Source organism: Salvelinus alpinus, chromosome 17, assembly GCF_045679555.1.
Source record: "Salvelinus alpinus chromosome 17, SLU_Salpinus.1, whole genome shotgun sequence".
NCBI classification, from domain to species: Eukaryota; Metazoa; Chordata; class Actinopteri; order Salmoniformes; family Salmonidae; genus Salvelinus; species Salvelinus alpinus.
The window spans coordinates 26,288,814-26,421,687 of record NC_092102.1 but is presented as its reverse complement, the minus strand read 5'-3'; the positions used below and the strand labels follow the sequence as shown (position 1 = coordinate 26,421,687).

At 42.8% G+C, this 132,874-nt stretch overlaps 3 protein-coding genes across 7 annotated transcripts; 2 read left to right on the top strand and 1 right to left on the bottom strand.

Moving 5' to 3' along the window:
* Positions 1-17,740: 17,740 nt before the first annotated feature.
* cfap74 (cilia and flagella associated protein 74) lies at positions 17,741-66,589 on the bottom strand. 4 transcript variants are annotated; one of them, XM_071348233.1, is made up of 39 exons: positions 66,463-66,589; positions 66,135-66,242; positions 65,736-65,832; positions 65,258-65,407; positions 64,301-64,399; positions 63,859-63,963; positions 63,192-63,365; positions 61,985-62,095; positions 61,632-61,734; positions 60,973-61,130; positions 60,617-60,839; positions 60,184-60,333; positions 58,887-59,051; positions 58,646-58,764; positions 51,474-51,540; positions 51,288-51,377; positions 50,842-51,039; positions 50,476-50,611; positions 49,895-50,049; positions 47,358-47,480; positions 46,870-46,991; positions 42,031-42,159; positions 35,519-35,606; positions 31,299-31,472; positions 30,725-30,858; positions 30,354-30,615; positions 29,958-30,119; positions 29,429-29,589; positions 28,262-28,396; positions 27,945-28,057; positions 27,578-27,633; positions 26,493-26,612; positions 26,254-26,409; positions 25,888-26,029; positions 25,494-25,648; positions 24,247-24,379; positions 22,760-22,890; positions 21,990-22,124; positions 17,741-21,079 (listed from the first exon to the last, which is right to left on the bottom strand). In XM_071348233.1, the coding sequence occupies exons 2-39, from the start codon at positions 66,235-66,237 to the stop codon at positions 20,936-20,938; spliced, it is 5,178 nt and encodes a 1,725-aa protein (XP_071204334.1). In that variant the 5' UTR covers positions 66,238-66,242; positions 66,463-66,589; the 3' UTR covers positions 17,741-20,935. The 4 variants fall into 4 exon arrangements, with proteins under 4 accessions (XP_071204334.1, XP_071204335.1, XP_071204336.1 ...); XM_071348234.1 differs by having other exon boundaries at positions 27,945-28,054; XM_071348235.1 differs by having other exon boundaries at positions 60,184-60,330.
* Positions 66,207-83,948, top strand: LOC139542604 (gamma-aminobutyric acid receptor subunit delta-like). Of its 2 annotated transcripts, none has more exons than XM_071348239.1 (9): positions 66,207-66,227; positions 75,848-75,963; positions 77,414-77,481; positions 78,018-78,238; positions 78,557-78,639; positions 80,571-80,708; positions 81,193-81,348; positions 82,241-82,452; positions 82,751-83,948. In XM_071348239.1, the coding sequence occupies exons 2-9, from the start codon at positions 75,852-75,854 to the stop codon at positions 83,075-83,077; spliced, it is 1,317 nt and encodes a 438-aa protein (XP_071204340.1). In that variant the 5' UTR covers positions 66,207-66,227; positions 75,848-75,851; the 3' UTR covers positions 83,078-83,948. The 2 variants fall into 2 exon arrangements, with proteins under 2 accessions (XP_071204340.1, XP_071204338.1); XM_071348237.1 differs by lacking the exon at positions 66,207-66,227 and adding an exon at positions 70,232-70,593.
* A 3,794-nt stretch (positions 83,949-87,742) lies between these two features.
* Positions 87,743-91,053, top strand: LOC139541845 (transmembrane protein 26). The gene is made up of 3 exons (XM_071346746.1): positions 87,743-88,042; positions 89,632-89,779; positions 90,244-91,053. Exons 1-3 carry the CDS (start codon positions 87,849-87,851, stop codon positions 91,051-91,053), a joined length of 1,152 nt encoding a protein of 383 aa, XP_071202847.1. The 5' UTR covers positions 87,743-87,848.
* Positions 91,054-132,874: the final 41,821 nt, after the last annotated feature.

The following is a 132,874-nucleotide window of genomic DNA, read 5'->3' as shown; positions in this document are numbered from 1 at the left end:
CAAGCTCAATATGGAAGTGGTCTGATGAAGCGGATGCTAAGATACAGGACTGTTTCGCTAGCACAGACTGGAATATGTTCCGGGATTCATCTGATGGCATTGAGGAATTTACCACATCAGTCACCAGCTTCATTACCAAGTGCATCAACAATAGCATCCCCACAGTGACCATACGTTTCTATCCCAACCAGAAGCCATGGATTACAGGCAACATCCGCACTGAGCTGACGCTTTCAATGAGCGGGACACTAATCCAGACACTTATAAGTAATCCTGCTATGCCGCCCGACGAACCATCAAACAGGCAAAGGGTCAATACAGGACCAAGATGAATCCTACTGCACCAGCTCTGGTGCTCGTCTGATGTGGCACGTCTTGCAAACTATCATGGATTACAAAGGGAAATCCAGCCGTGAGCTGTCCAGTGATGTAAGCCTACCAGACAAGCTAAATACCTTCTATGCTCGCTTTGATGCAAGCAACACTGAACCATGCACGAGAGCACCAGCTGTTCCGGATGACTGTGTGATCTCGCTCTCCGTAGCCGATGTGAGTATGATCTTTAAACAGGTTAACATTCACAAGGCAGCAGGGTCAGACGGATTATCAGGACGCGTAATCCGAGCATGCGCTGACCAGCGGGCAAGTCTCTTCACTGATATTTTCACTCTCTCCCTGACCCAGTCTGTAATACCTACATGTTTCAGGAAGACCACCATAGTCCCTGTTCCCAAGAATGCCAAGGTAACCTGTCTAAATGACTATCGCCCCATAGCACTCACATCTGTAGCCATGAAATGCTTGGAAAGGCTGGTCATGGCTCACATCAACACCATCATCCCAGACCCACTCCAATTCGCATAATGCCCCAACAGATTCACAGATGACACAATCTCTTTCACTCTGCAATTTCCAGCCTGGACAAAAGGAACACCTACGTGAGAATGCTGTTCATTGACTACAGCTCAGCTTTCAACACCGCCACATTGAATGAGAAAGTTAGAGGCAAAATATCATACCCCCTAAAAAATGCCAACCTCACCTGTTATTGTAATGGTGAGAGGTTAGCATGTCTTGGGAGTATGATATTTCTGCTTCTGTAACTTTCTCACTCATCATTTACAATTCATTCAGGATTATCTGTAAAAATGGTAGCTTTCACATCAATGTAGAAGTGTTTAGAAACATTCTTATTTACAATAAAAGTGACTCCAAAATGACAATAGATTATTTACCATTAATTTCTAGTGGACACAAAATAATCTGAAACACAACCAAAACCAACAGCAAATGCATCCCAAAAATGTTTAAATCACAAAAAAAATCCTCAATCTACACACAATACCCCATAATAACAAAGCGAAAACAGGTTTAGACATTTTTGCAAATTTACAAAAATAAAAAAGGGATACCTTATTTTCATAAGTATTCAAACCTTTTGCTATGAGACTCGAAATTAAGCTCAAGTGCATCCTGTTATCCTTGGGATGTTTCTACAACTTGATTGGAGTCCACCTGTGGTAAATTAAATTGATTTGACATGATTTGGAAAGGCACACACCCGTCTATAGAAGGTCCCACAGTTGACAGTGCATGTCAGAGCAAAAACCAAGCCATGAGGTCGAAGGAATTGTCCGTAGAGCTCCGAGACAGGATTGTGTTGAGGCACAGATCTGGGGAAGAATACCAAAACATGTCTGCAGAATTGAAGGTCCCCAAGAACACAGTGGCCTCCATCATTCTTAAACGAAGAAGTTTGGAACCACCAAGACTCTTCCTAGAGCTGGCCGCCCGGCCAAACTTATCAATCGGGGGAGAAGGGCCTTGGTCAGGGAGGTGACAAAGAACCCGATGGTCAATCTGACAGAGCTCCTCTGTGGAGATCGGAGAACGTTCCAGAAGGACAACCATCTCTGCAGAACTACACCAATCATGCCTTTATGGTAGAGTGGCCAGACAGAAGCCACTCCTCAGTGAAAGGCACATGACCGCTTGGAGTTTGCAAAAGGCACCTATAGGATTATCAGACCATGAGAAACAAGATTCTCTGGTCTGATGAAACCAAGATTGAAGTCTTTGGCCTGAATGCCAAGCGTCACATCTGGAGGAAACCTGGCACCATCTCTACGGTGAAGCATGGTGGTGGCAGCATCATGCTGTGGGATGTTTCTCCGCAGCAGGGACTGGGAGACAAGTCAGAATCAAGGGAAGGATGAACGGAGCAAAGTACAGAGAGATCCTTGATGAAAACCTGCTACAGAGCTCTCAGGACCTCAGACTGGGGCGAAGGTTCACCTTCCAACAGGATACCGACCCTAAGAACACAGCCAAGACAATGCAGGAGTGGCTTTGGGACAAGTTTCTGAATGTCCTTGAGTGGTCCAGCCAGAGTCCGGACATGAACTTGATCGAACATCTCTGGAGAGACCTGAAAATAGCTGTCTAGCGACGCTCCCCATCCAACCTGACAGAGCTTGAGAGGATCTGCAGAGAAGAATGGGAGAAACTCCCCAGATACAGGTGTGCCAAGCTTGTAGCGTCATTCCCAATAATACTCAAGGCTGTAATCGCTGCCAAAGGTCCTTCAACAAAGTACTGAGTAAAGGGTCTGAATACTTATGTAAAATGTGATATTTCAGTTGAAAAATATATATAAATTAGCAAAGAATTTCCTTTGTCATTATGTGTAGATGGATTAAAACATTGTTTTCCTCATCACTTTCAGAATAAGGCTGTAACGTAACAAAATGTGGGAAAAGTCAAGGGGTCTGAATTAGAGGTCGACCGATTAATCGGAATGGCCGATTTCAAGTTTTCATAACAATCGGAAATCAGTAATTTTGGACGCCGATTTTGCCTATTTATTTATTTATTTATTATATATTTCTTTTACACCTTTATTTAACTAGGCAAGTCAGTTAAGAACACATTCTTATTTTCAATGACGGCCTAGGAACGGTGGGTTAACTGCCTTGTTGTCACGTTCCTGACCTTATTTCCTTTGTTTAGTCTTTGTTTAGTTGGTCAGGACGTGAGCTGGGTGGGCATTCTATGTTTTGTGTTTCTATGTTGGGTATGTTGTTTGGCCTAATATGGTTCTCAATCAGAGGCAGGTGTTTGTCATTGTCTCTGATTGGGAACCATATTAAGGTAGCCTGTTTGCACTGTTGGTTTGTGGGTGATTGTTTTCTGTCTTTGTGTTCTGCACCAGATAGGACTGTTTTCGGTTTTCACATTTATTGTTTTATAGCTTGTAGTGTTCACGTTATTATTCTTTATTAAACATGTTGAACACTAGCCGCGCTGCGTTTTGGTCCTCTCCTTCATCCCAGGAAGAAAGCCGTTACACTTGTTCAGGGGCAGAACGACAGATTTTTACCTTGTCAGCTCATGGATTCAATCTTGTAACCTTACGGTTAACTAGTCCAACGCTCTAACCACCTGCCTCACGAGGAGCCCGCCTGTTACGCGAATGCAGTAAGAAGCCAAGATAAATTGCTAGCTAGCATTAAACTTATCTTATAAAAAACAATCAATCAATCATAATCACTAGTTATAACTACACATGGTTGATGATATAACTAGTTTATCTAGTGTGTCCTGCGTTGCATATAATCGATGCAGTGCGCATTCGCGAAAAAGGACTGTCGTTGCTCCAACGTGTACCTAACCATAAACATCAATGCCTTTCTTAAAACCAATACACAGAAGTATATATTTTTAAACCTGCATATTTAGCTAAAAGAAATCCAGGTTAGCAGGCAATATTAACCAGGTGAAATTGTGTCACTTCTCTTGCGTTCATTGCACGCAGAGTCAGGGTATATGCAACAGTTTGGGCCGCCTGGCTCATTGCGAACTAATTTGCCAGAATTTTACGTAATTATGACATAATATTGAAGGTTGTGCAATGTAACAGGAATATTTAGACTGATGGATGGCACCCGTTAGTTAAAATACGGAACGGTTCCGTATTTCACTGAAAGAATAAATGTTTTGTTTTCGAGATGATAGTTTCCGGATTCGACCATATTAATGACCTAAGGCTCGTATTTCTGTGTGTTATTATGTTATAATTAAGTCTATGATTTGATAGAGCAGTCTGACTGAGCGATGGTGGGCACCAGCAGGCTCGTAAGCATTCATTCAAACAGCACTTTCGTGCGTTTTGCCAGCAGCTCTGCTGTTTATGAATTCAAGCCTATCAACTCCCGAGATTAGGCTGGTGTAACTGATGTGAAATGGCTAGCTAGTTAGCGGGGTGTGCGTTAATAGCGTTTCAAACGTCACTCGCTCTGAGACTTGGAGTAGTTGATCCCATTGCTCTGCATGGGTAACGCTGCTTCGAGGGTGGCTGTTGTCGATGTGTTCCTGGTTCGAGCCCAGGTAGCGGCGAGGAGAGGGATGGAAGCTATACTGGTACACTGGCAATACTAAAGTGCCTATAAGAACATCCAATAGTCAAAGGTATATGAAATACAAATCGTATAGAGAGAAATAGTCCTATAATTCCTATAATAACTACAACCTAAAACTTCTTACCTGGGAATATTGAAGACTCATGTTAAAAGGAACCACCAGCTTTCATATGTTCTCATGTTCTGAGCAAGGAACTTAAACGTTAGCTTTCTTACATGGCACATATTGCACTTTTACTTTCTTCTCCAACACTTTGTTTTATGCATTATTTAAACCAAACTGAACATGTTTCATTTTATTTGAGGCTAAATTGATTTTATTGAAGTTAAAAGAAGTGTTCATTCAGTATTGTTGTAATTGTCATTATTACAAATAAAAAATTTTTTTTTAAATCGTCCGATTAATCGTCTTTTTTGGTCCTCCAATAATCGGTATCGGCGTTGAAAAATCATAATCGGTCGACCTCTAGTCTGAATACCATCCAAATGCACTGGAAGTGAATTTGTCCCAATACTTTTGGTCCCCTAAAATGGGGAGACTATGTACATAAAGTGCTGTAATTTCTTAACAGTTCACCCGATATCGATGGAAATACCCTAAAATGAAAGCGGACAGTCTGCACTTTAACCACATAGTCATTGTATCATCCAAAGTGCTGGAGTGCAGAGCCAAAACAACAAAACATTTGTCACTGTTCCAATACCTTTGGAGCTCATTGTATTACCTCAATTACCTCGTACCCCTGCACATTGACTCTGTACTAGTACTCCTTGTATATAGCCTAATTTTTGTTATTTTATTGTGTTACTATTTCCGTTAGTTTTTTTTCTTATTTGCTTATTTTCTTACTTTTTAACTCTACATTGTTGGGAAAGGGCTAGTAAGTTAGCATTTCACAGTAGAGTCTACACGTGGCGCATGTGACAAATAACATTTGATTTGTGTTGGGTCGGACTCAGATAGCTGTTATCTGATAGGGCCTAGATTAGTGGAGGCTCACCACCTCCACATTTGTTATCCAAAGTAGCTCTACAGGTGTTGGTCATCATGACCTAGGCAAATTCATATGTTCACGGTTCACGATAAACACACAAAAGTTCTCTAAATTTAACTTGTGAACTTTAATCGAGAAAACAGAAGTACCAGTGAAAACAAAAATTGTCAGGGGACCTAGCTATCCCAGCTCTGTCTGTAGGGGAAAATATCCATCTACTCATTATCACCAGCAGGCAGCAGCTTGTGTGTGTGATAGCGCTCAGAGGAAGGGCTGATGCTCAGTGGGTTAAGACGTTACTTAGAGACCTGTAACACAATATCCCCTCGTCCATTACACAGGGGAGAAAGAGAGAGAGCCTCTGCCCTCCCACAGTGTGACCCTCCGGTGGGGAGACAGGAGCATCAACAAATCCCTCTCCAGGAGCTGAAGTTCATTAAGATCAACAATAATTCTGTATAACCAGGCATTGTCTACTACCCTACCCGGTCTCTGGGGTATGTCTGCTGTGCATTGCAGACAGGAGAATTTCATTTGCAAATGCTTCATTCTAGTAAATTATAAAATATTTTTTTTGCTAGTAGCTCGAGACAGAGCAATTATAATCATGTAAAGCTACACTAACTCTGAGAATTTAAAATGTCATCCTACCCATGCATCAGAATTCTCTAGAGTCCTGTTACAGGTGAGGATTGTGTGTGTGTTACATTGGCAAGCACAGACCTTCTACCAGGTCAAATCAAATGTTATTTGTCACATGCGCCGAATAAAACAGGTGTAGACTTTACCGTGAAATGTTTCCTTATGAGCCCTTTCCCGACAATTCAGAGCTAAAAAGTCATATAAATTTGAACAAAATAATTTAAAAAAATAGTAACACAAAATAACGAGAATATACAGTATACAAGGAGTACCGGTACCGAGTCAATGTGCAGGGGTACGAGGTAATTTAGATAATATGTACGTAGGGGTAATGAATAGGCAATCAGGATAGATAATATACAGAGTTCACATGCACTGTTGTTACTCTGTATATGTTAGTGTTAGAGTGTGAAAGCGTGTCTGTGTGTGAATGTGTGATGTCAATATGCATGTGTGTTTTGTGTGTGTATGTGTGTCAGTGTAAGTATGTGTGAGTAGAGCCCAGTGAGTGTGCATTGAGCCGGTGCAAGAGAGTCAGTAAAAAATTAATAAATAGGGGGGTCAATGCAAATAGTCAGGGCAGCTATTTGATTAACTGTTCAGCAGTCTTATGGCTCGGGGGTAGAAGCTGTTCAGTAGCCTTTTGGTCCTAGACTTGGCGCTCCGGTACTGCTTGCCGTGCGATAGCAGAGAGAACAGTCTATGACTTGGGTGGCTGGAATATTTGGCAATTTTTAGGGCCTTCCTCTGACACCGCCTAATATAGAGGTCCTGGATGGCAGGGAGCTCTGCCCCAGTGATGTAATGGGCCGTACACACTACCCTCTGTAGTGCCTTACGGTCAGATGCCAAGCAGTTGCCATACCAAGCAGTGATGCAGCCAGTCAAGAACTTCTCAATGATGCAGCTGTAGAACCTTTTGAGGATCTGAGGGCCAATGCTAATTCTTTTCAGCCTCCTGAGGGGAAGAGGCATTGTCATGCCCTCTTCACGACTGTATTAGTGTGTTTGGACCATGATAGGTCCTTAGTGATGTGGACACTGGGTTGGCGCCGGGGCGGACATCTTCGTGGGCTATACTCGGCGTTGTCTCAGGATGGTAAGTTGGTGGTTGAAGATATCCCTCTAGTGGTGTGGGGGCTGTGCTTTGGCAAAGTGGGTGGGGTTATATCCTGCCTGTTTGGCCCTGTCCGGGGGTATCATCGGATGGGGCCACAGTGTCTCCTGACCCCTCTTGTCTCAGCCTCCAGTATTTATGCTGCAGTAGTTTGTGTCGGGGGGCTAGGGTCAGTCTGTTATTTCTGGAGTATTTCTCCTGTCTTATCCTGTGTCCTGTGTGAATTTAAGTATGCTCTCTCTAATTCTCTCTTTCTCTCTCTCGGACGACCTGAGCCCTAGGACCATGCCTCAGGACTGCCTGGCATGATGACTCCTTGCTGTCCCCAGTCCACCTGGCCGTGCTGCTGCTCCAGTTTCAACTGTTCTGCCTGTGGCTATGGAACCCTGACCTGTTCACCGGATGTGCTACCTGTCCCAGAACTGCTGTTTTCAACTCTCTAGAGACAGCAGGAGCGGTAGAGATACTCTCAATGATCGGCTATGAAAAGCCAACTGACATTTACTCCTGAGGTGCTGACTTGTTGCACCCTCGACAACTACTGTGATTATTATTATTTGACCATGTTTGTCATTTATGAACATTTGAACATCTTGGTCATGTTCTGGTATAATCTCCACCCGGCACAGCCAGAAGAGGACTGGCCACCCCTCATTGCCTGGTTCCTCTCTAGGTTTCTTCCTAGGTTCTGGCCTTTCTAGGGAGTTTTTCCTAGCCACCGTGCTTCTACACCTGCATTTCTTGCTGTTTGGGGTTTTAGGCTGGGTTTCTGTTCAGCACTTTGACATATCAGCTGATATAAGAAGGGCTATATAAATACATTTGATTGATTGATTTGATGACATCGAGGAAGCTCTCGACCCGCTCCACTACAGCCCTGTCGATGTGAATGGGGGCCTGCTCGACCCTCCGTTTTCTTTAGTCCACGATCAGCTCCGTTATCTTGCTGATGTTGAGGGAGAGGTTGTTGTCCTAGCACCACACTGCCAGGTCTCTGACCTCCTCCCTATAGGCTGTCTCATCTTTGTCAGTGATCAGGCCTACCCCCTTCTTATCTTCTGCAAACTTAATGAAGGTGTTGGAGTCATGCGCAGCCACACAGTCATGGGTGAACAGGGAGTACAGGAGGGGACTAAGCACGCACCCCTGAAGGGCCCCCATTCTGAGGGTCAGCGTGGCAGATGTGTTGTTGCCTACCCTCACCAGATGGGGGCTGCCCGTCAGGAAGTCCAGGATCCAGTTGCAGAGGGAGGTGTTCAGTCCCAGGGTCCTTAGCTTAATGATGAGCTTGGAAGGCACTACGCTCTGTTGAACGCTGAGCTGTAGTCAATGAACAGCATTCTCATGTAGGTGTTCCTTATGTCCAGTTGGGGCAGTGTGGATTGCATAATTTGTGGATGTCACGTTCTGACCATAGTTCTTTTGGTTTTTCTTTGTTTTAGTATGGTCAGGGCGTGAGTTGGGGTGGGCAGTCTATGTTTTCTGTTTCTATGTGGGGTTTCTTGTTTGGCCTGATATGGTTCTCAATCAGAGGCAGGTGTTAGTCATTGTCTCTGATTGGGAACCATATTTAGGTAGCCTGTTTTGTAGTGTGTTTTGTGGGTGATTGTTCCTGTTCGTGTGTTCCTGTTTTTTCTGTGTTGACTAGTTCGGGACTGTAGCTTCGTTGGTTTTCGTCAGTTTAGTGTTTTGTTCATTCTTGAAAAGTATTCTAATAAATATGGATACGTGCGCATTGGTCTTCCGATCCTTCCTACTACTCCTCGTCAGAGGAGGAAGACGAAAGCCGTTACAGAACCACCCACCAAAACCGGACCAAGCAGCGTTGTAACGGGCAGCAGCAGGAGCGGCAGCGATCGCAGGACTACTGGACCTGGGAGGAGAATCTGGACTATACAACTTGGGAAGAAATAGAGAGGTGGTCGGTCGACCCAGGGAGAGTGCCGGAGCCCGCCTGGGATTCGCTGGAGCAGTGCGAGGAGGGTTACAGGAGAATGGAGTTGGCGACACGCACACGGCAGCGCAACAGGAGAAAGAGGCAGCCCCCAAAATTTATTGGGGGCGGGGGCACACGGGGAGTGTGGCGAAGTCAGGTAGGAGACCTGCGCCAACTTCCCGTGCTTACCGTGGAGAGCGAGAGTACGGGCAGACACCGTGTTATGCGGAAGAGCGCACGGTGTCTCCTGTACGTGTGCATAGCTCGTATTGGCCGGGCTAGATTGGGCATCGAGCCAGGTGCCATGAAACCGGCTCTACGCATCTGGTCTCCAGTGCGTCTCCTCGGGCCGGGTACATGGCACCAGCCCTACGCATGGTGTCTCCTGTACGTGTACATAGCCCAGTGCGGCTTATTCCACCTCGCCGCACTGGCATCGCTACAGTGAGCATCCAGCCAGGTAGGGTTGGGCAGGCTCGGTGCTCGAGACCTGTAGTGCGCCTCCACGGTCCGGTCTATCCGGTGCCTTCTCCAAGCACCAGCTCTCCTGTGGCAGCTCCTCGCAACAGTCCTCCGGTGCCAGCACCACGTACCAGGCCTCCAGTTCCAGAACCCCACACTCGCCTTGAGGTGCGTGTTCCCAGCCCGGTACCACCAGTTCCGGCACCACGCACCAGGCCAACTGTGCGCCTCCAGGGTCCAGTATGCCCTGTTCCTGCTCCCCGCACTCACCCAGTGGTGCGTGTCCCCAGCCCGGTACCACCAGTTCCGGCACCAGGCCTACTGTGCGCCTCAGCAGGCCAGAGTCTTCCGTCTGTCCAGCGCCGCCTGAGCCGCCCGTCTGTCCAGCGCAGCCTGAGCCGCCCGTCTGTCCTGAGCCGCCAGAGCCGCCCGCCAGTCAGGAGCCGCCCGCCAGTCAGGAGCCGCCAGAGCCGCCCGCCAGTCAGGAGCCGCCAGAGCCGCCCGCCAGTCAGGAGCCGCCAGAGCCGCCCGCCAGTCAGGAGCCGCCCGCCAGTCAGGAGCCTCCAGAGCCACCCGCCAGTCAGGAGCTGCCAGAGCCGCCCGCCAGTCCGGAGCTGCCCCTCAGTCCGGAGCCGCCCGCCAGTCAGGAGCTGCCAGAGCCGCCCGCCAGTCAGGAGCTGCCAGAGCCGATCGCCAGTCCGGAGCTGCCCCTCAGTCCGGAGCTACCCCTCAGTGCGGAGCTGCCCCTCAGTGCGGAGGCGCTCCTCAGTCCAGTGGGGCCCTTTATTAGGGTTCCCAGGCGAGGGTCGCCGCTCAAAGGACGTCACTGAAGCGGACAAAGACAATGGTGGAGTGGGGTCCACGTCCAGCGCCAGAGCCGCCACCGCGGACAGATGCCCACCCAGACCCTCCCCTATAGGTTCAGGTTCACGTTCTGACCATAGTTCTTTTGGTTTTTCTTTGTTTTAGTATGGTCAGGGCGTGAGTTGGGGTGGGCAGTCTATGTTTTCTGTTTCTATGTGGGGTTTCTTGTTTGGCCTGATATTGTTCTCAATCAGAGGCAGGTGTTAGTCATTGTCTCTGATTGGGAACCATATTTAGGTAGCCTGTTTTGTAGTGTGTTTTGTGGGTGATTGTTCCTGTTCGTGTGTTGACTAGTTCGGGACTGTAGCTTCGTTGGTTTTCGTCAGTTTAGTGTTTTGTTCATTCTTGAAAAGTATTCTAATAAATATGGATACGTACCACGCTGCGCATTGGTCTTCCGATCCTTCCTACTACTCCTCGTCAGAGGAGGAAGACGAAAGCCGTTACAGTGGATCTGTTGGGGCGGTATGAGAATTGGAGGGGGTCCAGGGTGTCTGGTTTGATGGTGTTGATGTTAGCCATGACCATTCTTTCAAAGCATTTCATGGATACAGATGTGAGTGCTACGGGGATAGTCATTTAGACAGGTTACATTGGTGTTCTTTGGCACAGGGACTATGGTGGTCTGCTTGAAACATGTAGGCATTACAGACTGGGTCAGGGCGAGATTGAAAATGTCAGTGAAGACACTTTCCAGCTGGTCAACGCATGCTCTGAGTATGCATCCGAGTAATCCATCTGAATGTTAACCTGTTTAAAGATCTTACTCACATCGGCTATGGAGAGCGTGATTACACAGCTGTCCAGAACAGCTAGTAATCTCATGCATGGTTCTGTTTTGCGAGCCTCAAAGCGAGAATAGAAGGCATTAACCTCATCTGGTAGGCTTGGGTCACTGGGTAGCTCGTGGCTGGGTTTCTGGTTCTAATCCGGGATAGTTTGTAAGCCCTGCCACATCCGACAAGGGTCAGAGCCGGTGTAGTAGGATTCGATCTTAGTCCTGTATTGACACTTTGCCTGTTTGATGGTTCGTCGGAGGGCATAGCGGGATTTCTTATAAGCTTCCGGATTAGTTTCCTGCTCCCTGAAAGTGGCAGCTCTAGCCTTTAGCTCAGTGCGGATGTTGCCTGTAATCCACGGCTTCTAGAGTTTTTTCCCCTAGTTGCATAGGTGACCTACTGGTAGAAATTAGGTAAAACGGATTTCAGTTCTGCTGCATTAAGATCACTGCCACTAGGAGTGCCGACTCTGGGTGAATATTTTCTTGTTTGCTTCTGGCCCAAACAACTTTTTGAGTGTGGTCTTAGTGCTTGCATTGCTTTGTGGTGGTAAATAGACAGCTTCGAAAAATATAGATGAAAACTCTCTTGGTAAATAATATTGTCTACAGCTTATCATGAGGTATTCTAACACAGGCGAGCAGAGCCTTGAAACTTTGCACATCAGCTGTTGTTCTGATGTTCAGAACCTCTTTTTGGTGATGTGAAGAAAAAACAAACACAAAATAGCACAATGACACCTGCACACTGACCTCTCTACTATCACAGGGGCCACTAATGGTATTTACGGACATATTCAATATCTCAAATAGTATATTGTCCCCACTTGCTTCAAAATATCCACAATTGTTCCTGTACCCAAGAAAGCAAAGATATCTGAACTAAATGACTATCGACCCGTAGCACGCTATTCTGTCATCATGAAGTGCTTTGAGAGGCTAGTTAAGGATCATATCATCTCCACCTGACCCAACACCCTAGATCCACTACAATTTACATACCGCCCCAACGGATCCACAGATGACGCAATCGCCATTGCATTGCACACTGCCCTATCCCACCTGGAGACGAGAAATACCTATGTAACAATGCTGTTCGACTACAGGTCAGCCTTTAACACCAGTGCCCTCCAAACTCATCACTAAGCTCAGGGCTCTGTGTCTGAACCCCTCCCTGTGCAACTGGGTCCTAGACTTCCTGACGGGCTGACCCCAAGTGATGAAGGTAGGCAACAACATCTCCGCCACGCTGATCCTCAACACACGGGCCCCACAGCGGTGCGTGCTCAGTCTCCTACTGTACTCCCTGTTCACCCATGACTACGTGGCCACGCACGTCTCCAACTCAATCATCAAGTTTGCTGATGACAACAGTGGTAGGCCTGATTCCCAACAATGACGAGACAGCCTACATGGAGAAGGTGAGAGCCCTGGCGGAGTGGTGCCAGGAAAATAACCTCTCCCTCAACAAAACTAAGGAGCTGATCATGGCCTATAACAGACAGCAGAGAGAGCACGCCCCCATCCACATTGACAGGGATGCAGTGGAGAGGGTCAAAAGATTCAAGTTCGTCAGGGTGTACATCACTGAGGAGGACCTGAAATGGTCCCATTGCACTGACAGCGTGGTGAAGAAGGCACAACAGCGCCTCTTCAACCTCAGGAGGCTGAAATTCGGATTGGCTCCCGGATCCACGGCCTGTTCACCCCACTACCATCTACAAGGTAGAGACAGTACCGGTGCATCAAAGCTGGGACTGTGAGACTGAATAACATATTCTATCTACAGGCCATCAGACTGTTAAACAGTCATGACTAGCCGGCCTCCGCCCAGTACCCTGCCCTAAAGTTCAGACACTGTCAATAGCCATCCACCATCCGGTACTCTACCATGCACCTTAGCGTCCGCTGCCATATGTACATAGAGCCATTGAACAAGGGTCACTTTTATAATGTTTACATACTGTTTTACCCACTTTATATGTATATACTGTATTCTAGTCATGGCTTATCCTATATAACTGCTGCTATACACACACCTTTTCTATTCACATACTGTCCGTACTGTCTATACACACCATTCACAAATACAGTACTAGTCAAAAGTTTGGACACACCTACTCAGGGGTTTTCAGGGGTTTTCTTCATTTGTACTATTTTATACATTGTAGAATAATAGTTTGTCTTCACTATGAAATAACACATATGGAATCATGTAGTAACCAAAAAAGTGTTAAACAAATCACAATATATTTTATATTTGAGATTCTTCAAAGTAGCCACTCTTTGCCTTGATGACAGATTTGCACACTTTTGGCATTCTCTCAACCAGCTTCATGAAGAATGCTTTTCCAACAGTCTTGAAGGAGTTCCCACATATGCTGAGCACCTTTTGGCTGCTTTTCCTTCACTCTGCTGTCAAACTTATCCCAAACCATCTCAATTGGGTTGAGGTCGGGTGATTTTGGAAGTCAGGTCATCTGATGCATTACTCCATCACTCTCCTTCTTGGTCAAGTAGCCCTTACATGGCCTGGAGGTGTGTTTTGGTGGATTGTCCTGTTGAAAAACAAATGATAGTCCCACTAAGTGCAAATCAGATGGGATGGCATATTGCTGCAGAATGCTGTGGTTGCCATGCTGGTTAAATGTGCCTTGGATTTTAAATAAATCACAGTGTAACCAGCAAAGCACCATCACACATCCTCCTCCATGCTTCACGGTGGGAACCACACATGTGGAGATCATCCGTTCACATACTCTGTGTCTCACAAAGACACAGCAGTTGGAACCAAAAATCTCAAATTTGGACTCAATCAGACCAAAAAACAGATTTCCACCGGTCTAATGTCCATTGCTCATGTTTCTTGGCCCAGGCAAGTGTCTTCTTCTTATTGGTGTCCTTTAGTAGTGGTTTCTTTGCAGCAATTTTACCATAAAGGCCTGATTCATGCAGTCTCCTCTGAACAGTTGATGCTGAGATGTGTCTGTTACTTGAACTCTGTGAAACATTTATTTGGGCTGCAATCTGAGGTGCAGTTAACTCTAATGAACTTATCCTCTGCAGCAGAGGTAACTCTTGGTCTTCCTTTCCTGTGGCGGTCCTCATGAGAGCCAGTTTCATTATAGTGCTTGATGGTTTTTGCAACTGCACTTGAAGAAACTTTCAAAGTTCTTGAAATGTTCCGTATGACTGACCTTCATGTCTTAAAGTAATGATGGACTGTCGTTTCTCTGTGCTTATTTGAGGTCTTGCCATAATATGGACTTGGTCTTTTACCAAATACGGCTATCTTCTGTATACCACCCCTTTCTTGTCACAACACAGCTGATGGCTCAAAAAAATTAAGGAAAGAAATTCCACAAATTTACTTTTAAGGCATTCCTGTTAATTGAAATGCATTTCAGATGACTACCTCATGAAGCTGGTTGAGAGAATGCCAAAAGTGTGCAAAGCTGTCATCAAGGCAAAGGGTGACTACTTTCAAGAAGCTCAAATATAAATATATTTGGATTTGTTTAACACTTTTTTGGTTACTACATGATTTCATATGTGTTATTTCATAGTTTCGATGTCTTCACTATTATTCTACAATGTAAAAAATATTAAAAATAAAGAAAAACCCTGGAATGAGTAGGTGTCAACTTTTGACTGGTACTGTATATTTATATTCCGGACTCGGTCCGCAAGCAACTGTCCTGCAATTCTATCCATTTTGCCATGGGGTTTTGTACTGTGTATTTATACTGGATTTTTGACATAGCTCACTGTAATATACTGCTGTACATATCATTCTTAGTATATCTTGTGTAAATTCATCTGGTGTATATACGTGTAGATTGCATTTGGGTTACTGTTACAGTGCTATTTGGGTTGTTAATTGGATTCGTTCCAACATTTGTTGATTATTTGTCATTTTTTGGGGGCTACTGGTTTGACATTATACTGCATTGTTAGGAACAAGTAACATAAGGTGGGTGCAAAAAAGTGCTTAACAAGGCTCTCCAACCCTGTTCCTGGAGAGCTACCTTCCTGTAGGTTTTCACTCCAACCCTAATCTAGCACACCTGATACTAGTAATTAGTTGGTTAATAAGCTGAACCAGGTTAGTTACAACTGGGGGTTGGAGTGAAAACCTACAGGAGGGTAGCTCTCTAGGAACAGGGTTGGAGAGCCCTGTGCTATAACATCTGCAAAACTGTATGCGACCTATGAACTTTTGGTAATGATACAAAATATCACTCAATGAGCTGCATTCCTCATGCTTGGAAAACTACAATATGTGCATTTTGCAATGATAGATGGGCAACAATAATGCCTCTATGATATACACATACTATTGTATTAGTCAATCTTTGGATTTACAAAAGTCTATGTGTGTGCGCATGTGTATGTATTGCAGACATTTGAATGGATACTTCTGTAAAACAAAATACACCTTGTGGAGTGTGTGTAGAGCAGAGGTAGGCAACCCTGTTCCAGAAGTCCTGTACTGCAGGATTTTGTTCCAACTAGTCACCCACCACACCTGACCAACTGAGCTCATTGATCAGTTCAGTGATTGCCTAAATTTTACACACCTGGTCTTCCAGGTCGGTTAGATCAAAAACATGAAGTGCCTGTGGCACTCCAGGATCAGGGTTGCCTACCCCTGGTGTAGAGACTGCTATCTATAAAGCCAAGACCTCTGAGTTAAGTTGGTGGCTGGTTTCATAGGTACCCATCTGCACAGCCCAGCCCCATTTCAGCTAGACCTGAGCGCTGGTGAGATTTAGTTGTCTTGGATACACTATGTCTGCATTCATGTGTTGTGAAGCTAATGCCATGTGCCCCAGGGAACCTTTTCCAAGATTGTCAAAAGCAGGCGCAAGTCAGACAATAGGCTATAAGAGAAAGCCCCAGTGTACTATCTATCCATTGTTTAGGAAAGATGTTTATAGAAAATGTATCAAATATTGTTTTCAAATCACAAGAAAATAATATCATGCAGATATCTTTATTTTTAGCTGCAAACAGACTCTTTACAACCAGAAGCGTCAGTTTAGAAATTCCCTTTATTAAGTCACTAATCTCAACTGTGTCATGTTTATAATAGGCCTACTGTAAAATGTTAGTGGACTCTACACTTGGGAATTGTTTTCACCCAGTGGCGCAAGACAGTAACTGTTTCTATTCATTGGCAGCCTTGGTATCCTGGCCCTTCACATCTTCAATGTACACTACCGTTCAGTTTGGGGTCACTTAGAAATGTCCTTGTTTTTGAAAGAAAACCTAAAGATTTTGTCCATTAAAATAACGTCAAATTGATCAGAAATACAGTGTAGACATTGTTAATGTTGTAAATGACTATTGTAGCTGGAAACGGCAGATTTTTTATGGAATATCTACATAGGTGTACAGAGGCCCATTATCAGCAACCATCACTCCTATGTTCCAATGGCATGTTGTGTTAGCTAATCCAAGTTGATCAATTAGCCTTTTAAAATGATCATTAGAAAACCCTTTTGCAATTATGCTAGCACAGCTGAAAACTGTTGCGCTAATTAAAGAAGCAATAAAGCTGGCCTTCAGACTATTTGAGTATCTGGAGCATCAGCATTTGTGGGTTTGATTACAGGATCAAAATGGCCAGAAACAAATAACTCTATTCTGAAACTCGTCAGTCTATTCTTGTTCTGAGAAATGAAGGCTATTCCATGTGAGAAATTTCCAAGAAACTGAAGATCTCGTACAACGCTGTGTACTACTCCCTTCACAGAACCGCGCAAACTGGCTCTAACCAGAGCCTCCCACTCTTTCTATTCTGGTTAGCGCCAGTTTGCGCGGTTCTGTGAAGGGAGTAGTATACAGCGTTGTATGAGCTCTTCAGTTTCTTGGCAATTTCTTGCATGGAATAGCCTTCAATTGAACCCACAAATGCTGATGCTCCAGATACTCAACTAGTCTAAAGGCCAGTTTTATTGCTTCTTTAAATCAGCACGTTTCAGAAAAATGGATGCCAATTCCCTCTCTCTCACACACACAGTCTTGCACAGCTAACCTTGTGGGGACATACAATTCAGTCCCATTCAAAATCCTATTTTCCCTAACCCGTACTCTTAACCGAACCTTAACCAAAAAAACTAACCTTAACCCTAACCCTAGCTCCTAACCCTTAACATAATTCTAACCTAAACCCCCTAGAAATAGCATTTGACTTTGTCGGGACTAACAAAATGTCCCCAGTTGGTTTGTTTACGATGATGATATGATACTGCTACTACTTGTTTTCTCTGATCAGTGGAGTTGTGAGTTAATGTATTTTTGTGGTGTTTTTTTTGTTTGTGTGGACATGTTGAATTATTCTTGTGGGGAACAGAAGTCCCCACAAGAATAATTCAACATGTCCACACCAACAAACAACCACCACACAAATACACTAACTCACAACTCCACTGATCAGAGAAAACAAGTAGTAGCAGTATCATATGGTATTAGTGGAGATCAGACAACAAATCAGATTAGAAAAAGGCAAAATGGCAACACAAATATGATCTCATACATTTAATAAAACGGGTGACATTACATTAAACTAAGCTCATAATGACCTTGCTTTTTATAGCCAGGTTGGGATGCACTAATCCAATCTCGTGTAATCTGTTTCAATCTGATAAATGCTTACCACATGCATCTCTCTGAACAGATGGTTCCTATTGGCCCATCCATAGCATCTGCTATTCCTATAAAGAGCTTCACCACATGTTTAAACTGAGCACCTCGTTCTCATTCTCGTTTTGTTTTGTAGCTGCGCAGTCCAGGATGTAACGACAGAAATGCATGTTAAATTGTAAATTCATGAATAGGAATATATCCTGCTCATTATGTTTTCAAAGCCTTGTTATAAGTAACTTAGCACATTTTTGAATTCTTATATTACAATTGACATGGAATTATTATCAGAGATACACTGAGTATACAAAACATTAAGAACACCTGCTCTTTCCATGACATAGACTGACCAGGTGAAAGCTATAATCCCTTATTGATGTCACTTGTTAAATCCACTTAAATCTGTGTAGGTGAAGGGGAGGAGACTGGTTAAAGAAGGATTTTTAAGCCTTGAGACAATTGAGACATGGATTGTGTGCCATTCAGAGGGTTAATGGACAAGACAAAATATTGAAATGCCTTTGAATGGGGTATGGTAGTAGGTGCCAGGTGCAACACTGCTGGGTCTTTCACACTCAACAGTTTCCCGTGTGTATCAAGAAGGGTCCACCACCCGAAGGACATCCAGCCAACTTGACAACTGTGGGAAGCATTGGCGTCAACATGGGCCAGCATCCCTGTGGAACGCTTTCGACACCTTGTATAGTCCATGCCCTGACGAATTGAGGCTGTTCTGAGGGCAAAAGAGAGGGGGGGGTGCAACTCAATATTAGGAAGGTGTTCCTAATGTTTGGTATACTCAGTGTATACACTATTTTAATTGAGTAGATATACTGGATCTTGCAACAGTGATGGAACTGATCAGAGAGTAGGCATACATTGACAACACTACAGTATGTGACAGGCAGGGAGGGATGTGAACTTGCAGTGGTCTGGACTTATTCTCCGTATAAATTATACCCCATGCACTTTTTGACACCTACAGTTGAAGTCGGAAGTTTACATACACCTTAGCCAAATACATTTAAACTCAGTTTCACAATTCCTCACATTTAATCCTAGTAAAAAATCCCTGTCTTAGGTCAGTTAGGATCACCACTTTATTTTAAGAATGTGAAATGTTAGAATAATAGAGTGATTTATTTCAGCTTTTATTTCTTTCAACACATTCCCAGTGGGTCAGAAGTTTACATACACTCAATTAGTATTTGGTAGCATTGCCTTTAAATTGTTTAACTTGGGTCAAACGTTTTGGGTAGCCTTCCACAAGCTTCCCACAATAAGTTGGGTGGATATTGGCCCATTCCTCCTGACAGAGCTGGTGTAACTGAGTCAGATTTGAAGGCCTCCTTGCTCACACACGCTTTTTCAGTTCTGCCCACAAATGTTCTATTGGATTGAGGTCAGGGCTTTGTGATGGCCACTCCAATACCTTGACTTTGTTGTCCTTAAGCCTTTTTGCCACAACTTTGGAAGTATGCTTAGGGTCATTGTCCATTTGGAAGACCCATTTGCGACCAAGCTTTAACTTCCTGACTGATGTCTTGAGATGTTGCTTCAATATATTCACATAATTTTCTCTTCTCATGATGCCATCTATTTTGTGAAGTGCACCAGTCCCTCCTGCAGCAAAGCACCCCCACAACATGATGCTGCCACCCCCATGCTTCACGGTTGGGATGGTGTTCTTCGGCTTGCAAGCATCCCCCCTTTTTCCTCCAAACATAACTATGGTCATTATGGCCAAAGAGGACATTTCTCCAAAAAAGTACGATCTTTGTCCCCATGTGCAGTTGCAAACCGTAGTCTAGCTTTTTTATGGCGGTTTTGGAGCATTGGCTTCTTCCTTGCTGAGCTGCCTTTCAGGTTATGTCGATATAGGATTCGGTTAACTGTGGATATAGATACTTTTGTACCGGTTTCCTCCAGCATCTTCACAAGGTCCTTTGCTGTTCTGGGATTGATTTGCACTTTTCGCACCAAAGTACGTTCATCTCTAGGAGACAGAACGCGTCTCCTTAATGAGCGGTATGACGGCTGTGTGGTCCCATGGTGTTTATACTTGCGAACTATTGTTTGTACAGATGAACGTGGTACCTTCAGGCATTTGGAAATTGCTCCCAAGGATGAACCAGACTGAGGTCTTGGCTGACTTCTTTTGATTTTCCCATGATGTCAAGCAAAGAGGCACTGAGTTTGAAGGTAGACCTTGAAATACATCCACAGGTACACCTCCAATTGACTCAAATGATGTCAACCTATCAGAAGTTTTCTAAAGCCATGACATAATTTTCTGGAATTTTCCAAGCTGTTTAAAAGCTCAGTCAACTTAGTGTATGTAAACTTCTGACCCACTAGAATTGTGATACAGTGAATTATAAGTGAAATAATCTGTCTGTAAACAATTGTTGGAAAAATTACTTGTGTCATGCACAAGGTAGATGTCCTAACCGACTTCCCAAAACTATAGTTTATAAACAAGAAATTTGTGGAGTCTTTGAAAAAAGAGTTTTAATGACTCCATCCTAAGTGTATGTAAACTTCCGACTTCAACTGTAGCTTACTGCATACATTTTCAAAATCGAATGCTCTATGTACTGTTGCTATACACTAACACATACTGTAGGTGGCAAGTATATGTACTGTATCTCAGTACATTATTGTATTCTGCCCCCAGGTGGTGAAACCAGCCTAGAACAGGTGCTATCGTCTAATTTGAGTTTGAGACAGTCCCCCAATAATGATCAAAGGCTGATTATGTGATTATGCCCATAGGTATTTATTAAAATGCATTGATGCCAATGTTTTTTAATATTTTTTCCACAATTCTTTTGCTTATAAAATAACCCATATCCATATAACTTGTCCACAAAGTGCCTTAAATGATGCTTTAAAACATTTCATATTATTTCCAATAAGTACCATGACAACAAAGGGACATTTTGTCCACACTCATATATAACACTAAAGTATTTTAACAATAGTTAAACATATAACAATTAGTTAATTTTGTCTTCCTCCAGTCCCATCTGAAGTGTTCTGTGTCTTTGGATATTGGTTAGCGTGTGAAGTGTTCTATATGTTTGCATATTGGTTAGTGTGTGTGTGTGAAGGGTCTTGACTAGCTCTGGATGCCAAGGCCAGCAGGGTGACACTGTATACCTCTGTCTCGTCTCCTCTCAGGGTGAGGGGCGCACACACCTGTACCACCTCATTCGGCTAAAATCACACATACAGATACACGCACACCGACACAGACACACATAATCAGATTTAAATCCACAATCAGTGGAGGATGTACAGTACATGTGCAAATACAATAAGAGGAAAATATAGTTTTAGTCATGTATAAAGCCACATGAAGGAACAGGAAGTGTAGTTTGTACATTCTCTTCACACAGACTTTGTAATACATATGGACTCCTTTTGTATGCAGGTATGGCTTCACTTGATTTGCACATTTTCTTTGGTAACTGAAGTATGTCAAAACAAAAACTACCATCCTATGCAGATCTAAGGGAGTGAAATAACTAAAACTATATTATACAGTTTCCCCTCCACGTGGAACCACTTGGGACGAATACCTTGACAGCTTGCTGTGTCTAGTACAGGGCCCTCCACCCTGGACGTGGAGAGCTACTGTACTGCATGTTTTCACTCCAACCCTAACCAAGCACACCTGATTCTAATAATTAGCTTAGGTTGTAACTACCCTGATTGATAATTTATCTGAATGGGTGGCGAACGTTACACCATAGTGCACAACAGAGCAGTGTTTCTCGGGGGACCACTAGAGTGTGCACATTTTTGTTATAACCCAGAGCTAACACACCTGATTCAACTAATCAAGGGCTTGGTGATGTGTTCATAAATTGAATCTAGTGTGGTATTGCTGCTGGGCTAGAACAAAAATGTGGCCACCTTGAGAAACACTGTGTTAAAGTACAGGTCATGGTATGGTTACACACCATTCTAGATCTGTCCATTCAGGAGAAGTGAACTGAAAAACGCTCAGCCACGTTTTCCTCATGAGATTATTTTCAATAGATGAATTGAACTAAATTGACCCCAAAGCCCAACCCCATGTATACAGTGCATTCATGTTGAGGCTTTTAGACAGCAGTCGCACCTTAAGGCCACAAGGAGGAGTCCAGATCACAGTGATGGTGCGTCTGTGGCCGGCGTCCACCGTGCCCCTGGTCGGCTCCACGGTGAAGCCCCTCTGTTGCAGCGCCTGAAGCCCCTCCCAGCTGAACTCCACATTCTGCACATGGACAGGAGAGGGCAAAGTTCACAACATAGGTAAGGTCAACACAGGAGGAGAGGAAGTCATGTGTTGTGGTCAAACGGTCCGATTGTCTACTCTTCTCCCCTAACTGTGCAGTTGCTCACTTCATCTCATGGAATAAACAGCATGGGATCTTTTGTCAGAAATGTGGTGGAAACTAAGTCCCTAGCCCATGTTTACACGAATCCACTGCTTTTGAATCCATGAGAGAGAGTGAATAAGGGGGAGTGGTACACCGCAGCCAATGTTAGGATCTCCAAATTAATCTGAACTCATCCTAATGACGTTATTTCAACTAGATTTCAACCTGTTTTGTAATGATGTTATTTCAACCAGATTTCAACCTGTTTTGTAATGATGTAATTTCAACAAGATTCCAACCTGCTTATAATGACATTATTTCAACCAGATTTTTACCTGTTTGTAGTGACGGTATTTCAACCTGTTTAAGGCTGCTGCTGCAACCAGTGAGCTAGCAGTGACCCTGGTCGTGGTCATGTGCGTGTTTACTTTATTTAAAGATAGGATGTTGTAACCAAAAGTCTCCAGAAGAAGTCTAACCCCTTGTTTTTTAATTGTAATCAACAACAATAGTATAAGTATTAGCCTACCTTCTTTGCCATAGGCTGTGTGGAGCAGATGCAGCCCACCTCCAGCTCTCTGACCGCTGGGCTCATGGCCCCCTCTCTGTAGACCCCTCTAAGGGTGAGCAGCACAGGGAGAGGGGGCTTCTCACAGTCTACTACACAAGGAGAAGAGAACAAGCAAAACAGGCTTACAGTCACAAATCAAAAATCAAATAAATTTGTATTTGTAACATGCTTTGTAAACAACAGACTGTAGACTGACAGTGAAATGCTTACTTACGGGTTCCTTTCCAACAATGCAGAGTTAAAGATTAGTGACACGAGGAATAAATACCAGTGAATAACAAATAACAATAACAAGTAAAAATAACATGGCAATATACAAGGAGTACCAGTACCGAGTCGATGTGCAGGGGTATGAGGTACTTGAGGTAGTTATGTACATATAGGTAGAGGTAAAGTGACTAGGCAACAGGATAGATAAGACAGGTAGCAGCAGCGTATGTGGTGAGTGTGAAAGTGTGTGTGTGTGTGTGCGTGCTAATGTAGTCTGTGTGTGTGTGTCAGTATGTGAGTGTGTGGGTAGAGTCCATTATGTGTGCATAAAGTCAGTGCAAGAGAGTTAGTGCAAAAAATGGTCAATGCAGGTAGTCTGGGTAGCCATTTGATTAACTATTTAGCAGTCTTGTTTAGCAGTCTTATGGCTTGGGGGTAGAAGATGTTCAGGGTCCTGTTCGTTCCAGACCGTGTGGTAGCATTTCATGGCTATTGATGTGAGTGCTACAGGGAGATAGTCATTTAGACAGGTTACCTTGGCGTTCTTGGGCACGGGGACTATAGTAGTCTGCTTGAAACAAGTTGGTATTACAGACCGGGTCAGGGATAGGTTGAAAATGTCAGTGATAACACTGGCCAGCTGATCAGCGCATGCACCAAGTATGCGTCCTTGTATTCCGTCTGGCCCCGCGGCCTTGCGAATGTTAACCTGTTTAAAGGTCTTACTCACATTGGCTACGGAGAGCGGGATCACACAGTTGTCCGGAACAGCTGGTGTTCTCATGCATGGTTTAGTGTTGCTTACCTAGAAGCAAGCATAGAAGGCATTTAGCTCATCTAGTAGGCTTGCGTCGCTGGGCAGCTCATGGCTGGGTTTCTCTTTGTAATCTGTGATAGTTTGCAAGCCCTGCCACATCTGTCGAGCGCCAGAGCCAGCATAGTAGGATTTGATCTTAGTCCTGTATTGACACTTTGCCTGTTTGATGGCTCGTCGGAGGGCATAGTAGGATTCCTTATATGCATCTGGATTATTGTCCCGCTCCTTGAAAGCTGCAGCTCTAGCCTTTAGCTCAGTGCGGATGTTGCCTGTAATCCATGGCTTCTGGTTGGGGTATGTCCATACGGTCACTGTAGGGACGACGTCATTGATGCACTTATTAATGAAGCCAGTGACTGATGTAGTAAGGAGAAAGAGAGAGCGCGAGAGAGAGAAAGAGAGCGCGAGAGAGGGATACCTGTGTGCTCAGAGTCCCCGGAGGCTGGCAGAAGGTGAACGGCATCAGTGGGCACTGCCAGCGGGTCTCCTCCACACAGGTACATGATGTGAGAGCGAGCTGCACCCTTCAGCACCATGACACACACTGTGCTCTAAGGGAAGGAGTGGCAGGATGTTAGAGCAGCTTATGTCCTCTACATACAATCCAAAGTGACATAATAGTGGTCAGTTTATCTTTAAAAACACTTTACAGTCCGAGATAGTGATTAAAATCAGAAACATCCTGTGTCAGTAAATCTATCTAGTTCCACTGAACTCCTGCATTAGATACCTTCCCACTCAGTGCCAACCTAATAACAGCCTTTATCAGGAAACTGGTTCATACATTGCTCTATATTCAGCTGTGTGTGAACATGTGTGTGTGTGTGTGTGAGATGAGTGGCTTAGTAAAGTTTTCTTTTTTAGGCCTCACTCTCACATTCAGGACTGCCACTGGGTGGTGGTGGTGAGGTTTCATTTGAACACCGCTAAATAAACATAAAAAAATAGGCAGAGGCTGCAGATCCGAAAGTAACTACTCCATCCCGCCCCCCTGGAAGCCTCTTCCCCAGAACTGAAGTTCAGAATCACGCATGCATTTCTTTACCTCTACTTTATGCACACATTTTTTGTAGTCACCCTCCCTTCACATTTCTCACTGTCAATCGTGAATGATAATTATTTAAGTTTTACTGGTGAAACGTCCATGCAGCATCTGCATAACAACCATATGATCTCAATCAGTTTAATGAGAATATGCATTTAGATCTTCTTGAGTTATAAAGTGTTGTTTTGAGGTAGACTAAAGTGTTGTTTTGAATTATGTACAGTGAAATTCATTTTAGAACATATGGTGTTAACAAACTGTAGCATACCTTTGTTTTGTTTCATTTAAAGCACATTTTTTGCCTAGCGCGCTGTTGAGTTTTTGCAGCATGAAAGAAAAATGTGACCATTCGCATAATCATCCTAAAATCTCATAAGAAATTAGGTGGTGTGTGTTGTTTCATTAAAGGAGCACCATTTATTAATCAATGAAATTCGCCAGAGTAGCCAGTTGTCTGGGCAGTCGAACGAGTAGAGTAGAGACTGCGTTAAGTAGAGAATCATGTGCATTAGCTATAGTCCACCACTTTTGTAGTAGCACTATGTATGGAATATAGAGGCAGAAGGGTGCCATTTCAGATGCAGCAACTATGTCAGGAGAGCTGGATGATTCTGTGGTACCTTGTTCATGAGCTCCACCTTCAGTATGTCCGAGTAGTGGAGGCTCTCGTGGTCTGGCAGGAAGGTCACGGTGATGTCCTGGCTCTTTCCTGGGGCGATGGTGCCCTCTATGGGCATCACTTTGAACACACTCCGACCACTGTAGTTCTGGGTCCCTGGCCACGGGGAGGTGGAAGAGAAAGAAACCAAGATTATTAATTCATTTAACAACAATGTTAGCTTCAGAAATAATTTAACATAATTAGATTTAATATAATGCTTCATCAGAAAACGCTAGATTTTTTAATCCAACAAATGATAGCTAACACTAACTACAGAGAATGCAACAGCTCATGGCATTAGCCCTTAGTTCTGAGTGAGAGATGTGGACCTAGGTCGGATGGACTGGTCTTACCCACAGTGGGGTGTGTCTGTTCCTCTGGGCCTGGGCTGAGGAGGGCAGGGAAAGAGTCTGCTCCACTCTGGGCTTTACACCCCAGCGACAGGCTGTGCAGTAGCACAGAGAAGCGCACCGCCAGAGATGATGTGTTCTGCAGCTGAAGACAGAGGACACAGCTTTCAATATCACAACTTCATTGACATGGTATCGGGCGCAGTACAGGCTAAGTAGCCTGCTGCTGTAGAAGTACACAAAGTAAGCTTAGTCCGAACCAGAATGACCCATAGGACAAGATCCTCTCTCCTGTTTCTGTAGCTTGAGGCAGCTTGATCTACAAGTACACCCCCTGGACAAGATACTAGTTGATGCTGGCTAACTGACCTTAAAGACCTGGGAGGCTCTCTCCTTCTCCAACATGTAGCCAAAGTCCATGAGGCCACCCTGGTGGGAGGAGGTGAGAAGTGGATCCACTCCCACCCCGCACAGCGTGATCTCCAGGGTCATGTTTGGGCTGTGGATCTCCACAGTCTCGCGGTACTGTGAAAGGAGCCACAGCATCAGCTATAGGCAAGACAGCAACGTGTGTTTGTTTTCAGGTCCATTAAGTGCGATTGACCCACCCTTTTTCCCAGTGCGGGTGTGAAGGCCAGTAACAATGTGTGTGTGGCTCCAGGACCCAGCCGTCTCAGAGCATTTAGGAGGGAGAACGGACCACTCAGGTCCAGCACTGAGGACCTCAGCTTGGCAAGGGTTAAGGAAGAGTAGTCAAGTAACAGCAATATTTAAATCCTACCTTCAATGGAACCTGTTCAGGAGGGTGCAATGGGTGAAATGTATTGTCTACAGATACGCTTGTGTGGGTCCACTGTTCTGCAAGTGTTTTCTCAGATCAAGTGTAAAACTAATTTTTTTGCATCATCCCCAAAGCCAATTTAAAAAAGTAATAGTTTGACTTACTATGACTGTCATATGTGGTTGTTGTAGCTACCTTAAGATGAATGCACTAACTGTAAATCACGCTGGATAAGAGCATCAGCTAAATTAATAAAATATAAATGTTCAAGTCACTCAATTGTCTTGCAAAGTTAGAAGACAATCAAACTTGCAATTATGCTATTTTTCAACCAGTGGATCTGTGGAACAGATATGATTATCAGCATGTAGAACAGGGAATCATGTCAGTTCTATTCATAACTTTTTTTATCTGTTTCACCTCACTGAATAACCTCTGGTTTCTAGGTCTGATGTGTCTAGATAGCCTTAAAGCTATATCATACAATTCTAGCTATATACAATGTGTGTATCAATGACACAAATGGGCCATGCGATGTTATATATATTTTTAAATATAGGCTACATCATCCCCTTTCAACCAGCACATAGAGAAAGACTGAGGCTTATTCTTAACAGCTTATTATTATTATTTTTTTTTTTAAATCAACCACTTTATGTTGAAAACCAATTAAATAATGAATCAAGTGGATTGATGCATGCATCATACTCAGAATGTCAACATGTTATTAGAACTGAAATAGTTTTCATTCTGAGCACCATGGAGTTTTTTGTCTTAGAAAAACAGGTGGTAGAAATTCTGCAGAGGTAAAGATTCATGAATAAACCCCACTGACTTTTCTCACATAACCACAGATCATCACACTCTGGCGATCTAGGTCGTTTGTGCATGTTGTGACCCAGAAAAGGATACCTCCAAGGCTTCCTGAGAAATATTCTGAACAGTGAGCTTTTTGACCACTTTCTGTCCTAAGTGAACAAAAGAAACACAGAATTGACACAAGTAGCATTATATTCACAGGCAAGGGAAAATAGGGAAAAAACTTCCAATGTCAGAATCAGACCTGGGTTCAAATACTATTTGAAATAATTTAAAATACTTTATTATCTGTCCTTGATTGAAATCAAAATATTAATGAACCAATACAATTGTCCCAAAACCACAAACTCTGTCCATTTGGCACTCCATGCAAGCTTAAGCAAACACTCAAAGTTTCAAAAGATTTCAAATAGTATTTGATTGCAGCTCTGGTCAGAAGAATACATTTGAATGGACTGACCCACAGCCACCTGGTGGTAGTTGATGGTGGTCTGACCGTTACTGGACGCGACCACCAGGGGGGGCCTAACGGCTGGGCAATGCAGCTCCAGGTACAGCGTGTTGAGGGGGCTGCTGGGACAGAGGAAGGCTCGTCAGCGTTACAACAACAGAGGCAGTGGGAGAAACACTTCAACCTGTTCTCTCCACATTATTCCCACGAAATGAATGTGTGTAATTGATTCATGTAAATGATAATGGAGGGCACAGACAAATTAATATAAGTTTGGTATTGTAAATAGGATCTACATGGGAGTTGTAGTGTGTATAGTATACTACCTGCAGGATGGCTGGGCATGGGGGTCACTCTGGGGTGGATCTCCGTCGGACACGAAGCAAGGGATGACGTATCGACTGTAGTGCTCAGGGAAGGCATGCAGGAGGGAGGCCCTGCCTGCAGCGTACTCCTCTGATCTGCGAACCAAACAACACAAACATCACTAGCTATTGACCCAATCCTAAACATATCTTGATTGCCTCCCGAGTGGCGCAGTGGTCTGTGCCACTAGAGATTCTGGGTGCGAGTCCAGGCTCTGTCGCAGCCAGCCGCGACTGGGAGACCCATGAGGCGGTGCACAATTGGCCCAGCGTTGTCCAGGTTAGGGGAAGGTTTGGCTGACAGGGATGTCCTTGTTCCATCGTGCACTAGCGACTCCTGTGGCGGGCCGGGCGCAGTGCACGCTGACACGGTTGCCAGGTATACGGTGTTTCCTCCCGACACATTGGTGCGGCTGGCTTCCGGTTTAAGTGGGCATTGTGTCAAGAAGCAGTGTGGCTTGGTTGGGTTGTGTTTCGGAGGATGCACGGCTCTCGACCTTCGCCTCTCCCATGTCCGTACAGGAGTTGCATCGATGAGACAAGACGAACTACCAATTGGATACCACGAAAACTGGGGAGAAAAAGGGGGGTTAAAAAAGAAAGAAAAAAAAGAAACATATCTTGATTACATATTTCTTGACAAATCCCATTGACATAAATGCATAATTTGTGCAAAAATAAGTTGTCTTCGAATGTGCGTAGCTTAGGATTCCGCCCAATGCCTTCAACAGACATTATTTCATAGAGAAGACTAAATACATTACTCACTAAACGCTAAAAAGTAAACACACTAAACACAGTGCAAGGTGTGAAGCAGATGGTTAAATGTAATGATGTCAGTAGTGTGTTGCTTGCAATTAAACTCTGCCTAAGTTACTCACGTTTGAACATAGAAAAGCTTTTAGGAGGAAGTTTACCTCAGAATTAAGTAATCATTTACGGTACATTTTGGATTTGTCACTGAAATATGTAAGGGATAATCAACGAGGGGCTATGCGTTCTATGGAAAATAATAATGTACACTCTAGAATGCCCTTCAAGCCAATCAGAAAAAAGTATTCAACAATGATGCCATGGTATAAACATGTATATATGCATGATAGTTGTGGTGGTGTAGATGAGCCGTACCCTGACTGTATGTCGGCTGGGTTGGGGGCTCTGAAGGGGCTGTCTGTTTTGGGGCTGATGGACACTTTGCTGATCTTCTCTTTCAGGGTCTGCTTCGCCTGGGGCCGGGCGGGGGGCGGCTTCTTGCCTTTCTGGGGGGCCATGGGTGCCTCCCTTTTACACTGAGTCAGCACACACATACAGTACACATGAACAATAATGTGCACACACGCGCGTGCACATACGAACACACACATATGGTCAAAGTCAAACACATTGTATGGCAGCAAGACAACATTAAAAGGATAGTTTGGGATTCTTTTGGTAATGAGGTCTTTTACCTACTTCCCCAGATTCAGATGAACTCGTGGACACCATTTTTATGTCTTTGCGTGCGGTTTTAAGGAAGTTGCTATCTAACGTTAGCGCTATTGCTAACTAGCATTAGCGCAATGACTTCCAGTCTTTGTGTTAAGCATACAATATTGACCATGCAGACTCATTCAACTTTTATTAGGAGGATGGAGTGACTCCAAGGACTGAAGCTTACCAGCCCTTCCTGCTCCCCTCCCTTTCTGTTCCCCTCGGCCTTGGTAACCCTCTCCAGCTCGTGGAGGCGCAGCTCCTCGGAGCGACACAGCAGCCGCACCGCCTCTTCCCTTATGGCCTGGTCACACAGCCTGGGCCTGAATGTCACCTGCACCAGGCACCTCTGGGAACACAGTAACGAACCAGTCAATGACCTAATGACGTGACCAGTCAGGTTGTTATTGCAAAAGAAAACGTGTTCTCAATGGTTAAATAAAAGATAACATAAATAAACAATGCAGTCATCAGAACAGAGTATACACTGGAATGGAGTAGAATAGAGAAACTACATAATATGCTAGGCCTCATCACAAAGTGTTCAAGTAAAGTGGAAGCACACTGCTTGTTGGTAGAGTACCTGTCCAGGTAAGACCCGGCCTGTCCTGGGGGTGAGGCTAATCTCTGAGTTTTCGGGGGGAGTGAAGGCGAACAGCCGGGGGCCCACCGGGGCAATGCGGGGCACGGGGTGTGTGAACTCGTTGAGGCTGGTGTGTGCGTTGACCACGTGCAGCACGGCTGTGGAACAGTCACCGACCGCCGTGGCTCCGAACTGGACCAGAGAGTGAGACAGCTCCAGCGGAGGGTGCACTCCGACTGCACGACATGACAGGGGGAAGTCTCTATAGCAACCATTGGGGAAAACACAATAAAAGTAATGCAGTGAAATATACTTGATAGCACTCTATTTTGTGACAGGACAAGGTGTAGGAAGAAACAAAACCTTGACACCTGTTAATTCCGGATTTGCAGTTGAGCTGAAAGCTGTACTCTCCTGCCTTCTTGGCGCTAAAGATCAAATCCACCTCCAAGGTTTCCAATGGGAGGAGAGTGCCGAAGCCGTCGTTGGGCTGGACCTCCACAAACTAGGAGGAGAAAAACACTGCTCAACTGCTCAGTGCTCAGGCCATCCAAACACGGTTTTGTCCTTAGTCCTGACTGACTGAAAGCAGAAAATCTCCATAGGGCCGGATTAGCTATTCAGGACAGGTTTCGGTGAGATCACAAAGGTCTAAAGCCACAGATATAACAGCAGACACAGAGTCAAATACATAGAAACATAATTCATTCTAATTCAATTGTCAGATATCTCCTGCTGGAGAGTATAGCATAGGCCAAATTGGCATATCAGAGCAAAACCAGTAGAGTCCAAATAAATAAACAGAAGTGTTTCCTACTGATGTTTTATGATGATGACTTGATTTAGCCAAGGTGAAATAGTGGACTATAGAGATGTAAACAGCAGGAAATTAGGTCAAAGGTCAGTCCATAGGGATGCAGTCCGTCAGGCAGATGGAGGCCGTACCTGAGGTATGCTCAGAAAGCCAAAGTCCTGGGGCAGGAGGGTTAGGTTTGTGAGGCGCACGCTGGTCTTCACTGATTCATAGATGGAGCAGTGGCCAAAGTCCACCTCTGTCCGGTCAAAGCACAGGTCAGGGGAGGTGATGACTGCATGGACCGTGAAGGGAACAGGCCGGACCTGAAAGCCCAGTGAAAGAGAGTATTTCTGCCTTATTTCTGTTCTGTTTTGTAATATCCTATGTGGTCAATGTATTTTATTTGCAAAACAACTCTTGATGTACGCAAAAACTCTGCATAACTCACATTTGGAACTTCAACTTCTATCTAGAGGTTCTTTATGATGCTTATTCATTTAAGCAGTCACGGGACCTATAAATAGAATTATATGGGTATATACAGTGGGGAGAACAAGTATTTGATACACTGTCGATTTTGCAGGTTTTCCTACTTACAAAGCATGTAGAGGTCTGTAATTTTTATCATAGGTACACTTCATCTGTGAGAGACGGAATCTAAAACAAAAGCCCAGAAAATCACATTGTATGATTTTTAAGTAATTAATTTGCATTTTATTGCATGACATAAGTATTTGATCACCTACCAATCAGTAAGAAATCCGGCTCTCACAGACCTGTTAGTTTTTCTTTAAGAAGCCCTCCTGTTCTCCACTCATTACCTGTATTAACTGCACCTGTTTGAACTCGCTACCTGTATAAAAGACACCTTTCCACACACTCAATCAAACAGACTCCAACCTCTCCACAATGGCCAAGACCAGAGAGCTGTGTAAGGACATACTTATGTCATGCAATAAAATGCAAATTAATTACTTAAAAATCATACAATGTGATTTTCTCGATTTTTGTTTTAGATTCCGTCTCTCACAGTTGAAGTGTACCTATGATAAAAATTACAGACCTCTACATGCTTTGTAAGTAGGAAAACCTGCAAAATCGGCAGTGGATCAAATACTTGTTCTCCCCACTGTATGTTCAATACCAGTCAAAAGTTTTGACTCCTACTCATTCAAGGGTTTTTCTACATTGTAGAATAATAGTGACTGTTATTCAAAGTAGCCACCCTTTGCACACTTTTGGCATTCTCTCAACAAGCTTCATGAGGTAGTTACCTGGAATGCATTTTAATTAACAGGTGTGCCTTGTTAAGTTAATTTGTGGAATGTCTTTCCTTTAATGCGTTTGAGCCAATCAGTTGTGTTGTGACAAGGTAGGGGTGGTATACAGAAGATAGCCCTATTTGGTAAAAGAACAAGTCCATATTATGGCAAGAACAGTTCAAATATGCAAAGAGAAACAACAGCCCATCTACTTTAAGACATGAAGGTCACTCAATCCGGACAATTTCAAGAACTTTGAAAGTTTCTTCAAGTGCAGTCACAAAAACCATCAAGCGCTATGATGAAACTGGTTCTCATGAGGACCGTCACAGGAAAGGAAGACCCAGAGTTACCTCTGCTGCAAAAAAATAAGTTCCTAAGAGTTACCAGCCTCAGAAATTGCAGCCCAAATAAATGCTTCAGAGTTCAACACACATTTCAACATCAACTGTTCAGAGGAGAGAGTGAATCAGGCCCTCATGGTCAAATTGCTGCAAAGAAACCACTACTAAAGGACACCAATAAAAAGAAACACGAGTAATGGACATTAGACCGGTGGAAATCTGTCCTTTGGTCTGATGAGATTTTTGGTTCCAACCACCGTGTCTTTATGAGAAGCAGAGTAGGTGGTGCTTTGCTGGTGACAATGTCCGTGATTTATTATTCTACAATGTAGAAAATAGTAAAAATAAAGAAAAACCCAGGAATGAGTAGGTGTGTCCAAACTTTTGACTGGTACTGTATATGTTTCAATCCCAATAGGTGCACTTGATTTAGCTCGCCTGGCACGATTAAAACAACAAAATAGTCCGAAAAGTGAAAACCCTGCCCACAAAGCCCACGGGGAAAGCTAAATCAAATGCACCTAAAGTAATAGAATGAAAGAAAATACATTTTTGAACCAGGTGGAACAATCTGTTGTCAAGACAAAGGAGATGAGCGTGGACTACAGGAAAAGGAGGACCGAGCACGCCCCCATTCTTGTCGACGGGGCTGTGGTGGAGCAGGTTGAGAGCTTCAAGTTTCTTGGTGTCCACATCGCCAACAAACTATCATGGTCCAAACACACCAAGACAGTCGTGAAGAGGGCACGACAAAGCCTATTCCTCCCCCTCAGGAGACTGAAAAGATTTGGCATGGGTCCTCAGATCCTCAAAAAGTTATACAGCTGCACCATCGAGAGCATCCTGAATGGTTGCATCACCGCCTGGTATGGAAACTGCTCGGCCTCCGACCGCAAGGTACTACAAATGGTAGTGCGTATGGCTCAGTACATCACTGGGGCCAAGCTTCCTGCCATCCAGGACCTCTATACCAGGCGGTGTCAGAGGAAGGCCCTAAAAATTGTCAGACTCTAGCCACCCTAGTCATAGACTGTTCTCTCTGCTACCGCACGGCAAGCGGTACCAGAACGCTAATCAAATGGCTACCCAGACTATTTTCATTGTCGTCGTCCCCTCCTCCCCTTTTACGCTGCTGCTACTCTCTGTTTATTATCTATGCATAGTCACTTTAACTCTACCTACATGTACATATTATCTCAATTACCTCGACTAACCGGTGCCCCCGCACATTAGCTCTGTACAGGTACCCCCTGTATGTAGCCTCGCTACTGTTATTTTACTACTGCACTTTAATTATTAGTTATTTTTTTACTTATCTATTTTTTACTTAACACTTATTTTTCTTAAAACTGCATTGTTGGTTAAGGGCTTGTAAATAAGCATGCGACAAATACAATTTGATGTCCTAAGAGCAGCGTTCCTACCTATGTATTAATGTCCTCAGCCGTATCTGGGTGCGGCAGCTTTCCTTGTTTACCCGTTCACGCTTTCAGCACCGGCCAGAGAGGGCCTGGTGGCCAGAGAGGGAGGCCTGGAGAGGAGCCAGGGTTAAGGGTTCAAGAATGGGGGCACAGCTTTGGGTCTCTGCAGGAACATCCTGCTGGCCTGCTTTTGGCTCTGTGAAAACCTACTGCCTCCAAATCCTCTACACTCCTCCCAAGTATAGGGGTGTGGGTTTAGGAGGTGGGCGATGGCGCATGGGGGGGCAGGGTGGGTAAGGTGATGATTTGGCTAAAGGAGTGTGACTGCTGGCCAGTTTGGGGGATTTGATGACTGGGTAACACAGCACAAATGCGGCACGAGTGTTGGGTCGGAGCCTGTTTTGTGTGTTGGATTTGAGTCTGCTGTTGATTCTGTGTGTGTGTGTGTGTGTGTGTGTGTGTGTGTGTGTGCACGTGCATGTCAAAAGGAATTTAACAATCCCTGATGTACTTACTTAATACTTCACTTGGATAACTATACATTGATAAAACTTTTGACATAAATCAATAGGTGGTGGGATATCCAGAATAATCCCTGGAGCATCACGAATCAGTGCCTAAAAATGGAAGATAATCCCTTTATGATTTCCAGTTGTATTATCTGATCAGCAGATTACGTGCCAAACACCCTGAATGTAACCGTTTCACAACTGAAAGCTGAATAGAAATAATATCATTCTGTGAGAAAATATTTTTTTACCTATTTTGAATCTATTTAAAAGAGCTCAAATAGAGTGGAAACAACACGAAAAACAAATAATCCAAATGATATTATGGAGACCTTTTCAGTAAAACAACGTGGAATAACCTTTATGCTTGGCTCATTAGCACTCATGGAACAGTGCAGGCCTTGGGGTGGTGGATAATTTTAGCTTGCTACCATTAAAATGGGTTAATTTACAACCTTCAGTGCTTCTGCCCTTCATGGGGACCTGCAGAAGGTTTGCTACTTATGAATAAGTACTCAACGCTTCCGTGTAGATTGAGAGGGGCTGTTGTATTGTATGATACTTCAATACTGTAGACTGCATCCAGAATTCAATCATCTCATATTGACATTTTCCACAATGGTATTTCTCGAAGGCTGTTTGTGCAGTATTTGAGGAAAACTCATCTCCCAAATTGCTTCCTTCTGCATCCCTGGCTGTGTTCCTTTTGTGGACATTTTCAACTGATAGCATCAGTGTTAGTTGACTGATACAGATTGTTTACTTTTTGTGCACTTTGAAATAACACAATTGAATTCTTGCCTGTAAGTTTAGAGCTTAACAGTGCAACAAACCTGATCAGCCACTTGCAATGTCAAGGGGACTTCCAGCACTCCTGTTTCGCTGTCAAAAAACGTCTTTGCATCCTCGAACAAGGAACGTCTAGGGGGGAAGAACAGTGGGTATAAGTATACAGGAAATCATTATACTGTACATTAACTCAGCAATATGACACCATCATGCACAGCGCGGCAACTTCCTGCTCATGAACAACCACAATCTGTCAAGGCTGCCACTATTGGGAAGAGCCAATGCTAGCAGTCTTGTTAGATTAGAATTTTGTTGTTGACTTCTGTAAGTCGCCCCACGGTGTATGTCATATTTCAGAGTTTACCTTCAAACATTACATCAGCAAATATGTCCCAGCCCTCAACAACTGGGAAAATTCTCAGTGCGAGGGATAGAGAGGGCCCATGGTGGAAAACCTTCAGCGTTTCACTGTAAACCAACACGACTATCCCCCGTTTAGATCTGTAGAACCACCAGGGAAGGCAAGAGAGCACGCCTCCACACTACTGTGGGCTGCAGCCATGGTGATGTTGGGCATAAGTACACATCAAAGAGGGCTTGCAGTCATACACAGAGCTTATGTAAAGCACTAGCTCAATCAATACCCTAGGTGGAGAGCTGCTCTCGTGAGAACTGCCATCTCTCTACTACTACGCAGCCAATACTTGATTAGCATGAAAACAACAGTCAGATGCCAATCCCCAGTGGATCCACAGTGAGCAGCACAAACCCAGCCCACTCCTGACTCCTCTCTCTCTCCCTGTTTGGTAATGCTGGCTCTATGAAGGCATGAGAGCTAATGCTGCCAGTGTCAGAGGGTTTAAAGCAATTTAAGAGGGATTTCCAGATGTCAGAGGTTTTCCAAATGAATACAAAGCTCTTGAAGAGACGCCCAATGCTTCCAACAAATCTGTCAGAGCCTAGGGAAAAGGCGCGTTTCATAATTACGATCTTACAGCAAATCAGTGTTGTATTTCAACCAGCTCGGATGTACAGATGTTGGATCTTAAATTTACCAGTTTCTCACAGCAGGAAAATAATCCTGCAGCAACAGGAAATGTGAATTATTGTGTGAATTCTAATTAATGTACACTTTTTTTTTAGGGGTTTAAACACATTTTTTGTTAGGGGAAATCAAGTCTGACATTTTAAAGTGGAAATTACAAACTTTAGAATACTTTTTAAACCTTGAATACACTACACCTTTGCATTTCCTGCTGTGCAAGACATTTCCTGCAACAAAAGGGAGATCAAATTAAGATCCTTCATCTGTACTGTATGACATTTACAACAAAACAGAAAAGCGAACATGTCTCAATTGTATCAATTGTATCTGAATCCCACAATGACAGAAGGGGGAATTATTATTGGGAGTTGTTTGGAAGCCCTTGTGTTCTCTGCTAATAGAATCTCTGCTGGAGAGTCACTCTTGAACTAGCTTGGCAGGGTAGAGTGAAAAAGCCTGGCGGGATGTCGCCAGACCCATATGCTGCTGAGGGGAAATGTGCGGTTGGATGAGGTTTTCAAGTTTTTGGCATCCCGCAATTTTACCTCATGCTGCACTCGGCAACCAGTTTATCCACTATTTCTCTCCTCCAAATCTTACCCAAATAACACTATGCACATGTAGTCTTCAACAAGATAATGAATTATAAGAGAACTTAAAAGGTAACTTCTAAAATAACGGAAACACCAACATAAAGTGTCTTAAAAGCGCGTTGGGCCACCGCGAGCCACCAGGACAGCTTCAATGCACCTCGGCATAAATTCTACAAGTGTCTGGAACGCTACTGGAGGGATGCCACACCATTCTTCCACCAGAAATTCCATCATTTGGTGTTCTGTTGATGGTGGCGGAAAAGCTCTGTCTCAGGCGCCACTCCAGAATCTCCCATAAGTGTTCAATTGGGTTGAGATCTTGTGACACATATACACACCCTTACTTCTTATGGCTGAAGTCCCGGTAACGGGACCGATATGACAACAGCCAGTCGAAGTGCATGGCGCCAAATTGAAAAAACAGAAATCTCATAATTAAAATTCCTCAGACATTCATGTGTCTTATATAATTTTAAAGGTAATCTTGTTGTTAATCCCACCAAAGTGTCCGATTTCAAATAGGCTTTTCAGCGAAAGCACTACAAACGATTATGTTAGGTCACCGCAAAAATCACAGCCATTTTTTCCAGCTAAAGGTAGCTTCACAAAAAACAGAATAGAGATAAAATGAATCACTAACCTTCGATTATTTTCATCAGATGACACTCATAGGACTTCATGTTACACAATACATGCATGTTTTGTTTGATTAAATTCATATTTATATTATAAAATCTGAGTTTACATTGAGGCGACTAGATTCACTAGTTGCAAAAACATCAAGTGACTTTGCATAGCCACATCGTTTCAACGAAATACTCATCATAAATATAGATGATAATACAAGTTATACACATGGAATTATAGATATACCTCTCCTTAATGCAACCGCTGTGTCAGATTTCAAAAAAACTTTACGGAAAAAGAAACGCACGCTATAATCTGAGCCGGCGCTCAAAAGTAAAATACCACAGCTGCAAAGATGGCGTCAACATAAACACGAAAATACATTATAAATATTCCCTTACCTTTGATGATCTACATCAGAAAGCACACCAGGAATCCCTGGTCCACAATAAATGTTTGTTTTGTTAGAAAAAATCCGTTATTTATGTCCAAATACCTTCTTTTGTTAGCACGTCTGGTTTACATATCCAAACGCTAATTCTGGTCAGCGTTATATCGGGCAAAAACTTCAAAAAGTGATATTACCGGTCGAAGAAACATTTCAAACTAAGTACACAATCAATCATTAGGATGTTTTTAACATATAGCTTCAATAAAGTTCCAACCGGAGTATTCCTTCTTGTCTTTGTGAGCCATGGAACCCAAGTGACTTCCACGAGGAAAAAGCATGATCAGAAAATGGCTGCTTGATGGACACCTGACTGATTCTGCTATCATTCTCTCCCACAACATCATAGAAGTCTCATTATAATTTCTATTGATGGTTGACATCTAGTGGAACCCCTAGGCAGTGCACAATCATTCATAGCTCAAGGGGTTTCTTTAGGGACTCTGGTGAATACATACAAGCTCAGATTTCTGACTTCCTGTTTTGATTTCAACTCAGGATTTTGCCTGCCAATGAGTTCTGTTAAATCTCACAGACATAATTCAAACAGTTTTAGAAACTTTAGAATGTTTTCTATCCAATACTAATAATAATATGCAAATATTAGCAACTATGACTGAGGAGCAGGCCGTTTGATATGGGCACCTTTCATCCAAGCTACTCAATACTGCCCCTTCAGCCATAAGAAGTTGAGACCCCTCTTTCAAAGTCACTGAGATCTCTTCTTCTAGCCATGGTAGCCAAAATAATGGGCAACTGGGCATTTTTATACATGACCCTAAGCATGATGGGATGTTAATTGCTTAATTAACTCAGGAACCACATCTGTGTGGAAGCACCTGCTTTCAATATACCTTGTATCCCTCATTTACTCAAGTGTTTCCTTTATTTTGGCAGTTACCTGTAGATCTACACTGAATAGTTGTACCTGTGGTGCTTAGAAAGCAATGCTTGTGTATAAAGCAATGACATTATTCATTATATTATCCTCACATAAGCAGTCAAAGATCAAGGTGGCATTTCAGCGAACATTTCATCGGCATCTGCCTGAGTCACAACACAAGTGGCAGAAAGATCCTGTTGGAGTCATTTTGTGTCACTGCTTAAAACTTGGAAAGTCTAAAACGCAATAATCTGTGGACCACCTATAATCCTGACAGTGGAAGGCTCAGCAGACTGACACAGAGTGAGAGTGTGAGCGAGCGAGAGAGAGAGAGTCAGAGATCCATCAGTCTCTGTCAGCGGAATACTGTCTAACTTTGGGACAACGTTCGTGCCATACAGTGGTTTAAACTTTAGGCTACCTGAGAAAAGGCAGCAGAGTATGTTTAAAAAAAATATATCACTATTCAAAATGGGCTCCTGCTTGGCTTTCACTTTCACATTAAAACAGTGATTATGAACAAGGATTACAAAACGGATTAAAGAAGATTAGGGAATTTCTCATCATCACATTTGGGAAAAGGAGGAAAAACACCCTTGACAACTAACACCCCCCCCAAAAAAATATTATTGAAAATATATATTTTTCCTTCCCTGTAACTCACGTACAGTAACATTTATGTATGTTAGTGATGTAGACCAGTAAATGATGCACTGCTTGGTGAAGGCAGCAGCTCTGTTAATTGTAATCTGGGTAAATCAAGAGTAATCTTCCTTTTACCAGCCTGAGCTGACTAGTTGACCGGACGAGCTGGTCAACATCTCCCACAGATTAGACCTAAACCATTTATGATCCAGAACAAGTCCCTGTTCAATCAAATCCACTGACCATGGCCCGTATTCACAAAGCTCATCACAGCAGTTGTGCTGATCTAGGATCAGGTCCCCCCTGTTAATATGATAATATTCATTATCTAGCTAAAAGGCAAAACCGATCGTAGTATATTGAGTATATAAAAAACTGGATGAAGCAATCAATATCTGCCCTAATACTATTAAAAAAAATGTAGGCTATTTATCCCCACAATGAACTGCTATAAGAGATGATCTACTGCTTTGTATATTTTGGCCTGGATATGTATTGTAAAGACAAAGAGAGATGATAGTAAGAGAGACAAAGAAATAGAGAGAGAGCGAGACAGACAGAAAGCGAGAAAGAGAAAGTTCTAGGACTGGAGGATTCCTGAACCCTCTGTAGCCTGAGGGCGATCCATCCGTGGTTCAGGAGTGTACACTACATTTACACTCACAGTCAGAATCTATTGGAGAAGAGGCAGAGGCAGAAATAAACGGCCGTCTGAAGAATATATAACAAATGACTTATCTAGCAGTAAGATGAAACAGCCCTGCCTGCCTTCCTGCCTTTGTGTGTGGTGAGGCCAACCTACGGAATCTTCTCACACGGAACTTACTGCCACGGTTCTAGCAGTACCAGAGCTGCCAGTTTGGATGTCGCATAGTCACGAATGGCTTAAGACAAAAGAAACACACACACACACAGACACATAGAATCTAGAAATAATACCCCGAATCAAAATTGGAGCTGATGCATCATACAACCCCCACCCACCAGTTGCAGACCGTTGCTGTGCTAGTCGTGACAGCCTAGCTAGTGTATGTGCTTGACAGAAGGTATGTTTTTGTTAACACCGGAGATCATGTGATATTTTCCAAACTTTTTGTATCCGGCTGGATTTCCTGTCTGCTGAGGCTCTCTTTAGAGCATGTTAAGGATTACAGTGTTCTCCAAGAGACCTCAGAATGGGGCTTTGTGCGTCGGCCCGGACCGTTATGTAACTAAGCACTGTGCTGGATACGCAAGCAGGTCTTCTACTGCTGGATGGGTGGATGGAGGGATAAGGACAGAGAAAGTGAGAGAGAAAAACAGAGAAAGTAGGGGGGAGAGTGAGTGATCAGAGAGAAAAAGAGAGAGATGTTGAGAGAGAAGGAGAGGAGGGGCATGCCTCCCGCCACAGCATGGCAGCAGTAATGCTCTCTCCACTTAATCCTGGTTTTAAACCTCTCTCTGATTCACTAAGGCAGATTATTGTCATTTCCCACTTCCCCTCCAGCCCTCCGGAGTCGAGCCATCCGATATGCCATTAACTTTTGTCATGTAAAACCTCCCTCATCTTCCACTGCCATCAGTAGACCTGAAATCTTCTTAGCTATGAATATGCCAAAAAACAAGGTAGGCGTGAACGAGAACTCTCGCCCCCTCTCTACTCCTCTCATCTATGTACTGAAGGTCGTCTTCCCTGTTCCCCTGGTGCTCAAACTGCAGCTCAACTCAGCCTCACCGTCCTAAAAATAGCCCACCCATCCTTCCAGAAATTACCATGTCCTTCAAAGTCATTAAAAAACATTATCAGAAGCCTTCACGGCACTCCATTTCTGTGTTGGGAGCGATTTGCACTTCGCTGTTTAATTGGTGAAGATGATGGAGGACATGTTTCATAATTGTAACTGCTGGCAGTGGCAAGATACTTAAAGAAACCGGTCCACCACTGAAAACTACCAGGTAAACTGCCTCCAGTTTCAGAATAAGAGATGAACGGGCAGTAAAACAAAGATAAGGCAGGCTAAATTGGATCTGGTCTGAACTATTCACACCATGATTTTAGAGTAAAGCATTCTGAACATACTGTATGTGAAGGGTTTATATATGTATAACACACTTTCAGCATGCTGTATGACAATCAATTACCCATGATCTAAATCCATTATCATTGTATTAACTAGGCACCAAACGGAAGAAAAGAGACTGAAACAGGGAGAGACGACCTGAAGTTGTCCAGTAAGAAATGCTTGTTTCTGTTTTTATTTGCAAAGCATTTTGCTAGATTTTGCTACTGTGTGTACTAATGAATATGACTCTGGTGTTAGTATCTGTGTGGTTACCTGGGCAGGAACTTAAGCTTAGCGTTGAAGCTGGACCTGGCCTGGATGTAGCCGGTCTTAGGCAGGATCTCCATGTGGTTCCTCAGCTCCGGACACACCTTGAATGTCAGCCGAAGAGCTGTGCTCGCTCTGCAATACAACAGAGCTGTTTGGTTAGGCCCTGTACTAGTTAGTTAGGGCTGCTAACTCAACGGAGAGCCTATTTAGTAAGTTAGGGCGGTGTTATGTCTATGACACAACAGGTTTCACCAAGCTACTGCTCAAGATGGCATCCATCAGTTTATGTGATTTGTTGTATACATTTTACATGCTTCGATACTAAATTAAGATGACCCCCACGAAGAAAATGTAAAGGTGAGTGTACTTTACACAACAGACTCCCAGGATGTCCCCTTGTTACAATGTAGATATTTGACGAGGAAGTCGGAGGGGATCGTGAGTGTGTGAGGGACATGAACACAAATTGTCTGGTAGGTACTGGTAGGTACTGGGTGTCCTCGTCACCCAGCCGATAGTTTAGGTGACCCAATTTCAGGGGGATCCAACAGATGGTTGTGTCGGTGGTGAGAAGCCTCCCTCTGTAGCTGTGGTGATATAAATGGATCACTACCCAGGGAATTCTCCACGCACGGCCAACGACACGCGCACACGCACACACACACACACACGAGCTCCCCTCTCAACAGCTACACTCAATGACTCGCGCTCGGTGGAAGCGCTGTGCAGTCAGTTTTTTCCATCACATCCAGTATACAGAAGTAAGACCACTGAAAGGTGGAAGTGTTGAACCCCCAAAGAAATTGATTCGATAGAGGTGCTGAATGGGTGCGCTCATTCCTTTTTCCGACGCCTAAATGAAGTGATCCACTTTGAATAGGGGGTCAAACAAATGGCTCTTCTCCCGGAGGCAAGGACACTCAGGGGTGTCGGAGTGGCCGTCTTTACCTGAGCAAAACGACAACCTTTAAACTGTTGTCCCAGGAATTCAGAGACATATAATCAATTAAGGCCATTTGTTGGATATTAATTGGATAGGGCAGTCTAGTGAACTCCTCATTTTGCTGGTAAAAGCAGAGACATATGAAGAGTTCTCTACAGTGCCATCAGAAAGTATTCACACCCCTTGACTTTTTCCACATGTTGTGTTAGAGCCTGAATTTATTTTCATACCAACACTTTGCTTCAACAAAGTACTGAGTAAAGGGTCGGAATACTTATGTAAATGTGATTTTTCACTGTCTAAAAACCTGTTTTGATTTGTCATTATGGGGTATTATGTGTAGATTGATGAGGGGGGAAAAAAACAATATAATCAATTTTAGAATAAGGCTGTAACGTAACAAAATGTGAAAAAAGTGAAGGGGTCTGAATACTTTCCGAATGCACTGTATACTGAACAAAAATATAAACGCAACATGCAACAACTTCAATGATGTAACTGCGTTACAGTTCGTATAAGGAAATCAGTCAATTGAAATACATAAATTAGGCCCTAATCTATGTATTTCACATGACTGGGCAGGGGTGCAGCCATGTGTGGGTCTGGGAGGGCACCCACTGCGGAGCCAGGCCACAAAAGGGCTTTATTACAGACAGACATTTTCCTCAACTTCATCAGTTGTCCGGGTGGCTGGTCTTAAGATGATCCTGCAGGTTAAGAAGCCACATGTGGAGGTCCTTGGCTGGCGTGGATACACGTGTGAGGCCGGTTGGACGTACTGCCAAATTATCTAAAACAATGTTGAAGGCGGCTTATGTTAGAGAAATGAACATTAAATTCTCTGGCAACAATTCTGGTGAACATTCCTGCAGTCAGTATGCCAATTGCAAGCTCCCTCAAAACGTGTCACACAATGCCACAGATGCCCCAAAACTGAACATTTTAGAGTGGCCTTTTATAGTCCCTAGCATAAGGTGTTTAATCAACTTCTTGATATGCCACACCTGTCAGGTGAATGGATTATCCTGGCAAAAGGAAACATTTTCACTAACAGGGATGTAAACAAATTTGAGCACAAAATTTGAGAGAAATATGCTTTTGTGCGTATGGAAGAATTCTGTGATATTTTATTTCAGCTCATGAAACATGGGAGCAACACTTTACATGTTGCATATATAATTTTGTTCAGTACTATGACTCTGGTTAAAAGGATGACTGGTTACTTACTGTATGTTCTCTAATCATGACGAAAGACTCTCCATAGAACTAACATTGTAGCTCTTTAACGTTCATTCTATGAGCCATACTTCATGATTATATGTTCTCCTGCAGTGCCAATGCTTTCCACCGGTTATGGTTTTGAACTGACACCCATTGTTCATGACTGGATAAGAGCGTGATCTAATGATTATCAAAAGGGTATTACACGGGTATTAGATTCTAATACGCTCGACCAGATAGGGTTAGTGATAAGGCCCATGGCTGGTGGAGGTTTAATGCTTTCAGTTATACTAGTTAAAGACCTAAGCCCCATATATCCAGGAGGCTTATAGCTGTGGAGCTGATAGACTTCCTTACACTGTCATCTGGTTTAGGTAAAGCTGACTGACTAGTGCGCTCACACCCATTGCATGCTAGTGCCCTTGACTGGGGAAGGTTTAGTCAAAGACAGTACAGTTAGAAGATGGGCTAAAACTGCTTCTCCAATTGGAATCCCTGATCACACCTGTAGGCGTTGGCTAGCTAAGCACATTCGCAGAACAAGTTATTGATCTAAATGTCGTCTCGCGCCGAATTGTCAATGTGCAGGCCATCAAATTAAACCACTCCTTTGATATAAAGTCATTTTTGATAAAAATGACAACATCTCAGTTTGTAATTTTCACGAGGTTGGAGTAATTGCATTTTCAACTACTTAAGACATTGGCTCGAATCTATGTCGTGCCTTTAGATTTTGATCAAATTAACAACTAAGGAAGAATTTTTCACTTCTCTTATTGACTTCTCAAACCCCAAACCGCGGCCTGGTCTGCTTGGTCTGTTTCGCAAGTGTTCCTGGAAGTCTTGCGATGTTGCGTCTCTGGGTTTAGAAACTGTGGTTTAGTGCTAGAGTTGCTCATGGATAGACTGGGTATCAGTCTGGTTGTGCCATTATGCCACTCCTTGTCATGCCAAACATAAAGACTGGGACAAGGCTAGCCCATAACAATAATAATTTGTAACATTCATGACTTGCTAAGGCCTCTACTAACATACGTCACTAGTCAAGGTGCCCATGGCTATACTGTAGCGGTGCCACTTTCCATCCCCTGCACGTCCAGATGGCACACTTGGTGAAAACCCACGTGGCCCAAGGCCTGATGGGATACTCAACACCTCAGAGGGAGTTTGAGTAATTACCCCACCACCACCAGCACCACAGCGATGTCTCCCCTCTCCTGGCAACGTCAAAAGATAAACCCTAAATCAACCAACTCAGGAGGGCCACTGGAGAAATGCCTAGGCACTCGTTCCTTTATGCTCTATTTTTAGGAATCTTCCATTCAAAAGAGAGGCGACGGAGAGAACAACTATTGTTTTTGTAGGAAGAGGAGCGGCGTCAGAAACAAAAGACATTAATCAACTCAGCCTCATTCCTCGGGGTGAGAGGAGGACGGTTGTGAATACAGGAGGTATTGTTATAAATAAGTGAGGGAAGAAAGAGGGCAGGAGGTGGTTTTAGGAAAAGCATATTGTCGTCTGCTTTGTCATCTTCTTTGACTCCCCAGCAGGTGTCAGTGGAAATGGTTTTAAATGTTTGGCTTCGATTTGATTTGGTGTTGGCGATGAAACTTGCTGTCACCTGAAATATGCTAAAAGTGGATAAATCATTGACTCAAAAGCCAAGATTACATTTTGTGTGATGCTGGTTGGTGTTGCTCTCACTGTTCCCCTAAAATATGTCAACTGCTTTACACAACCATAACTATAAAGCAGTTCTATGTACACCACAGTATATTATTTTATACCATTGGTAAAAGAGCAAACGTAACATATTGTATGATGCTAGTTGGTGTCTATTTTTGGGGACTTTTTGGGGGGGGGGTAAAAAGCTGGCGTTCTCGGCGTCACTGTCGCGGTCATTGTCACATGCATTTGTGTGCTCCAGCTTCCAGATGGCAGCTGCCACAAATCCCTTCTCGCACTGTGACGTGTGACACAAAGACGTACGTGTGGAGAGACATGCCTGTAAACGTTATGGCCTGCAGCACTTTCTTAACTCCTCGGCATAATGTATAACATTCATAATCAAAAAGGATTTGCTATTGCTCAATCCCACCTAAAGAAGAGGGGATTGAGATCTTAAATGGCACCTTATCCGGGGACCTTGGACCCCATCCGATACAGTAGTCCCAGGGTTTGGTGGGTGTAAGTGAAGCCTAATACATTTCCCTGCTTTTGGTCATGTTATTAAATATTATGAACTGTATATTCTAAATTGTCCCCATTTGCTGAGTTATATCTCAGAAAAGCTTGAGTAAGCTGTCCATGTGATTGCAAGGGATTTTCTTGAGCAGTTTTTCTGTAAAAACAGAATTTAGCACATGCTAAATGGGACGGTGTTAGACTAGCACTCAGAATATGCAACAGCAGCTAGAAACAAGTTATATAAATGTGTCAATTATAAACGGCAAGAAAAGTGCTATTACACTACATTCGTTTTTTAAGAATGTGTTGTCTTCTAGAGGGGGATATAGGTATGGAGGGAGACAGGTATGGAGGGACACAGAGAGGAAGGGCAGAGGTGGGATTTGTAACCCGGTTGGTAGCACTACCACTAGATCAGACTCCGGCCCAGGCCAAAGTCTACTGTACATAATGTAAATTAATGACCGTCTCTACCCAATTGACGGACTCACCTGCTTTGGACCACGATACTGTCTTGATAGAGGCGATCGAACATGCAGATCTTCAGGACAATGCTTGGCTGGGCCACCCACACGGGCACGCACACAGCCGTCCCTCGGACCCCAATGGATATCTGTGAATAGACAAGGCCCCCGTCAATCAAAACTAGTGCTTGGATGATTCCGGGATATGCCAGAAGGACATTCATCTCATTAGCCTTCACACATTATATATTATTATAAACTGGGTGGTTCGAGCCCTGAATGGTGATTGGCTGAAAGTCGTGATATATCAGACCGTATACCATGGGTATGACAAAACTTATATTTTTACATATAATTTTATTGACTACATCACTCCTATCACACATTCTCAAGAGAGGAAAGCTGTTTTTGTCATACATAAGTTAACGCCTGGCTATTGGCTTTGGCTGAATAGACTTTTGCTGTAGTTTTAGTTCACTCAGGTAATGATGATGACATCATGAGGAAAATCTTACTGGTTCACAGGTTGGGTCGGAGAACTTGATGTGGAAGTCCAACTTAGCCTCCCCTGGTACGGTGGGTGTGAATACAATCTCCAACTTGACACTTTCAAACGGGCCCACCTCCCCCTCTCTGACCTAGGCATGGGAGTTAGTCTTGAGGGAACATGTCACAACAACAGTCACATCATCAAGTGCAGGATCAGCGGTATTCATTAGTGTACAGCGTAGCAAAACATTCTGCAACAGAATTTTCTTTGCAATGAAAACTAGTTTCATATTGGACAAATTCAAGTAGGTCCCTCCCCATTTTGGCCCATTTACTTCTGTTTGGTTCCTAGTGAATACACTCCAGGTGAAATCTTTTTAGGGCTGGTTTTAATATAGTACCCTACATCTCATGATAGTGATACTGATGTGAAATTTCAAAGTCATATAAAATCTAACTACAGTCAATGCTGGGTGTCCTCCTCTGCACCATAACACAGGGATTTCAATAATACGTTGTGGAAGGAAGAACACTTCAGTGTGGAACATCACTCCAGGAAAGTTTCAATTCTCTGGGAGCACAATGTGTATAAATGCGTAAAATGGTGAAAACACACACACGAAAGGTAGCGGGAGAAGCAATGCACCATTACCCCCAAGACAGGAGTAATGAGCCCAGAATGCGCCAACAACTAGACAGGTAGAGACCGCAGGACACATGACATTAGTGCACAAACCCACCATGGAGAGACAGACAGAAATGACAGACTATCACTACAGAACTAGTGTGGATGTGTGTGTGTGTATGTGTGTGCTGTAATTTTTTATGCATTTGTTCATATCTGATAATTCACCATTTTATGCATTCACACACAAAGACCAAGGCAGACATCTATCAATACAGAACTATACAGAGAAGTGGGGATGAAGAAAAGTTGTATCATAATAACACCAAAGGGCCCGATTTACATAGCACCTCTTATATTCAGTTACTTACGTTCTTAACATACAGTTGAAGTTGGAGTTTACATACACCTTAGCCAAATACATTTAAGTTTTTCACAATTCCTGACATAATTTAATCCTAGTAAAAATGCCCTGTCTTAGGTCAGTTAGGATCACCACTTTATTTTAAGATTGTTAAATGTCAGAATAATAGTAGAAAGCTTTAATTTATTTCAACACATTCCCAGTGGGTCAGAAGTTTCCTTACACTCAATTAGTATTTGGTAGCATTGCCTTTAAATTGTTTAACTTGGGTCAAACGTTTTGGGTAGCCTTCCACAAGCTTCCCACAATAAGTTGGGTGAAATTTGGCCCATTCCTCCTGACAGAGCTGGTGTAATTGAGTCAGGTTTGTAGGCCTCTTTGCTCGCACACGCTTTTTCAGTTCTGCCCACAAATGTTCTATGGGATTGAGGTCAGGGCTTTGTGATGGCCACTCCAATACCTTGTCTTTGTTCTCCTTAAGCCAATTTGCCACAACTTTGGAAGTATGTCCATTGTCCATTTGGAAAACCCATTTGCGACCAAGCTTTAACTTCCTGACTGATGTCTTCAGATGTTGCTTCAATATATTCACATAATTTTCTCTTCTCATGATGCCATCTATTTTGTGAAGTGCACCAGTCCCTCCTGCAGCAAAGCACCCCCACAACATGATGCTGCCACCCCCGTGCTTCACGGTTGGGATGGTGTTCTTCGGCTTGCAAGCGTCCCCCTTTTTCCTCCAAACATAACAATGGTCATTATGGCCAAACAGTTATATTTTTGTTTCATCAGACCAGAGGACATTTCTCCAAAAAGTACAATCTTTGTCCCCATGTACAGTTGCAAACCGTAGTCTAGCTTTTTTATGGCGGTTTTGGAACAGTGGCTTCTTCATTGCCGAGCTGCCTTTCAGGTTATGTCGATATAGGACTCGTTTTACTGTGGATATAGAGGTCCTCCACAAGGTCCTTTGCTGTTGTTCTGCGATTGATTTGCACTATTCGCACCAAAGTACGTTCATCTCTAGGAGACAGAACGCGTCTCCTTCCTGAGGGGTATGACGGCTGCGTGGACCCATGGTGTTTATACTTGCGTACTATTGTTTTTTTTACAGATGAACGTGGCACATTCAGGCATTTGGAAATTGCTCCCAAAAATGAGGTCTTGGCTGATTTATTTTGACTTTCCCATGATGTCAAGCAAAGAGGCACTAAGTTTGAAGGTAGGCCTTGAAATACATCCAGGGGTACACCTCCAATTGACTCAAATGATGTAAATTAGCCTATCAGAAGCTTTTAGAGCCATGACATCATTTTCTGGAATTTTCCAAGCTGTTCAAAGGCACAGTCAACTTAGTTATGTAAACTGTGAGTGGTTGAAAAATGAGTTTTAATGACTCCAACCTAAGTGTATGTAAACTTCCAACTTCAACTGTATGGACTAAAAATTTGACTAAACTTTTGTTCTTCATTCAACATTCCAGTCTCTTCTACAAAGAACTGGTGTTGTACCATAGTAATTATTTTCCAGTGTTGATATAGCAACACTATAGCAGTTACTCAAAGGTGCTGTACCTCTCCAATGGTGATGTCACTGCTGCTGTCTGAGGGCTCTTCTGTGCTGGCCTTGAGGGCCGGGCCTCCCTCGTGCTGCTCTGAGGCCAGGCTGCGTCTTCCTGAGGCAGCCTCCACACCCCCCAGGGTCTCTGACACAGCAGGTGTCTGGGCCCCTAATTTCACACACACACACACACACACACACACACACACACACACACACACACACACACACACACACACACACACACACACACACACACACACACACACACACACACACACACACACACACACACACACACACACACACACACACACACACACACACACACACACACACACACACACACACACACACACACGTACATACAAGCATGCATCCACACACATCCACTCTCCAATATTTGCAAGGGAAACCTTCCTTCCTCCTTTCCCGGAGGTGATCACTGATCTGACAAACTTTACTGACAACTGATAACATGAGCTTTGATATAATTATCAAAGCATCTATTAGTCAGGTTTAAAAAACATGCTGAGTAGAGAGTTTAACTGTTGAATTTTTTAACACATCAAAGAGGCATGTGTGCTTCATTTACCTGACTGTTTGGAGTCTGAGACTAGCAAGGGTTCCTGACTCTTCCTTTCTGATTTGAGTTCTCCTGAGTCCCGTGATGCAGGGCTCTCCTGGCTGTCAGAGGCTGCTGCTATTGAAGTGCTCCTTTCCTGTGAAAGCTACACACACAAGCACACACACACTTACAAAACCCCTATACCACTGTCCAGCACTGGCCAGAGCAGTGTCTATTGGATATATTCAAATTACAGTGCACGCCGCTAACAAGACAGCCGGACATAGGAATCAATTGCTCATGGTAAAAAAGTATATATTACTGTAATGTTTCTATAAACCTGATATGACACAGGGACATGCATATGACTGGGATCAAGGGTCAGTGTCTCACCTCGGTGCTGGCGGAGGAGGCCTCAGACAAGGCATGAGCCTGGGCTTGGAGCTGGGACTGCGCTAGGCTAGGGCAGGGGGAGGAGACCAGGGTGAAGCATGTCCCCAGGGCCCCCCTGTTGGTCAGGGTGATAGCCCGGGAAATGGTCTGGCCCACCACGTGGGTACCAAAGACAATAAGGTCGATGTCCACAGACAGCTAGGAGTCATGAGACACAATGAAAAGGTGCATAAGTACTAAGAAAGCACATGGATGAGGTACACAGTATTTGAGAGGGTACATTTGTAGAGATGAATATCCCAAGATTGTAAATGCAATACTATACATAAGGAATAGAAGAATTGAGGGCCGTGTGCAGCAATTTCAGGAAATATGCAGATGACAGCAGGTAGTAGGATACTAAGATAAATCGGCACTCTTCAGACGAGGTCCTTCTTAGTACTCACATCACATTTCTTAATGGTACATCTGATGGGCACAGAGAAGGGGCCAGCTGCTGACACAAACTGGACCTCTCCCTTCAAATCCTTATTCATCTAGAAGGACATCAATGGTGATAATTTGTTAGGGAGGTAAATAACTCTTGGAGACAGATGGGTATGCTTGTCTGTCTGTTTGTCTGACTGACTCACCATTGGTTGAAAAATGACCTGCATGTCACAGGCCATCCCAGCTGATATTGGACCAGGAGGCTCGAAGCTGAAACAGAAGATTCAACCCAATTCAAACAAATGCATCTCACACATAGTGGGATATACAGTGCATTCGGAAAGTCTTCAGACTCCTTGGGTTTTCCCACATTTTGTTACGTTACAGCCTTATTCTAAAATTGATTATATTGTTTTTTTCCCCTCATCAATCTACACATAATACCCCATAATGACAAATCAAAAACAGGTTTTAGACAGTGAAACATCACATTTCCATAAGTATTCAGACTCTTTACTAAGTACTTTGTTGAAGCACCTTTGGCAGTGATTACAACCTCAAGTCTTCTTGGGTATGACGCTACAAGCTTGGCACACATGTATTTGGGGGAGTTTCTCCCATTCTTCTCTGCAGATCCTCTCGAACTCTGTCATGTTGGATGGGGAATGTCGCTACACAGCTATTTTCAGGTCTCTCCTGTTGGATCAGGTTCAAGTCCGGGCTCTGGCTGGGCCACTCAAGGACATTCAGAGACTTGTCACGAAGCCACTCCTGCGTTGTCTTTGCTGTGTGCTTAGGGTCATTGTCCTGTTGGAAGGTGAACCTTCACCCGTCTGAGATCCTGAGAACTCTGGAGCAGGTTTTCATCAAGGATCCCTCTGTACTTTGCTCTGTTCATCTTTCCCTCGATCCTGACTAGTCTCCCAGTCCCTGCCGCTGAAAAACATCCCCACAGCATGATGCTGCCACCACGCTTCACCGTAGGGATGGTGCCAGGTTTCCTCCAGACGTGACGCTTGGCATTCTGGCCAAATAGTTCAATCTTGGTTTCATCAGACCAGAGAATCTTGTTTCTCATGGTCTGAGAGTCCTTTAGGTGCCTTTGGTAAACGCCAAGCAGGCTTTCATGTGCCTTTTACTGAGTAAATGGCTTCCGTCTGGCCACTCTACCATAAAGGCCTGTTTGGTGGAGTGTTGCGAGATGGTCGTCCTTCTGGAAGGTTCTCCCATCTCCACGGAGTAACTTTGGAGCTCTGTTAGAGTGACCATCGGGTTCTTGGTCACCTCCCCTTCTCCCCCGATTGCTCAGTTTGGCTGGGCGGCCAGCTCCATTTAAGAATGATGGAGGCCGCGGTGTTCATGGGGACCTTCAATGCTGCAGACATTTTTTGGTACCCTTCCCCAGAAGGGCGGCAGGTAGCCTAGTGGTTAAAGCATTGGGCCAGTAACCGAAAGGTTGCTAGATCGAATCCCCGAGCTGACAAGGTAAAAATCTGTCGTTCAGCCCCTGAACAAGGCAGTGTTCCCACTGTTCCTAGGCCGTCATTGTAAATAAGAATTTGTTCTTAACTGACTTGCCTAGTTAAATAAAGGTTAAATAAAAATCTGTGCCTCGACACAATCCTGTCTCGGAGCTCTACGGACAATTCCTTCGACCTCATGGCTTGGTTTTTGCCCTGACATGCACTGTCAACTGTGGGACCTTATATAGACAGGTGTGTGGCTTTCCAAATCATGTCCAATCAATTGAATTTACTTTCAATACTTCAGTTTTTTATTTGGAATATATTTGCTAACATTTCTAAAAACCTGTTTTCACTTTATCTTTATGGGGCATTGTGTGTAAATTGATGAGGGAAAAAAACTATTTAATGAATTTTAGAATAAGGCTGTAATGTAACAAAATGTGGAAAAAGTCAAGGGGTCTAAATACTTTCCGAATGCACTGTTAAAGAGCAGTTTACATGAAAACATGTTATGATCAGCACCAGCCATTCATACTGCAGACAGACATTTCAAAGCCATTGAGACAACACAGCATGATATTCTCCATACTCAGTGGAATTATATTGCAGATCCATTTACACAACGGTTGTGAAGATTTGGCCAGATCATGTTAAACATTATGGATGCATTTGAGGCAGATTGAAATGGCAACATAGTGTGTGTGTGTGTGTGTGTGTGTGTGTGTGTGTGTGTGTGTGCGCTAATTGCTAAGTTCCACATGCTAAGTTCCACGTGCTAAGTTCTGTGTAAAAAGCAAACAAGTAAGACAAGTTCAAAATGAATATAACAGCAACATTCTACAAAAAAAGCATCCAGAACTATTTCAATACTAAAGGATGTTGTGTCTGCAGGGAAAAGAAAAGGAATATAATTGAAAACAGGGGGGTCAAAAGTTGACATTAAGCTGTTATTCAGATATATGATCGGCACAACATAACAGGAGCAAAGGTTAGCCATCAATTCTTAAAGCTACTGATGTAAGAAACAGTATTCAGAAATTCCTAATCAATTAGGAAACATACAGTGGGGAGAACAAGTATTTGATACACTGCCGATTTTGCAGGTTTTCCTACTTACAAAGCATGTAGAGGTCTGTAATTTTTATCATAGGTACACTTCAACTGTGAGAGTCGGAATCTAAAACAAAAATCCAGAAAATCACATTGTATGATTTTTAAGTAATTAATTTGCATTTTATTGCATGACATAAGTATTTGATCACCTACCAACCAGTAAGAATTCCGGCTCTCACAGACCTGTTAGTTTTACTTTAAGAAGCCCTCCTGTTCTCCACTCATTACCTGTATTAACTGCACCTGTTTGAACTCATTACCTGTATAAAAGACACCTGTCCACACACTCAATCAAACAGACTCCAACCTCTCCACAATGGCCAAGACCAGAAAGCTGTGTAAGGACATCAGGGCTAAAATTGTAGACCTGCACAAGGCTGGGATGGGCTACAGGACAATATGCAAGCAGCTTGGTGAGAAGGCAACAACTGTTGGCGCAATTATTAGAAAATGGAAGAAGTTCAAGATGACGGTCAATCACCCTCGGTCTGGGGCTCCATGCAAGATCTCACCTCGTGGGGCATCAATGATCATGAGGAAGGTGAGGGATCAGCCCAGAACTACACGGCAGGACCTGGTCAATGACCTGAAGAGAGCTGGGACCACAGTCTCAAAGAAAACCATTAGTAACACATTACGCCGTCATGGATTAAAATACTGCAGCGCACGCAAGGTCCCCCTGCTCAAGCCAGCGCATGTCCAGGCCCGTCTGAAGTTTGCCAATGACCATCTGGATGATCCAGAGGAGGAATGGGTGAAGGTCATGTGGTCTGATGAGACAAAAATAGAGCTTTTTGGTCTAAACTCCACTCGCCGTGTTTGGAGGAAGAAGAAGGATGAGTACAGCCCCAAGAACACCATCCCAATCGTGAAGCATGGAGGTGGAAACATCATTCTTTGGGGATGCTTTTCTGCAAAGGGGACAGGACGACTGCACCGTATTGAGGGGAGGATGGATGGGGCCATGTATCGCGAGATCTTGGCCAACAACCTCCTTCCCTCAGTAAGAGCATTGAAGATGGGTCGTGGCTGGGTCTTCCAGCATGACAACAACCCGCAACACACAGCCAGGGCAACTAAGGAGTGGCTCCGTAAGAAGCATCTCAAGGTCCCGGAGTGGCCTAGCCAGTCTCCAGACCTGAACCCAATAGAAAATCTTTGGAGGGAGCTGAAAGTCCGTATTGCCCAGCGACAGCCCCGAAACCTGAAGGATCTGGAGAAGGTCTGTATGGAGGAGTGGGCCAAAATCCCTGCTGCAGTGTGTGCAAACCTGGTCAAGAACTACAGGAAACGTATGATCTCTGTAATTGCAAACAAAGGTTTCTGTACTAAATATTAAGTTCTGCTTTTCTGATGTATCAAATACTTAGGTCATGCAATAAAATGCTAATTAATTACTTAAAAATCATACAATGTGATTTTCTGGATTTTTGTTTTAGATTCCGTCTCTCACAGTTGAAGTGTACCTATGATAAAAATGACAGACCTCTACATGCTTTGTAAGTAGGAAAACCTGCAAAATCGGCAGTGTATCAAATACTTGTTCTCCCCACTGTATGTCTGATATTGTATAGCGTACTAGCGCATACTGATGACCACGTTTAAAAAAAATGATCTCGAGGCAAAAGCCAGTATCCCAAATATTCAATTGCAACATGTGTATCTGTTGACACATGCCAGACAGAGCCAAGAGATTGCCCTGGAGCACTCCAAATGTTCCAGCCTCCAAAAGATATAGAAGGCTACCCAATCGATACGGTGGAGCGAAAAGGCCGCAGGAGAATTTCTCAAAATTCAATAGATAAACAATGAGTTGGAAAAAACAACCATAAGCACAACAGTAAAGAAGGCTGTACAGCACAAGCTGAGAATCAGTATCAAACTATTGTGTGATTATGGCTTAATGATTCCAATTATTATACAGTATATTGCTCTCATGTCACAGACTTGAGCTGAAACCTATTTTTAGTCTGACACAACCAGGCTCAACCAATTTGACTAGACTAGTTTGAGTGACCTCTTTTTCCAATGACAAGAGAGGGTTTTTGATCTGGACAGTCCTCTGGCAGAGAGGCTAGGAGAGGAGGGCTGAAATGCTCCCTGGCTCCCATTCCTCACCCCTCTCCAAATAGGACATACTGTAGATCAGGGTTCCCCAATAGGTGGCCCTATGGGGATTTTATTTGGTTTTCTGAGAAATATATTTGTATTATTATTATTTATGTTGTTGTTGGACATAAAAGACTGTAACATCACCAGGAAATCAACTCAAAATGATATTCATTTTAAAAATTTGTTCTGATTTTGAAGCCTGTCAATCACACCTATACATACCCTATGCTATGTATTTATTTACATACTTACATCAAAATGTGTTAAAATACTAGTGAGAGAAATCATATGTCATATCATGCTATTTCAAATAGATAGAAATCAGATTGACTTTCAGTAGTTCCAAAGACAGTCGACAGTAGCCTGCTGTGCCCTGGAAATGAATGAGAGGCCAAAATGGGCACGCTCACAGGCAGGATCACAGAACACAACCAACATCTGTTGTCTCAATAAGAGGAGTCACACTTTAACAAAGTATGTACTATCTACTGTATCTACCTATACCAGGGTTCCCCAATAGGAGGCCCGTGGGCCAAATTTATTTTTTGGGGATATATATATATTTTTTTAATGTTAGACATAAAAGACTGTAAAATCACTAGGAAATCAGCTCAAAGTGATAATTTAGGAAATCTGCTCCCAAGTATTCTTGTAAATAGAGAGGGATATGTGATCGTATCCCAATGTAATCAAGGTTTGAAATTATTCAATTTTTTGTCACATACTATATCTGTTCGGGATTATTGCAGTCAATTTGCAGTGTGCAAATTATTTATAACTATGTTCCGCCCCCGACCATCCACTCAAGGAAAAATCGATCCCACGGCTGAATGTAATTGGGGACCCCTGACCTACAATATCTGACAGTCTGCTTTCTAAATGCCATATGAATGCATGGAGGGAGGCAGTCTTTCTAGGTTCAAAATAAATGTTTTCAAAGAAAAAAAGAGAACAGTTCACTAGGGATTGAGTGTTGAGTGAGACCATGTTGAAGACATGTGGTGAACAGTACAGTATATCAGGCCATATTTACAGTTAGACTAAAAATATCTGGCAGGAGCCCATAGGTGCAGTATGACTGCCTGGCATATACATTATCAAACCCTCCTGGGTGACACTGATCCTATAACAAATCAATTAGCACTAGGTGGTTCATCAACATTGTTAACACCAAAACATGCCTGATGGCTACATATGGTGCTGTGTCAAAACATGAGTCCTGTCACATTAACCAGAATAGAGGAGCCATATGACAGATTCTGAGTCAGGTGTCCATTTTGGAACCATCTCAGGCTCTGGCTCAGTCTTAGGCAGTAGCATTAAAAGCACTGAAGGATGTAAGTAAGCCAAATTGCTTATTTAAAAAAATGTAAGCTGTAAAAGTGCTGCATTTTAATGTGTATAACGCCTTAGTAACGTTTGGCAGAGCCTGGGCAGTCCACCTAGCAGAGTCCCAGCAGTAAGGCTAAGACATGGCAGAGAGAATCAGCCCTGGCACACACACAGCTACACTGGGGGAGAAGAGAGATGGGGAGCCATTTTTAGAATATCAGGGGGCGTCGAAAGAACGATGGACGAGCGGCGTGTAAAAATCAGAGCATGTTCTTGGTTAACGTTTGTCTACCGCTGAGCAAATGTTGATTTCAGATACTTAAGCCCTGAACATAGTGGTCATTTAAGGCCTTTTAAATAACATTTTAAAAGAATAATCCTCCAAAACAAAATGCTAAAATCCACATTACAGATTACATAACAGTCCCCAATTTATTTTATCAATCACAACAACCATATTGCTTGCATTATAGTACATTATAGCAATCCTTCCCCATTTTCACCAGAAAATCTATTGGGTACAGATCTTTCGGGTACTTAAAACAACATTCCATTAAGGCATTCAAATCTACCTTTTCAAAAGTGATATTACAGCATACTATAGACCCAATGAAGGATCCTCCTCCTCTGGGTCACAGTACTGGTAGATGATAGGCTGTGGCACCGGCACCTCAGAGTAATGGGTGAGCTGAGCTGAACGGCTCACTGAGAAGTAGAGTGTGTGTGTGTGTGTGTGTGTGTGTGTGTGTGTGTGTGTGTGTGTGTGTGTGTGTGTGTGTGGAGTCGATGTGTGCAGACAGGCCCTGCCAAGGCTCCAACCAACCCAACCACGAGACACTCTGACTGGGCTCTGTTTGAGCAAGCAGCAGCCTGGGAGGACGAGGACTTAGTTCACTCACCGAGGCAGAAAGAGCAGAGGCCCACCTAACTGCATAAAGTCAGAGTTATCTCACTATCTCTCTGGAAAGGGAAAGAGTGAGTGGTGTGGGACCCACGTGTAACACTCATCCCTCCTTTGTTTTGTGGGTGGGAGGGATGGATGGAGGCTCGGGACAAAGAAACACATTACCAAAACTGAGCTAGTGTGTAGGCTTTGCTTGGGGGTGGATGCTCGAGGGAGAAGTTGTGCGGACCCAACCAAACATCTAGAATCAGATTACCCAACCTTAAATTGTTCATTTGACCATTTGAAGGATTGTAAAACAATTTGACCCTAGACCCATACATGAACTATTCCCTGTTTTTCTGAGCCTACGAGAAATGAGTAACAGGTTTTGATCGCATAGCAAGACAGTTGTTTCCCACTTCTGTTCCAATTCAACCTACCATGGAACTTAGGCTACAACGCTCACCTTATAGAAATGAAATCCATCAGTTCCATGGTGACACCAAGTAACTTGCAATAATTGGTTGTGTAGCTGACATTAGTCAGGGTGACCTTCTTCTTGTACATCTGTCCCACATCAAAATCCTGCAACAGTATTTGGATTTGTGAAATACCTGCATGTAATTTTGTCTGAAATGACTGCACAGTATGAAATAACTGCATGTTCTGCAATACAATAAATAGTTACACAATGCAGAACAATGTACCTTGAAGAGGATGATTTCTGGTTTGCTGATGAAAGGTGAGCCTTTAAATTCCTTCCCTTGTATAACTCTTTTACCAGCCACTGGAGGTTTCCCTACCGGCAGCAAAGACATATCCTGTCTCTCTGCTCGCGACTGTAATGATTTAGCATCTTCATTTGGAGTGCTCTGGAAAATCAGGGGGGAAATGAACACCAATTCAGGTCATATTTCAAAGTTGAAAAATATCTATATATTGATATACTACAGCTTGAATTTTAAACAAACAGATATAACATTTTGGCATATTTTTCTTTCAAAGCCATATTGGCACAAGAGGGCATGGCCAATGCAACCAACACCATGCCATGGAACAAATGAAATAAACAATATGTTAACAATTATTTAGAGGCAGCATCTCTAAATTCACAAGTACACTACAGTAGACAAACTCTACAAACAAAACAGTGTATGATTGTATTTAGTAGTTGCATAATATGTAGCGTACTGTAGAGACTGGCCTGTAGTTATTGTCTACCAGTGGAGACCATTCTGAATTCTCATAGACAGGCCATTCATGTCCCGCTCAGTTAATCATGGCAGGCAAGGCAGCATCCAAACACAAACAAGACAAGACATCAGCCTTTGAGGGAGAGCGCTAATGTGATATGCATTTAGGAAAATTGCAGTGATTTCAGTCTCACCCTCAAGAGTTAAGGAGCTGAGTAATTTTGGCCTATGGTCCTTTTCTCATTACAACTCAGCTCCCAACCCAAACCCAACCCAATGTGTCGTGATGTTATGAGTACATCATTTGCAGAAGTGCACGTGAAAAGTAAAAACCTTTCCGCATGACTTCTCGCACACAGGACTATCTGGCCTGAATGACTGTCATGTTCCGTTGGAGGCTTCCAAGGCACCAGCAAATGAGAAGTGATGTCTGTCGCCATGGATCTCAAGAGTGGGAGAGAGGCAGTAGAGGAAACCCACTGCTGCTGGCTGGGGAGTAGTAGAGCAGTTCTAAAGCCATCCTTTCTCCTGTTCTATAGAATGTGACCTAGTGGTACCAGTCCCAGTTTAACATTTATTTCTCACTTCCTATTTCATAGTTCTCACTAGTCATTTGTGTTTTCAGATTTACCACAAGCCAATAAGGCTTGATTGACCACACTATAGAACAAATTACTTATGATTACTATACTTATGGATATACATTTATTTTGAGATGGAACACAACAAGGAAATGGAGTTGAGCATCATGTCTAATCTCAATATGATTGTATTTGTGAGTTGATGATGATGTGTGTCATTAAAATGGTACCTGGTGAACTTGACGTGTCTGGTCCCAGAGGCCAGTGAACTCAGGCTGCGCCAGGTTGTCAGTGAGGCCCTGCTCCTCCTCCAGGTCCCTGCTCTCCTCCTGGTCAGACAGCTCTGATGAAGAGCTGCTGTCACTAAACACTGTGTCCTGCTGGGAAGGACGTGAGAGGATGTGTGGATGCTCATGGTCGAAAACAGACACATCAAGCTGTCACAACGTGCCTTCAGAGTGAGATGTGCAAAACTCTCTGCCCACATACATACGCACATGCACACGCATACACACACAACGAGAGGGTATTAGGTACCCTATTACTGCTGTGAAAAATAGCCAACTATTTATGGAGTTTTCATGTCATGTGTACCAATTTGTTTTATTACTCTTGTTTCAGCAGTCTGAATTCTTCATCTTCGTCTGTGATATTTCCACTCACTCGTTTTCTTTTCTCTTCCTTTGTTTCTGCCGGCTGTGGATCAAGGCTCTGAAGGAGCTTCTCTGGAGATCTCTCCTGCCCTGCCAACCTCTCCACAAGGCTGACTTGGGTGGGAGGGAACAGCAGAGCATGGTGCCTCTTACGTCTCTCTAACAACTCCTCTTCCAGCAGTAACTTGGAGACGATTTCCACCCGTTTGGATTTCTGCTTCTCCTGAAATTCTCTGAAAAATGACCACAACAACAAGCCATTGTGAGCAAAATAGGATCATATTTCTCCTTGGCGTGTTATTGTGAGAAGAAAACACCCACTCATTGAGTGGGAGAGAGAGAAGTAGATTGATCAGAAGAACACACTCTTTCTTTCGGTGGAATTCCTGGAGCTTTTTCTGTTGGTACATGTACTTGGTGCTGTTGATACCCTGTGTCTGTAGGGACTCTCTCAGCTGTCTCTCCTCCTCCTCTTGTCTCCGAGCCTGGGCTCTGGCCCTCGTCTGTTGGGCTCGCAGGCTCTCCTGGAAACAACACAAATGTAGAGTGAACAAGGTCAAGGAGGGATGACACTTTCCCTTCATTCCTGAGGACAAAACACAAACTAGGCTTTCAGTAAGAATAATACTGACGCTTCTTTAAGCAGGGAATATACTGTGTGATTTGAAAATAATGATGCAATGATTGTAGTAATCAATTAGAAATGAGGGCTTCATCACACTCCACTAATACAGTAGCAATTGGTCAAGATTATTAAACTGCTAAATCGTACAAAGAGGTCCAAAATGTACTCCCAGCTTAATACAGTAAATCAGAACAAATGTCCGTCCATTGCAAGGCAGAAGTAATTGTGTCACCTGACAATGTGACGATGCTCATTGCCATTTTCCATTATGCTGGACCCTCAGAAACACAAGCTAGGAGCTGAGAACCAGCGCTCTTATCTTAACTCTACTCAATGCTTAAACAATAGCCTTGGGTCGTGGCATTCAATGTTCACCCTCAAAAAAGTGTCCACTGCTTACTTGGGTGCATGCAATGTTGGCCTTCAATGACAGGACTGCCTGCATCCTTTTCTGCCTCAGCCCTCGACTCTGCTGCTCGTTCTCTGCCTCTTCCCGATGCATCCTGGACACAAAAGGGACGTAGCGATCACTCAAGAGCGAAGGAGGGTGCATACATTAATTTGATATGATGTTAATTATGAACTGCTATGAGATATCTGGTTATCAACTCTCTTACGAGTTCATAGCTAAGTTCAATACATTCTATTTGCTCATTTTATATGTGGTACCTGTTGATAGGTTGAACACAGCTGTTACCTGTTGATAGGTTGAACACAGCTGTTACCTGTTGATAGGTTGAACACAGCGGTTACCTGTTGATAGTCTCTTTAAGATACAGCGCTGCTTTCTGGCGGCTAGCCTGGGCCAGCTCTGCGGTCCTCTGACAGTGAGTCTCCTCTTCCTTCTGTGTGGCCGCCTGCCTCCTGTTAACAGACAAACAACATCACGTTCAAACGGAAGGAATCTTTACTAATGACAAATCAATTATCTCAGTAACATTAGACTAGGCTACTGTGTAGCATTTTTTTGTATGTCTATACAGTTAGATTAACCTGGGTCATGACAATATTATGGAAAATGTTATCATAACTACCATGCATGGCACTCTGTATGTAGTCTTTCGTGACAGACATAACGATTAAAATGAAAACGTGATATCTTGTATTGGTATTTATTATGGATCCCCATTAGCAGCTACTCTTACTGGGGTCCAGCAAAAATGAAGGCAGTAATATATATTATAATTTAAAAAAATGATGCATTAAAATACATTTTACAACATATTCACAATACATTAACTGTGTGCCCTCTGGCCACTACTCTAGTACAACACACAATCCAGGTGTACGTGTGTGTATAGTGTGTATGTTTTTTATTTTTATTTTTATTTTTTTTAAATTTTATCCCCTTTTCTCCCCAATTTTTCGTGGTATCCAATCGCTAGTAATTACTATCTTGTCTCATCGCTACAACTCCCGTACGGGCTCGGGAGAGACGAAGGTCGAAAGTCATGCGTCCTCCGAAGCACAACCCAACCAGCCGCACTGCTTCTTAACACAGCGCGCCTCCAACCCGGAAGCCAGCCGCACCAATGTGTCGGAGGAAACACCGTGCACCCGCCCCCCTCAGTTAGCGCGCACTGCGCCCGGCCCGCCACAGGAGTCGCTGGAGCGCGATGAGACAAGGATATCCCTACCGGCCAAACCCTCCCTAACCCGGACGACGCTAAGCCAATTGTGCGTCGCCCCACGGACCTCCCGGTCGCGGCCGGCTGCGACAGAGCCTGGGCGCGAACCCAGACTCTGGTGGCGCAGCATAGCACTGCGATGCAGTGCCCTAGACCACTGCGCCACCCGGGAGGCTATAGTGTGTATGTTATGGGTGTTTGTATGTGTGTGTACAACATTTCTGGGTGTCGAGATGACTCTGTATGTGACATTAGTATTGTCTAGTTTGTGTGCAATAAAGTTATGTTGCTCACAAAAAAATGAACAAATCAAAAGGAGTGAGCTGCTTTACGCTTTGAGGCACTGTGTCCGGAGCTGCAGGCTCTGGGTGGAGGTGTACTCCTTCTGCAGCCTGGCCTCCCCTCTCTGGGCCTGCAGCGCCTGGTAGGCCTGCTCCTCCTCCTGCACCTCCACACGGAGGAGGGAGAAACCACCCATTTCCACCTCCACCTGACACATTTCCAGTCTGCAGAGAAAGGGGAAGCGGTTGGATGGAGGGAGAAAGAGAGAGAGAAAGGGGGAGTGGGGAGGGAGAGGAGGGGAGAAAGGGTGAATGGGGAGGGAGGGAGGGAGGGAGAGGAGAGCGAGAAAGAGGGGGGGGGGGGGGGGGGCAGGGAAGGTCAAGGATGACAGTGGTGCTAAAGCTAGTAGTCAATGTGCAGCACTATGAAATTTCAGCTGGGAACTGAAGACCTCAAGTCTGCAAGGAAAATGGTTTGTTCTAATGGGAGCTTGTGGCATTTGAATCCAATTGCTCTTGAAAAAGCATCTTGGATGCAACAATAAACATCTGTTTTAAGAAAGAATTATAATTGCAAGTAGCAGAAGTATTGTAGCTATTTGCCCAACTGGAATAGCACTCAAAGGGTGAATATCTCTTTATGATAGATAAACTTGGCAGTCACTTTGAAGCCTTGTAATGGGGCCTAAATCATTCTGCTGCAGTAGTGCAGACTCACTCATGTTCTCTCAGAGTGGTGGCCACATGTGACTCCAGCTCCTCCTCTTGCTGTAACTCCTGACACAGGCGCTTGTGCTGGGCTCGGAGGCGAAACACGGCCGCACTGCATGAAAACAAATGGGTGCTAAGAGACATTGTATTTGTTACCTAAGTGTTGTATAAAAGAAAATCATTATCATCTAATTGTTTTGTTTGGATCAAGTCAAAAACAATCCCATTAACATGGGGATAAAGAGGTCATCAGCTGGGGCCATAAATATCAAGCGTCTCAGAGTAGAAGTGCTGACTTAGGACCAGTTTTGCCTTTTAGATCACAATTAGTAAGATTACATGGACAGGGGGGATCTGATCCTAGATCATCACTCCTACTCTTAGCCACTTGATACAGTACATACGCCCCCTGACCTGGCTATATCTGGGTTTGCTTTGTTTGTGCCTACCTGTTGTCGTCCTCTTTCTGTTGCTCTATCTCCTCTTCCACTCGAGCTCTCTGCCTCTCCAGCTCAGAAATATGCAGACGGCAAACTTTGAGCTCCTCTCTGGAAACCAAGAAGTAAAGGCAAAACACTGCACTAAATCTACAACAACAACAAACTACAATGTGAAAAGCTCTCATTATGACAGTCACAAGAACATTCAGAGACTGTTAGCAAGGTAATATGTTGGATGAAGATGTAAAAATGAATTCATGGCCATTTTGTGACTGAAGGTGAATCCATAAAGAAAGGTGATATTTGTTGTGCTGACAAAGAAGTAATGAAGGTGTGCTGAAGCAGGTACAGCTGTGAGATTTCACCGCACCCAACAGCTTTGAATGGCCCAATGTTCTCTTTGCAATCTAATGAAGTACAACATAACAATCTGTGACTGGGCTAAAGAGCTGAAGCAAATAATGATGGATCATTATGCTTCAGGCCATCTGTATATTGGCTAAAAGCCAAGAGCTTAAGAGTGTTTTTATGCAGCTATTCCAATATGGCCCTGGCCACAAAAAAAGATTGCCCCACACAATCTACTGCAGTGTGGTGTTTTGTGTCAGCAGAGAATGACCACCATTTATGTTAGTGCTAAAGGTCTGCATCGCAGCTCATTGGGTGCTTAATGGCTTTCTGTAATACAAAACAACAACAAATGTGGACACATTATCAGAAATGCTTCCTCTTTGGCTGAAATTATTTTAATTTTAATAGTCAAATCAATGAATTACAGAAACGATCCCTTGGTTTAGGGCAGGACTAAAAAGGGGGCATTGAAATGTCTTTGGGCAGAACAAATCTTTGATTTGTGTTAAGGTGGCATACAAAGGTCTGATCCTTGCCAAACACAGGCCATGTCCCAAATTAAACTCCATTTCCTTTATAGTGCACTACAGAAGTATTTTGGATGCAAACACAGACCTGGCTTTCAGCACGTTGTGCTCCTTCTGTCGGTGGAAGCAGTCCAGCTGGTCCAGGTTCATTCTCAGCTTGAACATCCGTGCTGTCTCAGCATAACTCTTCTTTCCGCTACATCCGCCATCCTCCCCAAGGTCGTCATCATTATCCGCACTTTGCAGATTAAAGAGACATTGGCTAAGGTTTGGTGAATGGTCAAGAATTGATCATTATTAATAACATGGAGTAATCTAACAATATAAAGCACACCACTATTAATGTAAAATAATTTCTTGATAATCCTTCATCTCATTCCCAGACACTTGCGCAATAGTCTTGGAATGAGGTTAGATAATCCTAGACAAAATATTATTACAAGTAAAAAGTTAATTATAAGCCAAAATTGGTATGTTGTATAAATAAAGTGGAACATTTAAAGCCGAATTAAAACAGATTTTTCAATGATCAAATCATCTGTCCTCAAAGCAGCAGAGACACCCACCAGTTAGTAGCATCTAACTCTAAAGACAACTCTGTTGCATCCGTTGGTTGCCTTTGTGCTGGGTCCTCTCTGAAGGTCTCCTCTCTTGTGCCTTCATCTGAATTTGTGGGAATACAACTTTATAATGGCTAACTAGCTAGGCTACCGTATGTTTGCATTTGCATGCATTTGTGATTAAGGCCCTACAAGACACATACAGAACAACAAATGTTAGACCCTGATGAAGACAGCTTGTCTGTCGAAACGTTGGATATTAGGTTATTCAATTATTGCATCAGAGCTCCTAGAGTGTGCGGCTCTCCTTCAATTTAAGTGTTCTACTGCGCTAGTCAGCACCTCGCCTAACAGGTGTGCGTTTCTTTCGCCTCCAAAACAAATGTTAGACCTCGAGTTACCTACCTTCTGTTTCCTCATCTTTCCAAGTGTTGTCTGGAGGATATTCCGAATGAAAAGATGAGATGGAAGCTTCCTCTGAAGGACTATCCCTGGCAGGTACGTCCATAAGACCTAAATTGAACAACATTGGTCAACAGAAATAACTTGGAAATGACAAAGAGCTCACAGACCTATGAAACATGCTCAGGTAACGTTAGATAGGCGTTTGCAACAGCCAACCCCGCTAGCTAGCATTGTACAAACTAACTTGCTAGCGAGCGAACCTGAGTTGAACAAGTAGTGTGCATGTGGCTACTTTAAAATGTTATCTTATCTTGATTGACTGTGTTACCTGGAGTTCTTACTGCAACTTCGAAGTCGCTAAATGTGTAATTTGCAGGCTAGCTACTGTCTTCTCTTGTTTGAACCGCTAAGCCACTGAAACCAGCTGCTAAACCATGTGTGTTAGTAGTGTTTCCATGGACACCAGAGAGGGGCGGAAGCTTTAACGTGAGATGTGTGTGTGGGTCCTCCCCCCCTTCTTTCCTTTTTTCAGGCGCATATGATGCAATATGAATTTGCTTTCATCAGAGGAAAGGTACAGTAGCTAGTGTGTTAGACTGTCCATATCCTCTATCTAGTATTCTCTCTCTCTCCCTCGTCTCCCCTCATCTTCCCTCAGGAGAGTGGGAGAGCAACACTACAGTAGATCAGTGGGTGAGTGACAGAGACAACCAGAAGAAAGGCTTCTGAGTCATTAAACATTGGCATTTTTATTTAAATCAGCAGATCCATTAGTTATAAATACAGGTAACTGACAAAATAAAGGAAACACTTGAGTAAATGAAGAATACAAAGTTGGGTAAGTGTACCTATTAAGCCGACCAATCTAAGTTTAGATATTTCCAATGTATATACAGCCCTAATTTTCATAAGAAAAGTGGAGCTAAAATTAAAGATTGATATCTCATGTGAAGTTTTATGACTTTACTTACACCATTTTTTTAATGTGAGATAAAAATATTTGATAAAATATGTGAAAAGTCTGGACTGGGCTTAATGGGTACCGAATGTTCCTTTTAAGCCCATGGGTGTTCCAAATAAGACCACCTCTTAAATAATCAACTTTAATTCATTTCCATATGTAAAACTTACAAACTGACATTTCTTATGTAAACTTAAATGATAATAATCTCCCCTAAAGTTATTAAAAGAAATGTATCATTACTATTCATCATGTAAGTAGCATTCATAACAGGGGGTGTCCAATCGTATCCACTGAGATCAATTTGGACCCAGGCTTTTGTTCTTGCCAACCAGTACACACCTGATTCAACTAATCAACTAACAATAAACTTCAATCAATACTTAATTAGTTGAATCAGGTGTGTTACTGCTTGGTTAGAACACAAACCTGCACCCGGATCAGCCTTCGGTGGATAAGATGCCACACATAAACAACTTTTAATTAATTATCTGAAATCTGGTTCACATTTGCTGTACTCCTATTCTTGTTAATTAGTTAAACGTGTCTTCCTAAAGCCTGTCTGAAGACTGTTTCAAATCTCCCTCTCTACTGTATTACAAAGGTACATGTGGTGAAAAAAAATGGAAACACCTGGATGAATGCGGGACAACAATATGACAATTTCCCGGCCCTAACTGCACGAGAATTGTCCAATAGTCATCTTCTTGTCCCTCATTTGTTTAATACTTGTAGGTCTTTTATTCCTTCAACCCTGATCTTATTCTCCTCTCTCTGCATCAATGACTACCTGTCCACTCCAAACGTCTTGGAGAGAGTACAAAGGCTTTTAATTGTTCCTAATTGTATTTAATCTTGGTAAAGGCAGCATGGATAGATGCATAATATGCATAGCTGTAGTTTTTGAGTATTTTAATCAACTTATATCTGAAGAAAAAAAACATTTATGCTCAGATTTATTGAATATTATGGATATCAACAAACAATCCCCATGTGTTTCAATGCAAATTGGGCTTATTAGGAGCATACTGGGCTTAATTGGAACATAAATTATTTATGGTAAAAAAGGCAGAATAGCAAAGTTTATTTGGAAACCAATGGTCTGGGGTATAAATATACACAATATATTACAATATTATACAAAGTTAGTATTGATAATATTGAACAATATTTATTCCATTTGCTACTGTACCCTTTAAAGGTAGACTCAGCTAAATGACTTTGCAACGAGCAGCACCGCAGATATTGAGATGAGCGAGTATCTACGCATGTGCATGGGTTTGCTTCACACTGTTCACAGCATGGTAGCCAGAGTACCAAAACAACAGAGAAGTTGAGCCTCGCACTTCAATGATCTTAGTTGTTGTGGGAATTAACCCACTATGCTGTTTATTTTCTGCATCTACGTCATATGGCTGAGTCTACCTTTAAATTAATATCCTAATTCCAAGTTACCTGCCCTCTACGGAGAGGTGCATTACTAGGATTTCGAATGTTCTTTGTGTATCTTTGTTAAAAAAAAAAAGAATAATGAAATTCATGTTATTGAAACATATGATGTTTATGTTACCATTGTAATAATACAACTGCATAATTTAAGTAGGCTGTACTTGGGACTTGTATTGAAATACGTAGGCGAACATACAAGTATAATAGCTAGGATGCTTATGACCATATTATGTGAGTGTATTGTCAACAATTTCATGGGTGTCTTGACATTGACATCCAAATGCCTGCCTACAAAAATGTACTACACCCCGCAGTTAAGCGTTAACTTGAGGGAGAGTATAGCCTGAGTCATAAAATCAACTTATATAATTTTGACCTACATACAATCCACCTCAATTATGACTTCTTTGGGCAGCTCTGAGCGGCTTATGCAAGATCATTATTTGAATTTCATCTTTAGGTTTAATGGACTGTGAATCATTGGTGTGAGACTCTTCGCCCATTTTGTTTTGAAATGCATTGATTATCTAAGTTTAACTGACTAAACGTGTTAGTTAGAAGATTGCCTTCTGTGTCATAGGACCGTGACAAAAACAAAAAGGATGGCTGAGGCGTTAAATTCTGATGTAAATGTTCACTCACTGAAGAATTTATTATGTTACTTTTGAAAGATTATAATGAACATCTTACATGTACTTTTTCTGGACAGATAAAAATCAACACCAGCTCAGCAGAATTTTTGTTCAGGGTTTGAAGTGCAAGCTGGAAGAAAAAGAAAGATAACATCTTGGGGTTTATGTAAATTTGGTAGCCTATGCAAGAAGCCATTTTTAGTCCGTATAGGCGTACAAGCAATTTCTAAAATGCAATAACTCCTGATTTTGATCCTAATCTATGTCACTATGCACAAAGGCCCAAAAGAAACAGATTAGCTTACACATGAGGGAAAAGGCAAGGCATGTGACCTTAGAATGGCAAAGCAGATAACCACCCCTTACAAGAGTGGATTAGTGCCACCAGGAGAGGAGAGAGAGAATATCCATCCAATCTACTGTATTGTGTAGCATACTGTAGGCCTATAGCTTAATATTAAGTGTTGCAACAATCCATGTTGAAAATCCTCAGGGAAGCAAACAGTGTTTTTATTTCTGAATCACTTCCTCCTTCCCTTGGGTGGAGCAAATTAAACCAGGGCAGGTGCATTGTTATGAAAATACTTTCGTCACAAAATGGGGGAAATGTGATATCTGAAAATGTAATTGTTTATTTACTACATAAATTATTTACTACATAATTTTTTTTAGCCTACATCATAAAGGTCTATTTTGAATAGATTGGAGTGAACTTGTAGGTATACCTGGTTCTTACCACATAATAAAAACAGATTTCTGAAGGGTAATTTTCTAGGCCAAAATAGGGGTAAACTTCAAAAAAAAAAATATATATATTTACATATCATAAACGTGAATATTGTTGGATGCGTAATATTAATTAATCTATTGTTAGTTTTGATTGAACAAAACGAATAGGCTTGTGCAGATGACAATAATACTGAAAGTTTATCAAATCCATTATATAATTAATTATCTGTTGTATTTTTCTTGCCTCGAGTTTACAATGGAGACGCGTTTTCATGCGTGGACGATTTAATCTGACGTTGCTCAGCGAGCAGGCAACGCAGTGAGAGACAGATTAGTGTGGTCCTCTCTCTCGAGCCAATGCTGCGAAAGGGGAGCGCAAGAGTGTGCTCCAGTAAACTAGGCTGCTGTTGTCGTCTGAGCAAAGAGTTGACTCCGTGCGTTCTGTACGCTGGGAAGGGACAAGGCGAGGCGCGCGTGTGTGAGCAGATCATGAGTCATCACAACATTTTACTTAATCATGATCTTCCTCCACATTATGGGACCGTAGGAACACAGTTTGTGTGATCCCCTTCGGTTATTTGATCGTTTCTTGTTGTGGGAAACTTTGGCCAGCTGTTGAAATGGACATGATAACTTTCATGTTGGCGAGCCTTGCCCTCCTGAATATCAGGGACAACATTTTCACCAGGTAAGATGACCCTATTATAGGCTACGGCTCTTTTGACTAGGGTTACGGAGGAGACTTTCCCAGAAGCTTCACTAAGGATTTAATAGAATTGTGTTATTTTGGAATAGCCTATATTATTAAATTAGGGACCATTTTTGATGAAATAATAGCTTCCTCTGCCCTTATTTTGTAGGTCAGCTGTTGCTATGTTCTGATTTATCCTGACCGTTTAGATGTCTCAAAGCTTTTAGTTAATTTCTGCGGGTGTTTTCAGATTTTGAATTATATTTACAACACAATACGCACATTGAGGCTATAACATATGTTTCTGATGTAGCCTAGATAATGTTTTAATGGAAACTAATTCCTAACCTACCTTTTTTTGATTTGTCCAATTTGCGTAAAATGAGCTGATTACATTAATTCTTAAACCTGATGACTTCTCTGCAATGGCAGAGGAATAGCCTACTCAATGCCCACGTACTGTATGTAGCCTTTGAGCAGTTAGTTACAGCTTAAGTGCTGTGGGGCCCATCATCAACATAGACACACATGCTGATCATACCTTCATAGTAAAGATAACGAGATAGAGGCAAGCGAAAGTGGATGTGTGTACAATGTCACACCATAACTTAAAATGAGTTGTTAATAGTAATGAGATGATTATAATAACAGCATGTTGTTACATAGTCATTTTATAATTGTTTTTTCATAGCATTGTAATGAAATTGAGTGGTCTTTGTTATAACACAAGTGGAATGAGGAACAGTTTCTATATACACTCTTGTACTTACAAAAAACAGTCTACACCATAATAACTATGCAGTGGCAATGCAAATACTATGCAATTACTACCTCCACAAGGTTATTGTAATAGTCTGTATCCATCCATTTTTGCAAGTTGCCTCTTGACATCAGAGTGGCACACATCCATCCTGGTGGTGTCATTGCAACAGTCTCTAAACTGTAAACTGTTGAGGTATGTTCCATTACACAAGTGTTGCAAACTGTCCCAGTTCAAAAGGTTGTACAAGGTTGTGAATCCTGGTAGCGTCCTGCCACTCCTGACAACACATACCAGCAGAGGGTGTAATTGTTATTAGAATGTGATCTTTCGCAGGTTTTTCTGAGATGTGTGTGTCAATGTCAAATTGAAGATATATTAACCTCGCTTCGTGAACTTGATGCATTAGCAGTTTTTTGCCACTATACGATCCCCCACATTTTCATTTGTGAGTGTTTTGGAGTAGCAATCTGACAGTGCCTCATCTCTCATTTCCAAACCTTTTAGAAACAAAATTCAAAACATTTCCTTGAACATTGCTACTTGACGATGTGTTTTAAAAAATAAATAATTTAAAGCCAGAATCGGGTCTGGCAAAATATTTCGCTACCTTTGGTGTCAGTCACAGCTGTCCTTAAATGGATTCAGGTGACATGCACCATACCCTTGGTTGTGATAGTCCTTAGAAGTTACCCCTCTTCTGGATAAATCCTCTTCAATGTAAGGCTGCATTTACACAGGCAGCTCAATTCTGATCTTTTGCCCAATTATTGTCTGAAGACCAATTAGAGGAAAAAGATTGGAATAGGCTACCTGTGTAAACACAGCCTATTGAGGGCAAATGTTTAAATGACAGACAGTTTTCACTGCAATGTGATCTCACTTTTTTTTTGTCACATTTTTGTCATTTTTAAATATTTAACATTTGGGATTAATGTTTCATAAAGTGTGTCCTGTAGTGCAGTTTATTTTACTCACACAAGACCTAGGCCTAGTAAAAAAGTTATGCCTTTTATTTCTATTTTATTTAACCTTTATTTAACTAGGCAAGTCAGTTAAGAACAAATTCTTATTTACAGATGGAACAGTGGGTTAATTGCCTTGTTCAGGGGCAGACCGACAGATTTTTACCTTGTCAGCTCGGGGATTTGATCAAGCAACCTTTCAGTTACTGGCCCAACGCTCTAACCACTAGGCTACCTGCCGCCCCATTATTAAATATCTGCATTTAAAGGAAAACGGGTGGTTGTTGCAGTACTACTGGAAGTAGTCCAGAAATGCAAAGTTGAAAGCGGTTCAAAGAAAAACATCACAAATATTCAAATGTGAGAATTAATTCATTCTTGTTGGCTTACTGGGGTAGCAGTGGCATAGTTAGTGACCTTTTGCCTTGTCTAGGCAGTCTCTTATGCCCTACTGGAAGACATGGTGGCCCCATAGGTTAGATACCCTTAGTATGTCCTTTATGGATGCTCCCTATGTGCAAATCAGGCAGATGCTATCGCTGAGGGGTCCAGATATGCTCTAGCCAAATGGCTGCGGGATCAGCAGTGGAACAAAGCACAGTTACACTACATTGGGTTTGTGGTGGAAAGGCCACAGTGCGTAGAGAGAGCTTTCAGCTTAGAGAAGCTATAATTTGGTTAATCAAGGTTGGAAATGACAGAGCTTGGATGTGCCATATCTATGCAAGGCCACCATTTCATGTCTGTACAGTTTCTCTACTGATTGGCATTTAAAAGGCTGCAGACTTAATTAGCCAGCTTTACGTGCTGTCAACATTCAGGAATTACAACATAAACAAAAAATGCAAGGATGACTAGTGCGATTCTCTCTCTCTCTGTTCTCAGGTACAAATTGATGTCATTGTATGAAGCAAATTAAGCTTGTTACTGCTGTGGCTACATTACAAGGCTTTTATATTTCTATCCGAGGCAAGAAAGTCTGCTTCTTTTGTGTTTAGTCTCCTTCACCTCAGCTCTCAGTGGCTGTATCTGAAATGGCACCCTATTCCCTTTATTGTGCACTAACAATGTCAAAAAGTAGTCAACTATATTATAGGGAATAGGCTGCCATTTCAGACATACCACGTTTGTTATAGCTGGTAAACAGATGGTTAGCGAAGCAGGGCCTCGGGAGATCCTGCTAATGAACTGAAATTAAAGACTAAGAGGAACAACATCGACGGGAAATTGACTTTGAACTGTTTGAACAGAGAGTGGAGGGGTGAGAGAGTGGGCCTCGCACGTTTACAGAAACCCCCTCGAGACTAATCAAATGCTCAGTCCCATTAGCATTTCATGACATCACATTTCCTTTGCTGAAGGCATAATGTGTAGCCTGTGGTGTGGTGCTGTACACTGCACTGGAGTTACTATAGGTAGACCTACAAGAGGAAGTCAGTATGTAGCCATTAGCCGAGACACCACCGCTTTAAACAGGTCCCATCACTTTATCAGTTAGGTTATTAAGTTAGAACACCTAGTTGTCGAAGAGGAAGACCACAAATGGAGGAACCTATGGGATATTCCAATATCTATAGCATACCAGTTAGAATTAAGAAATGTATTGGGCATGCACTCTAAATAAGTGGTATGCTACTGTGGATATTGGAACTTAGTCAGGCTGTTTTTATTTTTGCTCATTTGCCTATATCTTTACAGGACCAACAAAATCAAAATCCAGAGTATTGTAAACAAACTTTGTTAAACTCTTTGGTTTTTGTTTAGGTGGCATATGTTCTGCACAGTCACATTTCAATTTGACCTCACAGGTTCAGCACATTGTGAGTTTCTGAAGATATGATTTCAATCACTTTCTAACTGCACCCCTTTTTGATTTGAACGAAACCTTCCATACATGTTTGCCCACGGTAGAAGTGGTCAGAAAGTGACTTTTTGGACCTGAATGCCAAAACATTCAGGAGATAGAAGTGCTCAAAGTTGACCCATTTTGCATACCCCACTCGACCATGAGACATCCATGTGTTCATCACTGGAAAAGATAAACGATTGAGTTTGATATAATGTGAAAGCTTACAAACAGGGTTGTCAAAAAATTATGTCATTTTTTTAAGCTTTAATGTAAATTATTCAAGAGTATGCTGTGTCTCAACTGTGTCACAACCGATGACGGGCACAACACAAACACCTCAGATGATAGCTACAGCATTTGTGAAAAATTGCACAAAAGAATTTGCTAAAAAAATATGCAAAATTGGTGAACTTTGAGCATCTCTATCTGAATGTTTTGGCATTCAGGTCCAGAAAGTTACTTTCTGACTACTTCCATCATTGGCAAATATGTATGGAAGGTTTCGTTCAAATCAAAAGGGGTGCTGTCAGAAATGGATTGAAATCATATGGAACAACCCAACAGCTACCTCTGAATATAGAAGCCGCTAATTAGGCTAGTGATAGACTACAGCTGTCGATCACATGGAGACAGTTCATTTGATGTATTAATTCAGTCAATGTTCTCATCTATTTATGTCATAGGATGTGATTAAAACCCCCAAAATACAAGCGCAAAAAAACATTCCATGGTTTTAAAAGACAAAATAAAAAAATGTCTGGTACATTTTAGGAGTATGTTTTAGCTACTATGTAACGACTATGAACAAAGGGGTAACATGTCAAAAGGTCTTTATTCGTTTGAATGTTGTTCGGGGAAGCACCTCTGCATGTCCTGAGTGCTGTCTGTCCTCTTACAATACTCTCTCTTGTCTCTTTTGAAACCAGTGGTCTGTTCAGGAGGGTGCAATGTTACTAAACTTTATTCAACTAGACATGCATTTAGAACATATCACTATGATTGTCAGTCAGGTAGAATAAGGAATTTCTATCTGCAGCATTTTACATCACTAAATACAACACATAGTAAGTTAGATCAGAGTCAGAGTAAGACAATTGGCCCTTTGTCTCATCCAAGAGTCCACAGAGTGAGCCCTCATAGTAGCTAACACTGCCTTCTGGTGGTCCGTTTCTGTGTGCACTGTGTTCAGTCAGAAGCAGCACATATACGATTGGGGTCAGGAGTGCTGATCTATTATCAGTTTAGCCTTTATATTATAATTAATAATATTTCATAGACAAGACAAGATTACATAGATCGGGAATGATCCTAGATCTGCTCTACTACTACTACTCTGAGACGCTGTCTTGAAGCTGAGAACACAAGTCAAGGGTTTATGAACTGCAACTTAGCCTAGAAATGTGTGGAATATGAAGCTCTCAAGTGAGATAGCTTTGTCCATTATTCCAAAATCCCTAATGGATAATAGGCACTTTGTAATAATGTATTATTGTAATAAGTTTGCTCTTTTCTTTCATATCCTCCAAGGATAATTGCATGCCCACCGATCTTGATCGCAAATCTATGTTCAACATGAAAATGCTAATACTGTCTTTGCCTCTCTAGCTTTCTTCCTTCAGGGCTTCTCCAGTGCTGCAGACGCAGAGTGCTCAAGTGTGCTGTGTTTGTTCCCTATAGGGCCATGCTGAGTGACATTGGGGACTATATAGGTTCAGACATACAAATTTCCTGGTTGCCTAATCTGGATGAGTTAATGAAGGGCTATGCGCGAAATTTTCGCCCTGGGATAGGAGGTGAGTATGAGATCTACTGCTCGTGGCATTGGATTGCATTTCACCCCCTCACATTTACAGTCATTCTTAGCATAGCAAGAACCAGGTATATAAGACCTAAGCATTTTGAAAATCACACTCAAATGATTTTGACTCCTCTCAAATTCATCATATTAAATTCCCCTGCCCCCATTTTGTCATTTTTAGATCCTATTTGAAATAAATATTTACCCCTATGTAAATAAGAGGTTGGAATCTATTAAAAGCATTTGTGTTTGAACGTGACGCAAAAGATTACAAACAAAAGCAATTAAGCGTTGGAATGAGATTGCAGAAGGGATTATTTAAATGATGCTTTGGAAATGGAAGATGTGCGTAGTGTTGCGAGAGAAAAGAAAGGAGCATTGCTGGAGAATGCCTTTGCTAAGAATGCCTGGCAAATGTGAAACATCCAATGTCCACAGCATTAGATTTCTCAACCTCACAGCTTAACTCAGCTAAGCAGAGGTGAAAAAGCATTGTCGATATAAGAACCACCACCACCACAATGTCAGGCCTTGTGAACCAGTAACTATGCTACTACAGCCAACACTTTACACACCTATAGCTCAACATTATGCTCAACAATGATCAATAGTCCCACTCCCTCCTTACTTCCTCTCATAAATAAGATAAGATAACATCTCCCTCATATATTATTTAAGTGCTAAGACAGCTACCATAAAGCCCTACTGATGGGCTATCTAAGGCCATTGAAGAATCATGCACATCAGTTGGTGTGGTCTTATTCTGTCTATTCAATTCACATCCCTTCACCATTTCAAATTAGAAGGAAAGTGGTGCTATGATAGGTGTCTAGAATCTAAACAAAGAAGTGTAACACTGAGCCTCTCCCAAAGGGTCACTAGTCAAAATGAGCTAGGTTTTAGTGACAGGCTAAGGGATTATGGATTGCAATTAGTTTTAAAATCCTCCAAAATGGGTTTCATTGACTTTGACTGTCCTCCCACTTGTCAATGCTGATGACTGCTATCTCTATGGTGGGTAGGATAATGGCTATAGAATACAATTTGACGTAAATGGTTATGGGATAAGTGCTGAATGGTGGAGAATGGTAATGTATGATTCCTTAATGTTTGGAATAAATAGCCTTTCAGTTCTGCTTCAGTGATCCTGATCTCCCTCCCTTTAGATTTCCTCCAAGTGTCCACGATCTCAGCAGCACAAATCATGCTTATCATCGAGCAAACTACAAAAGAATGCTAGCTATGTATGCGCTTCTAAATACAACACCACTGCACAAGCCCATGAGACCCCCAATGTCATGTTTATGAATGTACATAATGCTATGTCACTTCCAGTAGAGAAATGTTAAGTGCAGTGGCCATTGATCCTTATCTAGGGGTGTCTTTGGGAAGGAGGGAGGGAGGGAGGGAGGGATTGTTTTCTTTTCTCACTTCTTTTCCCACAGGCCCACCCGTGAATGTTGCCATGGCTATTGAAGTAGCCAGTATTGACCACATCTCTGAAGCCAACATGGTAATGTATAAATTCACCTGCAGGCCTTTATACAAAATGGTTGCCATATTTCACTGCTACTGTACTGTTGCAGTAAAACTAAATGTGAAACTACCACTTATGTGTCATCCACATTAGCCAATAGGGATTCAGTCAGAGCATGCATCTTATGAAAGGTATCCTTCCTTCCTCCCTTGAGGTATTCAACAGATTCAACCAGGTTGTATTGGTGAAAAGCAATTGTCTTGTAACCTATATTTCTCTTAACTAATACCGTTCAAATCAGTGATTACCCTAGGGAAAGTATTAAAGGAGACATTTGAAAAGTATTGAAACAGGCCCTTTATCCATCTCCTATTTTCCTAGCTACAGTACTGCCCTAAGTCTCAACGTGATCCACCACTCAGTCTCGTACCAGAGTTGGCAATGCCCTTGGCTCAGCTTTGTCCCTGTGTGTGTATGTGCCTGTGTGTCTGTGTCTGTCTGTCTGTGTGTGCATGTGTCTGCGCGTATGTGTATGCCTACTCTTGTTGTTACCGTGTGTGACTGCTTGGCAGGAGTACACCATGACCATTTTCCTGCGTCAGAGCTGGCGGGACGACCGCCTGTCCTACAACCACACCAACAAGACCCTGGGACTGGATAGCCGCTTCGTGGATAAACTCTGGCTGCCCGACACCTTCATTGTCAACGCCAAGTCTGCCTGGTTCCATGACGTCACCGTGGAGAACAAGCTGATTCGCCTGCAGCCTGATGGGGTCATCCTTTACAGCAGCCGGTGAGGAGGGGGAGAGTGGGGAGGGGAGAGGAATGGGGAGGAGAGAGGTGGAGATAATGTGTGAGGAGTAGGAGCATAGATCGAGTAGGAAAGAAGGAGGAAAGGGGTAGGAGAGATGGACGGCATGGGAGGAGGGAGAGAAGAAAATGGTGTGGGCTGGAGAGGCCCTTTAACGATTGATTTGCCGTGGCCTGAAGTTAAGGCTATATAATGCCTAATGATAATGTCAAAGTGAGAATGACTAGGGCCTACCGTTACGGGTCAAGTTACTATTGTGGTTGAAGTGGGTGTTTACTAAATGACTTGTTCTCCTCTCAGGATCACCTCGACTGTGGCGTGTGACATGGACCTGACCAAATACCCCATGGATGAGCAGGAGTGTATGCTGGACCTAGAAAGCTGTGGGTTGACTTATATTACTTATATAGACTTGTATCTATTTATATGATCTCAATACCGGTAGTCTGTCATGTTCCCTACCACTCTTAATTGACCTTTACGATCACATACACTGCTCAAAAAAATAAAGGGAACACTTAAACAACACAATGTAACTCCAAGTCAATCACACTTCTGTGAAATCAAACTGTCCACTTAGGAAGCAACACTGATTGACAATAAATTTCACATGCTGTTGTGCAAATGGAATAGACAAAAGGTGGAAATTATAGGCAATTAGCAAGACACCCCCAATAAAGGAGTGGTTCTGCAGGTGGTGACCACAGACCACTTCTCAGTTCCTATGCTTCCTGGCTGATGTTTTGGTCACTTTTGAATGCTGGCGGTGCTTTCACTCTAGTGGTAGCATGAGACGGAGTCTACAACCCACACAAGTGGCTCAGGTAGTGCAGCTCATCCAGGATGGCACATCAATGCGAGCTGTGGCAAGAAGGTTTGCTGTGTCTGTCAGCGTAGTGTCGGTATTGTTTAGAAAAGAGATGCGTGTCAACTAAGCTAACAGCAGCTAAATTCTTTATGATGGCAGCCATGTTTCTTTATGTTAACTCCCTAATCCTAGAATGCCATTCACTATAGAACGCAAATAAACAAATTCAAAGATGGCTGAGCCCATTGCCTGAAAAATATGTTTGGCCACTTTTAAGCATATTACAAATATTTGATGTACTTGTTACAGTGTATACAATAACCGGAGCACATGATTTGACAAGTTGTTTACCGTTTTTGACAGATCACAAAGCAAATAAAATGTTATCACCCCAAATACAAGCCTGCTGCCTAGCCTAACCGTAGCGCGAATGCTAAACAGGGATGACGTCATGATTTGGCCTCGTATTTTTACGAGTTCCCTGTTGTCTTAAAAGTTGTTCGAAAATAAAAGTTGTTAGAAAATGATTTGAAATTGACAAGTTGAAATATAGCCTATAGATAATTAGCATGCAGCATGCCTTGGTTTGAGGGCAGCGTGGGTTAACTGTCCTGTGAGTGCATTCTGACATCACACGCATAAAAAACCCAGGCTGGGGTGACCTTTAGAGATATTTGGAACTCACAAGTGAAAAGGTTAATGGATGGCTCTCAATAGTCTACAGCAGGGGTGTCAAACATACAAATCATCCTGCGAGGGGGTCTAATCCAGGCCGTGGGTGGTTGGAGTTTTTACCTTTTTTAGAATTTTTTGTTAGAATAGTTTTATTTTGGGCGGGGGGTGGGAGACTCAAATCGAAGCTATGTAGATATGATAATGGACCTACATTCATACAGTTTCTTGACTGTCCAACTCGCTAATAATCACCAAAATAAAGCTAGACAGTCAGGGAGCACTGTAAATTCCCAAAACGATGGATAGAGAACTTTTTTTGACACCGAGGAAATATAACAAATTTTCAGTACGGCCCTCCAGAAGGTCGATTGCGGCCCCCGGGTCAAAATGAGTTCCCCTGCTTTACAGCATGACTATTGATTTCCCAATTCGAAGTAAAGGTGGTTTTATTTTCTTCCTGGTACAGTAGTTCATTGATCATGTCATTGATTGGACAGATAAATCCCACACCTGAAACAGTCTCTTATTAAACTTAAGGGATCAACCTGCCGGCTCTGGCCTGCTCTACAGAAGAGGACAGGAAAACACTTTAGACTACTCCCAGTGTCTGTAGAGCTGCATGTAGGCCGTAATGTAAAGGGAAATTGTGTACCACGAGTACCAGAAGCAAGGCTAGAGTCAATGCCTTACACATACATGTAATATTCCAATGATGCTCCATTGTTGTTGGGACGAATATTGGTTGACTGCTTGTTTGTTGACTGCTTGTTTGTTGACTGCTTGTTTGTTGACTGCTTGTTTGTTGACTGCTTGTTTGTTTGACTGTTCCAGATGGCTACTCCTCAGAGGACATTGTGTACCACTGGTCTGAGAGTCAGATACATATCCACGGACTGGACAAACTGGAGCTCTCCCAGTTCACCATCATCGACTACAAATTTGTCACGGAGACGATGAACTTCAAATCCGGTGAGCTTCCCCCACCTATCCTCGTTTCGCTATCACCATGGTTACTGTACTTAACAGCCAGTGTGATGTCCGTGAAATTTCACTTCATTTCTATACAGAGCACTTCAAATATGCCTCTTTCACTGTACACAACTCTCAGTTTTGGTTCATGCTTTTGAACGTTGTCTTACCATGCGTCTTGTGTAAGAGAGACCCTACGACTTTTTAACTAATATGTTTTGAACGCAGGCACCTCTGTGGGTATGTTCTATGCACAGACAGAATGGCTCATGTTATTCATGGATGATGTGCCCCCTCCTCTGAGTCGGGTTCCTCTAAAGATGTATTCCTTCTTGGGGCATTTTCCTTGTAATTTGCTCTTTGGGGTCTTGGTTGGGTTACTGTAGGACTTTGTGACAATTGTTAATATAAAAAGGGCTTTATAAATCATTTTGATTGATTGACTGATTGAAAAGCTAATGCTGGTCTACTTTTTCACTCCAAGCCGGACGTTTCCCGCGGCTCAGCCTTCGCTTCCAGCTGAGACGTAACCGAGGCGTCTACATCATCCAGTCCTACATGCCCTCCATCCTACTGGTTGCCATGTCCTGGGTGTCCTTCTGGATCAGCCAAACAGCAGTCCCGGCTCGGGTATCCCTGGGTTAGTATCATGTTAAGAGTATTCTGTTAGTGATATTGGGGGCGTAGTCTGCAATCTAGTCGGCCTGGAATGCGGCTATTAGCTTGCTGTGAGTATGTCCGTAGAGAAATGACAGGGAAAACACAGATTTAATGAGACAGCAAGAATTCAAAGTGAACTGAGTGTGTCTACTTGTACGTTGACCTATAATTTGAAGAAAATAAAGTGCATTATCATTGAGAAGTATATTCATAGTTATGTGATATGCATGATGACAAATTATATTTAATTAATGAAAAAGGTGAAACCCTCATCACAGTTCAAGTTGTAGATTCTTATCTTAGGTTGTTTGTGTTGTGTAAACCAAAAACAATCCTTAATAAATATAAAGAAAATGTTTTCCATCTTAAGGGTGCAATCAGCAGTTGCTATATCAGTTTTTGGACTTATTAATTAATAATATGTACCAATTGATTATTGAATAATATAACTTATACATGCCTCATGAGCTTAGTTCAACTGTCGTACCCCATCAGAACCCCAAATAAAAAGTTTGTTTTACGCCAACGTTTGTGAACAATGTAAATGTAAACACACACTCTATGGCCTCAAAACATGGTTAAAACTATACTTTTGATACCATAGATGGTCAGTCCTTGCATCCATAGCACTGTCTATGTAATTTTTCCAGACCCGTCCCTCAGCTTTTTACTGAAATAGGGAGGGGATTACGATTATTATTTCTACTGCTGATTGCTGCTTTAAACAAGATTACATTTTTTTTTACATTCACTTTTAATTTATTTCACTTTCAATTTTTTATTTAACTTTATTTCACATCAACGATTGAGTGTGGACCTTCTTCTTTTCTATTCAAAACAAATATGTAATTTCCATATATATTTTGGTAAAGGGATCACCACTGTGCTCACCATGACGACTCTGATGGTGAGCGCCCGCTCATCTCTCCCTCGAGCCTCGGCCATCAAAGCGCTGGATGTCTATTTCTGGATCTGCTACGTGTTTGTGTTCGCCGCGCTCATCGAGTATGCCTTCGCTCACTACAACGCCGACTACAGGCTCAAAGAGAAGGCCAAGAGCAAGGCCAACAAGATGAGCTCTGAGGTAAGAAGGGAGGACAACACTTGCCCAACTGTGGTGTTCCCCAAGGTTTAATGGTAGGCCCGTTCCTCATTTGACCCATTTATACAACAACATTCATTCAATGTTCACATAGTGTTCAAGGGACATTGGGTTGACACAATAGGTGCAAACAATGTGAGTAGGAACATACAAGCACTTGCATTTTGAACATGCAGAATTTCCTTTGGGTTCCTTGGGTGTGAGGTAAAGATACTTCACAAAGGAATTGACTGTTGTAGTCTTTCTCTATTGACATATCTCTCTCTCTCTGCTTCTCCAGTCAGTCGTAAAGAATGGGAAACAGGCCATGGTGCTCTTCTCCCTGTCTGTGGCTGGAATGAACCAGGGCCTGATGGTGTCCAGCCGCCGTCCGCAGCGCTCCGGCGCCGAGATCGCCGAGGAGGAGGACGTGGAGCACAGGAGGGGGCGGGGGACCACAGCGTCAGAGGAGAGAGAAGAGGATAAGAAGTGCTGTAGTTGTTGTTCCAAGTGCTGTTGCGCTTGCAAGCCCCTCCAAGCTGATACCATAGATGTCTACGCCAGGGCCGTGTTCCCTGCCACCTTCGCCATCGTCAATGTGATCTACTGGGTGGCGTACACCATGTGAGTTGGGAGGACTAAGGATGGACAGGCTGGCACCATCAAGGACGGGAGTACTGTACATAGAGGAAAATCATGCCGCTTTGAATCCTGGGACTTATATAGGGGCACCGACGTAAACAAGGCTTCCTTAAGAAGAACTGGATTTATGTATAATATGGTGAAGTAAGGATCTGGTAAATAGCAGATAAAGTACAGTAGATGGACGGACAAAATCAGATCAGGTATATGGACATGTTCTGAAGTACAAGTTATGTACAATGGAGCCTTGAGCGGTAGTCAATGTCTTATCCTCAGTGAGGCTCACTGTATGATAACCCAGCTGCTGACTTTTATCTCCAAAAACCTCCACTAGCCACCCAAACTCTACTGCTGCAATTCCCTTAGATACTGATTGCTGCCCACTAAGCCATCGCAATGGACTGACGTTCAGCTATGTCCTTTTACTGTACATGTATGAACTCTGCTCACACCAGCAACATACACAGTACACTAATGTATCATTGCTGAAAACTAATGTGCACAACAATTGCTGTTCGCTTAACTCACAAACACATCTCATGTGATGGACTAACTGTTGAAAACAAGCAACTGTCCAAACTTCATGATGATAAGATGAGGTGTAGTCTACTTTGCTGCAGGGCTTATTCTCCCCACCGCCCCTCCTCCCCTCCACCATCCCACTGCCCCTCTTCCCCTCCACCATCCCACCGCCTTCCCCCACTCCTCTTTTTTCTCCTTCTATAATTCCTCCACCCGTTTTTCCACTCCAGTTTGATTTGGGCTGCAGAGCATCTTATCTCCTCCAGCCAGGTCTTCCTGTTTCCTGTTTCCTGATTATTATTATTATTATTATTATTAAAGGACTTCCTCCACTACCTGTGTATCTCCACACTGGAAATGTTCACTTTGGAGTTTTAATGCCTCGCCTTAAAGTTTTGGAACAGTTGTTTCTCATGATTGTCTCTAGAATGTCAGCATTTTTCTCGAAAATCCAAATGTTTAGCCTCATTGCAGGCATTATGGATTCACTAAGAGCATCAAGATTTTTTTTAGCTACAATACATTTCATATTCAGTGATCCCCTTTATGAAATCAACTCAAGTTTGAGGAATAGACTCATTTGAGGCATTTTGAATAATTTAATCCGATATCCAGATTATGCACTTTGAAATATGTGCAGTATTTATAATTCAGATGATCTCAGGCAGCATGTCCCTTTGTGTATGTAACAGTAGATCTGGAACCTCATGGGGGTATAACATACTGGTTATAAAATAATGAACACTGTGGTCCGCTAGAAGTCATTGCAGAATCAGGTGTGCATGATGTACATGTATATACATGATGAAGTAAATTCTAAATTGCATCTCTAACCAAGAATAAGATAGGGGTTTATTTGCAGTACGGTTATTACTGCTTATTACCTGTTATTACTGCTTACTAGTACTTCTACCGGTTGTTGTCTGTATGGTTAGGAAGTACCATAAAAACTATTGTAACCTCCTAGCTATATTCCCTTAGTGATCAAATTACATTTATTTATAAAGCCCTTTTTACATCAGTAGATGTCATAAAGTGCTTATACAGAAACCCAGCCTATAAATCTAAACCACAAGCAATGCTGATGTAGAAGCACTGTGGCTAAGAAAAACTCCCTAGAAAGGCAGGAGCCTAGGAAGAAACCTAGAGATGAACCAGGCTCTGATATCTTGGGAGTCTGTTTTTGGTTCACGTTTTCTCCGTGTGGAGGCTGGCTAGGGGGCGTGAGTAAGGCTGTTATCAGGCCCAGCAGTGCTGAACCGACCAGGGGCCACCCCTGGGTGGGAAAGGGCAGGGCTGGGTGCCCATGGCAGGCTGTCTCCTCCAGTGTAGATAACTTTGTTCTGTGCTCAGAGAGATGACATCATGAAGGATGGCGATGAAGATGTCGGCGCAGAGATGGGAAGCGTTATCTGCTGCCCTTCACTAACAATGCCACCTAGCGGACACACACACACACACACACACACACACACACACACACACACACACACACACACACACACACACACACACACACACACACACACACACACACACACACACTAGGCCTTACATAATATTTACGATTGGTGCTCCAGGCCAGAACTCATGGGGAACTGCAGATCCACTTTCTCCCAGATGTTGTCAACAAAAAGTTATTCCATAAGACAATTCCAAGAGCTGTTTACCCAGTGGCATTCTGCCAAATTAAGATATCTAATAATGTTGGATGAATGATACTGCAACACTCATGAAGGTGTTATGACTGGTTTTTATAAAGATGTTATGAATGCCCCTTTGAAGTCAAATGTTACCCAGAGATTTAGTGATCTCTTATCTTCTGTGCCTTCTCATACAGTGGGCTACCTCTGTCAGATATGGTCTGTGTTGGGAGCCAGGGATGGTGGTGGTGTGTGTATTTAGGGTGGGAGGTGTTTAAAAAGCAGACACAGTGGCACAACTTAGCCATATCATATAGAAGTGAGGGACTGCACATTACAGGGGTGTATCTACTCACAAAAACAAAAGCCTCTCAAACTTGAAGAAATATTGGAGCTACATTTAAACCACTCTCAAGAAAGATTTAATTTCATCTGGACTCTTCACTCTGTAAGTATGACCATATAGTGTATACATGTATATTGTATGAAGAAATTAGACTGACAACACATTTTGATCATCACAATAATAGTTTTGTACTTTTTGTACAAAAGTTAGAAGTTTAGTTAGTTAGCTACTTATAGTTTAGTTAGTTAGTTATTTAAGTATTCTAAGTATTATAGTTGCTTTAGTACTCAAAAGATGCAACTCACAGTATATAATTACATATTTCTAATTGACTTGCATTGATATTCAGTAACGAGTACATTCTCAGTTTGAATTTAACCAGTTGAGCTAACAGCCGTTTTGCACTGTTTCGCTATGATTTTACTCATCAATCTAGCAGGAGGGCAATATTTTATTAATGTAGTAGTGTTCCATCCCCCCTTAGAAAGCTTTGACCTTTGGCTTTCACCTGGAATTGTTTAATTATGTCTGAGAAAAAAAACACTTGTCAACCCATATGATCTAGTACACAATAAAAGTATAATAAAACATATACAAATATGATGGTATGATAAAAATGTTTTTATGAATGAATAAGCCTTTTCATACTTTATAATACACTGTCCATATATAGTTATAATCTCTTTTAGGAACATCTACACCAAATATTTCACCTTCTTTATTACTTTACCAAACATATCATGACATTAGTGATAGTCAAAATAATTTGTGAATGTCTAAATCAACATTTGGGCCATTTAAACAGTGTGCATCTCTCCTATAGACAAGGGGAGAAGGACTATGTAAAGGGCTCGATTTTGTAGTTCTTAGCATATGCAATGTGTCTGCCTCTGACGTAAAACAAATGTTTGACTTTCACACAACATTACTTTACTTCTTTTAGGTTTAAGGAAGTGTGTAAATCACATTTTTTATCATAGAGCTATGAAAGTATTTATGTATTTAGATCCGCCTGCGTGAGACAAATTCAGCGATTGTTTTGCCATGTCTGTGCCATGAAGCAGTCGTGCTGGATAAATGTTTTTCTAAGGACCGCCCCTTTGACATAAAGTTGCTGTGAAGTGATATAAATGGATGTAATGATGCAGCCGGGCACCAGAGGGAGGCAAATACATGTTTATTCGACAGAGGATGTTGACATGGTCCTAGGAAGGTCTGAATGGCTGTCTTCTGACTTATAAAACGGTGGGAAATCAATAAAATAAGTTATGTAAACATATACATATATTTTTTAAAGTAATTCTAGTGCCCGATTTCGGGGACTGTCAGATTAAGAGGTTTTAACCAGCTGAAATTGTAACCAATAGTAGATGTGACAAACATGGACAGTGCATTGGCCAGGGACCACTCCTAGTCATCATGATCATACAGCAGATTATCCTAAATGATCCAATATAAAATGATTCACCTTAAAAACATTTTTTTTTTATGTCTCCGTACAGTCCTTTGAAGTTGACTGGCGGAGATCAGTTAACAGTTTTGTAATACACACTCACTAATCACTCTCAAAGTCACACTTTGGCTCCTCGCACAGTTCTTAATCAGTGATGGCTTGTTTCATCCTACAGACTAGTATCTGGCTGACCTAGATCAGCTATGGAGGCTACTCATTGTCTAATGCCAATTCAACTGTTTGGTTTGGTCACAGATGGGCTAATACTGAATGTATAGGTTGATAAAGCTATTAGCCATACAGTATGGTATGGTAACCTAGTTCATCAAGAGTCAGTCTGAGCCTAAGTGTTCAAATTTTCAACATTTAGATTTTTTGGGGTTAAAGTGCGATGATGACTCAAATATAAGAGGCTTTTAGACTCAGTTCGTTGCAAAAATGTGTTAAAAAATATTCTTATTATCATTTCTGCCGCTGACACTCACTAACCTCCTGGGTGATACCACACATACTGTAGTAGAGCACTGGTGAGGTTCCAGATAGAACAGCTCTAGGATGAGCTTACCTCCTTCATTGTCTGGCTCCATCTGTTTGTGTTTTAGCCAACTCCTCTGACTATTCATGTATGACATGACAATGATAATCTAAGGAGTTGACTGAAGCAGATCTGGGACCGGACACCTCATTTGATCCTAACCTTAACCATTAGGGACCAAACTGACCTTAGGTCAGTGTCTTAACGGACACTTCATCCTCCTCAACTGGGGCTTGTGGGACTCCTCTCTCAGACAGGATGTGTCGCATCATCAACTTCCTGCTGGCTCTGCTGAGCCGTTTCCTGTTTGCTATGCATGGGGTGGTGACCGTGTGGCGTGTGGTCGCCGTCAAAGGGGAGCCCCTCTATTGGCTGCTGCTGATGGGCGTGGCTCTGCTGGGTGTGGAGATGGCAGTCACCATCAAGTGTACCCGCAATGCAGAGTGGAAATGGTAACGTCTATATAACATCTATAGCCTTACAGTGCCTTCTACAGCAATGACACAAAGCTAATAATGATAATCATTACCTATCATACACAATTAAGTCTTATAATGACTGCATTAAAATGCATTATACCTGTTGGCAAAGAAAAGTATTAGCCAAACTGGTTCTGGTACCAATGTAACGTTGTAAGAATGAACACATGAATTTGCCAGTGCTTCCTCCTTTTGCCCTGTATAAAGCCACAAGGCAATAACTTGTCCCTCTAACATCAGCCACTCATACTACACTTACTTCCAATTCATATACACACTCACATTTTCAACTCATTTAGAAGCCCTCTGCTCCATTATAGTGCATGACCTCGATAAAGCGTCCTCCTCACAATCTATTCTCCATAATTTTCACAGTGCACACACACACACCCACACACACACGCACACTCACACCCACACACACACGCACACTCACACCCACACCCACACCAACACGCACACGCACACGCACACCTACATACACACCCACACCCACACCCACACGCACACAATACACAATGTAAGACTTACAGTGGCACCTCCATTTTTGCACAATCTTTATTATCTATTCATGTCTCGGGAGTCGTAGCCCAAGTGGAAAACCTAATGAAAAACAATCAAACAGCCCCAGGGTTACACAGCAATTGTAATAATGATTAACCACACAAATGAACTCATTAATTTCATGCAAGAAAAAAAAAAATCCTCTCCTGTTCATTTTGCGATAAATGGAAATGTTAGATAGAAAGACATTAGCAAATAAACCCGTTGGCCTGGCTGTCTTCACAGTCTACAGAGCTCTGCCTGTTACTTTGGTGAGCGGCAGATATAGTGAGACACTTATTGTATGCATCCAAAATATCTCTCTCTCTCTCTCTCTCTCTCTCTCTCTCTCTCTCTCTCTCTCTCTCTCTCTCTCTCTCTCTCTCTCTCTCTCTCTCTCTCTCTCTCTCTCTCTCTCTCTCTCTCTCTCTCTCTCTCCATGTATAGCTCTCCATCTCTATGTATACAGTATATCTCCCTAATAATATGATATGTCCTTCAACAACACTCTGACTATCTCGCTTGCTGGATTAACTGTCATTTTCCAGGAAAAGCCAGTCTATTTATGCGACTCTTACTCCTTTTCTAACCGTCGTCTCCTGCATGGCTCAGGGCCCTGAACTGAATGAACATAAACACTGGATGACCTCTGCTCCACATCCTTCAAAGGGATGACAGGAAATTATGCCATTGCCGATTCTAACGCAACAGGGGAATGATTCCTCCATCGATCCTAATGATGCTGCAGAAGCCAGCCTTCATATTTCCTCCATGTGTGGAGGGGCATGCTGAGACGGAAACTTACTCCAGGCCCCTCTCTCCCTCTCACTTTGAAGTTCTCTCCTCGTGGAGAAGGCTTTGCACTGTCAAGTGGGATTTGCATACATGATGAGAATAATTGGCCGTCTGAAATGGGACACTTCTGTAAGGCTTACTTCTTATACTGACTGGCCAAAAAATTGTGTGTGTGTGTTGCTAAAAATAGCTTCCCCCTTCCCTCCTTGTCGCTTTGCTTTTAGGTTCTCCCCCATGGTTTTCCTCTACCTCAGTACCGTCATCCCCTCCATTTGGTTCCTGGAGCTCAGCCTGCTGCAGTACAAGGTCCCTGTCAACATCTCCTCTGGCCCTGAGCTAGAAGAGCTGCTGGCTCACATCCCCATCTCAGCGGTAGGTATCACACTACAACCCCCCCCCCCCCCCCAGCAACAATTAACTGATACCTGATCACAGATGAGATGTGAATCTCTAGGGATTAATACATTATAAGGGAGGACGAGGGAAATGTAATTGACACATTGATTGAGATGTGATTGAATGAGAAGTCCGGATTAGACTCACTTCAAGATACTCTCAGATATTTCTGTGATGGATGATTTTGGGGCTATTTCTTTCTTATGGGATTTTTTTGTGGAATTTTTTGCCTCATGGCTACTTTTGAATTTTGGTGACGGAATTGATATGAATCTTGGAGACCAAGATAATGACAATTGAGTCAGGATAAATTCCCTCTTCAAGGCTCTAATGTGTACATTTTATCTTCTGGTTAAGGAGCATTTTTTAAGATACATAGTAACTTTCTTAGAAGACAAAGTATAATCTCATTTCATTGTGTGTTGTGTTGACTGACGCAGGACATCTTGCAGCTGAACCCAGAGAACTGGGCGGCAGGGCTGGAGCAGACCATGCTCATCGTACTGGTGCTGGGCCGCTGGCTTATGCCCAAAGGAGACATGTCCCGCGACCAGCTCTCCCAGCTCCTCATGGTCTACGTGGGCCTGGGCGCTGACATCCTGGACATATTTGACACCTTCAAGGAGCCCGAGGTCAAGACCAACCGGGCCGTCATCATTATGGGCCTTGCCCTCTTTTCCTGGGCCCTCATGCAGTTCCCCTTGGTTCTGACCCAGACCAGCCCCCCCAAGGCCCATCTCCAGCCCTGTTTGTCCCAGCCCGGCTCCCCCCAGCGGGGCCTCTCTCAGGAGGGAAGTGTGGCTGTAGTGGAGGGACTGCCTGGAGCTCCCCCCTCCTGCTATACACCGTGCTGCTCCAGTGAAGTGTGGAGTCTGCTGTTGACTGTGGGGCTCCAGGACGGGCCGTTCCTCATCTACCGCCTCTACCTCATGATCAGGGAGAACGTTCTCAACCAGCTAATGATCTTCTTCACCTGTAAAAACATCCTTGTCGTCCTGCTGGAGTTCTACAGGATCTTTGTGGTGCAGTGTGAGCAGCAGGGGGAGGCCTGCCAAGGGGGGCTGGAGAGGTGTGCAATGCCCTGGTGCCAACAAGCCCAGGAGGAGGAGGTGGAGGGAAGACGACAGGAGAGTGGAGAACAGAACTGCCAGACAGAGGAGGGGGGGGAGGGGGACGGGGAGAGGGAGGGGGAGGAAGAGGGGGAGGGGAAGCGGGAGGGTAGCGGGGAAGGAGAGGAGGATGAGGAGTAGGGAGGAAAGGAAAGTGGAGAACAGAGCTGCCAGACAGAGGTGGAGGTGGAGGGGGAGAGACAAAGAATCAGATCAGAGGGGTTGCCAGGTGTAGAGCCTACGATGCCATGATGCATGACTCGACCCTTAGGCAGAATCTCCTTCACACACCAAGAGCCTGCCAACTCTATAACCTCCAGTTAAAAAGTGTATTATGAAGAGACTCTGGTCTCTGGAGGCCAAGGAGTAGGGTAGTAGACCACTGAGCAAGTGGAGTCCCTGAAAATTGTATCATATATATTATGTAATTCCCATGATAAATCTATGATAAGAGAGGGAGAGTGATGTACTTTCCATGAACACTATCACGCGACATACAACATCAGTCCACCAAGATGACTACAACCCAAGTCACATCTGTGAATCTCTCTGTGACTGTCTTTATATAGTACAAAATGCTATGTGTATTATAGGTAACTAACTAATGCAGGGTTTCCCAAACTCGGTCCTGGGGTCCCCCTAGGTGCACATTTAGTTTTCTGCCCTAACACTACACAGCTGATTCAAATAATCAAAGCTTGATTATGAGTTGATTATTTGAACCAGCTGTGTAGTGTTAGGGCAGAAAACAAAATGTGCACCCAGGGGGACCCCAGGACCGAGTTTTGGAAACCCTAAAGTAACATGCATTACTTAGCTAACACCAGATCAGTCAGTAGCAATGTATTATTGTGCCTTTGATTTGATGTATTCTTAGGAAACATCTGATTTTGTATGTCTTATTTGGAAATGTTATCATTTTGTAACATTATACATTGAGACATAGCTTAGTGTGATCTTTTGATTTGGATCATAATGATAATGATGATGAAGATTGTGGTGACGGTAATGATTTGAGAGATCTGTGTCTGTTTTTAAAATCGACATTGTTTCAGAAAATGCTTTTAAGCTTTCTGTATTGAAAAATACATGAAAAAAAGCTCTTGGTTGGTTGTCCTTTCATTTTCTACCATGTGATGGCAGTGTTACCAAGTCAAACGAACCACAACTCAGCTGTTTATCAAATGAAAAGATACATACCAATGAGACAGAGCATTCCAAGCACAACGTTCTCTTCAAAGTAACACGATTCACAATATTAACAATATTCACAGTGGTGGTATACGGTTTGTACTTGACCAGTTCCATTATTTGACATGCTCTCCCTTCCACAGATCTTATGATGAGATTGGACTGTGTCATTAAGCAATTCAAATGTTAACGCCGTTAATAGTTTGCTCGACCTATTATGTGCCTATTATATTGTTACTTTTACAGTAGTATCAACTTGGGGCCATTGTCAGACATTACAGCTTTTGGATTCATCTGCGGATATGTGTAGTTTATAACACAGTTTCGGGAAGAGAGCTTTAAGTTTCAGAGGACACATTTAATCCACAGCATGAACTTCCATATATGGGCACAGTCTTCCGTATTGGAATGCAGCCTTAGAGCAGGAACTCTATATATGGTCCCAGACACCCATATTGGAATGTGACTTATTAGCAAGGAACTCCATATGGACATAGAGCCGTGACCATGCCAATCTGCTCACCCGCATCCAATCTTCATTAGCCACAAACCTTCCTCACTCACCTGAATACCCTTGCTCAATCAATCACCCTCATAGTATTTAAACGGCGTCCATCTTCACTCCTTTGTACAGCGTCGGGATAGGAAAGAGGAAGGAAGATGGTGGACAAACAAGAAGAGGAATATTGGGACAGGTACACAGAAACGTGGATTTCTGAGGAGGAATGGAAGTGTAAGAAGAAGTCGAAGAGAATGAGGAAACCAGAGGGTGGAGTTGAATTTGAGGAAGATGGTGAAAAGAATTGAGATAGTGTCAAAGAAGATTGATGTCAAGTGCAAACAGAGTGAGCCGTACACCAGACCGAGTTCTGGAGGTGAAATGGAATTGAACGGGGGCAAGTTAAGTGAGGTGGAAGGTGTGGCGAAGAGTTCGGAGCCCGAGCCTGACATCGATGGACATGATAAAGAAGAGGCTGGTCCAGTAGGAGTAAAATTTTTGGGGAAAGTGGATCCTTTCCTTTTGGTGAATCCATTTGTGGTTTCAGGGTGGGTGAGAAAGCAGTTGGGTGCTGTTGAATCAGTGAATGTAACCTGTAGTGGACTTGTGATATTTGTTTGTGTTTCTTCTGCCCAGAGGGAGTGGGCGCTCCGTGTCATGGAACTTGGGTTAAGATCTGTTTCTGCTTTGCTCTTAGGAATAGGGCACGATTGAAAGGAGTCATTTCTGGGGTAGCGTTAAGTGTGGAGGTGGAGCATTTGAAGTTGAAAATTCCTGGTGTTTGAGACGCCAGCTGTTTGGTTCGACGCAGACCCAGTGGTGAGTGTGGTGAAACAGAGGAGTCACTGTCAGTCCTTTTGAGTTTTTACCTGACAAAATCATGGCAGGATATATCAGTTATCCTGTTAGAGCTTTTGTCCAGAATACACTGAGCTGTTTCAGGTGCAACGTTTATGGTCATGTTGCAGCAGTGTGTAGGAGGGAGATTCCAAGATGTGGGAAGTGTGCAGGAGGGCATGGGACAGAGGATTGTGTAGTTTCGGTAGATAAAATGATGTGTTAACTGTAGGGGTGCCCATGTTGCTCTGAAGACAGGTTGAAGTGGCCAGAGTCAGGGTACTGCAGAGGGTGTTGTACAGTGTGCTAAGGCAGTGAAGAAAGTAGAGGAGGATGTGTCAAAGGTGAGTGATCTGGAGAGGATCCCTGTGAGTAGTAGATCTGAACCAGCGCAGAGTGATTGGCCAACGAGTGATATATCCTTCAGCAAGGTTTGCTTCTTAGCGTTCATACTTAGCAATGGTTATCAACTGTACTGCAGAAATGGAACATAATCACATAAAATAGATGTTGTGGTGGCAGCTGCAGAGAAGTATTTGGGTATACGAGTTTTGACATCAGAAGAGTTACAGGGTGTGTTGTGTGGTGGTGTCCCGTCCTAATAGGGTGTTGGCGTGGTACAGGAGCAGAGGGTCAAAGTAGTGGAATGGGGTAGTGGGTTTTTAATGTGTAGGGTTATTTGGAAGTTTTTTTAAATTATTATTATTCGGGGTTTTTTGTATCATAAATGTAACGTGAGTGACGACACGCTACTGCGCAGTAGGTGACGGCATGCACAAACAAAATGTGCTTTACAGGCCGTACTGCAAGTTTGTGCTGAGCCATTGACGGCCGGGGGTTGGCCCTGCCAGCAGGCTCAGCACAACCACAGTTCACTACTGGGGGCTCACCCAGTTACCATCTCCGATGCCGAACTCGTGAAAGTGATATTATTATAATTATTATTTTGATTTACACGTACAAAGCTAAATGCTGAATTGTTGTGTACATAGACTGAAATAATCCAACAACAGTACTCAAATGAAAACAACTAAATATTTGGGATGTGGCTATTCCTGGGGCTTGGGTGAGGATCTTGCAGGCGACAGCCCACTTCGCTCTGCTGGGCTCAATTCACACAGTCTCAACTGTCAACGGTCTTTCTGCTCTCAAGGAATGATGAATCGTTCTCATAAAAGGAAACAAAATGAAACCCAGCAAAAACGATGTAAAACAACTTGTATGGCAATCCTTGAAACTCCTAAATGTCTTTCTCATTCTATGAGAACCAAGCCTTTACATTGACACCAAATCTAACTCCTTATCAACCTAGCCTCAGGGCAATTTGTACGATTTAGGATGTACATTTCTTTCCCTCCATTTAGTATAGTATGTTATGTTACGTTACAAATGGAATAGCATTCGTACAATATCATATGAATTGGAATACGTATAGTAGCAGAACACCATAGCAGAGGCGGTCAGTGCCATTTAAGATGAGGGAGGACGTTTATGTTTTAATGAGCATGGCCTTAGTCATCCAATATGCTGTAATAGAAATGTCATTAATTTTCCATTCACACAGTTCACTGTAACAGCGATAGGTTTAGGCTACTACATGATACTCAAATTTTCCCTATACCCATCATGAGTTTGCTACAACCTAACCTATGAATGAAAGTTTACAATGTAGGTGCACACAGGTGGAGAGGAAAATTTTGAGGAGACAGACAGTGACACATGTACAGACAGTGACACATTCAACACTGCCTTGCACACTCTTGCCTGCATCTAGCTGATCTAGGGTGTAATCATTAATCCAACAGTTGCAAAGGAGAGTTTCTATGGAACAAATTCAGGTATGTTTATTTCCGTTTCGTTCCATTTGCTTCTGTTTAAGAAACGTTTTTCAACAGAATCGCTGGAATGAATACACCAATGATCACGCGTAAACACAGTTCACTTTCATAGCAGCCACGTTATATTCCTTCTTGCATCTATGCGCTCTCCTCCTCTCACCTTTTCCATTCGCTTGTGGACTTCAATGCACAACATATCAGCTGTATGTGAACAGGCAAAAAAAACTTTCCAAGCCAAACCATATCATAAGTGCTACACACAGCCAACATCGTTGTTACTATATTAGCTAACGTAACTCCATAGTCAACATAACTAATAGAACTAACGTGTATGAATTAGTAAACCCGCTACAATCATGCAGTAACGTTACAGTGTACAGTCAGTAAGCAGTTTAGCACTAACACTGGCAGCCCCTGGTGGCAATACATTTGTAAAACCAAAAGCTTACCTTGACTTGGAAGAGTTCCAGTGTTATGTTGGATAGTCATAGCCAGCTAGCTAACATAACCTCCCTCTGTTTTAGCAGGGTGATTGAGTAGGCTAAACTAGCTAGCTGCATTTGCTAGCTAAGTAAGTGAAACTGAAAGTGAAAAAATGACTCTCCATCTCTCTCTTGCTTGTCCTTCATTTAGGAAGAAATTAATTTGTTCAAAACTGTTCAACTATTGTCTTTCTCTCTCTTTGAGTCAACTACTCACCACATTTTATGAATTGCAGTGCTAGCTAGCTGTAGCTTATGCTTTCAGTACTAGACTCATTCTCTGATCCTTTGATTTGGTGGACAAAAAGTCAGATCATGCTGCAAGAGCTCTGATAGGTTGGAGGATGTCCTCCGGAAGTTGTCATAATTACTGTGTAAGTCTATGGAAGGGGTGAGATTGTATTGTATTGAAGTCGATGTACAGTGCCTTCCGAAAGTATTCAGACCCCTTGACTTTTTCCACATTTTGTTACGTTACAGCCTTATTCTACAAAGCGAAAACAGGTTTTTAGAAATTTTTGCGAATAAAAAACAGATATATCTTATTTACATAAGTATTCAGACCCTTTGCTATGAGACTCGAAATTAAGCTCAGGTGCATCCTGTTTCCATTGATCATCCTTGATGTTTCTACAACTTGATTGGAATCCACCTGTGGTAAATTCAATTGTTTGGGCATGATTTGGAAAGGTACACACCTGTCTATATAAAGTCCCACTGTTGACAGTGCATCTCTGAGGAAAAACCAAGCCATGAGGTCAAAGAAATTGTCCGTAGAGCTCCGAGACAGGATTGTGTCAATGCACAGATCTGGGGAAGGGTATCAAAAAATGTATGCAGTATTGAAGGTCCCCAAGAACACAGGGGCCTTCATTCTTAAACGGAAGAAGTTTGGAACCACCAAGACTCTTCCTAGAGCTTCCCCCCCCGGCCAAACTGAGCAATCGGGGAGAAGGGCCTTGGACAGGGAGGTGACCAAGAATCCAGGGTGGTCACTCTGACAGAGCGCTAGAGTTCCTCTGTGGAGATGGGAGAACCTTCCAGAAGGACAACCATCTCTGCAGCACTCCACCAATCAGACCTTTATGGTAGAGCGCCCAGATGGAAGCCACTCCTCAATAAAAGGCAGAGGACAGCACTCTTGGAGTTTGCCAAAAGGCACCTAAAGACTCTCAGACCATGAGAAACAAGATTATCTGGTCTGATGAAACCAAGATTGAACTATTTGGACAGAATGCCAAGCGTCACGTCTGGAAGAAACCTGGCACCATCCCTATGGTGCAGCATGGTGGTGGCAGCATCATGCTGTGGGGATGTTTTTCAGCAACAGGACTGGGAGACTAGTCAGAATCGAGGGAAAGATTAACAGAGTAAAGTAAAGAGATATTTGATGAAAACCTGCTCCAGAGTTCTCAGGACCTCAGACTGGGGTGAAGGTTCACCTTCCAACAGGACAACGACCCTAAGCACACAGCAAAGACTCTTTGGCCTGAATGTCAAGCTTCACGTGTGGAGGAAAGTCTCTGAATGTCCTTGACTGGCCCAGACTTGAACCTTTTCGAACATCTCTGGAGAGACCTGAAAATATCTGTGCAGCGACGCTTCCCATCCAACCTGACAGTGCTTGAGAGGATCTGCAGAGAAGATTGGGAGAAACTCCCCAAATAAAGGTGTGCCAAGCTTGTAGCGTCATACCCAAGAAGACTCGAGGCTGTAATCGCTGTCAAAGGTGCTTCAAGAAAGTACTGAGTAAAGGGTCTGAATACTTATGTAAATGTCATATTTCCGTTTAGATTTTTTTTATAAATTTCTAAACATTTCTAAAAACCAGTTTTTGCTTTGTCATTATGGGGCAATGTGTGTAGATTGGTGAGGGGGAAAATAACTATTTAATCAATTATAGAATAAGGATGTAACCTCACAAAATGTTGAAAAAGTCAAGGGTCTGAATACTTTCCGAAGGCACTGTACCAAGCTGTTCTCCAGTTACACCAATTATTTGGTGGCATGCGAATATATTTAGGATAGTTTTATCTAAAAAGGATAACTTTTCCAATGTAAAAAAAAGAAATAAAAAGAAATTCACTGAGGAGGATGGTCCTCCCCTTCCTCCTCTCAGGAGCCTCCACTGGTAGAGTTGCTTACCAAGATGGCATTGAATGCTCCTGAGTGGCCTAGTTACAGTTTTGACAAAAATCGGCTTGAAAATCTATAGCAAGACTTGAAAATTGCTGTCTAGCAATGATCAACAACCAACTTGACAGAGCTTGACATTTAAAAAAAAAGAACAATGGGCAAATAATGTACACTCCAGGTGTGCAAAGCTCTTAGAGACACCCATCTGTAATTGCTGCCAAACGTGATTCTAACATGTATTGACTCAGGGGTGTGAGTACTTATGTAAATTAGATATTTCTGTATTTAATTTTCAATATATTTGCAAACATTTCTAAAAACATGTTTTCACTTTAGGCATGCCATAACAAAGGGGTTGAATACTTATTGACTCAAGACATTTCAGCTTTTCATTTTTTATTAATTTGTAAAAATGTCAAAAAACATAATTCCACTTTGACGCTATTGAGTATTGTGTGTAGGCCAGTGACAAAAAAATCTCAATTTAATACTTTCCAAAGCCTATGTCTGTTAAATGTGGTCAGGTTGCTTATACTGACACGGTTTAAATTGGTGACCAAATATATGTAGCCCCTTAAAGCCCTTTCTCATGTTTAAATCTTAAAGTGCTGTAAAACAGTGGCAGGAGATGAGCAGCAGGTGTTCTCGACAAGGGATTTGAGTTAAATTCACTCCTATTACAGCCCTCTGTGTCTGTTGGCCGTCAAGTACAGCTGAGGAGAGCGACAGCTTCTGCCTGCACTAGAAGGCAGTGTTTTGGTTCCAGTAAGCTGCCTGAATCGGTGGAAAGATAAAAATATAGAGAGAGACCGAGAGATGGACAGAAAGAGACAGCTCACTGGGCACCAACTGGTTAAATGAATGTTGTTTCAACAGAATTTATCAACTTATTGTGACGTGGAATCTATCTGTTGTTGTGAGGGTAAAATTTCAACCACAAGATTATGTCATCATGGTAACCAAATTTCCAAATAGACAAACCTTGTATAAAACATGTTGGTCAGATCTTCAATGTTATAGCCACTATCAGAGAAAAACAACAACAAACATTTCTGATGTTGTATTGCCACATTCACCAGATAGGTGCAGTGAAATGTGTTGTTTAACAGGGCCAGACATAGCAGTACAGCACCCCTGGAGCAAATTGAGGTTAAGTGCCTTGCCCAAGGGCACACCGACAGATTTGTTTGGGCTCAGGTATTTAAACCAGAGACCTCTTTGTTACTGGCCCAACGCTAGGCAGCTACTCCTACTGGAGAATTGATCTATCTACAGATATTTGTCACTGACTATTAGCAATGGGCTATCGTGAGAATGATTGTTGCGAGATCTCCACTTAAAAATGAAATACATTCATTCAACAGAGCAAATTCAACAGAGCAAATTAAATATGACCATACTTTACCACTCATATCATCAATGATGCTACTTTATTTAGGCCTATATAGCATTTGCAAAGTCATCAAGAGCTATATTGTTTCAATATAACCCAGAATTCAACTAAACCTAGACAATACAATAGGCCAAGGGGTTTAAGCTCTGGTTGATTTCAAATGTAAGGATATTTATTAATATTGAATTGTGTTTGGTAGTCAACGCAACCAAACACAATTCCAGTTTGTCTACAAATGAATAATTGATATCTAGGATTCACGTCTTCACCTCAACCAAAAATCTATGTTGAAGAATAAGACTAAATCAAATCAAACTATATTTCAAGTGCATTTCAAGTTTTATTTTATGATCTATTTAACTTAGATTTTTGGTTGAGATGGAGATGTGAATCCAACATATGAATTATTCATTTGTAGACAAAATGGAATTAAAGCCAGAGTAAGTCAGTGAAACTATCCAAGCAGAAGGAACTATCCAAGCAGAAGATAAATCACATTCAAATGTTGATATTTGGATGCGTTGTCAACCAAACACAATTCAATATTAATTCACAGTAAATAGCCTAAAGTTAACTAATGTAACATTCAACCTTAAAATTAGTAACACATCCATGGCCACATTTTGAGGTTATACATTTCTTCTTATGTAATCATAAAAAGCGTGCATGTTCAAGATAGGTCATAGGTCATCGCAGGTTTGTGGAGATCTTCACAATTGCTCTAATAATCTGTGCAGAATTTCGAACGGCATTGCTCATTTGCACCTTGCACTTTTAATGTATTCTCAACTTCCATCCAGGCCATTTGGTTCTGCTATTAGATGAAGCACAGTGATTAAAAAAATATCTGACAACATTTCTGACATTGTGTTCCATTAGAATTTGCTTCTGCTTTTAGATGGTTGAAAGAATAGTGATAACACATTGGAAATTCAACTAACTTTTGGCTGTCTTTTTGAGTGGGTAAATATAGGTTCTAATCTCATTGATCAACGCTTGATCAACCCAATTATCCACATTGAAATGATGTGGTGTGCCCAGTGGGAGGAAGGGAGAGATGGAGTGGAAACCAGATAGCCTCTAGAGGAACAGTTAGAGAGCTGTATTCTCTGTGTTTCTACTTTATGTCACATTGGTTTCAATTATCCATGGAGGACCAACTTTCACTTGAGATATACAGATACTGTATCTTAATTTGAGCCAATTTCACACAGCAGGAAAATAATCCTGCAGCAACAGGAAATGTGAATATCTATGATGGATTATAACTTTTATAGGGGTTGATACATTTTACATTAGTGCAAATCAAGTCTGACATTTTTAAGTGTAAATTACAAACTTAAGATGCCTTTTTAAAGTTTGAATACACTACAAGGTTGCATTTCTTGCTGTGCAGGAAAATTCCTGCAACAACTGAATGATCAAATTAAGATACGTCTGTATAAATAAAGAACAAAACGTACAGAGAAGTCAGCTCTGCCCAAATGCAGCTCTCACTTAAATGTCAGATACAGATTGGCCAATATGTCAACCCACTCTCCTGACTGTCAAATGAATCAGGTGACAAGCTAATGTGCGATTAACTTCTTTAAGTCTAACTGGCTTCTTCTTATGCACCTATATGTATTTGTATGAGAGGGAGCGTGATCAAGGCAGACAATGGCATGATGAAAGACCTGCTTGCCTGAGAAGAGTCCATTTCCTCCACAGATTAGCTGCATGCTTTAACAAGATTGTGTGGGCACATGGGAGGATGGGACTGCCAGCTGATCGCTGTTCGTTAAACCATGGGCTGCCCTAGATAGATAGAGAGAGAGAGAGAGTGAGGAGAAAAGAGACAACTGCAAGCCAGCGTGCATGGGAAAATGAAATCAGCCCTCTACCTCTCAAACCAAGGGCTTTTTCTTCACATGAACAACCACAGACAGACAGAGACAGACGGAGATTCGCACGCACACACACACGCAGGCACACGAGCACGTACACACACACACACACACACACACACACACACACACACACACACACACACACACACACACACACACACACACACACACACACACACACAGACTCCCTCAAACAAAACAGGTGCTAAAACATCACTTGCAGAGATTTCCTCTCTCGTCTCAAAGAATCATGAAGGGGCAAACATGCAACCGTGTGCATAATAATCAGTTGGAAACCCTATAGCTAAACATTCCATCTCCAGGAAGGAGAGGAGAGAACGATGGCAAACTTCAAATGAACTTGAGAACTTCTGCCTACTGGCATACTTTTACTACAGCATCATCTACTCGAGTTGGCAGGATAATTAGCTACATTTTATAGGTGGTCGATTGAGGATGTCAGCTTGTCCTCCAGCATGCTGGTTACCTACCTCGGCAAGGAAAATTATGTTAAAGAGAACAAGAGAGGACTGTGAGGGTTCCGGGGTGAAGTTTCCCGAAGGTACAGATCTAGGATCAGCTTCCCCTCCTCTAATCCTAACCTTAACCATTAGTGGGGAAAATACAAAACTGACCCAAAATCAGCGTCTAGTGGCAACTTCACCCAACACCCAGTGCAGGGCCGTATATAGACATTGAGATTGGAACTGGGAAGGTCAAATTTACCCCCCCAACCATTTTACAATTTTAACATGCAAAACAAATACAGTATAAAGCTCAATCATTTGCGATGAACCTATGACATTTTCTGCTTTGACTGTAGCTCTTGTGAGACCTTGTGCCCACTTTTGGACTTTTGCCCTACCCACCTGAATTGTGTCCTGTGCTTCCTTGTTATTGAATGGTAATTTAAATCAATATGCATATTTATTTGTGAAAAATATAACTTAGAATTATCTTATAATTGTGAAATAAGAGGTAGAAAGCACAGCTTTGTAATAGAAAAATAAATTGGGTTGGCAGCACTCTAGGGCACCGCTGACACCTCCCTGTGTACACGTGCCCAAGGCTGAGTCATAGCGGTTGTGTGTTCTACATGCGTGGGCCCAAAGGATTATCAACGTTATTAAGATGAATAACATGGGTCAAAATCCAGACATTTGTTATGAAATATGTAATACTCCTTTATGCAGTCACTGAGCATTGGCTATAGACAGGCTTAAGAATACATGAATAAATACATTAATTATATTGTATACATAACAATGGGTTCACTATGGCTAACAAAAGGAGTAACGACATCTAACATATTCATGTTTCACTAATAAGGATTCTCATCATTTAGTGATAATGGTTACATAGTAATTAAACCTCATTAACATAAAATGTACAGTAATAATTGCTACGAGCTACCAACTCTACCATATACTACCTCACATGTAATTCAATGATTCAGTTGTCCATGGCATTTACTATCGTACACACAGACTAGACCAGAGCATGCACTGACTTAATAAGTCAAGATAAAACAGTCTTAATCAACCCTTGTAACACTAACACTCTGATTCACTGTATTACAATACAATGGCATTGTTGAATACTCGTTTCTGATTGGCTTGAAGGGCATTCTAGAGTGTGCATTATTTCCCTATAATGCACAGTATATCAGCACGCTAGAATTCATCGGCTTTAGTTCATTCTTACATGTTCTATGTTTGAGGTGCTTTTGAAAACATTATTGGCATTGTTGAATTAAATTTTCATAATAGCAAGCTAAGACTCATGGTTTGGTTAGCTAAACTAGCAAGTCTGTTTGTTTGGTTACCAAAGCATGAAAGAACACTGAAGACACGCAGCTCAAAAAGCTCCCCTATTGATTTTGTTTAAGGACAATCAAATTATCCTACAGAAAGTATTCACACCTCTTGACCTTTTCCACATTTTGTTGTTTTACAGCGTGAATTTAAAATGGATTAAAAAAAAGTTAAATGGCCTACCCCATATTTTTTAAGTGGAATTATGTTTTCTTTCAACAAATCCATTAAAAATTTAAAGTTGAACTTTCTTGAGTCAATAAGTATTCAACCCTGTTGTTATGGCAAACCTAAATAAGTTCAGGAGTAAAAATTTGCTTAACAAGTCTCATAATAACTTTAATGGACTCACTCTGTGTGCAATAATAGTGTTTATCACGATTTCTGAATGACCACCTCATCTCTGTACCCCACACGTAAAATGATCTGTAAGGTCCCTCAGTCGAGCAGTGAATTTCAAACACAGAATCAACCACAAAGACCAAAGAAGGATAACTATTGGTAGATGGGTAAAAATAATTGAATATCCCTTTGAGCATGTTAATTATATTAATTATATTTTGCATGGTGTATCGATACACCTAGTCACTACAAAGATACAGGTGTCATTCCTAACTCAGTTGCCGGAGAAGAAGAAAACCGCTCATGGATGTCACTATGAGGCCAATGGTGACTTTAAAATGGTTACAAAGTTTAATGGCTGTGATTGGAGAAAACTGAGGATGGATCAACAATATTGTAGTTACTACACAATACTAAGCTAATTGACAGAGTGAAAAGAAGGAAGCCTGTACAGAATACAAATATTCCAAAATAAACATCCCTTTATGCAACAAGGCACTAAATAATACTGCAAAAAATGTGGCAAAGCAATTCACCTTTTGTTCTGAATACAAACTATTTAGTTTGAGGCAAATCCAATACATCACATTACTGAGTACCACTCTCCATATTTTCAAGCATAGTGGTGGCTGCATCATGTTATGGGTATGCTTGTAATCATTTTCAGGATAACAAAGAAACGGAATGGCGCTAAGCACAGGCAAAATCCTAGAGGAAAACCTTGTTCAGTCTGCTTTCCAACAGACACTGGGAGATTAATTTACCTTTCAGTGGGACAATAACCTAAAACTCAAGGACAAATCTACATTGGAGTTGCTTACCAAGAAGACAGTGAATGTTTCTGAGTGGCCGAGTTACAGATTTGACTTAAATCTACGTGAAAATCTATGGCAAGACCTGAAAATGGTTGTCTAGCAATGATCAACAACCAATTTGACAGAGCTTGAAGAATTGAATAATGGGCAAATGTTGCAAAATACATATGTGGAAAGATTTACTCAGAAAGACTCACAGCTGTACTTTCTGCCAGGTGCTTCTACAAAGTATTAACTCAGGGGTGTGAATACTTTTATAAATTAGATATTTCTGTATTTCATTTTCAATACATTTGCAAAGAATTCTAAAAACATGTTTCACTTTGTCATTATGGGGTATTCTGTGTAGATGGGTGAAGAAAAATATATATTTAATCCATTTTGAATTCAGGCTGTAACACAAAATAAATTGAAAGAAGTCACGTGGTATGAATACTTTCTGAATGCACTGTAGACTAGCCTACAACACCACAATCAAATTAATAATTGCATTATTGTTTTCAAGTGAGTACAATTGAGTATGATTCTACTCTAGGCTGTAAAGTGCAGTGAAAATGTCATTTGAATAATGGCGCAAAAGCCTTGTGTGGTGGAAATTCTAACCAAGTGAGAGAGACTTTGTTATTTCTTCCAACAATCAATCTTTATTATCGATTAAGAACTGCAATAATGAAGCTGGTGATCACCGAGAGCCCAATGAGCAGGTTTGGGTTACAGCTCTTTTTTGCAAAGTACATCCTCCTGAATGTTCATGACAAACAACAGATGTGTGGAATTACACAAAAGTACATTGTGCTATCAAGCAACAGACAGCAATATTTACATTGCGTCAGGTTTCTCCAGGTCATTTACTGCTTGTTACACACAGATACTAATGCAACAAGTCCAGTGTTAATCTGCATGTGAGAGAGAAACTGGAGGGAGGGTTCACCTGGCCATGGCAGAGAGGCCAGCATTTCAGACACAAATCATTCAATGGAATGCAGGCTGTAGGTTCTATCACCAAGCCATCATAAATCAATTGCTAGCGCCAAACCCCAGAGGCCCAACTCAGTCTCACAGACACAGATGAGAGAGTACTGAGAAACCTTATTCGATGCATAAACAGTTTTATAACATAATCTTGTAGTTTTTCTACCATACCTGTTATTTGAATGTTTCATTCCATTTGGATCAGTTGTGGGTCTACCATTGACAGATTATAGACTGGCACAGTAGCAGGCCAGTCTGGCTGTATTTTTACTTCTGATACTGATGCGCTGTCTGTTGCCGATCATCATTCTCTTAAGTTGTCCTATGGCCACATAGGCCTATGCTCCCAGCAGGCCCAGTTATTCAGGAAAGTATAACACGTGTTCTGCCTCCTTTCCGATCTGAGCAGCTATTCCTCGACCAAGAACCTATCGCTTCAATATAGCCTAAATATTTGTAATTTCACTTTTAAAATGTATAAACTTTTGTGTGGAATAAACACGGACGGTGATTGTCAACAAAGCCGGTAGTTTCTTTGAGAAGATATATAACGCGATGTGTGCATTTTAATAACAGCATAAACACCTATTTCACCTTTGAATGTCACAAACCAAATGACCACTGCTGCACATGCCGCCACTGTTTAGAACAGATTAGATTATACTATTCAGAACAAGCAGCCAGCTCACAAACAAACGAGTGCACCAGGGAGAGCGCAACAAGCACGCAGATGCAATAAGTGAAAACACATGATCTATCAGGTGATAGCTAGCTAGCATAATGTCACAAAGCCTGATGCGCTAGCCAGTTAATGTTCATTCTGAAATAACTTCATATTTCAGAGTTAGTTAGATATGAGTTTATAAATTGTTTCTGTCCTTCGACTCTTGTTGGATGTAGTTGTCCGGTTTATCAGGTCCCAGGCTCCTATGACTGTTATGATTGTTTATTTACAAGTTATTTACAATTAGCTTTTTGTTTTAGTGCCATCTGTACCTGACAAAGCAGATCTAGTCATGTGCGGAAGTAAGCTGTCTGGCGTCAGCGACTCATTGGGAGGAGGAGACTAGAGCAGACCTAGAAGTTCTGTGACTGAACAGATGCACATTTGAGTTCCCCAGGACGGTCCATTTACTTTGTGCTGTTACAATTTATTATATGAAATCTTGCCGCCCCTTATGCTCTAATGGGCAAGCCCCTGCTGGATTAGACTAGTTCAAAAGTCTCCTGTAGGCTACCTGTGCATGTTCGTCCACTCCACTCTAATATAATTCCAGCATCCAAATGGCGCAATGGCCAAAAGTTTAATGACATTCGGAGATTGTCAAACCAAATCATAATCAAATCAAATTTTATTTGTCACATGCGCCGAGTACAACAGGTGTAGACCTTACAGTGAAATGCTTACTTACAAGCCCTTAACCAACAATGCAGTTTTAAGAAAAAAATGTTAAGAAAGTATTTACTAAAAGCTGAAGTAAAAAATAAAATAAAAAATAAAAAGTTTTTCGAGATTGTCATAGTTCACTTGATCGTGGTGTTGAAAATGCAAACCATGATGGTAAGTGCTCAAAGTCAGTATTCGGTATGCAGTTATGCGTTGCTTATTGGTTGTGTGTTGTACATTGGCACAGAATTGTGTTGGTGGAAAATCTGTTGCATATATTTTATACAATTGTAAATATAGCATCAAATGTTGAAAATTTGATTTCCCCTTAGCTGATCATTGTCTCCAGCCGGCTCTGATAGTAGTGTAATGAGACAGGCAGAGAGTGAGCTCGTCAGTAGTGGTCGGCGAACCCTCAACCTTCTGGCCAATTAGCCCTGTGTGGCATTGACTGTGCTACAAAGCCATACTGAAGTGCTAAAGTCGATATCCACGCTTATAAACACAGGTTTGCTACAGTTATTGTTATTGACGGTGGTAAAAAATATTTCTGAGTACATTTTATGAGGGGGGTGTACATAAATGTTTACAGTACATATAGCACCGCTTCCAATCCAAATGCCAATGCCATTTATCAAACTCCAGGCGGTGCTATGGTCAGATGACATAAAAATAGAGCTCTTTGGCCACACACCAGTTTTGCGTCAAAAAACAGAAGCATATGCAGAAAAGTACCTCATATCTATGGTAAAATATGGTGGTGCATCTTTGATGTTATGGGGCTATTTTGCTTCCACTGGTCCTTTGGCGCTTGTTAAGGTCAATGGCATCACAAACTTTACCAAGTACCTGGACATTTAAGCCAAAAACCTGGTTGTCTCTGCCAGGGGGCTGACAGTTGGCCGCAAGTGGATATTCCAACAAGACATTAACCCCAAGCACTCATCAAAATCCACAAAGAAATTGTAAATTGACCACAAAATCAGTCTCCGGACTTGAACCCCATTATAAACGTGGTTTAACTTGAAGAGGGCAGTCTATAAGAGCAGACCAAGGATATCAATGATCTGGAAACATTCTGTACAGAGGAATGGTCTCCAACGTGTTCTCCAATCTCATAAAACAATTTAGAAACAGGCTCAGTGTCATTATTCTTGCAATGGGAGGGAGCAGGGGTGCCAATACTGTAATCTTTTTTCATATTTTTGTATTACTTGCTAAACAAAATCTCTTTCTCTGAGCAATTGTATTAGTATAAATTAATATAATTTCCAAAATCTTTGAGCATACAATATAGATCAGCATTTGCATTGTTTATTTTATACAGTCTTTTTTGCTCTTTATCAAGGGTGCCAATAATTATGGACCTGACGGTAGGTGTGTTAGTACCTTTTGGCTCTCCAGAACCAGAATGGAAAAACACTGCCCAGCTAACAAATGTTGGTTCCCAGAACATTCTGGGAAAGCTATAATGTTAAATGACCAAAGAATAACATATCAGGAACGTTATTACAACATTCTGTGTTACCTGGGTGAACTAGACTAGAGCATCAACATCCCATGACTTGATCACTGGAACTTGTTTGTTTTCAACTATGTCTTCTTTGCATATTCTAATTTGGCAATGAAAGGTATCTCTCAAACAAGGCTAGTAACGGAGCTTGCCAGGTCTTGTGTAAAACAAACATCACACACAAGTCACACACAAACCAATCAAAGCTTTAGCAGATTAGGAAATTTCATCCTGTCGAGGTTTGTATGGTAGCGAGAGACAGATTATCTCCCATGTCAATACGGCATTATTACGGAAAGAGTTCCTGTGATCACAGATCAGCAACCATTACGCCCAATTATGATGTCACAGCTCTGGTGTCATTTGATCGCTCAAATATAACTACATAAAATAATATTTCAGGCTCTACTCGGAGTAGAGTGCAGGGTTGGAAACATAAAAGTGATAAAAAAAATATCCTTTAGATATGCCACAATTAATAATTAAAAACCTCAGCTTCACTCGTCAGAAAGGGTGATGCTTGAAATGCTTTGAACAAGCTGTGGAGGAAGTGAATAAATACATAAATTGTGTGTTTGTGCACCATGCGAGCAAGAAACCCACCAAATTGAAATTACACAGAGAGGATGAAAGGGGGAAGTAATTTGAACACAAACCATGAACTCTCAGAAAGCTTTTTAACTCTTAAATAGTAAAAAAACACATCTAACTGTAGCACTTCTCAAATCACTGATCGCATGAACCAGCTTTAGAAACAGAGGCACCTCAGGCACCAACCAACCTGTAAAGCAAATAGCATGTTTGCACTTAACAGGCCTATAGACAGTTTATCTGCTGCCTGTTGGTATTTAGAAGTTGCCTATATGAAGCCACATTGTGCTTATCACTTCACTGTTTTGCATTCAGTTTTGGCACATACAGTTTAAAAAAATTCGATTTTTGTTTTACAGTTCTGCATCCATTCAACTCTACTTCACTAAAAAACATAATGGAACATTGCAATGCTTGAAAGGGACTCTCTAACCCTCTTGATGACAAATTGAGCATGCTTGAGCGCTCAAAGGATGAAACATGACTGGAAAAGACTTCAATTGAACGTCACTCCAATGAAAGTCATCAGTGGATGTGTCAGGTGTTTACCACACTATAGGTAATGCAGTTTCACTGAGCGACTATAGCTGCATCCCAGATGGCACCCTATTTCCCATTGGGCTCTGGTCAAAAGTAGTGCACTATATTAGGAATAGGGTACCATTTGGGACACAACAAATTGTTTACATTTAGTCATTTAGCAGACGTTCTTATCCAGAGTGAATTACAGGAGCAATTAGGGTTAAGTGCCTTGCTCTAGGGCACATCAACAGATTTTTCATCTAGTCAGCTTGTTACTGGCCCATTGCTCTTAAACTCTAGGCTACCAAATAATATGGGAGTGACTTCGGATTGTAGTCTAATGTAAAGGAATGAATCACGAGTATGGGAGAAGAGTTCTTCTTCAATGAGTCGGACGGGAGGGATATACTACTACAGACACCCGACCAGGCCCAGATCTCTGTGATTCGCTGGAAAAGGAAATGGTTTCGTGGAAAGAGATCAGGGTGCCTTGTGAGGATCAGGACAAGTTGCAAATCTACCCTTGCCTTCCATCCTGCTCGCTAACGTTCAATCGCTGGAAAATAAATGGGACGAACTGAAAGCACGTATATCCTACCAACAGGACATTAAAAGCTGTAATATCTAATATTTCACAGAGTAGTGGCTGAACGACGACATTAAGAACATACAACTGGCGGGTTATACACTCTATCGGCAGGACAGAACAGCAGCCTCTTGTAAGACACGGGGCGGGGGCTTATGCATATTTATAAACAATAGCTGGTGCACGATATCTAAAGAAGTCTCAAGGTTTTGCCTGCTTGAGGTAGAGTATCTCATGATAAGCTGTAGACCACACTATCTACCTAGAGAGTTTTCATCTGCATTTTTCATAGCTGTCTACATACCACCACAGACCGAGGCTGGCACTCAATGAGCTGTATTCCACTATAAGCAAACAGGAAAACGTTCATCCAGAGGTGGCGCTCCTAGTGGCCTGGGACTTTAATACAGAGAAACTTAAATCAGTTTTACCTAATTTCTATCAGCACGTTAAATGTGCAACCAGAGGAAAAAACATTCTAGACCACCTTTAATCCACACACAGAGACACGTACAAAGCTCTCCCTCACCCTCCATTTGGCAAATCTGACCATAACTCCATCCTCCTGATTCCTGCTTACAAGCAAAATTAAAGGAGGAAGCACTAGTGACTCGGTCAATAAAAAAGTGGTCAGATGAAGCAGATGCTAAACTACAGAAGGCCAGCATCCCGGAGTCGCCTCTTCATTGTTGACGTTGAGACTGGTGTTTTGCAGGTACTATTTAATGAAGCTGCCAGTTGAGGACACTCTAATGTAATTGTCCTGTTGCTCAGTTGTGCACCGGGGCCTCCCACTCCTCTTTATATTCTGGTTAGAGCCAGTTTGCGCTGTTCTGTGAAGGTAGTAGTACACAGCGTTGTATGAGATCTTCAGTTTCTTGGCAATTTCTCGCATGGAACAACCTTCAATTCGTAGAACAATAATAGACTGACAAGTTTTAGAAGAAAGTTCTGGCCATTTTGAGCCTGTAATCAAACCCACAAATGCTGATGCTCCAGATACTCAACTAGTCTAAAGAAGTCCAGTTTTATTGATTCTTTAATCAGAACAACAGTTTTCAGCTGTGCTAACATAATTGCAAAAGGGTTTTCTAATGATCAATTAGTATTTTAAAATTATAATTTGGATTAGCTAACACAACATGCCATTGGAACACAGGAGTGATGGTTGCTGATAATGGGCCTCTGTACGCCTATGTAGATATTCCATAAAAAAATGCCGTTTCCAGCTACAATAGTCATTTACAACATTAACAATGTCTACACTGTATTTCTGATCAATTTGATGTTATTATAATGTACAAAAAAGTAGATTTGCTTTAAAAAACAAGTACATTTCTAAGTGACCCCAAACTTTTGAACGGTAGTGTATGTGAGAATGCTATTCATTGACTACAGCCCAGCGTTCAACACCATAGTGCCCTCAAAGCTCATCACTAAGCTTAGGACTCTGGGACTAAACACCTCCCTCTGCAACTGGATCCTGACAGGCTGCCCCCGGTGGTAAGGGTAGGTAACAACACATCCGCCACGCTGATCCTCAATTTCTCAACCTTCAGGGTTGCACGCTCAGTCTCCTCCTGTACTCCCTGTTCACTCATGACTGCACGGCCAGGCACGACTCCAACACCATCATTAAGTTAGTTGATGACACAACAGTGGTAGGCCTGATCACTAACAACAATGTGACAACCTATAGGGAGGAGGTCGGAGACCTGACCGTGTGGTGCAAGGACAACAACCTCTCCCTCAAAGGAGATGATTGTGGACTACAGGAAAAGGAGGACCGAGCATGCCCCCATTCTCATCGACGGGGCTGTAGTAGAGCAGGTTGAGAGCTTCAAGTTCCTTGGTGTCCACAACACCAACAAACTAACATGGTCCAAGCACACCAAGACAGTCGTGAAGAGGGCACGACAAAACCTATTCCCCCTCAGGATTTGGCATGGGTCCTCAGATCCTCAAAACGTTTTAAAGCTGCACCATCGAGAGCATTCTGACGGGTTGCATCACTGCCTGGTATGGCAACTGCTCGGCCTCTGACCGCAAGGCACTACAGAGGGTAGTGCGTACGGCCCAGTACATCAACGGGCCAAGCTTCCTGCCATCCAGGACCTCTATACCAGGCGGTGTCAGGGGAAAGCCCTAAAAATTGTCAAAGACTCCAGCCAGCGGAACCGGTGCGCCAAGTCTAGGTTATAGAGGCTTCTAAATAGTTTCTACCCCGAAGCCATAAGACTCCTGAACAGCTAATCAAATGGCTACCTAGACTATTTGCACTGCCCCCCCCTTCTATCCTGCTGCTACTCTAGGTTATTATCTATGCATTGTTACTTCAATAACTCTAACTACATGTACATATTACTTCAATTACCTCGACACCGGTACCCCCTGTATATAGCCCCGCTATTGTTATTTACTGCTGCTCTTTAATTATTTTAAATTTTTATCTCTTATCTTTTTTTGTTATTTTCTTAAAACTGCATTGTTGGTTAAGGGCTTGTAAGTAAGCATTTTACTGTAAGATCTACACCTGTAGTATTCTGCTCTATCAGGAATCAAGGTAAGACCCAGATGCCGACTGTCAAAGTAACAATGTTTATTGTAGCAACAGGGGCAGGCAAAGACAGGTCAAGGCAGGCAGGGGTCGATAATCCAGCGTAAGGCAACGGTACAGGACTGCAGGCAGACTCAGGGTCAGGGACAGGCAGAGTACAGTAATCCTGAGGTGGAGCAAAGGTACAGGATGGCAGGCAGGCTCAGGGACAGGCAGAGAGGTCAGGTGGGTGGGTACAGGGTCAGGACAGGCAAAGGTCAAAAACAAGGAGGACGAGAACGAGAGGCTGGGAAAAGATAGGAGCTGACAGGAAAAACGCTGGTAAGCTTGAACAAACAAGACGAACTGGCAACAAACAGACAGAGAAAACAGGTATAAATACACAGGGGATAATTTGGAAGATGGGCGACACCTGGAGGGGGTTGGAGACAAGCACAAGGACAGATGAAACAGATCAGGGCGTGACAGTACCCCCCCACCCCCTCTAGGGACACCACCTGGCATTCCAATTGGACGGATACCTGGGAGACTGGTATCCCTCCCAGTCAACCAGATACTGGAAAACCCTGCCCTGTGGTTGAACCCTCAGGAGGTCTCACTGTGTACGCTGGCTGGCCATTGATGACACGGGGAGGGATGGGCCTAGAAACAGAAGACAAGGGGCAGTCAGACATGGTTTTGACTAAAGGTAGGAAAAATACAGAGGGTACGGGGCAACAGAGGATGAACAGCTGAGGCGCTGGCCCTTTAGCTACGTGCCAGCGTCTCAGGCTTAACCTTCTTGGATACCGGTCGGTGCTGCGGAAGCGAAGTGGCCCGGGCCTTACTGAACCCCTCCCGGAGGTCCTGGTACTCTGTGCAATTTCCAAGCCCCAGGAAGATGTCCTGGGGCAGGCAGAGCTGACTTCAGGCAATGAGTGTGGCAGGATGGGCTCTAGCCCACGATGGCACCAGTAGCCCAGTCAATGGAGGGATTGTGCCGCTGGAGCCAAGAGAATCCCAATACCATGGGAATCTGCGGAGACTCAACCAGCAGGAATTGGATAGTCTCACTGTGGTTCCCCAACACTCGTAGATTGACAGGGGTGGTCTGGTGGGTGACCCGGCCTATAGAGCGCCCGTCCAGCGCTCTAACACCCATGGGAATGGAGAGGGGTGGTTTGGGGATGCCCAGCTCGGACGCCAGGTTAACGTCCATGAGACTCAAATTGGCCCCTGAGTCGATGAGTACCTGGAGAGACTTGGACTGGTCGCCCCACAGCATGGTGGCATGGAGAGGGGGGCAAGTAAGGGAAGAAGAACAATTATCTTTCAGACCCACCAGTGTACTCCACTCCAACAATTGAGCTAGCTCTCTTGAAGGGACAGCTAGACACAAAATGACCGGCAGTACCGCAATACAGACAACTCTGGGTCTCAAGTCTGCGTTCGGCTAGACATCCTAGCCCTGCCGAGCTGCATCGGCTCAGGAATAGGTGAATCGGCAGTCTCCGGAGGCTCTTGGAGGGACTTGGATAAGCTCGGATCCTCTCTGGGACGTAGACGCCGGGGACTTCCGGATTTCATCAGCTGCAAGGTGGGATCCCTGAGTGAGCGATTGGGACTGCAGTCGGACCTCTTCTCCCTCCGATGAGAGAGAGAGAGAGAGAGAGAGAGAGAGAGAGAGAGAGAGAGAGAGAGAGAGAGAGAGAGAGAGAGAGAGAGAGAGAGAGAGAGAGAGAGAGAGAGAGAGAGAGAGAGAGAGAGAGAGAGAGAGAGAGAGAGAGAGAGAGAGAGAGAGAGAGAGAGAGAGAGAGAGAGAGAGAGAGAGAGAGAGAGAGAGAGAGAGAGAGAGAGAGAGAGAGAGAGAGAGAGAGAGAGAGAGAGAGAGAGAGAGAGAGAGAGAGAGAGAGAGAGAGAGAGAGAGAGAGAGAGAGAGAGAGAGAGAGAGAGAGAGAGAGAGAGAGAGAGAGAGAGAGAGAGAGAGAGAGAGAGAGAGAGAGAGAGAGAGAGAGAGAGAGAGAGAGAGAGAGAGCCTGCCCTGTGTGTGTAGTCCAGTGTGTGTGTGCGTGCGTGCGTGTGTGTGTGTGTGTGTGTGTGTGTGTGTGTGCGTGTGTGTGTGGATGTATCATAGCAGCTGTTTAGCTCTACAGCAGGTAGTTCTACAGCAGTGTGTGTGTCAAGTTGGGTGAAAAAAAGACTAAATGCCCTTCCGTTGATTACTTCATCACATAGATATTTTGGGTTGAAATGACATGGAAACAAAGTTGATTCAGCCAGTCTTTGCCCAGTGATAAGTTTCTCTCTAATTGGTAACAGTTACTTGGTTGTAAGAGACCGTCTGTGTGCTTCATCTCCGGGTTGAGTTTTCCAATATAATGGCAATATTGAGACTTCCCATTTTCATCCACAAAGGAACTACGTTACTATATGTCATTTCACTACATTATCCTCTCCTTTTTCAGGCATGTTGTACTGTATTTGTTTGTATTCATATTTTGAACTTTTTGTACTCTTTCTTTATTACTCGTTTTGAAAGTCCCTCTTCTGTGAATTTCTCTCTATACTATTAGCCAGCATATGAATTAATGTTTGTGACTGGTGTGGATCTGATTTGTTTTGTAAATCAAATCAAGCTCTCTTTACTTAGCATGGATTCTCCCAGGTGTGCATGTGGTTTGGATTTCCTGATTAAAATGGTCTGGCTGATCGGACAATGTGATAAGTGCATTCTCTTGAGACAATGATTTGCAAAGTAATCATGCAAACATGTTAGTGAAGTGTTGTTGCTATAGGGTTGCTGGATTCCATCATACATCAATATTAACCTGTTGGTTTTGTGTATCAAATCAGTCATTGGACATGCATATAATTGGCTCTAACTGACTGGGAGAGTTAAAATGCGCCACAGAACCTTATCATAATTGAAACTGGGCCGTGAAGTACATTTCACTCTAGATAGCAAGCGTTTTAACATTTTGACTACCCTGCCTTTGCAAACTTGACGTCCCAATAAATTTGCTTAATTTAGCCCACTATTTGACCCAGTTTAAAGGAGCTTAGCACCCACAACAAAAGAAGGGCAGAGCGAATTTTTTTAATAAGGAACTCCGTCCAACTAGAACGCAGCGGTAACTTTTGATTGACTTAATTCCCCTTCATTTCAAGATCATCTCTGGGCGGTTCACAAAGCTGGGGGACTGGCAGCCTCTAACAACACTGCAGAGTGAGGAATGAGGCAGCCATGTCACATTGGATCCATATCAGAGCGGCTCTCGCTCCCCGTTCCCCACGAGCCACCTCCCCTTAATAGGCAGAATAAATGAGGTGTCAGTCAGGACGATGGTAGTCAGAGCTCCAGCCGCAGACACATCCCTCTGTCTCCTATCTCGGTGTGTCTTGCGAGAAAAGAGCTGTCTTGTCGTGGTTTTGGGATTCACTTCACTCTTTGCATTGCAGGAGCGACAACAGATCCACTTTGGGTTGTCCCACGCGGGGTGTCTCTGGTTCTGCTCCGACAGAGAAAGGGGAAAAAAAGAAGACAGAATGAGATAGTGAGAGAGAGACAAAAAGAAAGAAAGAGGAAGAGAAAAGTGTTATCAGTGTGCTGCACTCTCAGGCCTGTCAGAGCCATTGCCATTGAACTCTGGTCTTTACTCTCTTTCCCCCTCCCCCTCTTCCTCCAGGGCTGTCTGCATGGAGACACAGCTATCTCTTCCAGGGTCTGTGGAACGTACAACTCCTCTGGGAAAAGGGTTCCAGGAAAGAGATGTCCACAAGAGTGTAAGGACTTACAGGAAACTCCCTGAGGATGAGTGTTTTTCCTAGTAGTCTAACATGCTGACCAGACCGCATGCGTGCGTGTGTCTGCGTGTACTATCACCCCCCACAGCAGACACGATCAGGACAAGCAGGTCAAAAAGCATTAAACATTTATGGCAATTTAGCTAGCTAGCTTGCTGTTGCTAGCTAATTTGTCCTGAGATCTAAACATTGGGTTGTTATTTTACCTGAAAGGTCCTCTACTCCTACAATTAATCCACAGATAAAACGGTAAACCAAATTCGTTTCTAGTCATCCCTCCTCCTTCCAACAGGCTTCTTCTTCTTCTTTGGACTTTATATGACTTTAATATACTTTTAGGTATATTACCACAGCTGACTGGAGTGTGGACCTCAGTTCATCTTTCAATCACCCACGTGGGTATATGCTCCTAAAACCAATGAGGAGATTGAAGAGGAAGGACTTGCAGTGCGTCGTGCATCACAAGTCCACAAGTCCACAAGTTCTATTTTAGCGCCTGGCTACGCAGACGCTCGCTGACACACGCGAGCAGTGTGGGTGCAATGATTGAATAACATGTATGTGTACATTTATTTTGCAACGCTCACGCACGCTACGCGTCCGGTCTGGTCAGCATATAAGATTACTTCCTTAACTTCCCTTTCCTTCATTAGCACTGATCTTTTGAGGATTTTAAATCGAGGAAAGGATGATTTACAATATTGTGACAACAAATCACTTCCATTCACATTGGTGGAGATGAAGGAAAGGAGACGAGGAAAGGAAGTAATTCAATAGAATGGGGACATGCCCGTGGCCTCGTCTCAAATGCACTCATTGACAAGAGGAACCACCAGCTCCTCCTAAAAGTGTGCACAGAAGAGTATACTCAGACAGGAGGAAAGGACAATGATGAATGTGGTTATAAAACCAGTGGCCGACTTCCACATGTTTCAGTGGATCGGATACCAAGGGAGCAGACGAGCTCACTGGAGCAACGAGAAACTAGGTGATGTGAAAAGCATGTTGGAAACAAATCTCTCATCAAACATTGATGTCTCTCCTCGCTCAACAAATCCTGCCTCTCCAAACCGGGCCTCAAAAGCTGCCCTACACGTGGCAATCACCTCTAAATGTATGATGTTTCTGAAGTGGTGTTCATCGCTTCATTATATGCAATTTCCTCAGTGACAGTAGAGGTCTAGGATGCCTTTTAATTTTAAAGGTGTAACATGAATAATGCACAGCATTACATCCCACTGGGAAAAATCTGGCTGAATCAACATTGTTTCCACATCATTTCCACAAAAACAATTCATGTGATGGCGTTGAATCAACGTGGAAAACGGATTGGATTTGCAAAAAGTCATCAATGTAAGGGAATTTTGTATTCTTTTCATCCAATGTTTAACCTAAATCCAATGACATGGTGAATTTTTTGTTGTTGATTTCACATTGAATTAAAGTTATTTGACAACTCAATCAAATGTAAATCAAAACTAGACGTTGAAATTTACGTCTGTGCCCAGTGGGATAATAATAAATTGTATAATCAACTGTAACTAACCCAGTTTCCTGCACGGCACCTTGTGTGGCTCTTGTTTTTTTTATGTCGCTACATCTTACGGCGTAACTGTATGGCACCGTAATGCTGTCTTGAAACCCGCCAAAACTCTTGGTCCAATCACTCACTTTGTCATGGAATTTACCTGTAACATCATGTTTGTGTCTGAAGTTTGATGCCTTTACATCAAATGAATGACAAAACTCCCTGTGTGAAGACTTATGCACTGTGTACACACTACATTATACTCTATACATTAAATTCTATAGCTGCTTGTTACTGATAGTTCAGCAGTGGGTTTTCCTATTCTCTTCTGTTAAAAACAGATTCAATTAACTGGACTGCTACTGTTAATCTTGATGAACTCCTTTTCCTTTCCTTCCGTGGTGACTATTGATTGAACATCTGAGTGAGCCAAAACAAACACCACCAATGATATTGCTTTATCAGTTTGTTCTGCATTTGTATTAATGTTTCCCTCCTTTTCCATCTTCTCTTCTCCCTCTATCCCTAAGGCGTGAGCGGAAAAAAAATATTATTTGTTCAAAACAAAAGATCAGCAAAAATGATTCTGTTATTGATAAAGCAATATGTCAGTTATGCTCATGGACAAATATGTTATCACCTCCTACAAGGAAATATGTGCATGTGTAGTCAAACACAAGTATTCCATTAGATCATGGCCCTGCTATACAACTATATTCTAATTTAAATATCACTATGAATATATGCATGTACACTTCTAAACTGAACTAAAATGTGTGGACAGAAATGTACAACAAACGCGGCCATGATGCAACTCAAAGTGCTTGAGCAAAGTGCATTGACTGTCCCTGGGGTTAGTGTCCATATTGAATTCCCCTGGGCCAGTGCTGACAGTGACAGATGGAAGCTGAACCAGGATCAGCTGAGGGCTTAAGAGGGGATGGACCCTTCTGCATGGCATACTGCATACATATTGCTCAACGTCAACAAAACGAAGGAGCTGATCGTGGACTTCAGGAGACAGCAGAGGGAGCACGCCCCCATCCACATAGATGAGACTGCAGTGGAGAAGATGAAAAGCTTCAAGTACCTCGGCGTACATATCACTGACAACCTGAAATGGTCCACCCACACAGAAAGTGTGGTGAAGAAGGCGCAACAGCGCCTCTTCAACGTCAGGAGGCTGAAGAAATTTGGCTTGGCCCCTAAGACCTTAACAAACTTTTACAGATGCATAATTTGAGAGCATCCTATCGGGCTGTATCACCGCCTGGTATGGCAACTGCACCGCCCACAACCGCAGGGCCCCCTGGAATGTGCCCAATGCATCACTGGGGGCAAACTGCCTGCTCTTCAGGACACCTACAGCACCCGATGTCACAGGAAGGCCAAAAATATCATCAAGGACATCAACCACTCGAGCCACAGCCTGTTCACCCCGGTGAAGGTGAGGTCAGTACAGGTGCATCAAAGCTGGTACCGAGAGACTGAAAAACAGCTTCTATCTCAAGGCCATCAGACTGTTAAAACTTCTTATGGCTGCAATCCCGTTAACGGGATGATATGACAACAGCCAGTGAAAGTGCAGGGCGCCAAATTCAAACAACAGAAATCTCATAATTAAAATTCCTCAAACATACATGTATTTTATACAATTTTAAAGGTAATCTTGTTGTTAATCCCACCAAAGTGTCCGATTTCAAATAGGCTTTACAGCGAAAGCACCACAAACGATTATGTTAGGTCACCGCAAAATCACAGAAAAACACATTTTTCAGCCAAAGACAGGAGTCACAAAAAGCAGAAATAGAGATAAAATTAATCACTAACCTTGATGATCTTCATCAGATGACACTCATAGGACTTCATGTTACACAATACCTATATGTTTTGTTCGATAAAGTTCATATTTATATCCAAAAACCTCAGTTTACATTGGCGCCATGTTCAGAAATGCCTCCAAAATATCCAGAGAAATTGCAGAGAGCCACGTCAAATAACATAAATACTCATCATAAACTTTAATGAAAATACATGTTTTACCTAGAATTAAAGATACAGTTGTTCTTAATGCAACCGCTGTGTCAGATTTCAAAAAGCTTTACGGCAAAAGCACAATATTCAATAATCTGAGAACAGCGTTCAGCCACAAAAGGAAGCCATACAGTTACCCGCCAAATTGTGCAGTCAACAAAACTCATAAAAAGCATTATAAATCTTCACTTACCTTTGCTGATCTTCATCGGAATGTACTCCCAGGACTCCCACTTCCACAATAAATTTGTTTTGTTCGGTAATGTCCATCATTTATGTCCAAATAGCTATTTTTGTTAGCGTGTTTGGTAAACAAATCCAAAGTCAGGAAGCACGTTCACTAAAAGCAGAAGAAATGTCAAAAAGTTCCGTAACAGTCAGTAGAAACATGTCAAACAATGTTTTGAATCAATCTTTAGAATGTTTTTAACATAAATCTTCAGTAACGTTCCAACCGGAGAATTACATTGACTTCAGATGTGCCATGGAACAGAGCTACCTCTCATGTGAACGCGCATGGTCAGAGCACGGTTAGGTCATGATAGACCTGACTGATTTCTGTCTCCTTCGGCCCCACTTCACAGTAGAGGCATCAGACAAGGTTCTACAGACTTTTGAGATCTAGTGGAAGCCGTAGGAAGTGCAAACTCATCCATATCCCACTTTGTATTCAATAGGGGCTTGGTTGAAAATCGACCAACCTTAGAATTCCCACTTCCTGTTTGGATTTTTTCTCAGGTTTTTGCCATATGAGTTCTGTTATACTCACAGACATCATTCAAACAGTTTTAGAAACTTCATAGTGTTTTCTATCCAATACGAATAATAATATGCATATATTAGCAACTGGGACTGAGGAGCAGGCAGTTTACTATGGGCACCTCTGGGCACCTTTCATCCAAACTACTCAATACTGCCCCTGCAGCCATAAGAAGTTAAATAGCCATCATTAGCTGGCCTCCACCCAGTACCCTGCCCTGAACTTAGTCACTGTCACTAGACAGCTACCACCTGGTTACTCAACCCTGCACCTTAGAGGCTGCTGACCTATGTACATAGACATGGGAATCACTGGTCACTTTAATAATGTTTACATACTGTTTTATTAATTTCATATGTACAGTGCTGTCGGGAAAGTATTCAGACCCCTTGAGTTCTTCCACATTTTATTAGGGTACAGCCTTATTCTGAAATGGATTAAATTGTTTTTTTCAATCTACACAGAATACCTCATAATGACAAGGCAAAAACAGTTTTTTAGATATTTTTGCAAATGTATCAAAAAAATATATTTAAAAAAGACCCTATTTACATAAGAATTCAGTCCCTTTACTATGAGACTCGAAATTGAGCTCAGGTGAGAATCCTTGAGATGTTTCTACAACTTGATTGGAGTCCACCTGTGGTAAATTCAATTGATTGGACATGATTTGGAAAGGCACACACCTGTCTATATAAGGTCCCACAGTTGTTAGTGCATGTCAGAGCAAAAACCAAGCCATGAGGTCGAAGAAATTGTCTGTCGAGCTCCGAGACAGGATTGTGTCAAGGCACAGATCTGGGGAAGGGTACCAAAAGAATGTCTGCAGTATTGAAGATCCCCAAGACCACAATGGCCTCCTTCCTTCTTAAATGGAAGAAGTTTGGAACCACCAAGACTCTTCTTAGAGCTGCCCGCCGGGCCAAACTGAGCAGTCCGCCCGGTCAAACTGAGCAGTCGGGGGAGAAGGCGTAGGAGTCGGACTTGTCTTGTCCCGTCTTGTCCGTGTAAATAATCGTTTTCCTCATATAGATTTAGTGTATTTTTTTTATCTCACTTTCCATCTACGGACTGAATATACTCTCCTGCAACCCACTACACCCAATGTGGTACGGATCTGCTATTTTTATACTTTAAAACTTTAGAACCGGAACCCCCATCAGAAGCTAGCCAGCTAACTAGCTAGTAGTCAGTTAGCCACTGCTAGCGGTCTTCACCGTTAAGTCGGACACCAGCCTGCCTCAGCTCGGTCAATACCTGCCAGTCTGCACAGCGCGATATCAACCCAGAGCATATCGGACTGCTTTTTCTCTACCACATCTCCGGATTCCGACCACAAGCTCTGGACCTTTACGCCGGATCATCGCAGAAAGCTAGCTGCAATCCGAGTGGCTACTCCTGAATAACGTCTCTGTCCCAAAGCAAGCACCAGTTAGCCTTGAGCTAGCCTCGAGCTAGGCCCATCTCCTGGCTAGCCGAAGAGGTCCACCAGCTAATTCTTGGGCTACAATACCTCTTTTGCCAATAGGCCTGGACTCTTTATTGTCGACACGAAGTCCCGCCGGTCCATCACGACTGGTCTGCCGACGTAATCGTCCGAGGTGGTTTCAACAGGCTTTTCCGTTGCGATGTCGCCAAAGATCCATCTGCTGGCCACGGCCCGCTAGCTTTCTGAGTCGCCGTGTCTCCAGCTCGCCTAGCGTAGTATCAACTACCAAACAGCCCCCTCACTCAACTTTTGCTGCTCATTGGACCCTATGATCACCCGGCTACTCATGCCTCTCCCTAATGTCAATATTTATTTTTATTTATTTTTATTTAACCTTTATTTAACCAGGTAGGCAAATTGAGAACACGTTCTCATTTACAATTGCGACCTGGCCAAGATAAAGCAAAGCAGTTCGACACATACAACAACACATAGTTACACATGGAGTAAAACAAACATATAGTCAATAATACAGTGAAAAAAAAATAAAAAAAAATAAGTCTATATACAATGTGAGCAAGTGAGGTGAGATAAGGGAGGTGAAGGCAAACAAATATATGTATAAATAAATAAAAATATAAAAGGCCATGGAGGCGAAGTGAGTACAACACAGCAAGTAAAATAAAAACTAAAAAAATAAATAAATAAATAAATAAATAAATTAAAAAAAAAACAATGGAATGGTTGGTTTGCAGTGGAAGAAAGTGCAAAGTAGAGACAGAAATAATGGGTGCAAAGGAGCAAAATACATTAATAAATAAATACAGTAGGTAAAGAGGTAGTTGTTTGGGCTAAATTGTAGATGGGTTATGTACAGGTGCAGTAATCTATGAGCTGCTCTGACAGCTGGTGCTTAAAGCTAGTGAGGGAGATAGGTGTTTCCAGTTTCAGAGATTTTTGTAGTTCGTTCCAGTCATTGGCAGCAGAGAACTGGAAGGAGAGGCGTCCAAAGGAAGAATTGGTTTTGGGGGTGACTAGAGAGATATACCTGCTGGAGCGCGTGCTACAGGTAGGTGCTGCTATGGTGACCAGCGAGCTGAGATAAGGGGGGACTTTACCTAGCAGGGTCTTGTAGATGACCTGGAGCCAGTGGGTTTGGCGACGAGTATGAAGCGAGGGCCAGCCAACGAGAGTGTACAGGTCGCAGTGGTGGGTAGTATATGGGGCTTTGGTGACAAAACGGATGGCACTGTGATAGACTGCATCCAATTTATTGAGTAGGGTTTTGGAGGCTATTTTGTAAATGACATCACCGAAGTCGAGGATTGGTAGGATGGTCAGTTTTACAAGGGTATGTTTGGCAGCATGAGTAAAGGATGCTTTGTTGCGGAATAGGAAGCCAATTCTAGATTTGACTTTGGATTGGAGATGATTGATGTGAGTCTGGAAGGAGAGTTTACAGTCTAACCAGACACCTAGGTATATGTAGGTGTTCACATATTCTAAGTCAGAGCCGTCCAAAGTAGTGATGTTGGACAGGCGGGCAGGAGCAGGCAGTGATCGGTTGAAGAGCATGCATTTGGTTTTACTTGTATTTAAGAGCAGTTGGAGGCCACGGAAGGAGAGTTGTATGGCATTGAAGCTCGCCTGGAGGGTTGTTAACACAGTGTCAAAAGAAGGGCCAGAAGTATACAGAATAGTGTCGTCTGCGTAGAGGTGGATCAGAGAATCACCAGCAGCAAGAGCGACATCATTGATGTAAACAGAGAAGAGAGTCGGTCCAAGAATTGAACCCTGTGGCACCCCCATAGAGACTGCCAGAGGCCCGGACAACAGACCCTCCGATTTGACACACTGAACTCGATCAGAGAAGTAGTTGGTGAACCAGGCGAGGCAATCATTAGAGAAACCAAGGCTGTCGAGTCTGCCAATGAGGATGTGGTGATTGACAGAGTCAAAGGCCTTGGCCAGGTCAATGAATACGGCTGCACAGTATTGTTTCCTATCGATGGCGGTTACGATATCGTTTATGACCTTGAGCGTGGCTGAGGTGCACCCATGACCAGCTCTGAAACCAGATTGCATTGCGGAGAAGGTGTGGTGGGATTCGAAATGGTCGGTAATCTGTTTGTTGACTTGGCTTTCGAAGACCTTAGAAAGGCAGGGTAGGATAGATATAGGTCTGTAGCAGTTAGGGTCAAGGGTGTCCCCCCCTTTGAAGAGGGGGATAACCGCAGCTGCTTTCCAATCTTTGGGGATCTCAGACGACACGAAAGAGAGGTTGAAGAGGCTAGTAATAGGGGTGGCAACAATTTCAGCAGATAGTTTTAGAAAGAAAGGGTCCAGATTATCTAGCCCGGCTGATTTGTAAGGGTCCAGATTTTGCAGCTCATTTAGAACATCAGCTGACTGTATTTGGGAGAAAGAGAAATGGGGAAGGCTTGGGCGAGTAGCAGAGGGGAGGGCAGTGCTGTTGTCCGGGGTAGGGGTAGCCAGGTGGAAGGCATGGCCAGCCGTAGAAAAATGCTTATTGAAATTCTCAATTATAGTGGATTTGTCGGTGGTGACAGTGTTTCCTATCTTCAGAGCGGTTGGAAGCTGGGAGGAGGTGTTCTTATTCTCCATGGACTTTACGGTGTCCCAGAACTTTTTTGAATTTGTGTTGCAGGAAGCAAATTTCTGCTTGAAAAAGCTAGCCTTGGCTGTTCTAACTGCCTGTGTATATTGGTTTCTGGCTTCCCTGAAAAGTTGCATATCACGGGGGCTGTTCGATGCTAATGCAGAACGCCATAGGATGTTTTTCTGTTGGTTAAGGGCAGTCAGGTCAGGAGAGAACCAAGGGCTATATCTGTTCCTGGTTCTAAATTTCTTGAATGGGGCATGCTTATTCAAGATGGTGAGGAAGGCATTTTTAAAAAATGACCAGGCATCCTCTACTGACGGGATGAGATCAATATCCTTCCAGGATACCCCGGCCAGGTCGATTAGAAAGGCCTGCTCGCTGAAGTGTTTCAGGGAGCGTTTGACAGTGATGAGTGGAGGTCGTTTGACCGCTGACCCATTACGGATGCAGGCAATGAGGCAGTGATCGCTGAGATCTTGGTTGAAAACAGCAGAGGTGTATTTGGAGGGCAAGTTTGTTAGGATGATATCTATGAGGGTACCCGTGTTTACGGAATTGGGGTGGTACCTGGTAGGTTCATTTATAATTTGTGTGAGATTGAGGGCATCAAGCTTAGATTGTAGGGTGGCTGGGGTGTTGAGCATGTTCAAATTTAGGTCGCCTAGCAGCACGAGCTCTGAAGATAGATGGGGGGCAATCAGTTCACATATAGTGTCCAGAGCACAGCTGGGGGCAGAGGGTGGTCTATAGCAGGCGGCAACGGTGAGAGACTTGTTTTTAGAGAGGTGGATTTTTAAAAGTAGAAGTTCAAATTGTTTGGGAACAGACCTGGATAGTATAACAGAACTCTGCAGGCAGTCTTTGCAGTAGATTGCAACACCGCCCCCTTTGGCCGTTCTATCTTGTCTGAAAATCTTGTAATTGGGGATGAAAATGTCTGAATTTTTGGTGGTCTTTCTAAGCCAGGATTCAGACACGGCTAAAACATCCGGGTTGGCAGAGTGTGCTAAAGCAGTGAACAAAACAAACTTAGGGAGGAGGCTTCTAATGTTAACATGCATGAAGCCAAGGCTATTACGGTTACAGAAGTCATCAAAAGAGAGCGCCTGGGGAATAGGAGTGGAGCCAGGTACTGCAGGGCCTGGATTCACCTCTACATCACCAGAGGAACAGAGGAGGAGTAGGATAAGGGTGCGGCTAAAAGCTATGAGAATTGGTTGCCTAGGGCTACTAGAGCAGAGAGTAAAAGGAGGTTTCTGGGGGCGATAAAATAGTTTAAAGGAATAATGTACAGACAAGGGTATGGTAGGATGTGAATACAGTGGAGGTAAACCTAGGTATTGAGTGATGATGAGAGAGATATTGTCTCTAGAAACATCATTGAAACCAGGTGATGTCATCGCATATGTGGGTGGTGGAACTGAGAGGTTGGATATGGTATAGAGAGCAGGGCTAGAATCTCTACAGTGAAATAAGCCAATAAACACTAACCAGAACAGCAATGGACAAGGCATATTTACATTAAGGAGAGGCATGCTAATCGAGTGATCAATAAGGGTCCAGTGAGTAGAGGTTGGTTGGGGTCGTGGCGATCCAGACAGCTGGCCGGGTATATGGCTATCGGTAGCAGCATAGGATGGAGGTCTGTTTGTAGATACCTCGTGCGTTTCCGTCGGTAGGTTAGTGGGGTTCCGTGTAGTGGGGTTCCGTGTGGTAGAGGGGATCAATCCAAATTGGCAAAATAGATATAGTGACCCAAGGAAAAAATAAAATAAATAAATAATAATAATAATAATAGTTGTCCAATATACTTGTTCAAATAGCAGCCGATAAGACAGCTAACGATTAGCGGGCCTCAGATGAGCGTTCAGGTAACGTCGGGACGGAGGTGCCAGTTGGATAAATCCCTCGGGCAGATAACGTCGGCAGTCAGTCGCGGCAGTCAGTCGTGAAGGCCCGGTGGGGTTCCGTATCTGCAGCAGCAACAAAAGAAACGGGTCCGGATGGTGATGGAACTCCTCAGCTGGCTAGCTCCAGAATGATTAGAGTTTGCTCCGGGGTCGACGTAAGCCAATAGTCACACGGTTTGCAGCTAGCTAGCTGCGAAATCAAGGTACAAGTGTCCAGAGCCTGCGGCTGGAATCCGGGGAAACTGAGAGAAAAAAAGAGTCCCGGAATGCTCCGGTCCGACGCGTTGCACAAAAGTGCCGGTAGATTATCGAGCTAAAGGAATAGCTGATGACCACTAAACGTGGGCAGCTGAAACACCAACGCTAGCCAGCAAACCGGCTAATTTCGGGGCAGCTACAGATTAGCTTCTGGCTAGCTATCGGAGTAGGTTCTGGTTAAGCTTTCAGGCTAGCTTCTGAATTAGCCCCTGGCTAGCTTCCACGATGGATTTTCAGATTGAGGTAAGTAATACTTTTTGTAATTGGTGAAGCGGGTTGCAGGAAAGCTTTTGCAGGAAAGCTTTTGTAGTTGAGTTCTTGGATAATAAAATAGATAAAAGATATGCGAAGAAAGGTGTAAATATATATATATACAGGACACGAACAATACGGAACAGAAAAAGACGTCTGAACTGCTAAGCCACCTTGAATATGCCTTGTCTGCTGCTGTTTAGGTTTGTTATTATTGTTTTATTTCACTACAGAGCCCCCAGCCCTGCCCTAAATGCCTTAGATAGCTCTTTTGTCGCACCCTCCACACATGCGGAGACCTCAACTGGCTTAACTGGTGTCTCCAGAGACGCAACCGCTCTCATCGTCACTCAATGCCTAGGTTTACTCTACTGTACTCACATCCTACCATACCCTTGTGTGTACATTATGCCCTGAATCTATTCTACCACGCCCAAAATCTGCTCCTTTTATTCTCTGTCCCCAACACACTAGACGACCAGTTCTTATAGCCTTTAGCCGTACCCTTATCCTAATCCTCCTCTGTTCCTCTGGTGATGTAGAGGTTAACCCAGGCCCTTTTGCCCCCAGCACCACACCTATTTCCAAGGTGCTCTCATTTGTTTACTTCTGTAACTGTGAAAGCCTTGGTTTCATGCATGTTAACATCAGAAGCCTCCTCCCTAAGTTTGTTTTACTCACTGCTTTAGCACACTCCGCCAACCCTGATGTCCTAGCCATGAATCCTGGCTTAGGAAGGCCACCAAAAATTCAGAAATTTCCATCCCGAACTTCAAAATTTTCCGACAAGATAGAACTGCCAAAGGGGGCGGAGTTGCAATCTACTGCAGAGATAGCCTGCAGAGTTCTGTCATACTATCCAGGTCTGTGCCCAAACAATTCGAGCTTCTACTTTTAAAAATCCACCTTTCCAGAAATAAGTCTCTCACCATTGCCGCTTGTTATAGACCCCCCTCAGCCCCCAGCTGTGCCCTGGACACCATATGTGAATTAATTGCCCCCCATCTATCTTCAAAGCTTGTACTGTTAGGCAACCTAAACTGGGATATGCTTAACACCCGTCGTCCTACAATCTAAGCTAGATGCCCTCAATCTCACACAAATGATCAAAGAACCTACCAGGTACAACCCTAAATACGTAACCATCGGCACCCTCATAGATATCATCATGACCAACTTGCCCTCTAAATACACCTCTGCTGTCTTCAACCAGGATCTCAGCGATTACTGCCTCATTGCCTGCATCCGTAATTGTCCGCGGTCAAACGACCACCCCTCATCACTGTCAAACGCTCCCTTAAAACTTCTCTAGGATAGGGGGCAGCATTTTCACTTTTGGATAAATAGCGGGCCCAATTTCAACTTCCTTCTACTCATCCCCAGAATATAAGATATGCATATTATTAGTAGATTTGGATAGAAAACACTCGGAAGTTTCTAAAACTGTTTGAATCATGTCTGTAAGTATAACAGAACTTATGTAGCAGGGGAAACCCCGAGGACTAACCATTCATTTCTTTTTTTTTAGGTCACTGTCTGTTCAATGAGGTTTCTTTGGAATACTGGATTTCTAATCACCCTGTTTTCAGTTCCTACCGCTTCCACTGGATGTCACCAGTCTTTGGAAATAGGTTGGGGTTATTCCTTTGTGCAATGAAGAAGTAAGGCCACCTGGAAACAGTGTAACGTCATGTGTACTGTTTGAGAGTTGCGCAAGACTAGAAAAGTAGCGTTAGTTTGTTGATCTCCTGTATTGAAAACAGATAGACCCGTCTTCAATTTGATCGATTATTAACGTTTACAAATACCTTAAGTTGTATTACAAAAGTAGTTTGAAATGTTTTGGCAAAGTTTAGAGGTAATTTTTGAGATATTTTGTAGTGACGTTGCGCAAATTGGAAGCTGTTTTTTTCTGGATCAAACGCGCCAAATAAATGGACAATTTGGATATATATGGACGGAATTAATAGAACAAAAGGACCATTTGTGATGTTTATGGGACATATTGGAGTGCCAACAAAAGAATCTCGTCAAAGGTAAGGCTGCAGGGTTGAAATATGCTACACTCTCTTTGTTTACTGTTGTGCTATCATCAGATAATAGCATCTTATGCTTTCGCCGAAAAGCCTTTTTGAAATCTGACATGTTGGCTGGATTCACAACGAGTATAGCTTTAATTTGGTATCTTACATGTGTGATTTAATGAAAGTTTGATTTTATATAATTTTTTTAAAATTTGGCGCTCTACATTTCCCCTGGCTATTGGCCAAGTGGGACGCTTCCGTCCCACATATCCCAGAGAGGTTTTAAACACTTCAGCGAACAGGCCTTTCTAATCGACCTGGCCCGGGTATCCTGGAAGGATATTGACCCCATCCCGTCAGTAGAGGATTCCTGGTTGCTCTTTAAAAGTGCTTTCCTCACCATCTTAAATAAGCATAACCCCATTCAAAAAAGTATAACTAAGAACAGATATAGCCCTTGGTTCACCCCAGACATGACTGCCCTTGACCAGCAGAAAAACATCCTGTGGTGTACTGCATTAGCATCGAATAGCCCCTGCGATATGCAACTTTCAGAGAAGTCAGGAACCAATATACACAGTGAGTTAAGAAAGCTAAGGCTAGCTTTTTCAAACAGAAATTTGCATCCTGTAGCACTAATTCGATAATTTCAATAAGCATTTTTCTACAGCTGGCCATGCTTTTCACCTGGCAACCCCTACCTCGGCCAACAGCTCTGCACCCTCCTCAGAAACTTGCCGAAACCTCCCCCGCATCTCCTTCACCCAAATCCAGACAGCTGATGTTATGAAAGAGCTGCAAAATCTGGATCCCTACAAATCAGCTGGGCTAGACAATCTGGACACTCTCTTTCTAAAATGATCCGACAAAAATTGTTGCAACACCTATTACTAGCCTGCTCAACCTCTTTTTCGTATCATCTGAGATCCCCAAAGATTGGAAAGCCTCTTCAAAGGGGGAGACACTCTAGACCCAAACTGTTATAGACCTATATCCATCCTGCCCTGCCTTTCTAAAATCTTCGAAAGCCAAGTTAACAAACAGATCAATGACCATTTTGAATCCCACCGTACCTTCTCCACTATGCAATCTGGTTTCCGAGCTGGTCATGGGTGCACCTCAGCCACGCTCAAGGTCCTAAACGATATTATAATCGCCATCGATAAAAGCCGTCTTCATCGACCTGGCCAAGGTTTCGACTCTGTCAATCACCTCAATCTTATCGGCAGACTACATAGCCTTGGTTTCTCAAGGTTTCTCATCAACTACTTCTCAGACAGAGTTCAGTGTGTCAAATCGGAGGGCCTGTTGTCCGGACCTCTGGCAGTCTCTATGGGGGTGCCACAGGGTTCAATTCTCGGGCTGACTCTTTTCTCTGTATATTTCAATGATGTCGCTCTTGCTGCTGGTGATTCTCTGATCCACCTCTACGCAGACGACACCATTCTGTATACATCTGGCCCTTCTTTTGACACTGTGTTAAAAAACCTCCAAACGAGCTTCAATGCCATACAACACTCCTTCCGTGGCCTCCGACTGCTTTTAAATGCTAGTAACATTAAATGCTTGCTCTTCAACTGATTGCTGCCCGCACCCGCCCACCCGACCAGCATCACTTCTCTGGACGGTTCTGACTTAGAATATGTGGACAACTACAAATACCTAGGTGTCTGGTTAGACTGTAAACTCTCCTTCCAGACTCACATTAAGCATCTCCAATCCAAAATTAAATCTAGAGTCGGCTTCCTATTTCGCAACAAAGCTTCCTTAATTCATGCTGCCAAACATACCCTCGTAAAACTGACTATCCTACCGATCCTTGACTTCGGCGATGTCATTTACAAAATAGCCTCCAACAATCTACTCAGCAAATTGGATGTAGTCTATCACGGTGCCATCCATTTTGTCACCAAAGCCCCATATACTACCCACCACTGCGACCTGTATGCTCTCGTTGGCTGGCCCTCGCTACATATTTGTCACCAAACCCACTGGCTCCAGGTCATCTATAAGTCTTTGCTAGGTAAAGCTCCACCTTCTCAGCTCACTGGTCACCATAGCAACAAACCAACCAGTAGCACGAGCTCCAGCAGGTATATTTCACTGGTGATCCCCAAAGCCAACACCTCATTTGGCTGCCTTTCCTTCCAGTTCTTTGCTGCCAATGATTGGAACAAATTGCAAAAGTCACTGAAGCTGGAGACTATTATCTCCCTCTCTAACTTTAAGCATCAGCTGTCAGAGCAGCTTACTGTACCTGTACACAGCCCATCTGTAAATAGCACAAACTACCTCATCCCCATATTGTTATTTTTAGTTGTTGTTGCTCTTTTGCATCCCAGCATCTCTACTTGCACATCATCATCTGCACATCTATCACTCCAGTGTTAATGCTAAATTGTAATTATTTCTTCTCTATGGCCTATTTATTGCCTTACCTCCCTAATCTTCTACATTTGCACACACTGTACATAGACTTTTTCTATTGTGTTATGGACTGTACGTTTGTTTATCCCATGTATAACTCTGTGTTGTTGTTTTTGTCGCACAGCTTTGCTTTATCTTGGCCAGGTCGCAGTTGTAAATGAGAACTTGTTCTCAACTGGCCTACCTGGTTAAATAAAGGTGAATTAGAGTTCCTATGTGGAGATGAGAGAACCTTGCAGAAGGACAATCATCTCTGCAGCACTCCACCAATCAGGCCTTTACGTTAAAGTGGCCGGACTGAAGACACTCAGTAAAAGGCACATGACAGCCCACTTGGAGTTTACCAAAAGGCACCCAAAGACTCTCAGACCATGAGAAACAAGATTCTCTGGTCTGATGAAATGAGGATTGAACTCTTTGGCCTGAATGCCAAGCGTCACGTCTGGAGGAAACCTGGCACCATCCCTACAGTGAAGCATGGTGGTGGCAGCATCATGCTCTGGGGATGTTTTTCAGCGGCAGGGACTGGGAGACTAGTCGGGATTGAGGCAAAGACGAACAGAGCAAAGTACAGAGAGATCCTTGATGAAAACCTGCTCAGGACCTCAGACTGGTGTGAAGGGTCACCTTCGAACAGGACAGCGACCCTAAGCACACAGCCAAGACAATGCAGGAGTGGCTTCGGGACATGTCTCTGAATGTCCTTGAGTGGCCCAGCCAGAGCCCGGACTTGAACCCGATCGAACATCTCTGAAGAGACCTGAAAATAGCTGTCCAGCAACGCTCTGCATCCAACCTGACAGAGCTTGTGAGGATTTGCAGAGACGAATGGGAAAAACTCCCCAAATACAGGTGTGCGAAGCTTGTAGTGTCATACCCAAGAATACTCGAGGCTGTAATCACTGTCAAAGGTGCTTCAGCAAAGTACTGAGTAAAGGGTCTGAAAACGTATGTAAATGTGATATTTCCAATTTTAGAATAAGGCTGTAACCTAACAAAATGTGGAAAAAGTAAAGGGGTCTGAATACTTTCCTATGGGACTGTATATACTGTATTCTACTCCGACATTGCTTGTCCTAATATTTATATATTTCTTAATTCCATTATTTTACTTTGAGATTTGTGTGTATTGTTGTGAATTGTTAGATACTACTGCACTGTTGGAGCTAGGAACACAAACATTTCGCTACAGCCTCAATAACATCAGCTAAATATGTGTATGTGAACAATACAATTTAATTTGATTTAAATACTGCACAATTTAAACCCTTGCCCCCCAATAAACCCTTCCCAAAAACACATGTAAATATTGGTGTAACGGCTCTCTTTCGGTGAGTGAGTAGACCAAGGCGCAGCGGGTGATGAATACATAATGACTTTATTGTAAGACGAAGACAGACACGAAATACACTTGACTAAATACACAAAATAACAAAACGAACTAGACAGACCTAAACTACGAACTTACATGAAACGAAGAACACATGAACAGGAACGACCGAATGAACGAGACGAGACAGTACCGTGTGGTGCAACAAACACAGACACAGCGACAATCACCCACAAACAA

What these genes read in the sequence shown, in the direction of transcription:
- cfap74 (XM_071348233.1), bottom strand. Translation starts at nt 66,237, where the DNA reads ATGGACGTACCTGCCAGGGATAGTCCTTCAGAGGAAGCTTCCATCTCA. An exon ending in CAGAAATCATCCTCTTCAAG is followed by an intron (nt 58,765 to 58,886) that starts GTACATTGTTCT and finishes ATACTGTTGCAG; the next exon opens with GATTTTGATGTGGGACAGAT. An exon ending in TTTCTCAGGAAGCCTTGGAG is followed by an intron (nt 26,613 to 27,577) that starts GTATCCTTTTCT and finishes ACCCTTGCCAAG; the next exon opens with CTGAGGTCCTCAGTGCTGGA.
- LOC139542604 (XM_071348237.1), top strand. Translation starts at nt 70,526, where the DNA reads ATGGACATGATAACTTTCATGTTGGCGAGCCTTGCCCTCCTGAATATC. An exon ending in ACATCTCTGAAGCCAACATG is followed by an intron (nt 77,482 to 78,017) that starts GTAATGTATAAA and finishes ACTGCTTGGCAG; the next exon opens with GAGTACACCATGACCATTTT. An exon ending in CCCGGCTCGGGTATCCCTGG is followed by an intron (nt 81,349 to 82,240) that starts GTTAGTATCATG and finishes ATTTTGGTAAAG; the next exon opens with GGATCACCACTGTGCTCACC.
- LOC139541845 (XM_071346746.1), top strand. Translation starts at nt 87,849, where the DNA reads ATGTGTCGCATCATCAACTTCCTGCTGGCTCTGCTGAGCCGTTTCCTG. An exon ending in CGCAATGCAGAGTGGAAATG is followed by an intron (nt 88,043 to 89,631) that starts GTAACGTCTATA and finishes CTTTGCTTTTAG; the next exon opens with GTTCTCCCCCATGGTTTTCC. An exon ending in CTCACATCCCCATCTCAGCG is followed by an intron (nt 89,780 to 90,243) that starts GTAGGTATCACA and finishes TGACTGACGCAG; the next exon opens with GACATCTTGCAGCTGAACCC.